At 42.3% G+C, this 144,179-nt stretch overlaps 3 long non-coding RNA genes across 3 annotated transcripts; all 3 read right to left on the bottom strand.

The window, feature by feature from the left end:
• Positions 1-38,145: 38,145 nt before the first annotated feature.
• Positions 38,146-118,394, bottom strand: LOC144370379 (uncharacterized). Its single transcript, XR_013430362.1, has 4 exons — positions 118,271-118,394; positions 84,867-85,116; positions 83,281-83,323; positions 38,146-38,594 (listed from the first exon to the last, which is right to left on the bottom strand). It is a non-coding gene; the product is annotated as an uncharacterized LOC144370379 (long non-coding RNA).
• LOC144370380 (uncharacterized) lies at positions 42,937-67,065 on the bottom strand. Its single transcript, XR_013430363.1, has 2 exons — positions 46,265-67,065; positions 42,937-46,163 (listed from the first exon to the last, which is right to left on the bottom strand). It is a non-coding gene; the product is annotated as an uncharacterized LOC144370380 (long non-coding RNA).
• Positions 118,395-124,176: 5,782 nt separating the features above from the next.
• Positions 124,177-126,122, bottom strand: LOC144370613 (uncharacterized). The gene is made up of 2 exons (XR_013430520.1): positions 125,823-126,122; positions 124,177-124,613 (listed from the first exon to the last, which is right to left on the bottom strand). It is a non-coding gene; the product is annotated as an uncharacterized LOC144370613 (long non-coding RNA).
• Positions 126,123-144,179: the final 18,057 nt, after the last annotated feature.

The following is a 144,179-nucleotide window of genomic DNA, read 5'->3' as shown; positions in this document are numbered from 1 at the left end:
CGATAATATTTTCCCAGTTACTCTATGGTGAATGATTTATTTAATTAAAGATGTCACCCTCCTTTTACCATACTCCTCCCCCAACTCTTAGATGAAATTGTTATATGATTTCTTTGCAGTCACTGTGTTGAAAATAAAAGATTTAGGATCAGTGTGGTCAGTGGATAGATAATTTTCAGAATGAACTTAGGGGATCTGTTAAGAGGTTATTGTGTACTTCACATAAAAATGATAAATGCCTGAATTGAAATAGTAGTGGTAAGAGCAGAGAGAGCAGGATTGGTATGGAGATGCTTAAAGAGGTTGGATCAGTAGGACTGGGTAAAAGTTTCAATGTGGATTGGAAAAGATAGAAATGTTCAAGTTGACTGCCCAGGTTTTGACTCAGCCTTTTGGGTAGAAGGTGACCATATTACAGTGTGTTGAAGGGTTAGGTTCAGAAATAAGATAGGAAAAATTCTGAGCGTACCTGGGAATCTATTGATTTAGAGATGGATAATGTATAAAGTATATGGACATATTGACTGTAGCTCAAGAGAGAGATCTGATAGGCAAACGTAAATTTGAAGCTCATTGCTGAACAGACAGTAGTTGAAGTTATAGGATTGACTAAAATGTTCCAGGACAAAGTTAACTGGGATTATAAGAAGAAAATCCCATATTTACAGGGAGGAGGAAAAGATAAAACCTGAAGGATACTAAAACAGAATATCAGTGTAGTAGGAATTAAAGAAAATTATGAAAATTATCAGAATTGTGGGAAATGATAGAGAAAATAATTTTAAGATTATTCAAGAAGAAGGAGTCAACGTTAAAAGTGACTAAGAAGTCAAGGGGGTTAACCTCTACAATTGTCCATTTAATTTTGGTGTTAAAAAATCATAATGGCCATCATGAGGTGGCATTTTAATTTTTTTCTTTTAAAAAAGTGATTTCATTTAGAAAGAGAAAACAGAACGAAACCAAAAGTATACAGATATCACAAAAACATTTACTTAATTTTTTAAATGTTACAAGACCAATTGATCATTTTTATGAAAAGGAAGAGAAAAGGGTGTATTTTATTTGCCGCTTCCATATCATTATTTCAGTGAATTGTTGATTTTAGTAAATCCATATTACTAAAAATGACAAAACTGCCTTTTCAAATCTCTTTTTTTTTCAGGACATTAGCTGTATTTTCTTTATTATGTTAAGGAATAATTCAGAATGTTATTTTCTAATATATTATTAACAATTCTAGATTCATGTCACAGGCGTTATAGTTTGAAATTTTTCATCAAACTATTAATTCATTTTAAAGCAACAGCAACCAAACCTTGTAGCATCTCTTATGTGATTCACCAAATTAATCAACAATTAAAAGCATCAAGGAAAATTTATTCCCAGAGTGAGATTCTGCTCTTTGATTCAGGTCTTCAAGTTTAACTTATAAGCATGGGAGACAACATATACAAAGTTCAAATCTGGTGTCAATGAAGACAGGAAAGAGAAAGAAACTATAAAGTTTCTCCTCTATTCCCTAACAATATCTGGTAAACAACAGGTCAACAAAGTATTTCAAATTAATGTGAACACAAAGCTCAAAATAGCTTTGGCAATACAGGAGAGCAGAGAAAGCACTCAACTGTATGCCAAGGACAAAAATCAGATGAGAGGGTACAGGTGAAAAAACTGGCAGCAGGAGTAACATTTTGGGATTAGGAAGGAAAGAGATGCTTCCCAGGATTTGCCCACATTCTGAAACAGGATTGTGTGAGTTACGCTTCCTAGATACGTAGCATTTACAACATGCATGGCTAGTAACTCTGGAGATGTTAAATCAATTATGTATTTAATCCCAGGTCTCAATAAATTATTTCCTCAATAAATAATCTCTTCAATTAACTAAAGAAGATTCCAAGAATACATAGCATTTCCTATGTGAGGGTATCCTTTGTGAATAAATACATCTATTCTTATTTCTTTGGTCTCTGTTCACCCAAAGGGCAGAGACAAGACAGCTAAAATGGGATTTCTATTCTCTCAATAAATTTAGCATTAAGAGTCTTTAGCCTTCAGAACATCTACAGAGCAATAGAATTATCTAATTCATATCAGGAGGGACAGAAGATTGTGTCTCTCTATAGAGTCGGAGAGGCACTCTAGATACTTCAGAAAATTATAAGCAGAGAACTTTCCAAAATCTCCTATGAAGCTATATCTGGTAAATGTAATTTACTTTATAATTGACTTAAAATATTCTCAATTGGGAAATGAATTAGAATGTGTATCTAAATATTTCAATAATCTAGCACAATGCATGACTTTAAGACTTGGAAAATCACAGCACATGTAAATATAAGCACATGGACACACATGATTTGTATATTTCATTTAGGAAATGACATAAGGAAATGTAAGATTAAATTCTGACATGGAAAATTGTCAAGTCTTCATGAAATTACATGCAGTTGAAGAGATTTAGAAAAGGCTTCATGTCTTGCTTGATGTGCATACATAGTTTTTAAAAGAACTGCAAAAAGATACATTGTAAAAGAGGCATATAGCTCTAGAAAGTTTATTAAACCAATGATAGCCAAAGGTTGCCAACAAAGGAAAAGTATTTCGATTTCTGTGATCCTAAGAAACATCCTAGTTATTATTAGAAATAATAAAACATTATTTCATAAGATTGATTTCTAGTTTTCCAAATGTGAAAAAGCTGTTGGGAACAAATTAAAAAGTATTAGAAAGTACATCAAAATCTCTGTTTGGAATGAATAAAATTGACACTAGAGATGTTGAGGCAGTTTCTTAGCTCCTGCTTGTGAAACCCTGGCCACATATGGGTGAGTCCTTTCTGACACCTAGCTCCTATCTCTATTATTCAACCAGATTCATAGGTTGTATGCTAGCTAGAAAATAACCCTTCCCTTGCTCCACTTAACAGAAATCTTACATGTTTTCAGGTTGTTTCTGAAATGTCACCTGCTTCATAAAGCCTTTTCTAAATCTCTTCAACTGAACGTAATCTCTCCTTCCACTGCCCTTGTAAAGAATCTCACTCCTCACCTTGTGACATCCATTTGTATTACTTGTTCATTGCCCGCACACTTTTTCAACTTCCTAGAAGGAACACAGTTTCTTGTTGAGATATGTATTCTTTGTCCCCTTAGACCAACATCAGATAGATGGATAAACAGACAACTGATGCTCAAATATTTTATTTTTAATTCAATTAAATTACAGAGAGGAAAAGCAGGCAGGTATAAAAGGATTTTAAAGGACAGACAGAAGACACTTTGGCCAAAATGTTGTTTATCAGAAGTGTGCAAATGGGCCTAAAATAGAAGGTATCCTGCCAGTCTATGGATGGACGAATTCTCTTTTGTCCACACATGTTTTTTCATTTTCCACTCTTATCACCATGGCTTATTTATTGTATTTGTGTCTTACTCACTTGCTTCCTACAGTTGATTTTCACAATGGTCATGTGTCAGTTGGCTATAGCATGAAATGTTTCTTTGTGGAAGTCAAAAGTGGTACAACTACAAGGTCATCTTATCTCTGCACTTTTAATCAACCATTTAATTCATCCTGATATTTGACTTTTGTGTGCTTCCAACTCATGAACATAATTTTACTTCTGACTTTAGATCCCATTTTAGAAATGTCAGCTCTGAGTTTTGAGTCTATTATTCTTCTTGGCTCTCCTCACTCTGACTCTTACAACCATGGCATCCTCTTTTGTAAGATCATTTTAAGCATTTTTTATTGGATTAAATGTAAAGAAGAGCCAGGGCATGGTATAGAAGACAGTATCTGTGATTACTTTTCAGTATTAAGTTTTGAATTTTTTTTGTCATCTAGCTCTTCCCCTTTAGTTTGTCTGATGGCTATTTGTGTGCTAAGTGGTTCTGAAGTCTTTGTTAGGGACAGTTCTATTTCTATAATGATCCCTTAGATCAAGTGCAATATAGAACATTCAAAGATATGATTTTATCTTCTTCAATTACTCATTTACTCCAAATTCCAATATACATAAATAAAACTTCACAGAATTAGTTAAAAGTCTTTATGTGATTAATTTCAAAGTACATGTAAATTTATTTCCGTGGAATATCAAGATTAAAAAGATGATATTCTAGAAGGTAATATTGTGGTCCTAAAATAAACTTTATATATTCTGAGATAGTCTATACCATAGCCATAGCTTTCAAAAAAATTAAATAATGTATGAATTGAATTAAGATTCAAAATACATTTTAGGAGGAGTAAATTATGCATTTAAAAACCATTATATGTGTGCAGTAGAAAGGATGTGCATAACATTTATTTATTTTAAAATTTGAGTAAGTAAATTAATCTAATTTTGAAATAGTTCTTATAATTAATTTTAGAAATTAATTTCAAAATTATATCTCTGAAATAAATTTCACTGTAATTCCTTTCTCTCCTTGTTTATTTTCCCATTCCCCTCACAACCTCTTATTACAGTAGGTGGGGTAGAGAGAGAAGATGGGAGGGGAGGGGAGGGAGGATAGTAGAGGATAGGAAAGGTAGCAGAATACAACATTTACTAATAGGGCATTATGTAAAAATGTGGATGTGTAACCTATGTGATTCTGCAATCTGTATTTGGGGTAAAATTGGGAGTTCATAACCAACTTGAATCTAATGTATGAAATATGATATGTCAAGAGCTTTGTAATGTTTTGAACAACCAATAAAAAAAGTTTTACTTTATAGAAATACTGAATTTCATTTTCTCTAAATGTGCTCTAAAAATAATCTCACAATTTCCAATTCAAATTGATTGAATTTAATATGCCATCTTAAATTTGTTTGCAATTCCCGGTACAAATAGGAAAAGTCAACTATGCGTTTATCCAGATTATCAGTATTGTTTGAAAATGCATGATGAAATATTTACTTATGATCTCTTTTTACTGCTGATAAATTTCTCTTTGGAGGAGTATGGAAGCTAATAATACGTTCTCACTTTAGGAAAAATAAAAGATAAGAATCTATGCTTATTTAATGCTTATTATGTACACTATATAAGTAGTCTCACAATTACCTTTTGAGGTTTTTGAGGTTCTGAGTCCTTTCTCTTCCTTCCTTCCTTCCTTCCTTCCTCCCTCCCTCCCTCCCTCCCTCCCTCCTTTTTTTTGGCATTTTGTAGGGTTTGAAGAAAAAAAATACCAAGAAGTTAAGTAACTAAGGTGGAAACATTCTAAACAAGTCAAAAGTCATTTATTTAAATAAGTTCACAGGCTATCACAACACAAAATAAGCAAAGAAAATATAGTAAGTTATTATTTGGTGATATAAAATACATACTAGATATTGGCAATTAAAAACAGGTAAAATGCATACTTTTTAAATGTGTGTTCACCTTTTAAAATGTAAGTTAAAAACATAAGAGACTCATAGAATCACTTTTAAAAACAGTAAATCACATAAAAATAGAAAAACCTGTTAAAATTTGATTTAGCATTAATTTCAGGGTAATAGAATACAGGTTATTTTCATTCTTTTATTTACTCTAAATTTCTGACTATGACTATTTCTCAGGGTGTTTTCTTTCAACCCCTCCCTCCAATCCCTGCCAGTACTAGGGATTGAATCCAGGTACATCTCCAGCCCTTTTCCTGTTTTGTTTTGTTAAAGATAAGGTACAGGATCTTGCTAAATTGCTGAGACTAGCCTCAAACTTGTAATCCTCCTGCTTTGGCTTCCCAAGTCTCTGATCTCAGTTTTATTTAACAACAACAATATATTTTGCTGGGAATGTTGCTCAGGAGTAGAACACTTGCCTAGCATTTGTGAAGCCCTGGTTCCAACTTCAGTACTACAAAAGGGAAGAAGGAAGGAAGAAAAGAAAAAACAATATATTGTTTTAGAATCATAGATACATATACACATAATTGTAAACATAATTGTAAACATATGAACGTAAGGTTATATTCTTTTTACTACTATCAAAGACTGACTACCTAAATCTAAGAAATCTTTCAAATACTTTTGTTAGTGTTTGGGTGTCTGTGAGTGAGAGGGAGGGAGGGAGGGAGAGAAAGAGGGAAGGGTGGGAAGCACACAATCTCACCTGTCAGAGAGCCTCTGTTTACTTTTAGCTGTTCTCTATGTAGACAACCTTCATGGTAATTACTTTTTGTGCAGATGGGAAAATGCTTCCTAAATTGCATGTAACAATTTTTTTCTTTTTGAGTTCTATTGGTTGTTATTGAAGATTCATTAGAACACTTGGAATTACCTTCAGAGCAATTAAAAATTTAGAGTTCCAGGGAAATCTGACTATAAATTCTCTTGAAACAGCTGGGCTAGTTGAACTTATGGTGAGGTTCATATTCAGCATTAGGAGATTTGACTGTTTCTGTTTAAATGGCAAATTTAGCTCAAGTCCATTTTAGAGAGTTCCAAGTTAAATCAATGATGTACACAAAAGAACCTGTAAAAAAGAAAGTAATCCACTTGAACGGCAGACTAAGGATAGTAATCATAGACCACAGGCCCAAACACCAACTAGTGGGATTGTATTACAAAGTCAAAATCAGTAGTAAAAGAAAATAAAGCCAGGAGCCCAGGTCAAAGTCAGGTTTGACAAAGGTTATAAATCAAAACAAATAGCATCAGAGTTTAAGGACAGGTGGACCAGCAGCAAATGAGTGGTAAACCTAATTGAGATGTTGCATGTGGGTGTTGACTCTGATTCTCTTCCTTCCCTGTTTCTCTCCTTCCCTTCCTCCTTTCTCTTCGTTTTTTCCACTTCCTTCCTCCATTTTCTTCCTTTTCCAACAAGCATCTCTCCTACATGCACTGTTTAAAGTGTCTATTATAATGATAAATACGTGTGTTCCCTGTCCTCACAGTGTTCTCAGACTATGTGTGTTGAGACCATAGGTTAATATTTGTCTTTGTTTAATTTATCTTGAATATTCATCTGCAGTGTTTTGGTTTTGTTCACGATCTAAAATATGAATCTAATGCTGAACACATGGCCTGTGTTGTGGAAAGTTATGGGATTTGGGGCAGAAACCCCACCCTTGACCTTCAAACTGAAATGAACGTTCTATGCAATGTAGTGTCTACAGCTACTGATCTTGTAGAGTTCACTTGTAACAGTGGTGCAAAAAGCCTTCGATAACAGCCCCATGTTGACTTGGTGATAAAACCAGAGAAATTCATGATGAAACTTCAAGGAAGAGGGATCATTTTTCTTACAAGATAATTGAGTTCTTGTTATAATAAGAAACACTGGAGTGAAATTTTACAATTTTACAAAACACACTTGCCCACTGCTGTAATAGTATGGAGTTTGATATCAAATCCAGACTTGGAAAAAATAGGAACACAGGCTTAAAATATGTTATATTTCAAGTGGAAGTTCATAACAGCTGCATAAGGGATATGATATTGCCTTTTAGGGAGCTAATTTCTTCCCAATTTTAATAGTGACCAGTCCTTTTGGATTGTGTGCAGAACACATTTGTAAGTTAGCTGTTATAAATCATCCTTACCTTCAAGTGGAAGGCAACTGCAACACAAGTCTTTGTATTAAATCAAAAGTGTCTTTTACCATGTGGGATGGAGAAGCAAATGTTTATAGTAACAGTGTCTTAAGTGCTTGATGAAATAGAAAGGTAACTTTGCTACTTTTGTGTTGGACAGGATTTATGTAAAAGAAAGTTTTTTTGTAGAGGATACCAAACCATGCAGAACAATCCTCATTTTGATGTGGACATATGTGCTGTCTGTCTGTTTCTGTGTCAATCTTTCTATCTTAAAACCACATTTTAGAAAGTATTAACTGTGTCCTGAATGTCCCTAATGGATTAGATTTAGAGAGGGCTTGTTGGAACATTGGATCATTTTGATTGATCAGTTAGACGGACTGAAATACAGCTAGTGCCACAGCTGACAGCAGCACAGAAACTAGAAGTAGGTGATTGGTGTTGATGGATGGATAGAACTTGGGATTCATTACAAACTTCAAATGGGATCCAGAGAAGTATTTCTGATAAAATGATAGTTAAAGGATATGGCAATGGCAATATAAATTGGTATAATCTTTTTGACTTGCAAATTATTAATAAAAATTACATATGCTTTAATATTTTATGTATGACAAACTATGCTGTTTATAACAATTATTTATGATGTGTCAGGAGTCTTAGAAGTGTTAATTTTCCTTTTCTACTATTTCTATATCTAGGACTATATACTATGTAATAATCAATATCCATAAAAGAATTAAGTAATAAGGTATTTGATTCAGCATGATTTATATGGCATGAATTTTGAAACAAATGTCTAACAATGAAAACTGCTTAGTTTGTAAAATTACATAATAGGATATATATACTTATTGAAATCATGTTTGCAAATAATACCTAATAAAGTGGAAAAGTATTCTGCTTGCAATGTTAAGTAAAAAAAATGAAATGCAAAAGAGTATATGTAAAACAACTTCAAATTACTGACCAATAAACATACTTTTACAGAAGGAGAGGAAATAGAGCAGAATGTTAATTATGATTGTATCTGGGTGATAGAAATTATGAATCATTTTAGTCTTTTAGAATGCATTTCCAAGTAATGTACAATAAGTATACATTCAATTTATAATTACAATGATAAGCTCAGTTTTTTTCTGGCTCAATGTGATTCCTGACTTCTCTTCAGGAAGATTTCCTTCACATGGCTCCCTGCCCAACTACCTTGTCAGTCAGACACCCTGCCTGTCTGAAAATAAAATCTTTGTGCTACTTTTTGAATCTTCAGAGTAGAGTGGTTTTTTCGTAGACTTAGAAGATTTTAGTTAATTCTTCTTAGGAATTCAGCCCCCACCATAGTCAACTATTGATTATGGAACCTCCTTATCTGAATATAATCTGGGATGGAGATGTAAATCATTCCATTCTACCTTCATTTGCTCACTGACACCCTGGCTGACTTTATACTTTCCTGAAGGAATTCTGTTAGGGCTTTCCAGTAATATATTTAATGTCCCAAAACTTCGGGATGTCAAGGGGGTACATCAAGTGGGCCTCATCGCTCAGAGACTTGGCTCCATCTCACTACATATATGTCTGTCTACACTGAGGACTTTGCTGGTAAAACAGGCTACCAGAATGTTATCCTAAGAATCCCTAGGACACCTTGGTAAATTCAAAGTAAGGGTTTTGGGCATTAAAGGTAGTTTCTCTAAGAGATGTTGGTACAGTGTAGGGAACTCAAGAAACAGTTGATGCAGAAAAGAATGCTACCTCTAGTATTCCCAGTCAGATACCCTGCCTGTCTGAACATAAACGTAGTTTTCAATATAGCAAATAGTTGTATTAATCAAAATATTAAAGAGTGTTTCAGATAATAAGTAGAATGTGGGTATGACATAAAATACAGAGATCACTTTGATGTAGAGAATTTCACAGGATAAATGTCCCATCTTGGGACAAATATTCATAGTTATTTAGGAATATTAAGAGTACAGTTTATAGTGTGATATATGTGAACATGGAGGTCAATTGTTTTTTCCTAAGGATCCTAAGAGCTAAAATTTTCATGGCCCTGAACTTCTGACAGTAGTAAGGTTGAATAATGGCTGCACCAAATATAAAGCCCTAAGCTCTGGAATTTTTATATTTGAACCGTATTTGGAAAAAAAGGGTCATTTGCAGATGGACTAAATTTTGAGATGAAAAGATTACCTTGGATTACCTGGGTGGACTGTCAATAGTGTTGTGAGGGTCCTTATAAAATAGAGGTAGAGAGAGATTCCATGCAGACCTACCAACAAGAAGCCAAACAGAAGAGGAGGCAGTGGTCTGATGATAGAGGCAAAGATTGGAATGATGATCTCCCAAGCCAAGATGTGCTGGGAGTCACCAGAGGTGGAAGAAGTGAAGTAGGACACCAGGGACTTGGGGACTATAGTCTGTTACATGTTGATTTATGACGTCTTAATTTCTGAACTGTAAGGAAATAAATTTCGATTATTTTAAGTAGTTTGTTTCATGGCAGCCCTGACAAATGAATACAGTGATTAAAATAACCCTTATACTGGAGAACATCCTCAGTGTGATTGGCTATGATGAAGTCCTTCTAAACAGTGTGCTTGTAATTGCATGAGAGGTAAAATCAGTATTAAAGAGCAGGTCTGCAGAGGTGGTAGGTCAGCAGAACAGAGGAGATAAGAGCACTTGCTATCATAAGGCCACAGGGGAGGAGAGTGATGGGGGAGCACGTGAGGGAGAGGCTCTTCCCTAGGTACCTGTCTGTCTTTTAGTCATATTCCACTGAACCACCCAGATGAGATGGTTTTCTGGTTACTGTCCTAGGTGGTAACTGAGGCCATAGTCTGTGGCGTTATTTATCCAAATTCTGCATTACTCTTCAAAATAATATGGATTATGGTAAACAGGATTTATGGTATAGTTTATCAACATGGAGACCATTACAAAGGAAGTTTCTAAACTAAGTGTTCTAGACCTGAAAAACAGTTCTTTTTAAAGGAATGGATTAAATTACTGGCTTGAAAATAACAACACTAACAAAAAACCTCTGCTGCTTCAAAACTCAAAAGAGACCACCTCCAAAAGCATTCTTTTCTCAAAATTCTCTGGTAGATGCCAGACTTGGTAAATTTACATTTGACAGACAAATATGAAACTTTTTCATGTTACACAAAGAAAGGCAACATTATAATCTAGCTGTCAGGCCTTAGCTCAAGTGAGGTACTGAGATGTGGGCCAGATGAAGATAATTCAGGGAATCCAGCTGCAGTGAGAGTCTCGGGGAGCCCTCCCTCAGTTAGATGAAATCTCAACACTTACTGCAAAAGCGAGCAATATGATAATCACCTGGCAGTGGTAACCAGACTTATTCTTGGTAAAATAAGAAAGAGATTGAAATACTCTTCAAATGATCAAAAGGGAAATGCAAGAGCTTTCTTTTCAGACATGCAAGCCACACTGAGTTTGGTCACATAGTGTGTAAGAGGCTCAGCAAAGTCACTTGTTAGAGTATATAAAATAAAATTGGGAAATAAAAGGAGAGATTGGAAAGATCGAGGTATTTACCTCATTGAAAAGGACCAATGAAACTGATCTCCTCCGTTAAAGGAGGAAAAGAGGATATTGCCAGGTATTTAAAATGTATGGACAGGGCATTATTTCTAGAACACACCTAGAGGGTAGTTTCCATGAGAGGTTTCAAAGTAACAGAATTCCATCATGTCAGTTATCACAATAACTGTTTAAACAAATAAATATTGATGTTTCTGTTACAAAAGTGAAGCAGTTCATACCAAAACAAAATAACCAAGAACTGAAATTAAGGTACATGACATGGATGGTGACATTCCCATGGAAAGCTACTTCCTGGAGTCATCCTTGTTTAACAGCTCAATGCCCCAAATCATAAAAGAAAGGCCTGGAAAATTTGTACACGTCCCCTAATCCAATTCCCTTAGTTTAGAGAACAATGGGATACAAAGAAGGCTATGGAGTTGCTGAAGCTTGGCAGGTACTGAGAAGATCCTGGTTTGCTGTCATGTCACCTACAGACACAGAAACCCTTTATCGACATGATTTTTCTCTTTACGTTAACAGGGAAAGTTATCCTAGATTTCATGAACTAAAGTTGAGCATGGAAGAGATTTTTAAAAGGAGAGCTACTAAGGTGGGCAAATAAAGTGGTAGTTTATGATTTCATTATCATCTTGAATACATTGTAGATGCCTCCATTTATAGTTTCAAATTGCAGGTAAACACAATAACAGTATTTACCAACCTCTGGAAGTTTCTTTATTGGAAACATGTACATATATTATAGCTCTTTATCTGGGAACTCAAACTTCAGTTCATGAATAATTTGGATAGTTACTATGTGCTTTCCCATCTCTCCTCTGCAATACTCCCAAAGGCTACCTATTATGTGGCAATAATATCAAAGAATTTAAAAATTTCCTTTGAGATACTACAATTTTACTGAATACTGATACTTTTTCCTATAAAAGAATTTTACAAATTCCTTTCTTGATTTCTACACTTTATAATTTTATGTAGTATTTGCCTTCTCTAGGGAGAAGGCTGCAATATTATGAAAGTCCCTGAAAAGGTTTACAAATGTTTTGCATATTCTAACCTAACCTATTGCAACTTATCTCTTAAATATGTGCCCCTTTCTTCATGATTTTTAATGCCTTCTCAGATTTTCAAAGTAGTAAGTGAGCGAGTACAGAGATGGTCTAGTTTTTATCCTCACAGTGCTGAGCACAGTGGTCACAATGCCGTAAGATATGTGTATGAATGATACTGTGAGAATATGTACATATGACCGGTCTATGTTTAAGTGTATTTACATATGTACATATACACTGTTAAGTATAGGGTTCACACAGTTTTCAATGAGAAGAGAGGTTGGACGGCAAGCCAGGTGGATTTGGAATCAAATGTTGACTCTTGCTGGTTGTGACTTGGACAAGTCACTTAGCTTCCAAACCATAGTGTCTTCATGTACAAAATGGTAATAACGGGTGTCTTCAGGTGTTGTCTCTTCCAAGGATGGAAAAAGATTTGAAATAATAGGCCCAATACAATGCCTGGCATATCGTTAAATGTCAACAAATGGCAGTTATCATTATTTTCTCATGAAATCACATTATATTTTTAAAGGACTTAAGGGTATTGCCTAAAAATATTCAGCATTTCTCTTCCCCACTCTGCTTTCTGTCCTTTAGGAAATCCTACTTCTTGGAGATATTTGCTGATTACAGTTTTATTCGTTCTTTCTCAAACTCACATTTTCTTCTCTGCACTATCTCTGACAGTGATGGCTGCTCTGCTGTTATTCTGGCTCTTCTCCTTGTCCCTGCATGTTTCAGGCTGAACTGTGCCGAGTTATGGAATCATTTCAGGCACTCTGCCATCTGTGAAACTGCCTCAGAATCAACTTCTCCCATGATTGGTTGCCACTGGCTACATTTTTATCAGTTGACCCAAATGCTTCCTTGGGTATAGATTAGGTTGTCCTGCCTCTGGAGTGCTTGCAGTTCAGGATTTTTACTGGACACTTTCTCTTGTCACTTGATGCTAAGAAGAACATGTCAACAGTAAAACTTATCTGGAATCTAAAGATGATGTAACTGATAGATGTAGGTGTCACATTGTATAGCAGACAGTCGTGAAGCCTGATAGAATTTTTTGATAGATTTTTTGACTCTGTGCCGAATGACACAGTGAGTTCACTCTGGCTGTCTAGCTCTTCCCATATCACATGTCATTTGCCATCTTGCTGAAAACATAGCAAGAGACCAGGATTATTTTTAGTTTGAAAAGCTTCATTTACTTCTTCTTTTAGCAAAAATATTTATTTTTTGTAGTTGTAGTTGGACACAATAACTTTGATTAATTTATTTATTCATTTTTATTATGTAGTGCTAAGGATCAAACCCAAGGCCTTGTATGTATGTGGCGAGCAATCTACTGCTGAGCCATAACCCCAGCCCTTCATCTACTGCTTATAGACTAAATAGATCTTTAATGAATAACTTCTTTAACTTAGTCTTGTTTTTAAGACATGTAATGGGAATAAATACTCAGTGATTTGAATGATGGGTTCTCTGTAACAATTAAATATCTAAATGCTTTAACTAGGAGCATTTAACCACATAACATTTCTTTTTGGCACTCACAAGTATTTTCTTTTAAGCAGGGGTAATCTCTTTAAAACTAAATGTAAAATCACAAACATAAAGGACTTTTGTATTGAATTTTTAATACTTAGATATCAGCCCGTGTTCAGATTGCCCATGGAGGTATTATCCTTAATCATGGAGGCATAAGAATCTGTTATAAATCAGCATTAATTTTAGGACTAATTTTAAAATAAAAACCTTAATTAGGGTCACTGGCATGAAATGTTTTGGGGCCCAGGAGACTGGAATTTTTTTCTCCTTTCCCACAGTCTCAGTCATTATTTAATATCACCTCATACTAAATGCCATATTTTAAATAAATTCAGATGATGGGTAATTCATAAAATATTTCAGTTGTTAGATTAAATATGTTGTTAGACTAAATGTAATACTATCTAATAATGAATTTTCTGAGATTAACACTGGAGTCTGTGGAGATATCTGTAGAGGATTATCTTGCCTTATGAATAGGAACTGTGAAGGGGTTCAGACATTGGACTAAAGATTTTGAGTTCATTCTTGTGTGAACTGTTTTCCCTTCATTTTCTATTAAAAAGTGTAACAAGAGAAAAGTAGTTATTTTGAATAAATTCAACAGCCTTTCTATATCATACGCACAGGCTTGAGGAAGACAATTTGCATAGCATGAAGTCCTGATCTAGGACTTCACCAGGCCCAACATTGATGTAGTGTTTGATTTTGTTTGTTTTCCATTTAAAATTGTCTAAAAGAAGACTTGGGCCATTTTAATTTTATTGCATTTTACCTCCATTGGTAGATGTATGGTTTAAATATGAGGTGTCCACCAAAAGTTCATGTGTGGGACAGTGTAGGGTTTAGAGGTGAAATGATTGGGTTATGAAAGCCTTAACCAATCACTAAATTAATCTGGTGATACAGAATTAACTGAGTAGTGGAAGTAGTCAGGTAGGGTGTGTTGGGAGAGGAAGGGTCATTGGGGATATATTTTGGGGGTATATGTTTTGTATCTGAAGAGTGGAGCTCTCTCTCTTCCTCCCTCCCTCCCTCCCTCACTCTCTAATTCCTGGTGCAATGCAGTGGAAACTTTCATCCTCTTCTGCCATGATGTTCTGCCTCATCTAAGGCCCTGAGGAATGAAGCCAACCATCTATGCACTGAGAGCTCTGAAACCTTGAGCACCAATTAAACTTTTCCTTTTCTAATTGTTCTTGTCAGATCTTTTGGCCACAACAACAAAAAAGCTGACGAAAAAAGTAGATTTCAGTCCAGATGCCAGAAGCCACTCTGAATATTCAAATAGAAGGGGTTAGGATCAAGAAATTACAGGCGTAGCCATAGTAAGGGTGGGGGTAAAGGCCAGGAAAACCTATCTGCTGATATCAGAGGCCAGTGGTCCCAAAGAGGATCCTCATGTTCACCAGGATGCTACTTTGAATCTCAGAAATCTCTAATGTTCATGCTGCCTGAAGCTCCTGAAGTGAATGATTTGGAAGCCCTCTCACATTGAAGCTTTTGTCTTCCTTTGCATTTTTAAAAATTTTGCCACAAAGCAATGTTTTTTTTTTTTTTTTTTTTACTTCCTTCTGCATCATAATGCCTGTGGGTCATTTGAAGACTAATTCTGTAACCATCCATTTAAAAGAGCTCTGGGAAATGGATTTTCAAGTTTCTCTCCTTTGAAGCACACAAAAATATGTGAGAGGGAAAGTAATGATTGTCAACTCAGAATCCATAGACTCTCTTCTGTGCATATTTGAGCTTCAAAAACAACCACCCAAATTCATCTTCCACAGGATATGATAACTCTGCTTTATATAGCCATCCAGTTTACCCTCTCCACAGAGGGCTAGATACAAAGTTCTGTGAGCCACTGATCTATCTCTGAGCGATATTCATTCTTTTTCTGAACTTGGTTCCAATTCTCCATTATAAGGCCAATTTTACTATTATGCATCATTAGAAGAGAATGGTTTGCAAAAAATGGATTGATGGGTTCATATATAAAGAAAGAAATATGCTTAACTACTACATGCCTTATTCATACAAATAAATAAAGAGCCATCTTAGTAATTTTTAAAATATTTGGTTTTTAGTTGTAGCTGGACACAATTTCTTTATTTTATTTATTTCTTTTCACATGGGACTGAGGATCAAACCCCGGGCCTTGCACATGCTAGGCAAGCACTCTACTGCTGAGCCACAATGCCAGCCCCACATTTAGTATTTTGAATTCACTTTCTCACTACACATTCCTTTTGTCTTCAGTAAATACCTTGTCTCATCATCATTTTTTATCTAAAGATGTAATGCAAATCTTTTTTTTTAAGGGCTGGAGTTATTAGAGCTTTCCCTTCATTGGACTGCTTTCTTTCTCCTTTGTTAACATTTTCATTAGCTATATGAGTACTAGGAAGCAACTCAGTGAATTCCTTGAATCCTTCTTGCCTTTATCAAGTGGCCACAACTCTTTTTTCTCTTTGATAATCAGTATAATTCTCTCCAGTTAGTATGCAAATCCTTTGTCTATTTCCTTGATGGTATAAAGAATTCAAAGTGACTAGGCAAGTTCCATGGACTCATTGTTAGGTCTTCTAGTGGAAGCATTTAATTTTCAGAAATTCAGTCCTCTAAACCTGCAGAGCCAAAAGGGGAAAACAGTATGCAAAGCTTTGTGACTGGCCCTTAAGGATTGCAGGAGAGAAGAACCATGTGCATCCCCACCTCTTGGTTCCCTGATGCATGTATTCTGGCTATGGGAAAAGGTAGTATCATATTTGTTGCTGGTTCAGAAAATACATCAAATTTTGTAGGACAGTACATCCCTAATGAGGTATTATTAATACTTAGCCAGCACTATAACTCTTTAATAGGATATTTCACTGCCATCTCAAGCAAGCCAACCTGAGGCGATGTGGTATGGGATAAGATGTTCCATGGGTGTGAACCTCTCCCTCATTCCTTGCTGGTAATGTGTTCTTTGGCCAGAAACTAAGTTGAGTAGGTATCATTATAGAGAACCATAATAACTATTAGCCTATGGTTAGTAGTTTTTGAAAAAGCAGAGCACTCAAGGAAGGCAATTTATATATAATGTGTTTGTTCTAGTGAAGGATGTTCCTTCTTCCATCATGGAAATAGGCAACATGGGAGCAGATCCCAGTGGGAATGGAGCCACAAGGAGCCAGTATCAATCACCACTGATGGCATGTGATGTGTTTAACAACAGTGGAAGCTGGAATAGTCTTGTTGAAGGGAAGACTATCCTTTATGCCCACATGTCTAGCTTCTTTATCTGATGCCTTGACTGTCTTGTGTATGAGCCCATTGTTCAAACTGAAGTGACTGGAAAAAGGTTGACTGAAGTTCACAGAAAAGGTTGTCAGCTTTAATTTGCTACTGAGAAAAGGCTTTGCAGTTGGGCACTAACTTAGAACACAAATACTTTCAGACTTTTGCCATTTCCAGAAGTTCATTGCTTCTTATTCAGAACTTGTTACCAATGTCTCAGTTTTTGTTTGTTTCAAAATTCTGAGAAATGGGAAAATCATTATCTACTGTCCATTTTGTAGGTCTTTTAAGGAAAAGAAAAGAAAATGAATGTAGTTCTATTAGGAAGATTTACTTTCTTGCCCTTTGTAAGGGCCATTACATTGTGGAACTGAAATGTCAGAAGGTAGTACAAGTTTATTGGTGGACATATTTGTAAACAAGCATTGACTTCTTTAACCTCCATCACTTAATCATGGACATCTCCTGAGGTCCAAAGTCAGCTCAACTATCTATGTTGCTTATAAGACCTTTGAATTTTGGAGTCAGTTCAAATTCTCCCTGAAGTCCCATATTCTACCTTTCTGATAAAATAGGGACCTGTTACCAGACCTATATGAGCTTTCTCCCCTTTAAACTATTTATTCACCATCTTACCGAGTGCTTAATAGATCCAAGTAGAGTATAAAGACAACTTGGGTGTTTCTTGTGGCCATTGTGACATTTTCCTCAAAGTTCCTTAAATAGTGTAAAATTAAACACACAAAAAGGAGAAAAATACCACTTTGAGTGTTTTCACCTACTATTTTGGGGGAGTGAGAGAGAGTTGGATAATCATTCCATTGGGCAGCTTTGGATTGTTTTTATGGATTATGTCCCAGATGGATATTAGCATATTGGTAGGGCATAGTATGATAAATGTTAAAAAAATTTTAAAAAGCAACAGCTAGTAGATTGGATCCAACTATTTTCTTAAAATGGATGGCAGGTTATGTTTATGATTGGTGTTTTTTCATAGCAGAGCAGGTTTATGTAATTTGGCCACCTGCTATAAACATCAATTTTAATCCATCACATATATCTTTGCCAATATAGCTTATCATTGGTTAATGTTTGAGGATTTAAAGTAATTTCTTGAGAAAATTAAGGAGCCATCTGGGATTGGATGTGTTTTGTAAATGGTTTACAAGCCATCAATTTGAAATGCTGCAGACATGGAGAGGACACACGTGAGTGCACATTCATTTTGGCCCTGTTTGCAATACTGTTTGTAAGGACATTTTATCATAAATGATTCAGAAAATTTGCCTATTTAACACAGCCTCTAAATCACCAAAGCCAGAAATATACTTGAGATTCGCTGGTCTAGACCTGTGTGTTTAGATAAATGAGTACAGCTGCTCTAACCAGGACTACTCAGTGATTATGAACCAAACTCTGTAGCTTTTCAGTTAGAATAAAATTATTGCAGAAACCAAAATCTAATTTCTGATATTTATTTTGAGTAAAATTGGCTTATATAATGTGACTCTAATAAATAGATAATTTGTGCAGAAAATATATTTATGCTGCCCATGCGAGTTAGCAATCCCCATAAGAGTAGCAGATTGCTATTTCCTAAGCTGTTTAGGAAAGACACATTCAAATAACTTGCACAAAGAGTATACAACAATCTGGATCTGAGAAAGAAATCATCTTGAATATATAAATTAGCAGTAATTTCTGCATGTAACCTTTCAATCTGCTTAGTTTGAGGACAGGGCTTATTTTAGTTTTTCTTTTCCCCTGATTACTTTGAATTTGTTGACTTATTCATTACTAGTGGTAGGGAATGTAGGGGTTGGGTTTTATCTTCTCTGTTTTATTCCTATTTTTGCACTTCTTTTATGGTTCATTTTAACATGTCACCTGTGGAGGTGTAATCTTGGAAATTACCAGAACTCCTCCAGCTAGAAACATATTTCATTAGATTTACAGCTTATCCCTTCCTGTTATTGAAAATCATAGGTTTTGAAAAAGTCTGGGTACAAAATAAAAAAGGTAAAATGTAAAAATGAACAGAAATATTTTTAACAAAGATTTAGAATTGTCAACAAAGGCTCATTCTTACCAATTATAAAAGAAGCCATTTAAAAGTCATTAAGAATGATATATTTTTAATTTCTGCAGCAATATTGAAAATATATGGAGTATTTTAAAATATACATTTCTAAAAATGAACATTGACATAACTCCTTTATTCCATTTATTTATTTTTATGTGATGCTGAGGATCAAACCCAGTGTTGCACATGTGCTAGGCAAGCACTCTACCACTGAGCTACAACCCCAGCCCATGGAATATGGAATGTTTATAGAGATTGACTTTAAGCATATAATATCAAGTCATAGGTATAACCCATCTTGTACATTCTTTATTTCATTTATAATTAATATTCTTTTTATATTTTAAGTGTATCTTTAGGTTATCATTTTATATTGAGACATAGAAGGCTTATAACACATTCATATACACATATAATTGGCTGGGGACTTACATATCCATCATCTGATTTAAAAACCTGTGAGGTCACAGGGTCCAAATCTAGATGGTAATTTATCATCAATATACCACATTATTTTTTGTGTAATTTTTATAAACTAATTTGATGCCTGATATAGTATTTATGAATAAATATCTGTTTAGAAAATAGGGAGGAAATAATCTACTCCTCCTTGAAGTAGGTAATGATTTCACAGAGGAAATTGTATTTATATTGAGCTGTAGTATTAGAAAATGGGATTTATTAGATGCCTCATATGATTGTGGATAGTCCCCAGTGGCCATCTGTGGACTGCAAAGCCAGAGGACCCAGTAGCTTCCAGGCCAAGAAGCTGGAGTCTCAAAACAAGAGGAATAAGTGATGCAGCCTCAATTTGAGACTGAAGACTTTGAACCTCCTTGGAAAGTCACTAGGGCAAGTCTGCATTCAAAGGCTAAAGAATCTGGAATCTGATGTCCATCCATGGACCACAGCAGCAGCAACACACAACAAATGCTCCCTAGTCTGTTTCCTCCTCTTCTGCTTTTTGTTCCATCCAGGCTCCCAGCCCAGTGAATAGTGCCATACAGTGTGTGTTGGGAGGCTTTGCACAGAGTTCGCTGCTCCCCATGACAATCTTCTCTGGATACACCCTCAGATAAGCACCCAAAACTGTGCTTTACCAATCTTTAGGCATCTCTCAATTGAGTTAAGTTGACAACCAAGATTAACTATCATCCAGGTTTGATGGATGTGTCAAACTGAAAGGCAAGGTGAGGCATGCTGAGTATGAGAATAAAGAGTTTATTCAGGCCTACATAAGGATGATCATCCAAGGAGACAACCATCTAATCATACTAGAATTTGTGCTTCTGAAATGACATCTGAGGGGTCTGAAGCTTTATAACTAACAAAATAAAAACAAAGGAGGTTACAGCAACTCCCTTGCTATAATATGCCTTGGGTGTCAAGAAAACACAAGACATAGAGTGTTAACTGGTCACTTATTCATTCCAGGTAAGAGTTACAATAATAAGAAAAAGGATTTTACTGAAATTATTTATTATTCTTGTGGAATCATGGTCTCAGAAAATTGCTATATTGGAGGTCACAGTGACCAAGAGGACTGCAGTCTCATGCCTCACATTTCCCAGGCTCAAGAATTGTGTGACCTCATTTTAGTTGTGTGTGTGTGTGTGTGTTTTATGTGTGTGTGTCTATATGTGTGAGAGAGAGACAGAGTGAGACAGAGAGACATTTTAAATGTTCTCTCAGATGCTTAAGAATATATCACACATATTAGAAATTAAGAGCATTCCAACAGAAAGAATAATATTGAAGAGTATTGTCAATTAAGAAAAGGTCTAGAAATTGAAGTCCATAGGATTGGGAAAGTAAACAAGGGGCTTAAAGCTTAGTTAAGTTCAGGATAAGAAGGGGATTATTGCTATTATAAAAATGTATTCTGTACATAAAGAGCTGGTGTATTTTAAAGCAAAGGATTGACACAAATTGATGGGTTTTAATAATAGATTATAAAGTGATACTATGGAATTTGTGTCAAATAGGAAAAGACTGATAGCAGAGCCAATTATGCACAAATGGCATAGTCTAAGATTTTATTTTTCAGTAGAAAATGAAACCATAGGTTTTTCTTGAAAAACTTGGAAGACCTCTCTTACATATGTCACTTACTAGCATTAGTTTTACTTTTAGATGATACTTAATGACTTAAAATGCTGCATATATCTAAATTTTTAAAATTTAACAGTTAAAATATTATCAACCTCTGATGATTTTAGTGCATCTTCATACTTTTTTAAGCCTTGTGGGTTTTTTTTTTGAGTCCAAGTTTATTATATATGTTACTGAGATAAATCCGCAACATTGGTGAATGAACTCTTATAATCCCAATATTTAATTTTAAAAATAAATATGTCTCCTCTAACAACATTTTACAGATATCAAAAAGCAAAGGCAATTTTTGTGTGTGTTTTGTTTCCTTTTCCTGAATCTTCCTCAAAACACACAAACTGTAAGTTACTAGAACAAAGGTAAACTAGGTAAATCAAAACAAACAAGCCTCTAGAGCAACTTCGTCTAATTATACTTTCAAAATTTAGAAATTTTGTAATGATAAACATGTCAATTGTTCCCTGCAAAGAGTTTAGGGTCCTCGACTGCCCTCTAGCATTTAAAATGCTGTTCACTTTAGTGATTATGTAAAGAAATAGTTGGATTAAATTTTGATCAAAGCAATTTATTTCCTTACTTAAAGCAAGACTACTAGTAGTAATTCTTGTAATGATTGTCATAAAGATGATTCATATTTTTATGTGGCTTTATAAATGCATCATCTAGCATAGGAGAGATGATTCTAGTTTAATTTCTACAATTTATCTTTTTGGGTCTCATTTCCCCCTGTAGTAACATTTGTAGAAATGACAAAAAAATAAATCATTACTTAAAATATTGAATTTTAAAAATGGAATTTGTGGTTATTATATAAATGTTTTGTAGGGGATAGTGCTAGATGTGTCATAGTTTATATAACAGTATGTCTATTAGACCATAGATATAATTGAAAATTTAATGGTTATATCATCTTTTGGAAGTCAAAGGTTCATTTAAATAATAAGCACTTGTAATTTGCTATGTTTTTAACATAGGATGAGTCACTTTTTTGGTCATTGTTCTCTTGTTCTGTCTCTTCATCCATCCTCCATTCTTAATGTGCTAACATAGTGACAGATACATTGTTGTACAATGACTATATCAAGGCAAAACCAGCTATTTAGGATCGAGTCCAAATATCTAGTTAGGTTGAGAGAGTTTTAAATGCAAGAGGTCATATCCAGCGAGCAGAACAGGAGGTTTTATTAGATGACTCAAATAAGGAAATAATCAACAAATTACAGTTCACTGTGATGCTTTAAGCATGTTCTTACAAGAAAAAGCAATACATGGTGCAGAAAAGAGGCATAGGAGGAGAAAAGAAGAGAGAGGCACAATCTGTGGTTTCAGTTTTCAAAGAGGGTGAACTCATGATACAAAATAACCAAGATATTTCAATTTCAACCTTGGACATTTGTAGAATCATAGTGGCCTGACCAAACAGGGTAGACCTTTGTCAAAAATAGTAACTTAATGGTTCAGTGACCTTTTCTTTTCTTTTCTTTTCTTTTTTTGAGTAGAAGAATATCATAGAATGAAAATGGTATCTAGGGAGAGTAATTTCAGAGAGCCAACTTGTTTAATAATTTATTGAGAGTTGTTCAGCATATGAAATGTTTATTTCTGACATGGGCAAAAGAAGGGCAGTGGATTTGTTTGCTGAACATTAATGCAAAGAGTAAAGAGCAGAATTAAATGAATCTGTGAGATTTTAAATTTCTTTCTAATGAAGATATGTAGACTTTTGTTCTATGCAGCCAATGGTGGGGCACTCACCACCTCAAACATGATTGGCCAAACCAGATATTTGAAAGTGTATTCTTACATTGGACCTAATTCCGATACTCAAAAAAATATATTTAGTGACTCTAATTTTAATATGAAGAGATTCAATATAAACATCTGCATATACTGATTAGGATTAAAAATCACCTGTGTTAGGGATATAGCTCATTGGTAGATTGCTGACCTAACATGCATGAGGCCCTGGGTTCAATTTTCTATGATGAAAAAAAGAAATTGCAAAAGGTATCATTTCACAGGTCATCATAGTCACAATGCCGATATAAGAATATTTTATAAGATCTAGGATATTTTATTTAAAAAGATTCCTACTGTTGTCCTAGTGCAAACAATGAAAACAGGTCTCAATAGACTGTCTTTTATAAGGCTGGTTTTCATTGATTCTCAGCATGCTATGTCAGGACTTTTATCCTTTAGCAATATCATTTTAAATATGGTGTCCCGGCTTGGAAAACAGTGTCATTAGGAGATGATATACTTGGGAGCTAATAGATTTCCTTTATAATAGTTACTAGTCTTCATAACATGCAGTCTTTATTTTCTTTGTTTTTATATTAAAACTGCATAATGAAGCCTTATTATATTTTTACTAGTTCATGTACCAGAAGGGGAACTTCACTCTTGGATGAAAACATAAAGGATTTCTCAGAAAAAGAAACTGACTCATTTGAAGAATTAATTTACCATTCAATTCCTAATTCCTTTGATTCATCAATACTTCCTAAGTTTTAATAGCCCTTTCCCTCCAGAATTCCAAGTTTTATTTTCATATTATTCTCAGTAATGAATATAATAATAGCTAAAGTTACTAAATTAGTAACTAACACTAACACTTGTTAAGTGTGTCTAGTGCTATTCTGGATTCTTTGTAAGTATGAAATTATGTAATCATATTACTAGAACTTTGAATGAACTAGTAATATAACCCATATTTTAAGGAAACCCAAGGGTTTAATAAATCTAGGCAGTTCAGTTCAGGGCCCTGTACTCATGGACAAAATGCAGGGACAGAAAAATTTCCACTGATTTCCATGGTTTCATATCTGCAAGACTTTATTTAACTGTATGTACAGACAAGCTGAAACAAATGTCAAATAGTAAAAACCTTTGTTGAAAGAGGAAGACATAATGAATACAAAAATGAATCACAATAATCTTGGAGTCCAGAGAAATATAGCTAATTAAAATTAATCAGCTAATGAAAATTATCAAAGTATCACTATGTCTTCATTGTTTTAAAGTTTGATTTATAAAATATTCACTAAGAGTGTATCTGACAGCTTAATGTCTTAGAACAGTAGTTCTTAAAACTTGTGACCTTCCTTCTGCTTTTAAAAGTTATTCAGCACTCAAATCTTTGCTTATGTGAAGATTATCTATAGATATTTATTTTATTAGAAATTAAAATTCAGAAGTTGTTAAATATGAAAGTAATTTGTTAATTATTCATTTAAAAATGACAATGACATATTCATTATATGTCTATCAACTAATGTTTTTTTTAAAATACAAGTACATTTTCTGGGGCTAAAGGTAAAACCCAGTTTTGGAGCACATACTGAGCATGGGTGAGGTTCTGGGTTCAATTACTAGAGTGCAAGCCACACAAACTCCCCCAAAATTGCATTTCCAAGACAAAACTATTCAGTGAGAAGAGGTTCTGGGTTCAATTACTAGAGTGCAAGTCACACAAACTCCCCCAAAATTGCATTTCCAAGACAAAACTATTAAGTGAGAAGAGTGATATTGTTTTTCATATTTGCAAATATCTCTAACGTTTGGCTGAATAGAAGATACCTACATTTTCATATCTGCTTCTACATTTCACAAACCAAGTAGCCTCTTGTGAATGCCAGTGTAAGCTTATGTCAAAAAAAAATGATCGAAGTAAACAAAACTTTGGTGATATCATGAAATTACCATGGCAATCTTATGGACTCTGAAAAGTTTCAGGATGCTCAGTGGTCATAGATCACCTTTTTGAGAAATAATATGTTAGAATGATGGGCTAGGAGAAGCACAGACCTTAGAGTTTCCTTTAGAACATTACATCAACCCTGGGTTGTCCTATTTTCAGTTGTCCAACCCTGTCCCCTTGCCAAACACAGCTTTGTAGGACACTTCAAAATTTATAAGGGATTTAAGTGCATTAAGTCCATTTCCATTCCAGAGATAATCAATAACTTTCACATATTCACAAATTAATTTTCTATTTAAAAGCTTTTTATGAAGGTAAAAAGCATAGAAATAAGTAATGACAAATTGAAAGTATTATCAAAGCATTTTGAGGTTCGTAGTGAAACCCCTGGATTTTTCATTGTGAAAGAGCAAGGGTCTCCTTCAGGAACTGGCTTTTCCCCATTTATGTATTTCTCACATTAAGCAATCTGTAACAACCCATATTTACTTATTTCCTCTAAGAGGATTCTATAAAACCTGGACCTAGGGGCTAGAGCTATGTGCTGTCTCAGTTTCCCAGAAACACCTTGCACTGTTGGCTGTCTTTGCACAGAGGCTGAATTCTTCCTGCAGGAGTAAATCCTTCATTTGGGGACAGAGAAACAGTCTTTCCTCTTATGAATCAGCTGCTTGTGCTGAAGAAGACTGAAAATGAACAAAGATATAATTTAATGTTAGATACTAATAAGTCCTATAAAAATAGTTAAGCAAGGTATGGACAAAGGAAGAGACAGGGCATTTGATAAGTTGGTCAGTGACATTGCTGAGAACTCAGGTGGATATTTGACACAAGACCTAAAAAGATTGAGGGAAAAGTCTATTTCTGAAGTAAGAGCAGTCTGAATGGAAGCCACAGAAAATGTAAATTCTCTGAGGACAGAATTAACTTGACTTATTTGCATTTGAGGAAACAGCAGGACAAAGTTTGGCTGGAGCCACATGAATGGTCAAGATTAAGAAACAAGGGGGGGGGGCGTGCTAATTGTTCCAGGACAGCTCATTGAGAAGACCCTGATAGGTTATCACCCTGCATTACAAGAGTGCAAAAAGCTATTGGGAGGTGGTCAGTAGGAGAGTCTTATTCAAAGGGGCTCATTCCTAGTACAATGGGGATGTTGCCTGGAAGCAGGTAGCCCAGTGGGGAAAGATGTGCTGGTGGCTTTCCCTAGGATACTTACCATGAGGGAAGAGTGTTGTTTCCTAAGCTCAGCATGTTTAATTTAATTAATTTAAGTTAATTTAATTGAGTCCCACAAGCACAGCATATTTAATTTCTTTAAAAAATTCCTGAAAAACACTGTTTTCCCATGTAAGAAGTTTGAAATGTTTAAAATTCTTCATTCATATCGAAAAGTGAGAAATAAAGCTTGTGGGACTCAATATGCCATCCCAATATAATCTGGGATTTTAACTGAAGAGTTGAAATGAAATAATCACAAGAATTTAGGTTGTCACTAATTCTATGTGGCAATTTAGGTAGCAGAGGCTTGATTCTTAGATTCTATCATGAATTCTAGAGTTTGAAAATAAAACCTTTCCTCTCAAAGACAATTTCACTTATATGCAATTTGGCCTCTAACAGGGTCTTTCCAGAAGCTTCCATAGCAACTTTCAGGGTTTAGACATGGAATGAAGCCTCTTTTCCATCCCCAGATTCAGTGACATGTTCGTTTAACATGGTTTATTGACTACCTCTTATATGAAAGGATTTTGAAGTATTTTTCAAACTAATGTATATAAACCCTCAAAATTTCCGAAGCATGCTTGGAGGCTGGCCAATAATGTATTGTCCTGACAGTATTAAGAGTGGAGTATCTTCTTATGGAGAATGTACATTTCTTTTCTCTCTAGGGAACCAAATTTGGATAGAAGTTATGGAGTGTTCTTGGGATTTCTGGGGATCTAGGAAGGGTGATCTTTCATTTCAGATTTTCTAATACAATAATCATGTTTCAATCGTCCATCTTTTGTTTACTGCTTTATTTGATGCCATCAAATCTAATTCCCAGTTTGATTTTTTTATGTTTTCATACATGTACTTTGGATAATGAGGCCTATCACATTCCACCATCCTTGCTAATCCCCTGTCCCCTCCCCTTCCCTCCTACCCCTCTGCCCAATCTAGAATTCATCTAATCTTCCCAAGTTCCCCCACCCTACCACACTACATGTCAGCCTCCTTATATCAGAGAAAATATTTGGCATTTGGTTTTGGGGGATTGGCTAACTTCACTTAGCATTGTCTTCTCCAATGCTATCCATTGAACTGCAAAACCATGAATTTATTCTCATTTATTGCTGAGTAAAACTCCATTGTGTATGTTTGCCACATTTGTTTTTCATCCATTATCCACTGAAGGGTATCTAAGTTGGCTCCACAGTTTAGCTATTGTGAATTGTGCTGCCATAAACATTGATGTGGCTGTGTCTCTGGAGTATGCTGTTTTCAAGTCTTTGGGTATAGACTGAGAGGGATAGCTGGATCAAATGGTGGTTCCATTCCCCGATTTCCTAGGAATCTCCATACTGCTTTCCATATTGGATGCACCAATTTGAAGTCCCACAAGCAGTGTATGAGTGTGCCTTTTCCCCCACATCCTCACAAAACTTATTGTTTGTCTTCATAATAGCTGCCATTCTGACTGAACTGAGATGGTATCTCAGAGTAGTTTTGATTTGCTAGAGATGGTGAAAATTATTTCATATATTTGGTGACTGATGGATTATCCTCTTCTTGAGAAGTGTCTGTTCATGTCCTTGGCCCATTGCTGATTGGAATATTTGTAAGGTTTTTTTGGTGCTTAGTTTTTTGAGTTCTTTATACACCCCAGAGATTAATGCTCTATCTATCTATATGTGTGAGGGGTAAAAATTAGCTCCCAGGATGTAGGCTCTCAATTCACCTCACAGATTGTCTCTTTTGCTGAGAAGAAACTTTTTAGTTTGAGTCCATTCCATGTATTGATACTTGATTTTAATTCTTGCGCTATAGGACTCTTATTAAGGATGTTGGGGAGTAATCCCACATGTTGGAGACGAGAGCCTAATTTTCTTCTATTAGAAGCAGCGTCTCTGGTTGTATTCCTAATCCTTGATCCATTTTGAGTTGAGTTTTGTGCATGGTGAAAGATAGGGGTTTAATTTCGTTTTGTTGCATATGGATTTCCAGTTTTCCCAACACCATTGGTTGAAGAGCCTATCTTTTCTCCAATGCATATTTTTGGTGCCTTTGTCTATATAATTATAATTTGTGCATTGGTCTCTGTGTCCTATATTCTGTACCACAGGTCTACCAGTCTGTTTTGGTGCCAGTACCATGCTGTTTTTGTGACTATTGCTCTGTAGAATAGTTTAAGGTCTGATATAGTGATGCCACCTGCTTCACTCTTCCGGCTAAGAATTCCTTTATCTATTCTGAGTCTCTTATTTTTCCAGATCGATTTCATGATTGCTTTTACTATTTCTATGAGAAATGCCATTGGGATTTTGATCAGAATTGCATTAAATCTGTATAGTGCATTTGGAAGTATGCTCATTTTGATAATATTAATGTAGATCTTTCCATCTTCTAAGGTATTCTTTGATTTCTTTCTTTAGGGTTCTGTAGTTTTCATTGTACAGATGTTTCACCTCTTTCATTAAGTTGATTACCAAGTATCTTCTTTTTTTTTGAGGTTACTGTAAATGGGGTAGTTTTTCTCATTTCCTTCTCAGAGGATTCATCACTGATACACAGAAATGCCTTTGATTTCTGGGTGTTGATTTTATAACCTGCCTCTTTTTTTAATTTGTTTATTAGTTCTAGAAGTACTCTGGATCGTTTTGGGTCTTCTAGGTGTAGAATTATACTGTCAGAAAATAGTGCTAATTTAAGTTCGTCTTTTCCTACATGTATCTCTTTAATTTATTTTGTCTAATTGCTCTGGCCAGTGTTTTAAGGACTACGTTGAATAGAAGTGGTAAAAGAGGGCATCCCCGAATTGTTTCAGTTTTAAAAGGGAATGCCTTCAAATTTTCTCCATTTAGAATGGTGTTGGCCTGGGGCTTAGTATATATAGCCTTTAGGATGTTGACATAGATTCCTCTTATCCCTAGTTTTTCTAGTGTTTTGAACATCAAGGAGTGCTGTATTTTGACAAATGCTTTTTCATAGGATTCTTATCTTTGAGTCTATTGATGAGGTCAAGGAAGCCTCCACCAAGATTTAAAATAAAGGCCTGGCAGTTCAACTTATAACAAGTTCAGAATCCCTGTAAGAGGCCCTGATGTGGGTAATGTGGGGAAACTGTGAGATGGAAGCTGAAGCTGCCATAGAGACCCTGGGATTAAGAGATGTCAGTACTGAGGATCATGAGCCAAGGAATGTTGCTGGCTGAGGATAGAGCAAATCTGAGAGGCCATGGGACAGGGCTGCCCAAATATTTTAGAGCACACAAGATACAACCCTGTGGCCCACACAGGACATGAAGATATAAGACTTGTTGGCCCACTTGGGTTTTAGTCTTAATTTGGTCCCATCTCTTCTTTCTATGTGCCAATTTCTCCCTTTTGGAATGGGGATATTTATTCTGTGCCATGTATACTGGAGATCATACTTACATACGTGTGTGTGTGTGTGTGTCTGTGTGTGTAGAGAGAGAGAGAGACAAGAACTCACAACCAAGAGGAGTCTTTTGACATGAAGTCTTGGGCAATGATGGAACTGTTAAGGATAAGAGGACTCTTTAAGATGCAATGAGTGTATTATGCACAGTGAGATGGACATAACCTTTGCTAGATCAGGCGTGGCATGTGATGGTTTGAGATTAGGTGTGCCTGAAAAGATCATTTGAGTTAATGGAGGAATGTTCAGAGGTGAATGATTTCATTATAAGCATGGTAACCTAATCAATAGATAAGTCCTTTGGGTGGATTGATAATTGGCAAGGACCACTGTACTGGGTTGTAACTGTGGAAAGGTGGGGTGTGGCTGGAAGATGGAGGCCACTAGTAGCATGCTCTTGGAGACAATATTTTGACAATTGCTTTTTCATAAGATTCATATCTTTGAGTCTGTTGATGTGATGAATTACGTTTATTGATTTCCATATGTTGAACCAACCTTGCATACCTGGGACGAATCCCACTTGATCATGGTACAGGATCTTTTTGATGTTTTTGTATTTGATTTGCCAGAATTTTATAGAGAATTTTGCATCTGTATTCATTAGAGATATTGATCTAAAGTTTTCTTTCTTTGTTGTGTCTTTGCCTGGTTTTGGAAACAGAGTAATATTGGCCTAATAGGATGAGTTTGGAAGTGCTGCCTCTCCAATTCCAAAATGGAGAAATTGGTACATAGAAGAGATGGGACCAAATCAAGACTAAAACCCAGGTGTTCCTTCTTAACACTCTGCTTTGTGGCCGCCATGAGGTGAGCAGCTGCCTTTCAAACTGTCCTTGTATCCTACTGTTCTGCTTCACCTCTGGCCCAGGGCCATGGAGCTGGCTGCCTATGAACTGACACCTCTGAGACATGAAATGTTCTGCATCAACTTAGCCCCAGAGCAATGCAGTCAGCCAAACATGGACTGAGATCTCTGGAAAATGCAACGCTAAGCAACAGGAAGAACACTGAACACTTTCAATGTGGTGTAGAGAGAAGGATATGTATGTGCTTTGGTCAGGATGAGAGGGAACTCCTCCCAAACAAAATATACATATTTTACCTGAAATAATACCAGAGTCAGGCACCATTACTGGCTCAAGGATCCTGTGGGACAGTTCCAGGGACCACTGTAATGGTTTTCTAAATTGATAGTATGGTGGAAAGTATAGAGGAAAAATTGACTAGAGCTATTTGGGGGCAACTGATGGTGGTTTGACTCTGGATGGCTACAGTCATGTCCAGTAGAACCATGGAGATATTTTTGGAGCCAAGTGGAATGACTGCCTAAGTAACCCAAAGGAAAGCAGCCTCAGAATGACCCTCTGGAGGGTGAGGATAAATGTGTGATGGGTGTGGGAGAAGAAGCAGCACAGAGTCCGGAGAAGCCTGAGCTCAGACCAATTGGCGGTGGGGGTCTCTTCACCCTGGAGCCTTCCTTTGACCAACTGTCTTGGCTCAAGTCCTTCCTGCGTCATGTGTTCCAGCCACATGTCACAAAGGCTAAACTCCAGTTCAGCCTTTGGTCGAAGGAGTAGCTGGCTTCTCAGCCAAGCTGCTCTGTGCTGACTAGCGTTGGACTAGTGTGGACTTCTGCCTAGTGACGAGCCAAAGGTGCCCTCAATTGGCAGTCTTTTGACCAAGTGCGGTTGCAGGCCACGCTACAGGGCTCTCTTGGGCCGTCAGACTCCCCTCCGCCTTGCCTGTGAGGCTCCCTCTCCTCACAGGGACCACCCCGCTGCACCTGCCTCTCCCCTCAGCCCTGCCAGCAGGAGTTTCTTCCAGGATCCCCGACCTCAGGGGCCTCCTGCTGCTGGCAGGGACAGAGGCCCGCTCCTCTCTTGGGGGATCCTGCTGCCCGTGTTCTGGGGGTCCTTCCGCAAAACAACAGTGCTATCCTGGAAGAACTCTCAGATGTTCTGACCCTAAATAGCAGTAAGGATGCCCCCTCCTGGGCGCAGACCACCACTCCTGCCTTCAGTTCCTCAGCTCATCCACCAAGCTGAAGGGCCCATGACAGCTGCTCGATGCCCTGTTGGTGTGTCTAAGGATGCTGAGCTCAGGGCCCAGGAACAGCTCGAAGAAGGCAAGATCCACCAGGAGGAGGAGGAGGGGGAGGAGGAGGGGGGGGAGGAGGAGGGGGAGGAGGAGGGGGAGGAGGAGAAGCTGGAGGAGGGGGAGGAGGAGAAGCTGGAGGAGGGGGAGGAGGAGAAGCTGGAGGAGGGGGAGGAGGAGAAGCTGGAGGAGGAGGGGAGGGGGAGGAGGAGGAGGGGAGGGGGAGGAGGAGGAGGAGGAGGAGGAGTACCACACTCAGGGAGACCTCAGTGCCCTGGAGCCCAGTTCTTGGCCCACAGAGAGAAACAGTATTCCAGAGAGGGCCCAAGTGTCTCCCAAGAACTTGACATATGGGAGCCCTGTCACCTGCAGCTCCCACCGCCCTGCTCAAGGAGTGCTTGTCCTGCTTAAAGCTGAGGGCTTCTTAACACTGTACAAGTGGGCCCAGGAGCTTGTAGGTGAACTGGATCCGCACACCTCTCCAGCCTCCCAAGCATCCATCCAGGGAGAGCAGGGCCTAAAGCCGACCTGTGTTCTATCCCAGAGTTGGCCCTCACTAACTGCTGCTTCCAGGAGGCAGCATAAAAGAAAGCTGCTCATGCCAGTGGCCCTGCCATCACTGATTGCCTGGCATCAGGATGGGCTGCCCCCACCTGCAAAGCGGCCACTTTTATGTTCAAAAGGCACCCTGAGAAGGGTTCAGAGTGCCAGAAGTAACCACGTGAAGCCTGAGACACAGGTCGCCCAGGGCGGAAGAGAGGCTCTGGAGGACTGCACCACCACTGTCCATTCATCCTCCCCACCTGCAGGCCCTTCCTGGAATGCAGCCCCCCTCCCCCCACCCACTGACCCCTTTCCCATAGCAACCATCCTTGCCAGCAGGCAGTTGGAATTCCAGCCTGCTGGGCCCCTGAACCTACCCATCCCTCCACCTTCCCCCTCATGTAATAAAGATGAGGGGGAAATCCCAACTTCCATTCCTCTGCCTCCTCCCACTAAACCTCCTTCTCCCTTCAGCCCCAGTCCCCAAGTCGAAGTTACCCCTAATGTGTTTCACCTAATGTGTCAAGACCTGTGATACCTCCCAGTTTCCACCTCCCCATACCTCATACCCAGGTCCCTTTCCCCTCCAATCCTACCTCTTCCAGAACTGAATCCCCAAACCCCATGTGTATTGATTCTCCTCCTTTCTTCTTTTTATCCTCCTCCTCCTCCTCTCCCTCCTTACCCTCTCCCTATTTCCTCTCCTCCTCCTCCTCCTCTCCCTCCTCCTCTCCTCTTTCTCCTCCTCCTCCCCTTTCTCCTCCTCCTACCCCTCCTCCTCCTTTTTTCCTCCTCCTCCTCCCACTCCTCCTCTTTCTCCTCCTCCTCCTCCTCCTTTTTCTCCTGCTCCCCCTCCTCCTCCTTTTTATCCTCCTCTTCCCCCTTCCCCTTCTCCCCTTCGTTCTCCGCCCCCTCCCCTTCTTCTCCTTTTCCTGCTACTCTTACTTCTTCTCCTCCTCCCCCTCCTCCTCCTATTCCGTCTCCTCCCCCTCCCAATCGCCCTTTTCAACCTTTTTTTTCTTCTCATCCTCTCCCTCCTTCCCCTCCTCCTCCACCTCCTCCTTTTCCTCCTACTCTTCTTCTCATCCTCGCCCTCTTCCTCCTTCTCCTCCTCCATCTCCTTTTCCTCCTCCTCTTCCTCTTCCTCCTCCTAATGTTCCCTTTCCTTTGGCTGGTCCTCCTCCTGCCCCTCTTCCTTCTTCTCCTCATTCCTTCCTAAGACCCACTCCTGTCCCTTCCACCCACAACCCCAATACCCAGGGCCAACACTCCGCCCCTCCAACCCTCATTGCCATGACATCGGCTAACCTTTCCCAGAATCCCGCTGTGCTGCCTGAAGATACGGCCATGGACACTACCCCCTCCTTCCATGGTGGTCATTTTCAAATCTTCTGTGTCCAGTGACAGCTCTGGCCCACACCGCAGTGTCCATCGCCGTAGGCAGCACACGCAGCCAGCAAAGGGACCAGTCCTCCCAGGCCCCCCAACCCTTCAGTTCTCCCAACCCAACCCCAATCTGTCCCATTCCTTTGTCCCACCATCCACCCCTCAGCCTGCATCTGGAAACCCTCCTGGACAGCAAAGAGCCTCTCTTCCCAATGCCCCCATGGTTACCATGCTGCCAGTGAAGGTCCACTCACCGGCCTCCACCCTGACACAGAGGGCCTCTGCACCACCAACCCCCCAGGCTGCCAGTGAAGAGCCCATGGATACGACTCGTTTTTCGAAGGCTGTCATGTTCTAGTCACCTTCTGCCTGCCAAGTTCTTAGACTGATTCAATTTGGTAAGCATGGCAGACACGTCGACAGCTGTTTCTATATTGTAGGCCTGGTGCCACATATTTGAGATTTGATTTCTGCTTGCTATTTCTTCCCAATGTTAGTTTTGAGGTAAAATGTGCTTTGCAAATGTTGGCTTTTGACATAATAGCTGAAGGCATAATTACCAACGAAGCAGCGCATGTGTGTACATGCGTGCACGCGCACACACACACACACACACACACACACACACACACAGAAATGCCACAGTCTTTGCCTCTAAGTTTCAGAAGTAGGCAAACTTGAAAATTTTCTAAAACCATAAAGGAGACTAAAGAGATGTGATAAGTGTATGAACTGTGGGAGCCTGGACTTAAACCAAGCATGGAGGATGACAACAGGACAACTAAGATATTGGGCTGTAGACTAGAGGAAAGTATTGTGTCAATGTTAGTTTCCTGAATGTAGGAATTTTCCAGGGTTATGGGAGAGAATGTGCTGTCCTGGAGAATTCACAGCAGAGTAAAGCATTAAGTGTACAGGGGTATGAGACACACATACTCTTCTCAAACTGTTGGGAAAAGTGTAATTAGGGAAAGAAGCAAGATAAAGTACATGTGGAAAAATGTGAAAAGTCTGTGACTCCTCCTAGAAATTCCAAATAACTCTCATAGAGAGACAGGAAATAAAGTTCGTCCAGGAAGTTTCAGGGGTCTTCCCTCCCCCACTAGGAAGAAAAGTTTGGCATTCATTTTCAAATACAGTGACTTCAATAATTCACATGTATAGATGAATCTTCCAACTATTATAATATAGACCTGTCTCCCTCATTAATGATAATCTTTAAAAGCTGTTGCTCAACAAGATTGGTTCAATAAGATTGGTTATATCAATTCCACAGTCTGATGGAATTCTAAAGTTTGAAAATCCTGCAGAATGAAAAGAAAACATCTAAAATGACTATAAAGCATAAATCACAGTGGATTGGAACTGATGAAGAATGAGTGCATGTTGTGTTTACATAGAAAGCAGAATTGGGCTTTGCAGGAGGAAACGTGACCAGGCCAGAAACAGGGCAGCAATGAAGTTATGTAAGTTGTCAACAGTTTGATAGCACCATGATTTTGACCATGAAACTGTTCCATGATGTGTGTCCTCATGAGAACCCTGAGGTGCCGGTTTCCATGACTCTGTACACTATGCTTTGCTTTGCTTCACATTCTTTATATTGAAGAACCTGGAGTAGAGCAGCTTTCTATTTCTCAAAAACATTACATTTATCTCTCATCTCATCCCCCTAATATTTCAGATTGCTTAAAAGATAACAAAATACTATTTGATAACATATGTTAGAGGAGGAGAAAATGCAAAACTAGAGGTAGAAACATAAACAAGGAGTAGAAAGAGGCCACTCTGTAAATGCTTGCCATAATGCCATTGACCTTGTTCTGAATAAACTTGGGGTCAATTGAAGGTATTTTTTGTTTGATTATTTTTCAGGTTTTATTTTATTTTTATTCTAATTTTTATACATGACAGCAGAATGCATTACAGCTCATATCACACATATATAGAGAGCACATTTTTTCATATCTCTGGTTGTATACAAAGTATATCCACACCATTCGTGTCTTCATACATGTACTTAGGGTAATGATATCCATCTCGTTATGCCATCTTTTTTACTCTTAGGCTCCCTCTCTTCCCCTCCCACCCCTCTGCCCAATCTTGAGTTCATCTAATCCTCCCATGCTCCCCCTCCAAATCCCACTATGAATCAGCCTCCTTATATCAGAATATATTTTGCATTTGGTTTTGGGGGGATTTTCTAACTTCACTTACCATTATATTCTCCAACTCCACCCATTCACCTGAAAATGCCATGATTTTGTTCTCTTTTGTTGTTGAGTAGTATTCCATTGTGTACAAATACCATATTTTCTTTACCCATTCATCTCCTGACAGGCATGTGAGTTTGTTCCATAGTTTAGCTATTGTGAATTCTGCTGCTAGAAACAGCAGAATTCACAATATCTGATGTGGCTCTGTCCCTATAGTATGATGCTTTTAAGTCCTTTGGGCATAGACCAAGGAGTGGGAGAGCTGGATCAAATGGTGATTTCATTCCCATTTTCCCAAGGATTCTCCATATTGCTTTCCATATTGGCTACACCAATTGGGAGTCCCATGAACAATGTATGAATGTGCCTTTTTCCCACATCCTTGCCAACACCTATTGTTGTTTGTATTCTTAATAGCTGCCATTCTGACTAGAGTGAGTATAAATCTTACATTTCTCTAATTGGTCAAGATGTAGAACTTTTTAAAATACATGTGTTGATTGATTGTATATCATCTTCTTAGAGGTGTCTCCTCAGTTCCTTAGCCCATTTGTTGATTGGGCTATTTGGTTTTTTGGTGTTTCATTTTTTGGGTTCTCTATATACTGTAGAGTTTAGGGGTATATCTGATGTGTGACTGGTAAAAATTTGATCCCAAGATGTAGGCTCTCTATTCACCTTGCTGATTTTTTTTTCTTTTGCTGAGAAGATTTTTAGCTCAATAGATCCCTTTTATATGATTTTAATTGTTTCACTATAAGTTTCTTGTGAGGAAAGCTGGTGCTTAATCCAACATGATGGAGATCTCTGCCTACTTTTTCTTCTAGTAGATGCAGTCTCTGTTTAATTTTGATCCACTTTGCATTGAGTTTTCTGCATGGTGAGAGATAAGGGTTCAATGTCATTTTGTGGCATATGGATTTCCAATTTTCACAGCACCATTTGTCAAAGAGGCTATCTTGTCTGCAATGTATGTTTTTGGTGCCTTTGTCTCATATAAAATAACTGTAATTATGTGGGTTACTCCCTGTCTCCTCTATTCTGTACCATTGGTCTATGAGGTGATTTTGATGCCAATACCATGCTGTTTGGGTCACTATTGCTCTGTAGTATAGTTCAAGGTCCTCAGCCTGCCTTCTCTCATTCATGCTCCCTGAGGGCAGAATATGTAGGTCACTGTAGTGCAGTCCCAGTAGAGATCAGAGCTGTGAGGGGGTGTCAGTGATGTAGCATGCAGCAGGGACAACAGACACCATGCAATAGGGCCCATGGAGCATGTCCCTGTACTGCTCCATAGTAGAAATAACCCATATTGAGTGTCAGGTCAGAACTTTGTCTTTTCCATTTATCTTAGTTGGCAAACACAGGGGTGCTGAACTCTCTTTGCTTTTGGATATAGAGTGACACAAGATTCCAGCAAAAAGCAAAAACTTGTGAAAGGACACATTTTATTCAAAATCTTTCCATTAGTCTGGCCTCCTATAGTTTCACTCAAGGGACCATTCTTATTGCTCTCAGCATGGTTTCAATGGACTTTTTGCATCACAGGACAAATCGTATTTGAACAGGACACTATAAAGTGTTACAGTTTTCAATATGAGGTGTCCCACACAAGCTCCTGTGTGAGACAATGCAAGAAATATTTGAGGTGAAAGGATAGAGTTACAGGAGCTTTAATGCATGCATAGGATTAAATGAGAGACCAGTATAAGCTGGTAGGTATTGGCTAGAAGAAGTAGTTCCATGTGAACATGCCTGGTGGTTTTCATTTTGTGCCTGGTGAATTGCCGCCTCTGTGCTTCCAAGTGGCCATGCCTGAGCTGCTTTCTTAAACAACACTCTTCTGACAGGATGTTTGGCCTCATATTGTGCCCAGAGTAAGGAACACAGCTGACTATGAATTACCTTTGAATCCAAGAAAGATAAATTTTTCCTCCTCTAATTATTCTAGTCATCTCTTTCATACAGACAAAAAAAAGCCACCTAGAATAGAAATAGGTGTCAACAGGTGAGTTGTTTGCAGTGACTTGCCTAAATATTTGGTTCAGAAACTTGTGGGGACTTTGGTAATTGGGATAGATACTTTGAATAGTTTAGAGATGGAAGCTGGAAAAGCTCTGAACATTGTTAGTGAACTTATCATGTGATTCTGGTGGAAGCTCTAAACAACAATGCTGATAGGATTGTTGGTAGGAAACACTGTGCTCATGAGTTTGCACAGGAGGAGGATTCTGCTGGAAAAGGGAGTAGAAGACATTTATGTTACATTCTGGCAAAGATGTTGTCTACTTTATGCTTATGCCCTATCACATTCCTGTGGTTAAATTTAGAGGTGATATACTCATTACTCTGATGGAAGAAATGTCAAGGAAGCACAGCATTCAAGCAATGATATGGATGTCTCTAGCAGCTTTTATTCATGGAGAAAGTGGAGCACAAGGAAGAGTGTAAGCTTGCATTTTGGTCAGAAAAGGGGGAGTAATTCTGGGCCTCAGGAATTGTGGTTGTTAATGCATTACAGTCACCAAAGAGATTCTAAAAAATTACACAGACACAGTAGAGAAGTAGCTTAAGGTCATTTCAGGAATTGGCCAGATTCACAAATCATGTTCACAAGGTATGAATATACAAATTCTACTGAGAAGAGAAACTACTAGGAAGTTTGTTCTCCATGCTCACTCAGCCACACAAAACTCGCCCCTTCCATGTTCCTCAGAGGCTTGGCTACTGCTTGACATGGGGACAGACACTGGCTTCAAGCATGTGGTGCTGGTTCTGCAGGAATACAGAATCCTGGAGTTAGATGGTCATAAAGGCTTCCGTAGGATTGCAAAGGTCGGCCTGGAAGGTCAAAGTGTAACAAAGTGAGAATTCATGTAAGTAGGCGCTAGGAGGGTCATGTGTGTAGTTGTTAGAAGGAAGTTGAAGCTTCAGTAGTGACCCCTGGGACTAAGAGATGCTGGCAATGTGGACTATATGTCAGGAGATTTCTGGCTAAGGATGCAGTTAGCCTATGTGAGAGGACATGGGTCAGGGCTGCCCAAGTCCTTTGGAGCCCACTGTCCACAACATGTGCCCAGATGCTGAGCATGGGGAAAGAGGACTTGTGAGCCCAACTACATTTAGGTTTTGATCATAGCCAGCTTTACTTTCTGTGTGCCTATTTCTCCCTTTGGAATGCAAATACCTACTCTGTGCCACTGTACCTTAGTTATACATGAGTTGATTTTGATTCCTACAAGGTCTGAAAACCAAAAGTCTAATTTGAGTCCCAGAAGAGACTCTGAACTTGCAGTTTGGGGCAATGCTGAAACTATTTAGATTTGGGCATCTACTGTAAATATACTGCACACATTTTCCAGGGTGAGATGTTAATAGCTTTGGGGGATGATGGGTGGCATGTAAAATTTTGGAGTTCAGTGTACCTCAAAAGCTGAAGTGAGTCAATGTGGGAATAATCAGAGGTGAAATTATCACATTATGAGTTTGGTGCCATAATCCATGAATGAATCTATTGGGTGGATTCATAATTTGGAAGAAGTGCTGCATTGGTTGGTAAATGGAGAATGTGCGTGTCTGGAAGAAGGAGGTCACTGCGGGCATGTCCTTGGAGATTATATTTTGTCACTTTGTCCTCCTTTCTTTCTGCTTCATAGAAGCTATGAGTTTAGAGGCTTCTTGCAAACTACCCTTCTTCCATGATAGTTTTTCTCACCTCATGACCAGAGCAATGGAGCTGGCTTCCCATAAGCTGAGACCTCTGAAACTCAAACTTTGTGCATCAACATGGGTCAGAGCAGAGCAGACAGCCTAACATAGACAAGGAGATCTCTGAGAAATGTTGTCCTTGGCAACAGCAAGAATACACCTATCTACAACCATGCAGCAAACTCAATGCAACCTCAATGCAAAGTGGATCACAGCCAGTGCAATATGGCAAGGAAAACAAGTGACAAGGCCCAAAGGAGCTTAAAAAGAGAATACAAAATTTTTGTTTCAGATGATATAATTTATGGGTTTAGAAATCCAAAGGAGTCCAAATAGTCAGAATTAGTAAATAAATATTGCAAGAATAATATAAAACAAATAATAAAATTCAATATGTCTTGGCGTATCAGAAACAAAATATGCAGAACAAAAATACTAAATTGATGTATTTTCTGATAGCATCAAATAAACAAATACCTAGAAATTAATGTAATGAAAGATGTATATGACCTTTATGATAGTGCAACACAAAGCACAGGTGGTAAAATGTTAACTGTTATGATGAGGCACATAGAAACTTTTATGGAAATTTCAACATTCCCACATGTTTTATTTTCTTTCACGAACACATTAGATTAGAAATACAAAAACCCAAACCATAGTGGGTCCTTCACAGACAGTTTGAAAATAATTGATTTTTTTTTAGAAAAGTCCTACTTACAAAAGGAAACATCCATATTTGTTAATATAAAAATGACAGTCCTTCTTTAATTAATAAATAGATTTAATGTAAGTTAAATTTAATAAGATTTAATTTAAGTTAAAATTCCAAGAGCATATTTGAGTGTGTAGAAATTCAGACCTGTGTCTGAAGGTCATGTGGAAATGCAGACCCCAGGGAAGAGCCTAGGCAGGGGGAAGCCGCAGCGGCCTCCCTGCACCACGGAGGCGCAGCTCTTTATCAAAGGCTGTACAGGACATGGCTGCCAGCTTGGACAGATGCAGTAGGACCACAACCGAGCTTCCCCAGACAAGCCCACACCTGTGCAACCACCTGACTACAGCAAAAGACACACCGCACACGCAGAGTGGGAGCAAACGGCATGGTCTAGTAGCAGCCCTAAGTGGCTCCTGTGGTGCATCCCTCCACATGCAAATGGCAGCCAAAGAGGGACGTTACCATTAATATCCCAGGTTAACAATGCACTGGTACCCAGAACCTAGAAGGTACATCTTCATGGGCTCTGAGTAACTAAAACCTTATACTTGGTGCTAAAATCGTGAAGCATGAAGGACAGAGAAGAGCCGGGTCGGACCACTTCCCGGCTAAGAGCATCCATTCCCAAGAAGACGCAGTCATGCAGTGGAAGACACACACACAGTGAGGCAGGAAAGGGTGGAATCAATGTGGCACATGTGCCCAGGTCTTAGGTGGAGTGTGTGCAAGTCAGTCAGAGGTGCAGGTGGCTCAGAACGCCCTCGACCTGGGACCCTTCATGAAAGCCAACATCCAAATGGTCGAAAACTCACACGGGGGTCTGCTACACTCCGTTGGTCATCAGAGGGATGAAATGACGCCATCATTCAAAGCCAGTGCACCTCCACCAGGAGGTCCAAATGTGGATGATGGGCAGGAGCAAGCCTTGACCCAGCCGCGGAGTGGATGAGGCTCATGCGCTGCTGGTGAGCATGCGCTGGGAACAGCCTGTTTAGGAGAATCTTTGCTGAAGTTCTCCACAGGTCAACAAGTCCACATCTTACACAAGCAATTTCATCCCTCCGTTGGCACCTCAAAGACGTGCACACGTAGATTCTTCAAAAGACACATCAAAAGCTTGTACCAGCATTATTCACTATGTTCGAGCTAGAAATATCCCAGATGTCCATGAATAATGGAAAGGAAACATCACGCTCCGTGTATTGCACAATGAAGTGCTTGGAGCAGGAGAGCCCTCACCTACGATGCCCGAAGCACCTCAGCTGCTCGTGCTGGATGAAACCTCAGGGCACAAAGGACAGAGAGGCAGAACTCCCACGGAGTGGGCAGCAGTGGGCTTCCCCAGGAGGCAGGGACCCGCATCATCCTGACCTCAGTGCTGACTCCTGCAGGAGGGCGTCCACCTGGTGGAGGGTCACGCAGCAGTGCATCTAGGTCCCACTCCCCCTTCTGTGTGGGTGCCGGACTTCAAAAGTTCATGGACAAGTTAACCCCTCTTTATGTCGGAAAGCATTTCCTAAATTCAGAAGATAACTGGGCATCTTTACCAAACAAGAATGTTTATTAAACAACAACAAAAAAAACTAGAAATACCCAGAAAAAAATGAATCTAAGGTGGAGCAGCTTAGAAACAGTCCCTTGAAGTAGGAATAAAATGAGATATAAAAGTCAGCTGCCAACACTTCTGTTCAGTGTTATATTGAAAATACCAACCAGCACAAAAACAATGAAAAACAATAAAAAAATAGAGATGCAGGATTTCAATGGATATGCTAAAATTACCATTATTTGTAGAGTCAATAATTGTCTATAAAAAATCAATTTAATACATGGAAGAACTTTTAGAAATGATAGAAGGGTTTAGCAGCAAAATTCAAGAAATCTGAGTTGAAAGATTTAATAATCAAGCATTGATATTTGTTTATTAATGGTCATCAACGTGCCTCACTCATATAAGATGTTAGCAATAAGGAAAGCTATGTTAAAATCACAATTTTTCTATAAATTTTAAAACTGCTGGGGCTGGGGATATGGCTCAAGTGGTAGCACGCTCTCCTGGAATGCATGCAGCCCGGGTTCGATCCTCAGCACCACATACAAAGATGTTGTGCCCACCGATCTCTCTATCTCTCTACCTCTCTCTTTAAAAAACACTGCTTTCAAATAAAGGCTTATTTTTAAAAATGCCATCTGGTGGATAAGAAGATCTACCAGCATAAAGCTGTCAATCATTCCTAGTGTGATATGATCTTTAGATCCAAATAACTTTTCACAAATACCTAAAAAGGATATTAACAGAACTTTAAGATGATTCTAAGATTCATACAGAAAAGTCAAGGTATAGGAAATCCAGGATGATTCTGAATGAGATGGACGAGGAAAGGAAACAGACTTGTTTTCCTCCACTTTTACAGAAAGTCCTAATATTCTGGTAAGGGGTCACGGGGGTGAGGGGGAGGGAACATAAGATATGGATCCCAGAAGCAAACTCATGATATAAATGAAGCTTCAGATTATGATAGGAGGAGCACCTTAATAAATAGGAGAAAATGGGGCTGTTGTTAAGCAGAATGGAAAATAAAATGAACCCCTACCTCACTCCATAGACACAACCAGCTCCAAATGTATTTATTTAATGATGGCAAAAACAAAACTGCCAATCTTCTCATGGAAAAAAATAACTGAGTTTCTTTTGGAATTCAGAATAGGGAAAGATTTATTCAATGCACTAATAAAAACTAGAAATAAATAGATGAGTGTATTTAATTTGTTTTTATTTAAATGTTGTATACAGGCAAACGCATACAGGGCCAGAAGATGTAGAAGAGACCTCAGGCTTGTTAGTAAATGGGTCCCTTTCTACACACATTTGATTGACAAGTTTGCTAAATAACAACTGGAGGATGGGAGTGCCCAAGGTGCTCTTTTTGTTTCGGGTGGGAGAGAAAATTGTGGATCCCCCGTGAGAGCAGCTAGCATTAGCTTTTGGAGGTGACTATTCAGACGCTCTCTGGCCCTCAGGTCTGTGTGCCCATTCCAGGAGGGGCTCACAGGCCTACAGCAGCCATGGTGTCCAGGGGTGTTGTGTGAGTCCCCAGCTTGCCCTGTGAAGCCCAGGACTCTCTGCCTCTACCTCAGTTCTTCAGATTGCCCTGCAGGGTCTCAGCCTTGGAGACCTCTGGGGGTCCAGGCGTGCTCCTGTTCGCGATCCAAATACAGCACTTCTGTTCTGCTGGGCTGACATTCCAGGGTCCTGGTCCAAATGACAAAATGCAGGTTGAGCTACTTGTACCTGCAGCGCAGGACATAGGGCCGTGAGCAGGCTCTAAGGTCACACACAGGCAGGGTCTTCCTGACTGGGTGGGCTCCTCCTGGCCACCGTGTGGCTAAAGGTTTTCACACAACTCGGGACACAAAGGACACGGGTAAAATGAGAGCAGGCAATGGCAGGGTCCCCATTGACAAGGGACCAAAACAAGGACACAAAAGAACTGGAGGTGCCAGGCCCTGATGGGAGGCCCAGTCCTTGAAAATCACCTCGGAACGTGGAAGGGGGTGCAGGATGGTCTGAGAGGGAGGAGCAGTGGAGTAGAATCCAGAAGCACCATGTATCTCCCCACGTTGATCGTCCTCCATCAGGGAGGCTTTTGATCAATGGAAACATTTGCACAGCAATGAACGCGGGAGTTAATCCTGGAACCAATGAAGACTGCTGCTCCTGAGGACTGCGTTTTATAGAAGTGGGTGCCTCGTGATGTTGGTCTCACCGTGGGCAGCGTTCTTTGTAAAGTAGGACCCTCACGTCCATTTTCCTCCCAACAATTCATAAGACGCAGCGTGTACTTGATTTCTATACCTTTAAGCATTTGTGTTTCAGTTGAGGGGCATCTATATTTGTCAGTTTCATTAGAAATATATGATTGAGTTGCATGTTTTATCAGATTGTTGACCCTTCAAACTGAACGTCTGCCGTTGGGCCCTTCTTAAAGTAAGCAGGTTGACCCTCCATGTCGGCAGGCTCTGTCCAGGATGCCCACCACCTAAGCCGGGACCCTTACCACCTCAAGTGTGCCGCTCACAGCCTGCGCACACCCTCCCAGGGAGTGTCAGTCACCTCTGGACGACTTACGTACTCAGCAAGCGTCCGTGCGGAATAGGAAGTTGTCACAGAACACTGTCACATGGCACTGCCACAGGGACTAGGCAGTTTGCACATGTTCAGGACAGACTTTTTTTTTTCTCAAATGATTTGGACCCTCAGTTGGTTGTCTCAACAGGAAGGACCCACAGCACTCTGTATCCTCAGGGTTGTCACTGCCATCTTCCCGGTGTCCCCCTGTAGCCACCTGGCCTGTGGCTGAGCCTTCCCCAGGCCAGTACACTTGCCTTGGCCTCCTCCATGCCTGGCATATGTCCTCCTCCAGATCTCCAGCTTCGCTCCCAGAGCCATGGCACTGTGTCTCGGGAAGCCCTGGTGACACCCCTAAGATTCCATCCCTCCCTCGGTGCCTGCCCCCTGTTGCGTTTGCCTTAACAGAACCGTCCACTGACCTAAGAGCTCATCTCTATTACTCCTTTCCTGCCTTCCTCATAGACCAAGCTCCATAAGGTCAGGGAACCATCAGGTCAGGGTTGCTCCCTCCTGCCCTCGGTGACAGAACAGGATCCACACCAAAAGAAACAAGCAAGAATCCTTCACTAAAGGAACCCGAACTACCACAGAATAGTCCAGGGCCGTGGGGAGGAGAGGCACCATGAGTGGAAGAGCCAGGAGCTCAAGCCCCGCAGGAGGGCGAGCAGCAGGGTGCACCAGCCCAGGAGCAGCAGGATGCCTGGAAGGGGTCAGAGGAGGTTGCAGCCTTGCTCCAGGCACCACAGAGCCTGGGCCCTGCAGAGTCCAGGAGAAACTGAAAATCTACCACCTGACACTGCAGACTAGGGAAGTCCTCTATAAAGACTTGGCAAGGAAAGAGCAAGACCAGGAAACCTGTGTCCTCATTAGTGAAAAAGCAAGAGGTGCCCACCCCTGACCTTGAGCAGACATGCGGTGTGGTGGGTGAAGGATACCCTTGAGATGACCTGTCCTGCGGGCTGCAGGAGAAGGTGCGGCATCAGACCTCTACCTGGCCCGGGGTGCGGGCGGCGTAGGCACAGAAAGGAGATGAAGATCTTGAGACATTGTCAAAGATAGCAGTGACTGCCGCGAAGGCTGATTTACACAGCCACAGAGCAAACCGTAAAAGAAAAGGACTCTTCATGGAGTCGTCATAAAAGTGCCGAGTGCAAGCCGCAATCGAACTTACTAGTCACGGGGCTGATGTCCATAATGCGGAATGAAAACATCTTCTCAATAATCATGGTTAACAGCAGCCCACAGGCAAATAGGTGGGTGAGCATTTCACAGAATGCAGCACAGGAAACTCCCGCTTGTGTTAATGACCTGCCCTAAGAATGAAGAGCAGAATTCATGCTTCCAGCCAAGGAGAGTGAGGGATTTTTTTTTTAAATTCTGACATTTATAGACAAATATGTGAAGCAATTGGACTGCTTAAATATTATTTCTTACAAACATTCTGATAGTGAAAAATTATTTGACTTCATCTGTAAAAACTGAATATATTCATAACCTATGACCCAGCAAATCCATTTCTAACTATGTGCCTTTAAACAATGACAAAAATCAAACACCTGAGATCTGTGTAAACAGCAGGGACACATGTGCAGGATGCTCCCAGCCTGGCATCTACAACAGGGCAGGGCAGGGCCAGGAGGACAGCCCTTGGTGAGCAGGGACGAGGCGTGGGGCACAGCCCCTCCACCTGACCACCACCTTCCACCTTCACACTGAGCGACAAAGCCAATGGCAGAGGTGACAGGGGCTGGTGCCTTTGAATAAAGCACAGACAGCCAGTCTGCTGCATGAAGATACAGGCCGACTCAGTAAAGTGGGAAGGGCCAGAGGGGATCCACCAGGTCAGGCCGCCCTGCAGAGGGCAGAAAGAAGCCTCTTAGAAGGTCCCTATGAAGGAGGGAGACCAAGCCCTGAGTCACCACCAGCACTTGACGTTTATCATATGTCACATACCGTATGTCATTTGGGGAGGTCAATAAATCCTATTTAAACAGTATAGAAAGGTATTGTTATGGTTTAGATGTGAGTGTCCCCCAAACTCACATGAGACCCTGCAAGAAAGTTCAGAAGTGAAATGATCAGATTATGAGTCTTAATCTAATCAGTCTCCTTCTCCGTAAAACAGATAACACAAAAAAATGTATATGCTGCTTGTATGAGGAACATACTACCATACAGGTGTGTGAGAACACACCAGAATTGAAATGCCCAACGACACCTGAAGAACATTAAACTGATTGCTTTCTCTCCCTCTCCTTCCCTCTCTCTCCCTCCCCCATCTCTCCTCCTCCTCCCTCTTTCTGCTCCTCCTCCCTCTTTCTCCTCCTGGTGCCCTGTTCCCAGCTGCTCTCCTCCTTCTCCAAACTCTCCTGCAGTAATGCTCTGCTTCCCACCAGGTCCCAAGGAATGGAGTCCTCCATCTAAGAACTAAGACCTCTTAAACTGTGACCCCCAACTTCCTCCTCTAAAGTTGTTCTTTCCAGGTCTTTTGGTCACAGCAGCAAAAAGGCTAAAACAGATAACATGAAAACCACATGCTACTTACACGAGTAACATAATACCATACAGGTGTGTGAGAACCAACTGGAATTGAAATGCCCAACGTTACCTGAAGATGAACAATAAACTGTGCTAAGAAACCCCTCTCCCAGAGCTTGGGACAAGGGGGAGATCCTGAGCAGCCTTCCGGGGGCAGCTTGTGTGCACCAGATGTCACACTTCCCTGAGGGATGAGGGTGCAGAGATCTTAACGTGTGCTACCCTCCTCTCCGGGCCCCCTGAGTGTGTGAGAGGCTCCTGAACTAGCAAATCCACCCACAGGACACGGGTTATGGAAGGCCATGGAGAGGTTCACATCACTTCCTGAGTGCCCAGAAGGCAGTCCAAGGCCAGCCACTCCCTGGAGCAGGGTGGGATTACAAATGGATCAGTCCATCCAGGGCACAAGCAATGCAGGAGGGAAATGGACAGTGGTGCACATGGGAGATGAGCAGGTGAAACAGCATCCTTTCCAACATGGGGAGGGGATGGAAGGTGGATGAACCTCAGTGCTGCTCTCTGTGAAATGCCAGGGCCCCCGCTCTTTACATCAGCACAGCTCTCCAGACCAGTGAGGACCCAGGCCAAAAGGCGAGGAGGAGACGTGGCCAGAGCCCCATGGCAGCTCTGTCCTTTCCTGCCTCCCCCTCCCCCAGCCCTCCCCCGGCTGCTGACATGGGGCCCAGGCTCACAGGTACCTCCTTGGAGGGTCCCCTCCTTGTGGAGCCCAGCAGCACCTGGGAGGGACCCACAGTTGGACATGCTAAGAGGAAAGTGCATCTACTTGCTGTTGGTGGGGCCAAAGCTGTGGTTGTGGTTTAGATGAGGTGTCCTCCAGAAGCTCAGGTGTGAGACACACAGGAAGGGCTGCAGGAGTGGTGACTGGGCCACACCTTGACCTAGTCAGTGACTTGGTCCCTGATGGGATTACCTGGGTGGTCACTGGAGGCAGGTGGGTGTGGCTGGAGGATGTGGCTCATCTGCACAGTGGAGAGTCTCTCAGCTTCCTGATCACCATGTGAGCTGCTTCCCTCCGCCACACTCTTCCGCCATGATGTTCTGCCTCACCTGCAGCCCAGAGGAGCGGAGCTAGTCTCTGTGGACAAAGACCTCTGAAACTGTGAGCCCTCCTCTAAAATTGTTCTGGTCGGGTCCTTCAGTCATAGCCGCAAAACGCTGACTAACACAATGTGCCCTTGGAGCCCCTGCGGGGCCAGCAGGACCTGGGAGTCCCAAGCCAGGTCCCTGCTGCCTGGCATCCCCTGTTCTGTCCTGGTCCCTCATGCTCTGACTCCAGTCTCAGCCCCCCAGGGAGGGCACACCCATATCCAGCTCTGCTCGGGTTGATGTGGCTCCCTACAGGTCACAGGGGAAAGCAGGGGAGCTGTGTTCAGTGACCTCAGAGCAGGAAGACTTTCCAAGATGGATATCACAACCAAGGAGAAAAGGCAGACAGTGACTCCTAAACAGCAGGACCTAAGTCAGCAGCAAACATGAGGCACCACATGTCTACATGGGTCGTGTGAATTGAAAGATAGTACAAAATCATTAAGAAAAGCGGGACCGCCCAAGAGAAAGGCAGTGGAAGGGCTTGAAGGAAGAGCACCCATAAAACAGGAACGAACCAAGGAAAGGCTCCCAGTCCCCTGGGAAGACCATGGGAAAGAAGAGTGTCATCAGGCCCAGGCCGTGACTAGAGTAGGACCTGCTGAGCGAATGAGAACGGCATGTGGTGTACGGGTGAAATGCCAGGCAGTCAGGATTTTTGTTTGTTTGTTTGTTTTTGCATCAGAGCGTGAACCCAGGGCACTTAATCCCTGAGCACATCCCCCCTGCTCCTTTCTATATACATGTATTTTATTTTGAGACACTCTTGCTAAGTTGCTTAACCCCCCACTGAGTTGCTCAGGCTGGCCTCAAACTTGCAATCCTCCTGCCTCAGCCTCCCAAGCCACTGGGATTACAGGTGTATGCCAATGTACCTGGCTGCAGTTTAACTTTTTAAAGAGCACCATATTTATTGGAAGGGAAGTAATCTCCAGGAAGTTTCAATTGTATGTATACAAATAATAGAATGTATTTATGGGGTACAATGTGATATTTTGATATTTGTAAATTATGTGATGATGAAATCAGAATAATCAGCATATCCATTGCTTTAAATATCAATTATCAATTTTGTGGTTCACGATTCTCTCTTCCAGCTCTTTTTTTTTAACTTTTTATTTGTTTTACTTAGTTACACATGACAGTACAATGACCTTGACATATACCCCATCTCATTCAAATGTGTGATAATTTCTCATTTTTCTGAGTATATAGGTTGCAGGATCACATTGGTCCTGCAGTCATGAATATACACACAGTCACGATGATGTCGGTTTCATTCTATGTCCTTCCTATCCCCCCATCCGCTCCTCCAGCTCTGTGGACACATGCATCACATACAGTCCCTGGCTGTGGGGTGGACTTGGCAACCTCCTCCTCCTGCCCCAGGGCCTTTGCGCCCATTCCCTGGGTTCTCTTCGCCCTCCTCCTGGACCTCCTGTATGACCCACCGGCCCCACTTCTGGGCACATGTATCCAAACAAACAGATTCAGGTCCCAGGGACCCCTGCACGCCCCCCGTTCACTGCAGCACTGGTCACACAGCCAGGTAGGGAATCCACCCAAGGGCCCGTGGACAGACAGCAGATCAAGGAAAGGGGCATGTGGACACGGTGGAACCCTGCCCTGCTGGGAACATGAAGCTGCTGTCACCTGCAGTCCCATGTGAAGACCACGGGATTGAGTGAAGTGGGACGGCAGGCACAGGAAGAGCTCGGCTTCCACAGGGTCCTCTGCCTGGGGGGGCTTATGGGACCATGTCCTCTCTCCCCACAGAGGCAGGCGGCCTCGGCTGCACCACGCTGGGGGGTTCTTTATCCACTACCCACTCAGTCTCCCCAGGTCCCCTCTCTCCCTTCTTCTCTACAGATCCTGTGAACTGCTGTCCCCTGCCCAACCTCCTCTGATGAGACAATGACACATTCTGAGAGCAATGACTGTCACCAGGCTCTCAAATGTGGTTTACTGCCACCATCCTCATGTCTCCAGCCCACTGCACGCATAAGACAACGAAGCCCAAAGCCACTGGCCTGAACACAGGCTAACTGGTCCCAGCCAGGTCTTCCTGGGGCTCAGCATGGAGCCAAGCCACAGAGATGGCCCCTCAGACTGGGGTCAGCAGCGCCCTGGGCCATGAGGGCCTTTCCACCTCCAGCCTGTGGGGCAGGTGGCCACTGCCTCATTTTTATAGTCAGTCCCCACCATGGTTCCAGGCCAGGAGGTGTCTCAGAGCTGACCCAAAAACAAACACCCACAGCTGAAGGGGCTGAGCAGGGGGTGGCAAGTTCAAGGCCAGACAGGACGGGAGGGAGAGGCAACTCAGTGAGGTCCTGAGCAATCAGTGGGACTCTGTCTCAATAAAAAATAAAAAGGGCTGTGGTAAGTGGTTAAACCCCCCAAAAAAGACCACATTGTACTGTGAGGAGAACCCACAGCCCAGAGAAAAGCAAGGACCCGGCCAGGTGGCCAGGGTCTCTCATTTACCCAGCAAAGAGTGGACCTGGGCAGGGATGGACAGAACCTGCCTCTCAGAGGGAAGAGGTTGGCGGGGAAGGCAAGGGTCAGGTGCTGACAGAGCAGGCCTGCATGGCTTACTGTCCCTTCTGCCCCACCTTTGGCCTTGCTGGCCATGGACTGGAGAGAGCGAGTGGGCATTGGGGACAGCAGTCAAGGCTGCATGGCCACCCCAGGAGCTGCCCTTGGCTCTGGGTGTTTCCATGAAGGTTCAGACCAGGGAAGCCATAGTGTCCAGTGACCAGGGCACACAACCCCAGAACAATCCACCTGGTTGTCCAAGGTCCCCACATGCGTCACACACACTCTTGTCCAGGTGTCCGCATTCCCTCCTGGCTATAGGGATGGGGAGGTCCATGGTGGGACATTGGCCAGTTGACCCTTCAATGGGTTTATGGCCCAAGATGGGGCTGAAGTGTCAAAGATGACGGGTTTCCCATGCTCAGGCAGCCATGCATCTTGGGAGACCTGACGTTCACCCTTAGTGGACAGAGATAGGGGCTGGGAACATGGGACAGGACAGGGGAGGGAGACCAGACCTTTGGGCAGGGAGGGTCTCCTGGAGGCTGAGGCTGCGGCTGCAGCTGGGAAGAGCTCAGCTTAGGTGACTTGGGGAGGTGGGAGGAGCAGGCTCTTCCTGCTCCTCAGCCCCTTGGACTTCACCTAGTGGCAGGCCAGCTGCCCCACGGAGCCAAGCACCTATGACCCAAGGCTCCCCCGGAGCCTGCACACCAAGCTTCATGAGTGAGGCCCTCTCCACAGCTGTCTTGAGCCAGCTCCTGCCAACAGAGCCACAGCGGGGGCTCTGGGGGCCTTGGTCCCCCGTCAGCAGTGGACCTGGCCATCGGCAGAGGCCTGGCTTACAAGGGAGTTGTTTTCCCGACAGCCTCGCCAACCTGAACCAGCAGCCGGGAGAGCTCCTGAAGAAGGGCAGTCGGGGCCTTGCACCAGCCTGAGGCAGGGGCGAGGTCTGGGCCTCCTCAGAGGCTGCATCTGAGCTTCAGCAGGGCTGATGGGCAGCTGAGGGGACCTGGGAATCCATTTCCCTGTTGTGCTCATAAGGCTTGATAAGGCTGTACCCAGAGCAGGGAGCCCACCTGCCCCTTGCCCCCAGCTCTGCTGGCACCAAGGCAGGCATCAGCTGCGGGTGGGCGCTCAGGGCTCCCTGGTTGCCTTCTGGGAGAGGGCTCTGACTGGAGACCAGACTTCCTCCCCTGGACAGCAGTGGCCACCTGTAAAGTCAATGGCCTGAATTTTCAACCAAGCATCTTCCATCTGTCCTAGCACGCTGGCACGTCCAAGTTGGTCAGCTTTCAGAGTAAATGTGTGTCTGCCAGGACGGCTCCTTGTCATGCTGGCAGGACTAAACTGAGGATGCTTGTCCAACATGCTTTGAAGTCGGGTCTCCACAAAACATTCCCTCAAGTCATCCTCCCCCACGCCACTGGTGGAAGGTGGCTCCTGGCCAGTGTCTGGCTGTGTCCTTGGCGGTCTCCTTTCCAGGCAGGTGTACTCTGGAATTGTCATGGCGGCTGACAGAGCTGCCTGGGAGGACAGCCTGCTCCTGCTCTCGCCTCGCTGCATTCACCTGAAACCCGTCCACGCTGCGCTCAGGAACGGCAAAGGAAGGCCAAGGTTGGACCTTGCTCAAGCCCACTGCAGAGACAGGACTTACCCTGGCCCATGCGGGCCCAGGCTTGCCAGAGCCAGCAGCTGCTCCACATCACGATGGACGGCCTGCTCCCGTGCACCCTGCGCCTACTGGTTGCACCCAGGAAAGCCCAGGAGTCGCCGGCCAGCTACGTGTATTCTGCCTCCACCCTCCTAGAGGAGACCCTTGGTGGCAAAGCTGTGGCCAGGTCTGGCATCAGGGGAGGGGCCTCACAGCTGCTCCCAGGTCCCCTCACCTCTGCTGAGCTGGCAGTTCTGGGAGCCACCAAGGACGGGGTGGGGACACAGGCGGGGGCTCATGCCTTCCCCAGGAGCCAGCTGCTCTCACACTGGTGTGAGGACCCTCTCTCAGGGTGGCTTCACACCACTGGAGGTGAGCATAGCATCATCAGGGAGGTCCTGCCTGCAGAGAGGGTGACAGTCTCGGTCACAACAGGGTGTTTCAGGGTCAGGCTCCAGGCCCTCCTGGCCCCTGGGACCCCTCTTGGTCATCTCATCCTCAGGAGCCACTCCTACAGGTGACACCTGAGGATGGGGACCACCCATCTGTTCAGGCACAAAGCACAGGAGGAGGGAGGCCCTCAGTGTGCAGCAGATGGACAGACAAGCAGCCCCAGTGTTTCCGCCAGTTTGTCACCACTGTGACCACCCAGCCTGGAGCTGGTGGCAGGATGGCCTCAGGCAGCCAGGATGCGGGCACGCCCCTGGCCTCTGTGGAGCTGCCCGACATGCCTGTTCACCTAGCTGCTTCTCCTGGAAGAAGGTTCATCCCATACTCTCCCGTGTCTGCGGAGGCTCATCTGTCACAGCATCAGGTTGTGGGACAAGGCCCTTTCAGGAAACTCGGCCTCCTTTCCCAGGCGCTGGCCCTGGGCACAACTTGGGCTCTATCCATGGGGAGCTTAACACTGTCCTCCCCTGGGCAGCTTGGCATAGCTGGCATCGTGCCTCTGTTTGTCCCCACTCAGAGCCTGTCAGGTGACCAAGGGCGGACAGACATTGCTCACTTGGTCTCCGGCCAGCACAGCGGGCCTGGTTTCCTCTGTGACTTTCCTAATGGTGCAGAATGGTCCTCCTGGGGCTCCCATGGCTGGAGAAGGACAGGCAGCGTGGAGGCCATGCTTGGCTATGTGCACAGTGGAAGGGCCTGCAAAGCTCTGCCCCTGGAACCCGCAGGTCTTTGTGACCCAACCACATGGCCCCTGGCTCAGCTCCAGATGCTGGGGATGGGCTTAGGGGTGGTAAGGGGGGAACCACAGCTGGTGGCGGCAAACCTCACCTAATGGCCCCGCATCTCCTGGGCGTCGTTTAACCTCCAACCTGCTAGGCAGGGCTTTCAGGCTGGCACCAGGGACCTTACCCTGCTCTCAACAAGGCTCTCTTGGGGCAGAGACAGGTGCAGAGAGACCCCTCACCCCAAATCACACTGAGGGTTGTGCTCAGCAAGCTTTCCCAGCCGCCCCCCTGCAGGAGAGGAGTGGGCTGTCCTTAGAAAGTGCTCCGTCCAGGCGTGGTGGTGCCTGCCTGCAGTCCCAGTGTTTCAGCCAGTTTGTCACCACTGTGAACAAAAGGCCTGACAAGAATGATTTCAAGAAGAAAAGGTTTATTTGGATCTCTGGGATTCAGACGTCCCAGCCCACCACTGCCTACCCCATTGTCTGGACCCTAGGTGAGGCCCAGCATCATGTGGAAGGGCATGGCTAAGGAAGGCCGCTCAGGACCCAGCAATGGGAAAGCAGAGAGAGACTAAGGTCAGCTCAGAAAATAAGACCCTAAGCCACTGCCCATGACCAGCTCCTCCAGGCCACCCTGCCACACCACCACCCAGTTAATCCCCAGCAGTGAGCAAAGCACTGATTGGTGAAGGCTCTCGTAGTAGCCAGTCCCTTCACCTCTGAGCCTTCGTGCCCTGCCCCACACAGGAGCTCTGGGTCACCTCACATCTCCACCTTAACACCCACTTACTCAGGAAGCTGAGGCGGGAGGATCCTTCCAGCTAGGAATTCAAGGCCAGCCTGGGCAACACAGCAAGACCCCGTTTAGAAGGTGCTCCAGCCAAGGGTCAGCTTGGGCAGCAAGGCCTTGCCCTGCACACGGAGCCTCCTGGGTGAACACTGCAAGTTCAGAGGAGCAGACGCAGGACCAAAGACCCTGCTCCCTCGGATTTGCCCAGCATCTTCCTAGTTACTTGGTTATGAAAGGCCTCCACTCCTAGGCACACCCAGACCATCATGCACTTAATCCTCTGAGCCCCTGTTACCCATTTTCCTTTGTTTATAGGCAAAAGAATCTTGTTTTTTTCTTCAGGGGAAATAATGTATCTAACAAAGAATGCACCCTTACAGGTAGGGGTGGCGAGCAACATAATTCTGTCCAACAAGATGTCCATATATTTCTTCTGAGCTCTTGAAAGATTTGATTTCCTGATATTAATGCCAATGTTTCCTCTGTCATGCTGTTGGGCAAATGGGTGTGAACCCTGGAGCAACAGCAGCCATTTGTGGGCAAGGAAGAAAAGACCCAGAAAGCTAAAGACCTTGACTTTGGTCCACTGCACCAGTTAGCAAGTTGGATTTCTCCTTAAATAGTATTAAATAAACCTCTATATTGTTTAAGACATCATTTTATGAGAGCCTGTTATTGACAACTGAAAGCAATTCCTAACTAGTTCCCACAGAACACATCCCTGAGACCATCTAATGTGAGCCTCTCCTGTCTGCGTCTGACTTGAGAAGTGAGCATATTCTCCATTTCACAAATGAAGCAGTCATGGTCAGGAGGGTTGTCAGCGCGTCCCAGGGTCACACTGTTCATAAGCGGCAAAGCCGGGACTAAGCCAATCTCATCTGGCTGTGCATGCTGCGACTGGGACCTGAAAGGAGGAATTTGGAAATGCAGAAGAAAAACAGATTAGTGTTAATAGGTGGAAAACAAGCTGCCCAGAGCTCTGCTTGTTCTGGCCTGTGTTTAGCTGGCTGGTGGCGGGCACTGTCCATCCTGGAGTCAGGAGGGAGCCCTGTGGCTGCTAACGACACCATCCTGATTCCCTGGGTAGCCGCTCTAGCAGGTGCTCTCGTGGCCTGGCACTGTCTGGAGGAAGCTGACACTGATGTGCAGGGCAGGGCAGGGCAGCTGGCTAGGGGAGCAGCCATGGCAGAGGAGGAAGAGCCCAGGCCTGTCGGGGGCGGTGCAGCGAGGGTCCTGGCCCCCAGGGCTCTGAGTGACCTGCTATTACTTGACACTCTGCATCTGCTCAGCTGCCCCGTCTCTGCCAGGGCTGGTGGACACGGCTTCTGGGAGTGCCCCGTCCCTGACCAGAGGATGAGAATGGGATGGTTCTGCCTGCATGTGGTGCCAGGCACCTGGCCCACTGCCCCGTGCTTCAGGGGTCCTGGTGTGTGGCAGATGGATGGGTTGGTGACCAAGGCAGGATGAGGATGATGGCTTGGTCCCTGCTCTGTGACCATCCTGAGGCCTTGCCGTGAGGTCCACAGGTGATGCCCGTGCTCACTGGCCAGCTCTGGGTGTGGAAGGGAGTGATGGTCCTGTTTCCAACAGAGACAAAAGGGGGGATGCAGCTGACACTGGGCCCAGGGCTCCAGGCCCCCTGCAGTGGTCACATCCCAAGTGGACAGGAGAGAAGGTGAGGGAGGGCCAGAAAGGGAGGATACAGGGGCTGAGGGCTGGGTGAGGGGCAGGGGAGGGACAGAGAGGTGAGGGCAAGGGAGGAGATGGGACAAGAGGAGGCTGGACCAGGAGCTGGGTCAGTGGGGGAGAAGGGAGGGGAGAGGAAAAGGTGGGGAAGAGTGGCCCGGTGTGGAGGAACCACAGGCCCCGGAGCCACACACGGCCTCTCTGCTTGCTGGCGTCACAGGCCCCATGGGTAATGAAGAGGCTGTGGACACCATTGAGAGGGACAGGCCTGCTCAGAGCTTGGCACATAGATCATGTGCTGCAGCCCCGGTCACCAGGTCGGCCATCAGGAAGGCTGAAGCTCTGTGGGGGTGCCTCCTTCAGGCACCTCCACCCCAAACAGCAACTGCCCCACCTGGCCCTGGGGTCTGCAGGGTGGTGGGCTTTCCTCAGAGAGGAGGGGCCCCCTCCAGGCCAAATTCAGCCCCAGCTGACACCCAGCCATGTGGCTTCCCAACTCCTCCCACCCCAGGTCTGACATCAGGGCTGAGCATTTGGTCCAACTTCCTCCCTTCCTCTTCGGACAACAGTGGGGCTTACCTGTACCAGGGCTTACCTGTGCTGGGGCTTTCCTGTGCTGAAACTTACCTGTGCCAGGGCTTACCTATGCCAGGGCTTACCTGTGCCATGGCTTAACCTTTGCCACAGCTTACCTGTACCACAGCTTATCTGTATCAGGGTTTACCTGTGCCATGGCTTACCTCTGCCATGGCTTACCTCTGCCATGGCTTACCTGTGTCAGGACTGACCTGTACCAGGGCTTACCTGTTTGGCTTGAGCACAATCTGAGTCTGACGGCCTCCCGATGTGGCCTGAGGTACGTTCCGAGGGACGCATGGGTTTGACCCCACCCTTCCCTGTTTCCCTGTGATTTTCCACAGCTGGGTCAGGAGGAGATGCAGCTCCTCCATCTCCCACAGGGGGAAAGTGAAGCCTCTGGTCTCAGCAGAACTGACTTGGGATGTGGTCTGGGGAGGGTGTGGGGACCAAGCACTTGTCAGGCGGTGGGGACACAGCCCCGCAGTGCCCGAGGCCCTGTCAGACATGGCCTCTCTTGGGGCCAGGTGTCCATCACAGTCACAGACGGTGCTGTGGAATTCATCCTGAGGGTCCTCAAATCTCTGCCTTCCAGATCAATCTCATGTGGGCCCTCAATGCTGGCCTGCACGCTCTGCTCCCTGGGTCTCCAGAGCTGACCCCTCCCAGTCCCTGATCGGATCTGGGGACCCTACAACTCCACCCAGCACTCTGCAGTCCCCAGTGCTCATCACAGGGCCCAGACCATTGCCTGGCCATGCTGGATCCCTTCACGTGTGCAGATGCCCCAGCTGGCCCTGGGGTGGGCTGGGCTGAGTGGACCACCTGCTCGGGGCTCCTCAGTGGACATCTGCCCGCTGTCACTTGACAGTAGCGCAGGCTGCACGAGCGGCTGATCTGTAGGCAGTTCTAAGGTGAGGCGCGCTTTACCTTATTTGGTTCTTTCTATTTGGGGCTTACTCGGCTCAGGTGCTGCCAGGTGTGGGCTGCCCTGACGGGGGCTGTGGGGCCTGAACCTCTAAGAACCTGCCTCACCCCCCCCCCGCCTCAACCCTCCCACGCCCCTAGTCAGCCTGCGTGCCCTCCCTCCGCAGCCTCCTCCTCGCCCCGAGTTCCCCTGGAATCCTGAAGCCCTGGAGGCCCGGGGTCCCCACCTTTAGACACATACAAGTCCCCAGAGGTTTGGGAATTGCTAAGTGGATAAACAAGATGAGATCTCCCTCTTTGTCATTAGAAAACTGGGCCCAAGCCAGGCAACAGAATGAGATGGTGTCACCCAGTCACAGACCCAGGACCCAGCTCAAATGACTCCACAAAATCCACCTCCTGTCCAGGGCAGCCTCAGCCCATCCAGAGCTACCAGAGAGGGACTAAGTCAGTAGTAACAACTCCCCTGCCAAACTTGGAGCTGTAATTAAAGTGCCCAAAGACAGGCTGGCACCTGTTCAGAAAGTCTCCCATGGACTTGTCTGTGACCACGTCAGCCTAACACCCTGTGCCAGCAGGGTTTCCTGTCCATTACTGTGATCACCCCACTGTGGGCCAACCTCAGGCTCTTTAGAATCTCAATCAATACCCAGGGGAGGACAAACACCCCAGCAAGCAGCCCGAGAGAGGCACACACCCCCTCCCAGCCAGCCAGGGGCACACACCCCCTCCCAGCCAGCCAGGGGCAGCAGAAGGGTGGCAGCCCTGTAGGGGAGGTGCAGCCAAGTGCTGGGCATCTGTTAGGCCTGGCCTCTGCCCTGTGGGCAAGGCTGACCTAAGCAGGTCACCCAAGGAGGCAGGACCCAGGGAGGTGGGACTGGGCCATGTGTTCTCTGCAGGAAGAGGGTGAGGAGCTATCAGGACTGAACCCTATCCCAGGGCACCATCCGCCCTGGGCAGAGGCCCAAGTAGCCCCAGGTCTGACCTGCATTGCAGCACTTTTATGCTGGGAGGATTAGGGTTAGGGTTAGGGTTGGTCCAAGGCACCCAGACCTGTGACGACCTCAGAAATGTGACATGAGTGTGGAAAACCCCCTTCCTGCCACACGCCTGAGGATGGCACTGGGCAGGGGTGCAGCCTGGATAGTTGCCGGCCACCGTCAGCAATTGATCCACTAATCTGGACCCTAGAAGTGCCCTCTCCTGATCACTGCTCAGCCTTAAATCAGAGTCCTGCCTGTGGAAGTCTGGAAGGTTGTGAGCTTGTCCTAATTTTGAATACAGATGCCTTGGACTTGGATGTGGGAAGGACAACATGTGCTTCTGGGGCTCCTGGGGGACTAGAGTTACTGTGACCTCCCTCTGTCCCTTTCAGGTGGCCTCCAGAGCCGCCTCCTGGGCTGTCTCCTGACAATCAGGCTGCTCATGCTCAAGCAATCTTTCCAGGACACCTGCAGAGGGTGTGACCCAGTGCTCCCAGGGTGACTGCTGCCGCTGACTGCACCTTCGCTCCTGAGGAAGGTTTGTGAGCACCTCCTCGGCTGTCCCAGTGACACACAGCAGAGATGTCACTTTTCTCTATCAAAGAGGCAAGCTAACCTCGAAAGCACGGGAGACCTGGATCAGAGGGCATGAAGCTTCTGTTAAGCGCATGAGTAAGTTCTGGGCTCCAACGCATGCGTGGGGACTGCAGTTCACCTGCATCCTGCACCCCAAAGTTGCCAAGGGAGTAGGTCGTTGGGTGTTCTCATAAACAAGGAAAAAGACCCAGAGTGAGGTGATGGATATGCTAATTAGCTTGATGGTGCAGTTAACTCCTCAACGTATACATGCACCCCAACACCCCGTGTGCAGCCTAAGTGTATATAATTTTTGTCAATCATAACTCCATAAAGCCGGGGAGGAGGATGGGATCAGGTAATGCGTGCAAAGTGCTGACACATCCATAGTGACAATCAAGAAGTTGTCATCATCAAGATCACTGGCTTCGCCATGTCATCTCCATGACTGGGGCTCGGGGGCCCTGGGTGCCTGAACTTCCAAAGGAAGACGCTCACACACAAGCTGAGCACCTGAGGCCTTCAGGTGGGATGGCACAGGGCAGCAGGTCCCTGGTGGGTGGCAGGCACTGGGGTATCCCTGAGGGTCCGGGACAGCCCCTCCAGCTCTGTGGGGCTGTGCTGAGGCTGTGGGTCGCATCTGTGCCTGACGTCTCCATCCTCCTCACCTCACCTTTGCTGAGAAGTAGGTTTATTTTTATCTGTTATTTATTCTCCTGAGTCATGAAATTGCACCCTTCGGGATGCCAGAACAAAATGTTTTGTTTTTTAAAAAAATTAGCAAAAATGCTGAAAGTGGATGAAAGATGTTAAGCTTCTTTTATCTCCTAAAATATGAATTTAAATACTTTCACTTTATGATCCAGAGAAAGAATTAAATAAAAAATAATCACAGAAAAACATCAAACTCTCACTCCTTCAAACTTCAATTTAAAAAGCAAAACACAAGAATCACCAAGTCACTGAGCACCATCTCGACCTTCAGGGTGCTCCTGCCTCTGGCTAGCAGCGGCTAGGCCAACAGTCCCCCAGCTGTGGCTGCTTCTAAGGACTGACAGGCCCTGGGCTTGCGGCAGCAGGAGTGGCTGTGTCCCTAGTCCAGACGCTGACACTGGGCTATGTCCAGTGAGGACCTGTTGGCTGATGGTTGCTCCAGCTGCAGCAGGAAGAGCCACAGGGGGATCGTGCCCCTCACCAGCATCTGTGGGGAGACAAGAGCCAGCACACCCAGGGACACAGGGAAGCCAACGTATGGGAGTCAACTCAGGTAGGGGCTCCACCTCGACACAGGCCCTGAGGGCCCAAAGCCACCGCTGGGGCCCAGCACCTGGGTTCCTTTCCAGCCTCATGGCCAGTACTTCAGAGGGGCCAGGCCACTGCACTGGGTTCTATTCCTAGGGTCACAGGAGTCACAGGGGTACAATAGTACAGAGGGGGAGAGCCCGGGCCCCTTCAGGACAGAGGTGACAGTGAAGGGGTTGGTCAGGGCAGCTGCATCCAGGCTCCCCTCCTTCCCAGGAACACTGCTCCAGTGATCAGGAGGAGGGGAGACAGCTGTTGTGGGAGGGGTGGCCTGTCACAGAGAACACAGAGCCACCTGCACATGGTGGCAACAGACCACAGTCCATTTTGCTGAGGAGGAGGCTGAGGTAGGCCCAGCCTCCTGTAGTTCATGTTGGGGAGGTCCAGCGCTCCTGTGAGCACTGACGGCAGAAAGGCCAGTGGGAGGGTCCTGGGATGTCAGGACTGGAGGAAGCCCTGGGACCTCCTGTCCACACCACCCTCCGCTGGACAGAGAGCCTCAGAGCCAGAGACCGAGCTAGCTTGTCCAGGGACAGAGGGGGACAGGTAGCGAGCTGTGTGGCCATCAAGCCCTGGAGAAGGCAGGTCTTTCGTCTTCCTAGTTGGCCAGGACATGAGTCCCCCTGCACAAGGACTGAGGAAAAGAAAAGTGACATGGCAGCTCAGAGTCACAGAAAATGAGTGACTATGTAGGTGCCTCTCTGGCCCTCCCACGTCCCCTCTTCTGCAACTGCCAGGAGCGTGCAGGGTGGCTCCCCCCATGGGTCGTCCCCTCTCTTCACAAGGTTTCAAAATGGCCCTCCCCTAAGTCCATCTGCCTGGAGAACCTGCCATCTGCAGTCCTGGGAAGGGAGCCGGGGACCCTTCTTGGGTAAGAGGGAAACCTCCTGTCTCCCATAACTGTCCCTCGCCACCCCGGAGTGACCCCTCCTCCTTGCTACTGTCCTGGGAGCCACTTCTGACTTCACTGCCAAATAGACCAGCCTTGGTCCCTGAATTCTTCAGACACCACCATCTCCAGCCCCACGCTCCCTGGGAGACCAGCTGTCCTGAGAGTCCCCTGATTCCCACCACAGTGGCAGGAATCCTGGCCCCTCCCAGGCCTGAGAGGCTGGACTCCTCCCCCATTTTATAGGTGCTGCCCCTGGGCAGAGAGGAGGGTGTTTAGAAGGCACAGGGGGAGGGTGAGTGGTCGGCAGCCACCCAGGGCCAGGGGGTGGGGGCATTGTAAGCTGAGGGGCTCAGGGGGGATTCAGTAGGTGCCTGACCTGGGCTGCCCTGGCCTGGTGGCAGACACCAGCTGGACTGGCTTCTGAGCTCTGAGTATGAGGGAGGACACTGCACGTTGGGGAAGAGGGCTTGAAGGCCCCGGGCACGCCACCCGAGTCTCCCAGACAGACTGGTTCAGCAAGGAGAGGGAAGAGTGGGGCCAGTGGACACATGGCTCAGACCCAGACAGTGATGGAGCAGAACAGGCCATGGGAATCTTGTCCCCTCTCCACCCCACCTGCTTATTGGGATGAGGTGCTGGAAGGGGACACTGGGGACCCAGCTCCATTCTCAATGCCCGTGGTCTCTCCTAACTGGGAACAGACACATGCAGGAGGGTCCAGGCTGAGGCCACCACACACCCTTGCTCTATGGGCTCCGAGCCACCCAGGCAGGAGCTGTAAGATGGCAGGCCACACCAGGGCTCCCTGGACACCTGGGAGGAGCCAGAGTTTCCCGGTGACCTTTACCTCATCAGTACCAGGAAGTGCCAGCCAGGGATGCTGGAGTCTGACAGTTCAAGTGGCTACTGGTCACGCAACCGGGGCACAGCAGAGCCAGAATGCAGACTCGGGCCATCTGAGCCCCAGGTGGGACACTGAGCAGTCTCCTTGGGAAGGTGCCACATGAATTTCCGAGATTAACAGCATTAATTAGAAGCCCTGCATTATTCAGAGTGGATGTTGCTGCTGGGCTCCGAGTTTCAAAGACACTGAGTCAGATGAACCCTCTGCATTCTTCTTCTCTCGCAGGACAACCGAAGCCCCTATCTCAGACTGAAGGTGGCATATCCTCCCAGGAAGCATGTCATTCAGAAGCCCCTCCCCACCAAGGTCACAGAAGGACAGGGGTAGAAAGCCAGCCTAAAATGCCTCCCACCCCCAGAAAGGCAGGAGGGGAGGGCGCATGAGCTGGCACCAGAGCAGAGCTTCAGGCAGCATCCATGGGCTCTACCTGAGGCCTTGGTGGCCCTCCTGCCATTGCTCCTGGTCACTGGGTTGCAGTGAAAGGCTCTCAGGCCATTGCAGGCTTGAAAACCCAACCCTGCCTCCCTACACCACTTCCTAGATTTTAAATGAATGGAAGCCAATGTAGGAAAGCCCACGTGTCCAGGAGAGAGGGAGCCGCAGGTGCATTAGGGGTTCCAGTGGGGGGATCAAGCGGGGCTGGAGTGAAGACCTCTTCCATTGCAGACACACAGACGTGTGCTTCAGCCACAGCGAGTCCCCACACAGCACGCAGTGCAGTGGCCCTGCTGGAAGTGGACAGACCAGGCCCCAGCAGCCACCCCTAGCCCTGGTCTTTGCATCTGTGAACTTGAGTTTCTGTGTCCTGACAGGAGTTGCCATGAGGGACAGTGTGTCCTCCAAGAGGGCATGGGCAGGCAGCTGGACTGTGCCCCCTGCCCAGGCCAGGATGCCCTTCAGTGACAGGAACTTCCCTACTGGATGTTTAGGTTTCTCCCCAAGGATGCTGGTGTCACTGGGGCTGATGGTGGTGCAGGGCTGGCCTGAGCACCCTGTGCTGTGGCCACCATGGGGCGTGCTCAGGCACCCTGATGACAGGGGCAAAGGGCTCCTCCCCAGGAGAAGGGCACAGGGCTGGGGCTGGAGTCACACAGGCTGCCTACAACTGCCAGCCTGGGTTGTCCTCACTTGGATGTGAGAGTCACCAGGTCCAAGTGGGGACATGAATGGACTATGTGCCCCCTTCCCTGTCACAGCTCAAGATGTTGCTGCTCACTACAGACCTCAGAATGAGTGGTGGGCCTTCGGATGCCACCATCTGTGGCTAAGGTTACAGTAGACAACAGAGGAAGAGGGGAGGGCTGTGAGCTATGTCAGCAGGACGGGGCTGCAGAGTCAGAACAGGAAAGTCCTGGGAGGGTGGCATCTGTCCCCAGGGGCCACCGGGTGCGCAGGGTGCTGTAGACTTTCATCTGTGTCCTTTCATGTCCTTTGCAGGAGCCCTGGCCCCCCATGTTGAGCTCCTAGGAGATAGGCTTCTGGAGGAGATGAGGGTTAGCCGAGGCCATGGGGGTAAGGCCCATGTGACGAGATCAGCATTCCTAGGAAGACTCCAGCAGCTCGCTCCCTCCCCTTCCTGTGGGACACAGCAGAAAGGTACCCTCTGAAAGCCAGGACAGGGACTTGCCGGGGCCACCCTGCTGGCCTGACCCTAGACTTTAGCCTCCAGAGCATGAGACAGGAGGCCCCAAGGCGGTGGCCAGTCTCATGGATGTGAGTATTGACAGCTTTCTGAAAAGAGACCTGCAAGCCGATCAGGAAGGGTGAAGGAAGAGGACCCTGGAGGCAGAGCTGTGGACCACAGCCCCTCAGGGGCAGTGTGGGCATCCCAGAGGCCACCCATTCTAAGAGGCCAGCTCTCCTGGGGGCTCCGGGGGCACCAGCTGGGTCTGGATGTTCACTAGCAGGTGCCCAGGTGCAGGGCTGGGGGCTTGGGGGAGGAGTGGTGGGGTCTGCAAGCCATGGCCACGGGGAGGGAGGGGCATGCTACAGGAGGCAGCAGGGAGAGGCCACGGAGGTAACAGGGAGAGGCCATGGAGCCAGCCTGGCTGGCTGCAGTGGAGTTTGTGGCCAGAGAGGATTTCAGTTCCACCATCACCCCTGGACTCCCTGAGGAGACCAGAGGGACCAGGCACATCCCTGAGCACAGAGAGGCCTCTCCAGAGCCCCAGCCTGGAATGTGCACTCGGTGCCTGGTGCCTGCCCCGGGAGCTGGTGTCTCCAGACAGGAGGAGGGCTCCGGAGTCTTCACTGTGCAGAAGGAATCTTCCATGAAGCACCTGGACGCAGGACACAGCCATGACAATTTCTGGGCCACCATCCATGTACTCTGATGAGGATCCCTACCCCTGTGTGCAGGAGAAACGATTTGGACCTTCCTTTTTCACTCCAGATGGGGGCTTACTTGGAAAAGGGTAGATTGTGATATAGAATGTGACTTGAGGTTCTGGAGGGACTGGCTACCTAGTCCCATGAGTTACAGGGACAGTCGAATGTCACTCCCTCCCCGCCTCCTTCCCCAGCTTGCTTCGCTCTGGGAGCAGGGGACAGTGACTGGAGCCACTGTGGTCTTAATCATCACTGCCACATTAATCGACTCGCCTGAGTGAAGGGGGCTGGCAGACCATGCCTTAGTCAGGAGCAGGTGCATCTGTCCTAATGGGGCACAGCAGCCACCGCAGAGCCCGGGGCTGGGGAACTTCATTAATGAGAGCAGAACAACCCAACTCTGAACTTGAAAATCACCACAGAACCTGGACTTCAAATACGTCCCCCACCCGCCATTCTACTGTAAGGGAATGGAACATGCTTCCAAAGTTGTTTCTATATATTTAAAAATCCTCCTGGAATGCGAGTTCCTTTCCTCTGCAAGTTACAAAAAAAGTCAATTTCTCAATTATGTGTGGTCACTGAGAGGACCACCCAGGATGTCTTCATGAGAACTCCTAATGCGTATGACGGGCCAAATCAGCCAAGGGTACATTTCTTGAAGCCAGAAAAAGGGTTTGACACAGGGACTTGGGAACATAGTTCTTCGGTCCATAGCAACCCAGACAGGCAGAGGGAAAAGGTGGGCAGGGAGGCTTCCCAGAGGACCCAGCTTCATGGGGCAACAAACTCCCGTAAGGTCTGGGTGGCAGGGAGAGGTCGTGACGGAGGACACTGGACAGCAGCAGCACGTGTGTGCATGTGGATGTGGAGTGTGCAGGTGTGGGCATGCGTGTGCTTGTGTGTGCTCAGGCACAGGTAGGGAGGGGCGCTCAGCTGGGGACCAACCCTACAAGCTGAAGTTGGGGTTGGAAAGAGGAGGCGGGAATAGAAGAGCCACCGACAGGCCAGGCAGAGGAGCTGGGGGTTGGCCTTGAAGGTGGCGGTCCTTGCTGCAGGTGATCTTAGGAGACTGTGGTTGGATGTGGAGTTGTGCAGGCGGGAAGCCAGGAGGGCGGTCCCTGGGTGCGCTGGAGAGCAGACTGGGGCTGGGTGAGGGCTGGGATCATGCACACAGAGGCTGCGAGGGCTGCACCCCTGCAGCCATCTGAGGCCTGGTCCTCCAGGGAAGGGGCTGGTATCCCTCACCTTCCAAAGCCCTGTGCCTGGCCCAAGGCTGTCCCCACCACCTGCTCTTGACCTGACGCAGCTGCCTGGAATTGTCCCTTCATTCTTAACACCTGTGTGGTGATTAATTAAGAGCACTGTAGATGTCTGAGCTCTGGAACTAAATGTTCCTTACTATTTTGTGTGGACAGCACTTTGCTGAGGGTCACTGGCCAGCCCAGGATGTCTCTGTCCTGTGGTTCCCCTCGCTCCTGGAACAGGTACCTATATCTGGGGCGGGGGGTGCAGCTTTCTCAGGAGGTAAGTCCTGCCAGGTGTGACCCTCTGATCTGGAGGATGTGCCACAGTTGGAGTCACCATGTGTGTCTCTTTGAAGACAGAACCACTTTCCTCTGGTTTCCGTTCTCACCATGTTCACACGCTGCTGCTCTGAGACATTTTCTCCTAAGTAATCTGGATGTGTTTACAATCTTCTCTTCCCTTGAATTTTAGGGCTGTTCCCTGAGGCACCTTGATACTTGTTTTTATTTATCTTGATTGGGATTCATGGCCTAGGTGTCTGGTAACCCCTTGCGGTCCTGAGCTCCAAGACGCCCTCCTCGGCCATCCTGCCTGTGTTCTGTCTCCACTCTCCCTCCTCCCCTCCTCCACGCTCTTCTAGAAGTCACCACAGCGACTCTTCATGTCACTCCCCTGCTCCTCTGAATCTTCTCTTCCTATTTCCCATGTCTGAGTCACACTGCGTACTGTGGACCATTAACTGGGACTTCTCGTCCACTCTTGCTGGCCCCAATCCTCATTGACGACCTCCACTCAAGGCACCCATTGACAGCGAGGTCTGGTCGGCGAGCGGCTCCACCCTGGGTGCTGAGTGAGGGCCGCCTGTCTTCTGCTGGAGTTACCTCCTTCCTGCTCTACACAGGCAGCGGCTTCCGTAGAAGGGAACACAAGCCGTGTCCCTTCACAGGCAGGGTCTGGGCCTGGGCTGCTTCTATCTGCTGGTTGTTTTGCTGGCTCCTCTCCCCCTTGCTGTATTTTATTTGACTTCACTACTTCCAGGATTCCTTGGGTTTCTTAGAACCTGTGGAGGTCACAGGGGGGGGCTGGGGAGGACTGAGTCCCCGGGGGATGTGTGTTTGCCCCACAGTGTGCCTGGCGGTGACCCCGACTTGGCGAGGGGCTTCCCATTCTCCATGACTCCTGTCATTTTATTCCCAGGAACTGGGAGGACAACTTCCTGGTTCTCTGAGGTTGGAGGTGGGTGGGATTTTCTCTCCTAGCTCACTGTTCCCTGAGGGGTGCCAATTTCACAAGGGTTCAAGTGACAGGTCACCTGCAGCCCTTATGGTCCAGTCTCCAGAGCTCCTGGGACATAGCACACCTTGGAGACCAGAGGGTCCTCCACTTCTGCTCACTGGCCTTGTGCTGTGAGACTCTCCTGTCCTCTTCTTAAGGCTTCATGGGACTCTGGGAAGGCGGACGTGAAGTCCAGCCCCGCCTGTTGGCATGCAGGAGGCTTCCAGTGGGGTTACCCACCACTGTCCAAGCCAGAAGTCCCTCTTTGCATCACTCACTCCTTTGCTGGGATCCTCTCACATGCTTCTGAAGTGCAGAGACCACAGCTTTCCCAGCCCAGAGCCTCCTGCTTGGGGGCCTGATTTCAGAGTATGAGCCTGTCCTCTTCCTTTGCCCGTAGCTGCTCTGCAGGCAGAATAGCTGAAGAGGTTCTCTATCGTGCTGAGAGCCTGAGACTCTGGCATTCTAAGTGACTGCTGTGATCACACAGCTCCTAGGCAGATTGTGGACACCTTGACTTTCTTCCTGAGACCCGGGCTTCCGCACGCTACACTTTGGTGCACAGAGCTTCGTCTGTGTGCAGGCAACAGGGCGTATTTATGTCCCTACCTGAGCTGGTGCATAATAAATTGCAGGGTTTACAGCCCGATCTGCTCATTCCTTACTGCTTTTAACACAGAGAGGCTATTGCGTTCTCTTTTGAAGGAAAAGTTCTTGGAAATTTCCTGAAAAGTTTCTGCAAGGATAAAATTTGATGAGCAGTGCAGGGGTTTAAAATGGACCATCATATCCAACGACTTTGACCAGAGGGCTGGCAACTGCGCTCCTCATCTCCTCAGGTCTCTTCTCAATTTCACCTCCTCAGTCAGACCTTCCCTGATGGTCCTGTTTAAAGCCGCAATCCAGCCTCACCGTGCCTCAGCTTTATTTTTATCTGCAATTTTACCAGCTTCTAACATGCTGTATATTTTGCATGTCAATGTCAATGTCATACCATTGGAGGATGTGGCTGGGTGCTGGGGACTGGTGCATGAAGCTGAGGCCAATGCCTGGAACAGAGGGACCCTGATTTAATAAATGAGTGGGGAGGACAAGTGTGGCCTGTTCTTCTCAATATTCCAACTGGGACTCACAGCCACCTTTTGAGGCAAGGAGATGTCAGTGGTGGGCACACTTGGCCGGCCAGCAGCTGACCCAGGGGCTCCACACTGCTGTAGTTCACCTCTCTGACCCTCAGCCTCGGGGGGATGACACTCATGGCCTCTGTGGTTCTCGCAGGCTGCTTGTCCAGTCCTCACTCAGTCAGAGGCCATTGAGGACCTGGAATGTCCCCCCAGACCCCCGTGGGCAGGTATGGTCCCCAGCTGCTGGTGCTTCAGGGGCAATGGAGGCTTAGGACCTCATTAGGGAAGCAGAGCCTGGGGTGTGCCCTGGAAGGGGACATTTTTCCCAGCCCCTTTCCCTTCTCTTTGGCTTGCTGGCCACCATGAGGGGAGCAGCTCTGCTCCAACACACCCTCCCTGCCATGGCTGTCTGCCGCACCACAGCCCAGAAGCAATGGGCACAGCCACCATGACCAGAACCTCTGAAATCTGAATTCCGAGCCCAGGTAAACCTTTCCCCCTAAGTATTTTCTCTCTGGTCTTTTTTTTACAGTGATGCACAGCTGACCAACACAGATGCCCAGGGGACTCTGGGAGTTACAGCATCAGACTTCGTGGGCAAAATGGTGGCCAGCTGAAAAGGCAGCAGGCACTGCCCCTGGGTGTGCCTGCCGAGGCAGTGTGGGGTCAGGTGGGGTCAAGGGACACTGTCCCATCCAGGAGGGATCCGTGTTTGGTTCTTCCCCTTCGTTGCTGTGGCTGTGGGTGATGAATGGAGCCCTGCCTGACCTAAATTTTCCAACCAGTAATCCGTCAGGCAGTTCTGAGACCTGAGACACTGAGTGATTTGGGGACTTCTTGCCTCATGACACATTTTTATCAACTGGTGGACAGATTTCCTCCATTTTCCTCCTGTGTGTGCACATGATGATTCTCTGTCCCTATCACTCTCTCCCAGCCATGATTTACAGCCACAATGTCATCCTTTGTCCTTCCTTCTCACTGACACGTGTACAGAAGCAAATGGACACGGCAGTTCGTGAAGCCCCTCGTAAAGATCCCAGACTTTCTCTACCACCCCTTGATAAGGGTGAAAATGACCACAGCACCCGTCAAGGGCTGCCTAGTGCCAGGGTAGCACAACAACCAGGGTCCATTCGTCACCTGGGCTTTCACAAAACATTAATTGTTCAATATTATTCTCATATCTGCTCAAATGATGAGAAAATCCAGCTCATCACAACGTTATGGGAGAACAAACCCCTCTTCAGTGTTCAGAGGCTCTGTCCAGTACACCCCAAATAACCTCCAGGTACTAAGGACAGCCAGGCACAGAATGGCTCAGGACAGCTCTTGGTGGCCCAAGAGTCTGAGCAGAGGAATACAGAATGTACAAGGCAAAAGCGCTTCTCAGGCTTGTGTTCATTCCGGCCAGTACAATAGAAGAAACACTTTTGCAAGATTTGGCTTTAAGGGTGCTATGGGAATTTGAAACTGTCAAAATAATAAACCAAAATATAACAGTATTCATTATTTGTTCTCACCCTACAAAATCCACATGTTCCACTGTATAGGTTTTCTCAAGCACAAGTCATTTGAAATTACCAGCCAGAGAAAGAGCCAAAAAAGAAAAGGTCTAAAAGTGAGCTGCAAACCACGGACACACATCTCCATACACAAACGTGCATGCAGGCACACACACGCAGGTGCACACACGCAAGCACACACACGCAGGCACACGTAGGGTTGGGGTTGGGTCTGGGGCCATTGGTTTGTGAGCAAGTGACCCGTGAAGGGGGAGGACCACTGCCCGGTGAATCTGGCATCTGTTGCAAGGGCTTCATGATGGAGATTTTGCAGTATATCCAGCTGGGCCTCCCGTCCTCAATATTCAGATCTCGTTCTCAAGTTTGAGGCACTGTCTGGAAGTGTTCGTCTCCCTGTTGGTTTCAAGGATTCATTCCTGCTGGGAGTTTCTGTCATGTAGCTAAGTCCCGGAACCCCCATTCTCTCTGGAATATTGAGAATGTCTGCATTGTATTTCTGGGTGGCAGGACCTGCTAAATCAAGTGGGAGGTGTCTGTGGAGCTCTCCAGGGTGCTGACGTGCCTGCCACAGTGGGAGACCAGAGAGTTCCAAAAAAACGTCACACCAAGTCTAGCCCTTGTCATCTCTTCCTATTAACCTGGTGTTCTAAGACAGAGCAGTTCTGACAGAGGCAGGATTTATCAAGCCCTGTATATTAAGTCCTCGATATTTTCTTGGTCAAAGTTATAAGCCTCTGGCCCAGCCTTATCTCTCCAACATTCAGTAAGTTCATCCTTCTCTGGTTTGATTTTGGGAAGATGCTGACTTCCCTAACTCTCTGTGAGGCATATTTCATTCTGGCATCTTAGATCTCGACTAGCACAGTGCCTGGCTTCTCTGTGTACTCAAAACACCCTGGAATTGGAGTCCCACTCATGAGAATTCCAGGGTGGTGGTCCAGGTGCAGGGACTATCACAGAGCTGTGCAGAGAAGATGCTGTTATTTCCCAGGGAAGATGCCCACTATCAGCCACCTAAAGTCCTTCAACACCACTGCTTGCCTCTGTGCTCCCTAGGGGCACCTTGGTGGGCCAGTGGGGACCAGTGTGATGTCCACACCTCAGTGCTGGGGCTTCAGATGGCTCCCTGGCTCCCTGGAAACCTCCTCTGTCAGTCTTCCTGCCCCAGCAGCCCTTAGAGAGTGACTTACATGCACTGGTTTAAGTGGGTTGAGGGAAAGCCCTGCTCCCACTATTTTCTGAATATTTGAAAAGAAAATCAAGAGGCTTTTTGAGTCAGCTTTTGCATTGCTGTAACCAAAAGCCCTGAGGAGCAATTTTAGAGGAGAAAAGTTGTCTCACAGTTTCAGAGGTCTCAGTTCGTGGTTGGCCAACTTCATTGCTGCAGGTCCAAGGTGAGGTAGAACATCAGGCAGAAGATTGTGGAGGAGAAAAGCAGCTCAGGACTTGGCACCCAGAAAGCAGAGAGAGAGCTCTGTCACCAATGACAAACTGTAATCCCCAAAGGCACGCCCTCAGGAACCCGCTTCCTCCAGCCACACCCCACTGACACCCACAGAATCACATTAGGGGACTGATGCACTAATTAGGTTAAGACACTCATCACCAGGGAAGGCTTGTCTCTTCCTCCAGTTTGCACATGTGAGCTTCTGGGGACACCACATATTTAACCATGGCAGAGCATATGTTAGTGTTTTCTCCAGCTGAGTCTGAGGAACCAGTGAGGATTTCCAGCCCAGGAGAGCCACCCGAGCCAAGGAGCTGGGCTGTGAATCCAGACCAGCCATCCCCTCCCTGAGCACACGATCGTTGGAGCGCCAGGAGGATGCTGTCATTTGTTAGTTTGTCTCAGGGAAAATGTTTCCTGTTCCCCAAAATCTCTCATTCCTCATGGCATGGCCTCAGGTATTAAAGTGAGATGCTCTGCCCCTTCCCTAGCCTTCCTGAGGAGCCATTTTATAGCAAATCCCAGTCATTATGCATCTGGGGGACACAGGACAGCTGGGGGACACAGTCTCTGCTGGGGGCAGAGACAGAGGGTACCTGGAGGTCTCTGAGGCAGTCCTGAGGCTGACCCTTGACCCTAGTTTGATGGCTCCACAGTGGCAGCTCTGCAGGCCAAGTTTGTGAATGGGAAGGTGGCCTGAGGGACACACCAGGGAGAAAGGCACCAAGTGGCAGAAGAGAGTGGCTCTGTGCTCACCATGCACACATTGCACCCGTTCCCCGGGCTGCGGCCACCTGCAGAAACAGCACCGATGCTGCGCTTCATGGTCTGCATCAGGGTGGATTGTAAGGCTGTATGGCCCGTGTGAACCCTCATGTGCTGGTACACTTGCACACCATGTTGCCCTCAGGCACACACATGCACACACTCGCTGAGCAGAGACTGTGGGTCAGACGATCTGTGCTGTTTACGATCCTTTTTACAATGCCCCGGAATTCTGCCCGAGGTCTGTTTGCTGTGCTGCTGAGGGGGCCCTGGGGCTGCTGGAGAATGAGCTCACTCGAGGAAACAGAGACAGAGCAAGAGGCAGGAGGGGATGGCAGTGGGGGGAGGGTGGGCGTGGTTCCATCGCCTCTGCACTCAGGCCCTATGCCAGAGACCTGAAGCTGTGCCCCTCCTTGTCTCCTGGGGACTGTCCTTCTTCAAATGACTAAAAAGTAAATGCCATCAGGTTGGCTCACGTAGGGCTGAGCAGGGAATGAGCTGGGGTCAGTGGGAAAGAAGTTCCTGAGGGATCGAGTGTCCCCACCCCCTGTTTATACAATGCCATGATTTTCTGTCCTCTCCATGATCCTGGAGTATTTGAAAAATGGGGTGGACTCAGCAATGCAGCCCATGTGGTTACACAAGGGGCGTGTTGTGAGGGACAGGTCAGCTTGGCAGGGGCATCGGTCACGGTCACGGTTGCATAGCTGCAGGCATTGCATCAGTGGACATAGTGCTTGTTAGGATCACTCAGACAGGTAAAGAAAGCCCCCAGGCAAACATCCCTGAAACTGGGTCTTCTGGGAGATGGGTGGGTCTCCAGCCATGGGGTCATGCTGGCCCTGCTGTGGTGGACAGCCAGTTGCTCTGCTCTGCTCTGAAATCCACTCTGGCATAGAATTCACATGCAGTTTGATCTAAGTGAGAGGGAACATTTATTACTAACTTATAAAATGGAAAGTGAGAACCAACACGCCCTTGAAGCCTCTTCCACGTCTACGATCCAGTGACGCCTCCACAACCCCTCTGCTCTGTGCTCTGCTCTTGGGTTTATTCCTTCTCACTGCCACTACTGGAGAGTAACAAGTGTGGCCTTTGGCTACTCTAGTCCACCCATCTCCAGCCTATCTATCCATCTGTTCATCCATCCATTGGGCCATCGATCCATACAGCCAGTGTACCTTCCCTGCCTCCAGCCACCACCTACTCTTACCTTCGTCCTTACTCCCACCCACCCATCCATCCATCCATCCATCCATACCTCCACCCACACACTCATCCATCCATCCATCCATTCATCCACCCATCTACTCATTCACTCACCCACACACTCATCCATCCATCCACCCATCAATCCATACCTCCACCCACCCACCCTATACCCATCTATCCATCCATCCATTCCTCCACCCACCCACTCATCCATCCATCCATCCATTCATCCACCCATCTACTCATCCATCCATCCACTCAACCACCCATACCTCCACCCACCCACCCTACACCCATCCATCCAGCCATACTTCCACCCACCCACACACTCATCCATCTACTCATCCATTTGTCCACCCATCTACTCATTCACCTACCCATTCATCTATCCAACCATCCATCCATCCAGTCATCTACTCATCCATCAATTGATTCATCCATCCATCCATCTCTTCAGGCAGCTGCTGACCCCTCCCTGCCTCCACCCACTCACCTATTCTTCCCTCCCTCCATACTCTCACCCACACACTCATTCATCCATTAATCAATCTGTCCATCTACCCACCCATTCATCCACCCACAGATCAATCCATCTGTCCTCATCCACTCATCCATCAGGACCCATTCCCCCATCCATCCATTCTCCATCTACCCATTCATCCATCTTCTACCCACCCTCCGTCCACCCTCTGTCCACCCCTCTGTCCACCCCTCAAGTCACCCATGAATACTTCTCCCACCTGTCCCTCCTCTCCCTTCTTTTATTTATCAGAATACAGGCACACTTTCACCCTGCCTGGGAATGTGCAGGGGTGAAATGGGAAGCATGTGTCCCTGGGCTCTCTCCTCTACAAATAGTTTATTCCGTGGCCAGCACTTGAAGTTGGGCCTGATGCATGGCTGCTCCTGAGCCAAGTCTCATGAGGTTTGGGCACAGGCCTGGGGACCTGGTCAAGCCATATAGCAGAGTCAACACAGGTGATCAGATCAGCCATGTGGCCTGAGGCCGCCCCAAACAGCCTCCATATCCTAGAGGAGGTCAGTGTGTGTCCCAGAAGCCCACGGCAGGCCTTTGTGAGGCTGTGGGCAGTGGCAGCGCTGGGCTCTCTGGGGGCACTCACACGTGCTCAGCTGCCTGAAGAGGCCGAGGGCCTGCACTGCCCGCCCCGTGTGCCTGTAGGAACCCCAGCACCCTACTCTGTCCTCTTCATTAGGAGTCCTCCCGTTCAGCGAGGCCTCTTTCCTCACCACAGCAACCTTCAGTTAATCTCACTCACCTTAATTACTGCAGCACTAAATCAATACTCAGTGATTGAGTCAATCATCTAATCTTCCTGGGCTTTAAGGATCGTTTAGAGTTGATCCCCGGCCTCTACAGTGAAAAGATGGCACTCGGCTTCCCGCTAAGCGGCTGTAATAAAAGTCTGACGGTCCCCTAGAGATGGCTCACCCAAGATCAGTCTCCATTCAGCTTGAGTGATGTCTTTTATTTCTCCATTCTCTATCCCCCAAACCCTAGCACAGCTTCTGGCCAAGAGTGGGGGCTCAGGGGGTTGGTTCCATTAGTTTGTGCTCTTGGCCTTGATCCCAGTGTCTGCCACAGCCAGCCACGCCCCTGCCTGGACACGTGTCTCCTGCACCCTTGGGCTTTGCCCTGTGACTTGAGCAAGCCTTACCTGTCTCCACACTGAGTCTCTTAAAGCACAAGCAGGTCTTAGCGCTCTTCAAAACAGAGCTGAGGCCAATCTCTGCCTTCACATCTTCTCTCCCCAAGCCCTCAAAAGCCACTGATCCCAACCCACCAGAAATCGCCCCTTGTACATAGATAACATTTCTTCTCCAAATGTTCTCAAAGTTTAATCTCTGTCTGCAGATAGAGTTCCTGTATTAAATGACAAAATCAAAAATACGACCTTTCAGAATGTGGCAGCAGGTCGTAAATCAGTGCACGGGGAAAATGTGGGTGGGGTCAGGGCCAGGATGCCTGTGTGGCCTGGCCAGAGGGTCAGGGAAGGGAGCTACACAGGAAGTGGGGCAGTAGGGTCAGGTCCCTGGGCTGTGAGGGGCAGGCCACTCAGTTGCCCACCTCCAGATCTCAGGTCAAGGACTGGAAATGCCTACAATGGCCCTGTTGTACATCCTTCCCCTCGATGCACATGTGGGTCCTAAACCCCACACATGATTAAACCACCGGGCATAGTTGGCAACGCCCCTGGGTGCAACACACAGACATCTACTGTGAGCCAGGGGTTGGCCAGGGGCTTGGCCACCTCTTACCCTCTGTCCAGTGAAATCCCACAAGATGGGCAAAGCCAACCTCTGGACACAGCAGAGGGCCTGGGGGACGTTGTGTGGGGCCCAGACAGGCCTGGACTTGCAGAGCCCCGGGTGCTGGCCTCAGCGGTGGACAGTGGACCCTGGAGCCTCGCGTGACGCAGCACAAGCCCTCTACTCCCCTGTGTTACACAGGAGTTGTGTGCTGAGGCTGCCTTGTCTGGAGGTTCCCGGCTTCTCTCAGTGAGTGTGTTTGTTGTTTCCTTCAGAAGCAACGCTGTCATTTTAAATTAAATTGCTGCCGCTGTGGTTTCCTCACCGTGTGCCTTAATTCACGGGAATCCAATTGCGCTCTCCCCGGGAGGCTGTTTAATGTAGTGTCAGAGCTGAATAAATAATCACAGACACATCGGGTTCCCACGTCCACTGCTTCAGGGAGGCCACTGTCCAGCCTGCCTGCTCCCTGACTCCCCGGCCTGCTGTGCCCGGGGAAGCCAGGCCCTGAGGCTGGTGTTCTCCCTTGTGCTTCGATGGCTGTGGAAGCCCCTTGCTGCTGTTGGCCTGTGCTGTCCCTGATTTAGACTTGGAGAGTCTCCACAGTTACAGCAGGTGGGGGTTGGTGGTCCATCCCTCCGTCCAAGGATGCTGAACCTAAAGCCAGAAGAGCCAGGCTGCCTGCCTGCCCCGAGAACACTGGGGCGAGGGTCCCCAGAGCCTGGGCTGAGGTGGCCAAAACAGGGAGAGCTCCTGACTCTTTTGAGGGGGTGGGGTGCAACCATGGGCCATAGAAGGCTATGGGGGACAGGGACTCCGCCTCCTAACTCTAGGTATGCAGCAAAACAAGGATAAGGGGAAGCCAGGAAACACCTCCATGGGGATGTCCCTGTAGCAAATGTGGGCTGGGGTGACAGGAAGGTCCTGACTCAGGAAACAGGAGCAAAGGTTCCAAGTCTGCTCCACTGAGGCCAAGGTTAGCAAACTATTTCTGATTTTTAATAATGGTGATTAAAAATAACCCAGAGATAGAATCACTCTGCAGCTGTGCACAGTTGCCCAGCAGGTCGGCCTCAGGTTCCCGCTGCATACTCCACGATATCCCCAGATGTTAATTCTTTGCTGAGTGGGGTGTGATTGCTGCCCCAAGCAGGAGCAATGACCCTGAGAAAACACCCAGATGTGTGTACTGCTTTAGCTCCCAGGGACAAGTTCCTAACCCAGGACCCTGCATGAGCATCAGCAGCAGAGGGCACTTCAAGAGCTCAGAATGGCAAGCAAAACATTGGGAAAAGAAGAAGCTAGTAGTGACCACTGAGGCCTCCTCTGGATGTGCCTGCAGGACACACGCTTAAAGTCTACACAGCTTCTGGGTTTCATGCCTCTCTTTTTCCATCCCAAGATAAGCAATTACACAACATCAAAAAATAGTTTTTTCAATTACTTTAAAAAAGAAAAACAACTTTAGGCAGCATCAGGGTTGGGCCTTGAATGACCTGAAGACCCTCGTTTTGAAGGTTTGGTCCCCACCTGAGGTGCTATCAGGATGTGATGGAGCCTTTGGGATGTGGGGTCTTGTGGGAGGAAGTGGGTTCTGCAGGAGTGTCCCTGAGGGGTTTCGGGAACTCCAGCCCCTTCTCTTCTTTGCTTCCTGGTGGCACACCCCTCCCACCGTGAAGTCCTGCCCCACCACAGGCTGAAAGCAATGGGTGGTGACACAGAACTGAGACAACTGAGACCAAGAGCCAAAATAAAGCCTTTCTCCTGTAAGTGGATTATCTGGGGACTTTGTCACGGCAAAGCTACTAGCACGGCCACCTGCACATGCACGTCCTCCTCAGGAGACAGCCCATCAATGTCTCCGACGCTGAGAGGCCCTGAATCGCCCCCGTGGAGCCCAGCCTGCCCTGCTCCTTTGATGGTTCACATGAGGCACGCTGGGCAGGGCGCCCCTGCAGACGAGATCCCAAGTAGCGTCATATCCCACTGGTGTTCCTAGAAGGCACCGAGGGATGGATTACGCTGTAACAACAAGAGTCGGAGACGATCACCATCGGCTTCTCTAGGTGTGGCCTGATGACTCCAAAGATGGGACGTGACAGTGATAAAGACACACTACGGGGTGTTAAACCGCATGGCACGGGACGTCCTCAGCATTAGGCTGCCCCCACAGGGCAGCTGCTCCTCCTGCATCACCCTGAGGTCTGTAGGCAGAACCGTTGCCAAACGTGTGGCCACATGTGGGCTGCATCCAGGGTGCTTTGTGCTCTTTGTCCTCCCTGTTTAGCTCTAAGCTCTGCAGACCAGGGGCCCCTCTGGGCTAACTGAGGCACATCAGCACCAAACCTGATGGCCCAGGGTCACAGGGGCTCTGAGTCCTGCTGGGTCCTGTGAAACTGCGGACAGAACAAGAGGACAGAAAGGAGGAGGGGAGACCAGGAAGGACAGGAAGCCAGAGGCTACCCTTTAAGAATGAAAGGCGCAGGTCAGCCCAGAGGATGGGCAGGCTGAGGAGGGAGCCTGCAGTGGCTGGAGAGGCTGCCAGGAGCGGCCAAGCAGCAGGACCAGGAGCATTCAAGCAGGGAGTGCTAGGAGGATGACCGTCGCCCAGGAAACAGGACCTTAGCAAAACTGACCAAAGGGTGATGAGGCAAAACGCAAGAGGCGGCTGGCCACCAAGAAGGTCACATGGGGCCTGGATCCTCCCTGAGGTTCCCCCTGGACCTCAGACCCACATGTCCACCTGAACGTTTTCCCTGGGGCTTCTCAAAGAAATGTGAGCTGACCCTGGAACTCTGTCCTCACCCAGCCTGACCCTAGGGCCATTCAGTGAGCACCACCACCTGGCCACTTCCCAGGCTGAGGAAGCCACCTCTGAGAGCTCCCTCCCTGTCCTTGGCTGTCACATGCAGCCTCCTTCTACTTCTTCGTGGGTGTGGGATTGTCACCGTCTCTCTCCCACCATCTCCCACACGGGCGGAAGAATGCATGGGCTCCCCTGTGTGGTGGGATGGGCTGCCCAGCCTCCCTTGCAGTTAGCCGAGGTCACACACCACTCTGGCCAATGCTCTGAGAGCATGGTGGTGTGTTTGCTCCGAGCAGAGGTGACCAGTGCGTCCCAGCAGCTCCTTCCTGCAGGGCGTGGGGTGCTGAGCTGGGCTGTAGGTGGAGCAAGAGCACGGGGCACCAGGCAGGCCTAGGGCTCAGCGAGGACCAGACTGGCCCTGGGTCTGCAGAGACTCCAAGGTCAAGCTTCCGACCTGGCTCTGCTGCCTGGGTTAGAGGACTGCCTGCCTCCTGGTCTCCCTGCAGCCCCCTCACTGCAGTCCAGCCCAGCTCCAGACGCAGATCTGGTCTGTGTTCATGCACACAGTGCCCACGTGCAGGGACTCCCTCTCTCTGTCTCCTTGCTTTTCTTCGAAAAATGCCAGCGTTTATCTATATTATGCCAGGATATCACCCTCCTCCCTTGTCACCTTTGACACCCTCCATCCCCTCTCCTCAATGCCCAGGTGCCAGTCTCCTCTCCCAGAACCCTCACACACCCACCCAGGCCTGCAACAGCTTCAGACCTCCAGTCCCCACGCCCCTCTGCCATCGTCTGGGTGTCATCCCTAGGGTCCTCGCCATGGAAGGCCCTCCCTGGGGCTCTCCGCAGTGATTCCGACATCCCTCACTGAACCACACTTCTGCTTTATGAGCTTGTATTTCTGTGCATAAGTCATGATTAATTGACATAATTATTTCTTCGATATTGATTCCACCTGATGCTGTGAGCTGTCCAGGTGCAGGAGCATGGCTACGCCCTGGCCTTCCCACCCCAGTGGAGATCTCTGCCCATGCAGGGACGCAGACGCTGTCTGTAGAGTGGACGAATACGCGGGAAACAAAGAGTGCCGTGGGGCGGGGCTCCGGGAGCACGGTGAGACTGGGCTCTCAGCTCTGCTCCACACCACTACCAGGCCCCATGTGGTCCAGATCAAGATTCAGGTGTGTCCTCTCATCCTGTATTAAGGCAGCCACACCTGGCAGCTACCGGCCAGCCCCCTCCTAACACAACACACTGGTTCCCAAATCAGGCTTCCTCTATTCTAATCAATCTGTTCACTGGTATCTGCATCACTGATTCTTCCCCTAGTGTGTACCATGTCAGGGTGGAGCATAAAATCTGAAAGTCATTCGGACCAATGCACCATGTCAGGCAGGGGTGAAATACTTCACCTGTCTGTCCCCAGATCTTTGCCTAAGATGTCCCTCGGAGGCGCACAGGTCAGCAGCAGTTACCAGGAAGGTGCATTGGCCAAACCAGGCCTGATCTGGATTCTGAACTCTCCACTTGTGGGACCTTAGATGAGTTGCAGAAGTTTTCTAAGCCCCTGTGCCTGCAACAACAGCAACATCTGCCTCCGGAGGCTTCCTAAAGACAGGGACTTGGGCTGCACATTATGTAGACCAGTGCCTGGCACCGCGGTCTGGCTCAAAAAATGTTAGGTATGCTCTGATAATTTGTCCTATTTCTGGATGTCCATCTGTTCCCTGCAACCTCCACCCATCTGCCCTGTAGTCCCTGTGGCTGTGCGGAATCAACCTGCTCTGCACCGCACATGGCAGCCCATCAGGCTCGGACAGGAGCTGGCATCCTCTGAATCCTTCCCCTTCCCATGGACACCCACTTCCATGGCAGCCTCACCCTGTGGAGCACAACCAGCCTTGACCCATGCTCTGGATGCCCCTGCATCCACCTGCCCTGAGACGCTTTCACTGGGACTGTCTATGCCCCCAAGGGCCGTATATGCATTTTCTGATTTGCTGGATGCCAGAGTCTCTCCTGAGCTGCAGCATGTCTAGCGCTTTCTTCCTGGAATAACTTTTTACTCAGAAATCAGAATGGGAGGATCTCAGTGGTGCTGTGTGGGGTGCAGGGGAAGAGCTGCTGTGCTGAGGCTGGTGAGTCACTCCGTGGCCAGCACTGAGGAAAAGGCGCCTGGTCAGGGACCCCACCAAGTCTCCCAGGGAGCGCGGCAGCAGGCCAGACTCCTGGTCCCGAAAGGACACCCACCCTTGGGGACCCTGGCCCACGCTCACCATTCCTCTGCCTGCACCCCCAGGACTTTCCACTCGGTGGTGGTCTCCTGGCCAGGCCTGGTCTCCTGCCCCACCACAGGGAGAACAATGCCCTGGGCCCCTCTGCCACACCAGACCCCCGTGCTTCCTCCTTCCCTGGCTTCCAGGTGAGAGCTGTTGGCCCTGTCCCCCACACCTGGGCCAGCTCCTCACACAGGGCCAGCCTCCCCAAGGCCAGGCGCACTCTTCTAGGTAGGACCCAGGTCGCTGTGTGAGAATACGCGTGTCTCTCTGTTGACATTTAAATAACGCCATCTTTCCTCCAGACCTGATGGCTCATATCCTCTTCCGCCAGGGTTCTGCGTGGCTGCGGGGACTCCCTCCACCAGTGGCCTCCGCACATCCCTGTGACTTACAGAGAGGGGTGTTCCTCCTCCTCGGTTCGGACTCTGAGGCTCTGTGAGTTGGTGGCCTTGTCTAGGCCCACAATGAATCTGTGGCCAACTTTAACACAAATCCAGTGGCCTGAACTCGAGGAGGAGATGCCACCCTAACACCTGAGGGCACATGGTATTCAGAAGCAGTGTCATTGTCCCTTTCCCTGGTAGGTATGATGCAACATGTCCATCAGTGTGGAGACCCAGTTTCCACTTGTACTGCTCTGAGCGGAGAGTTCTAACCTAGAGTTGGGTTTCCAGAGAACCAGCCTCCACAATCCACTGGTTCCAACACACTGAATACAACTGCTGCCCGGCGGCCTGTCCACAGAAGCCCTGGTCCCATTGACTCCCAGGACTCCATGCAAGCAGAGATGGCACAGGGCCTCCTTCTGCCAGGCAGGGGTAGCAGTTTGATGGGGTGGTGTGGTGTGACCCCTGGGAGGCAGCAGAACAGGCAGCACAGCCACATGGGGAGGACATGGAGAGGGGCAGCACTGCAAAGTTCCTGAGTGGATCACCATCGACTCGCTGCTGGGTTGACTGCAACGCTGGGTGACCACGGGCTTTGTGCCCACCTGGTGCCCACCTGGCACCCACTCCACTGCTGAGCCCCCCCAGCCCCCATATTTCCTTTTAGCACACACACCACATTCTCTCTTCCAAATAGTGTCAGAGATTCTACTCATGGTTCTCACACCAGCCGCCCGAGGGTCAGAGAGTGGTGCCCTTCTTAATCCCACTTTGCACCTGAAGAAACCCAGGTCCCCAGGGCTCAGTCCATTGTTCACCATGAGACCATAAACAGGTGACATCTGGACCCGACTCCCGGTGCCTGTCCACAGACTCCAGGGCAGTGACGGTGGCCTGACGAGCAGGTGTATGGCTGCCATCGGCTATGGTGGGGAGAGACGACTCCTGCCTCCTCCTGCTTTCCCTGAGCCTCCAGAGCTGAGGCCCAGAGAAAGCCTCCTCAGTGTCAGCACCTGCTCACCAAAGCCACCTCATGCACACATAGGAGAGGCTCACAACTGAACTGCATAGCCCCCCAGCCCAGGAGAGAGGGGACAGACACAGCTCACAGGGCCAGGATGCAAGTGGGACATTGAGGAGGACTGGCCTGGAATCCAAGGCTTCCCAGGCCAAGGAGGGAGCCCCTGCCTTGACACACCATTTAGAAGGCTAAAAGAAATACTGATTTACTTCTTCTCTAAAGCAATACTGTTCAACAAAATTATAATGCAAGTTCCACATGTAATTTTGAATTTGCTAATAACTATGCTAAAATGATAAAAATACAATTTTAAAACACTTACTAAACATGCCAAATATTATTTCAACATGTAATAAATATCTTTAAAATATTTATTCTTTTACAAATTGTACTAAGTTTTCAAAATCCAGTATGCATTTCACACTTACAGCATATCACATTTTCAACTAACCACAACATCCTGGTCCATAGTCAGAATGTGGCTAGTGGCTACACTATTGAGCAGTATACTTTTTAAGTAATATTTTGAGATCTAAAATACCACTCTGTTTATAATTAGTTCACATTCATGTCTCCTTTTTAAACTGAAATGGCTGCGACTACAAATATAAGCAAAACTGTTAATTCACTGGATAAATCAGGATCAGATCCCCTTTATCTGGGGATCTGGTTAACACAATAAATAGAAAATGGATTATTCCTTATTATGTCTCAAGTAGACTTCAGAGATGGTGCTGATCAACATGAGCAAACAGAATTTGTAGCAAAAACACAGGTTAAACACCAAAATATTTTTATATCAAATCATAACACTTTCTTAATTATAGCATCCCTTCCCCTCTCATTCTTGAGCACATACTTCTATGCAATTTATTTATAATATTGCTCTCTAAATTTGATAAATTTTGTCAACCACACAGTCACCATTCAAAAATAAACAAAACACTATATAAAACAGAAATAAAAAAAATCAATCAGCTACTTTTAATACAATTTGTCAACCAACCTTAAATTCTGAGTTCCACTGAATTTGATTCTTCCCACAATTCCAATTAATTTACTGCTAAGAATTTTCCCAAGTCATTAGGATATTTGCTTAAAATGTAAATAATTCCAACAATGTGTTTTCTAGAAAATAACAACTACAACCATAGCTTAGCACATAAAATTTTTCCTTTAGGCAAGTTACTGAACAAATCAAACAGATACAACTATACTCCTGTTTAATTATTTTACATTTTGTAACACCATATTTAACAATTTCTAAATTTGGAAAATCAATTCAGATTGCACACAAGCACTAACTTTAAAACTTAAAACCTTACAGGTTTCTACAAAATACTTGTGAATAAATATATTCCACAGAAAAACAACAGAAAAATCAACACCACTCAAACAAATCTCAGCAAGAAGCACAAGATCACTATATTCATAAGTACAGAATATATGATACATGCTAATAGTATTTTTCTCCTAATTTAATTCACCTAGGCAATTTTTGTTTAAAGCACTTGCAAAGCTTTAGGAAAGCAAACATAGCTAGCCTCTTCTGCTGCACATACATACAAGGATAATACATTCATCTCCTGATATTGTTCCAAAATTTAGAAATCAAAACAACAAAATTTGTTTCTTACCTGCAGTTAGGAGAGGATTAAGGGTTACTTCAGCTAAATCCTTCTGAATTCCATTAGTGAAATGGGAACAGACAAAAAAGATTTGAGACAGTCTACAGAATAACCAGAAAATCAGAATGCCCTCTACCATCATGCAGGTAAATGCAAGGCTGGTTTTGCCTTCAGTAATGCTAACATGGCTGCTTCCTCTTTGTTCTCAGAGGCATAACCCAAACTCCTTAACAGAAAATTACAGATTTTTTCTCACTTGCTACTGTAAATAGATAAGTCATTTACACCTGATTTGAGAAAGTCCTTCACTACTGCTCAACAAAATGATATAAAATCTATTTTAAAACTCTTCTTACCAAAGAAATTCTCTTTTCAAGCTTATATGCAAATGAGACAAAACGGAAGGAGGAAAAGCACTAGAATATTTTTGACAATGACTTCAATACACTTTTACTGTGGTAAAAATTAGAAAGCTATTGCAAGAGTACATTAATAGTTTTGTCAATATTTTATCTGTTTAAAAAAAAAGTTTAAAATTTACAAATACCTTTACCAATGAAAAACTTCCAAGGACTATTTTAGCAATCTTAACCATTTCTTTTCTCTGATCTTAGGTACAGCACGTAAATTTAAATTTCATACTCTTGGAGGAAAGAGGGCCTTGAGGTAAGGGGAAAAAGAGCATTCTCTGATTTTCTTGAAATTTAAAATGTTTTCAAAAGTTGTTTAATTTTCTCTCCATAAGATTACAACACACTGAGAAGAATTTTAAATTATTTCAAAGACTGCTGCTATTCAATATAATATTCTCAAGTTCATTAGTGTTTGGTTAATGGTGCAATGACGGTAAAAATGTATAGAAAAATAAGAACATGAATCGCTATAAAATACAATAATTGATAAGTTTTTATATATTTTTTTCCTTTTAGTTGTGATCAATGAAAAACAACAAAACATCAACATTAGGTAATGCTATAGGTACATTTTATGTTTGATACAAGAGTTCTACTCAATACAACCACTATCACTGATGGAGTCCCATTGATGGATTTTTTTTGCCATCATAGAAAATAAAAGTCAGCAGGAAACAAATAATCTTTCACTTACAACCAACAAAATGTTTTTTCCTGCTGTTGATTTTCACTACTATGTCAAGAACATCCACGAGTTTTAAAGATGTGCAAAGTTTTAACAGCAAAGTGACACCTGAGATTGTTAATGGCTACTTTCCAGTTTTATTTGTTCTCACAAGAACAAGGAGGGATAACTATAACTACAAAAAATTATACCTATTATGCAGGATTTAAAGACTTGTTTGTAAAACTAAGCAAATTTAAAATCTGTTTTCAAAAAAAGCCAAGGCCTGACATTCAACATTTTTTAGCAAATATAAACTTTTTTGATCATTTTCTTTCATGAAAAGTGACACATTTCCTTTTATGAAGCTGCCACCACAGATGCCTGGACTGACACCCACATGGACACATGCTAATTTTACTCAAGAGTATAACTCACAAAAGGAAACAAAAGGAAGCATCTAATTGCTTGGAAGACAACCTGACAATGTTACCTTTTAGCACTAGTGGATAACTTACCAGCACCAGCAGTTTTGCTACAGAGTTTGGTGGTCTTCTTCCACTGGGTGGCAGAAGGTTCTTTCTTCATGATCTTCAGGCTCTAGAGCAGCAGGGTCTTGCTAGTCTGAATCTGAACTGCCAGTGCTGGTGCTGGGGCTGTCATCATCATCGGACATTTGCTTATCACTGGCCATCTTCATGAAGTTTTCTAGGTGATAAGTTTTCCAAGTTTTCCGGCAGGAACGAGGCCACGGCAGGAAGGAGGCCACTGAACAGAAAAGAGAAAAGGGAAGACATGTTAATCTAAGAAATCAATTAACAGCTTTTCCTTATCTTAATATCATTCCCAAATTGTATCTTTATAAAAAGGCTTCAAAAGTGTTCACATTTATTGTATGAAAATGTTACTGGGGATAGGATGAGTCTTACAATGCCAGCTCTCAGGGACTGTGGAAATAACCCACTCACGTTTTTTTCCATTCCTTGGATAATCTATCAATTGTCTACTTTCTCAGAAGGCATGAAAAAGATTTGCTGGGGAACTTAAGGCAAGGAGTATTAACAACATATGACACACTGTAAATAACAGATTTTTATGAAAAATGTTAAAAAGTCACTACAGGTCTAAATATTCACAGACTGACATGGGTCAGAGCTACCAAATTCCCTTTCCCAGAGGAAAACATTCCCTGTTATCCGCTCATATGCTTACTTAAGGTGAACATTCCTCTTCTATGCACTTAAAACCTTTAAACACAACACTGGAAAATTTAAAACTCAACTAACAAGCTGCCCTAGCCTTTTCCAGGGCCAGCAGTGAAGATTCATCCAGCCATCACCAATGGAAAAGCAGAATCCAAACTGCACTTTCTGCAAAGCTCCCCACTTCACCAATGTTCCTTGCTCTATCTTTACATCACCGGGGTCATTTTATCTAAAATTAACGAAAAGAAGGGTAAAAACCCAAGGAAAAACAACAAAGCCCCAAGAACTGCAACAAATGTCTGCGCCCTCATAGGCGAGCCTGCGGCTGTTGCTGCTGCTGCAGGCGTCCACGCAGCTCTGCAGCCCTTTGTGGGGAAGGCAGCCCACAGACATCTCACTACCCAGCTGCCAAGTTTTAGGGGCAGCCAAAAGGCCCCGCAGCTTGCGGACACCAGTAGCGCGGACACCCTGCAACAACGTAGCTGCCGCCCCAGTGCCCTAACTGCCCACCCCCCAGGACCCCAGCCCCGTTGCCCAACCTTGCCGCCTGAAGGAAGCTGCCGCCGCCCCTACTGCCCCCCAAGCGGACCCCAGCCCCGCTGACTTACCTCGAGGCTGGAATGAAGCTGCCGCCGCGTGGCTACCACAGCCCTAGCTGCCCCCAAAGCCGACCTCAGCCCCGCCACGAAAGAGGCCTTAGCAGGAAAGAGGCCGCTGAAGTCCCCACCACCGGCCGGCCCCCCTACCCCCGCCGGCCGGCCGGCAGGAACGAGGCCACGCCGGGTGGCGTGGCCGCTGAGGTCGCCAAGAAGGAGGCCGCTGAGGTTGCCAAGAAGGAGGCCGCTGAGGTCGCCAACGCCGGCCCCCAAGCCCCGGCTGCCTTACCTCTTGGCAAGAACAAAGCAGCAGCTGACACTCAGGGTGACGCCCACGGGAGCCCAGACCCGCTGCCTTACCTCCAGGAGGGAGGGAAGCTGCTGCTGTGTCGCCCATGCAGACCCCAGCCTCGTGCCACAGTTTTAACTTATAATTCCCTGATATCTAACAATATGACACTTTTCTATACTAATTTATTTACATCTTACATAAGGACTAATTCCAAATGGATTACTGTACAACATAAAAATATGTAAAACCATAAAACTTTTAGAAAAATACATAGGAGGAAAATCTTTGTGACTTTGAGTGAGGCAAAAGATTCTAAATTGGATATCATCAATATTTTTGTTACATTTGCCCTGTGAAAAGCTTTTAAGAGAATAAAACAACTAATCACAAACTGGGAAGGAATATCCACGAGTCACTTTTTCTGTTAAATACTTTATATACAGAATACATAAAAATTTATCAATCCAATTGTATGAAATCAAGCAATCCAATTTTTAAAATTGGCAAATGATTTCAACATTCATTTTGTAAAAAAGAGAGATGTGTGATGTTCAAATAAATTGAGTATAGAAAAGCGTCAACTAGTAACCTCACACATTTCTGGTGGGGATGCAGAGTGGTATAACTTGGTAAAACAATTTTTTAATACAAACTAAAATACATAATGGTCATATGACCCAGGACCCTACCGTACTGTTTTTATTCAAGAGAAATAGAAATTAATGTTTGATAGAAAACCTGTGTGTGGATACTTCAACAGCTTTATTGACAATTCCAAAAGGTACAAACAATCTAAATGCCTTTAAATCAATGAAAGTATTAAAAAATTTTATATTCACAGAATAGTACTTAGCAATAAAAGAATCAAACATGTAACGATGTGTATGAATTTGAATGTATTAGCCTAATGTAAGAACCAAGACTCAAAAGACTGCAAATATGTTCTTCCATTTGCATGGCATTCTGGAAAAGGCAAAACTATCAGGAGAGAGAACAGATCAATGGGTTTTATGAGTTAATGAATGGTTTCAAAGAGATTGACTATAAAGAGGAGGAGGAAATGTTTGGGGCTGTTAAAATCATTCTGTCTCTTGATTTTAATGGTGCTCACATGACTGAACATATCTGTTGATTTTCATTGAACTGCACAACAAACAGTAAATTTTCTCATATCTAAATTTTAAAAGTAAAGAAACCCATTTATCTTATGCTATTAATAGGAATGTGGTGAAAAGAAATAGGGAGATAATGATGTAACTATACCATGTTTTGATCATCTCACTGAAGATGATCAGATAACACAATCAGAAAACCAGTCTGTGAGAATTCCAGAGACCATCCTTAAAATTTCTTCAAACCCTGATCTAAACTTCTGTCAAAGTGTGATCAATAGTTTGTAAAAAAAAAAAAAATGTGACAAGCTGGTTCATATGGAGGTAATAATTAGAAAACTAGAGTGGTGGAATTGCCCAAAACATTGAGTTTATTCAAACTAATGAAATACATCAAACCATGACATGTAGAAATATGTTGCAATGAAATATGAATATATGTAAACACGTGTGTATGTATATATAATGCACTAACTAAAATAATGATAACAATGGTAGAAGAGAGATGAGTAGTAGAGCAAGTGAATTGGAGAAGGAGGAGGGGAAGGAAAAGAAGGCACCGGAGAATAAGATTCATCAAATTATTCTATATGTATGTTCAAGTATGGCATAATAGAACCTAAGACTATGCATAATCATAACATACCAATAAAACATAAAAAATTAGAAATCTTCAATATGCAATAATTTATGTAAAGTCTATTTAAATTTAAAATTAAATAACTAAAATCTTTTGATATTTTACCACTTACTTATGTCTGTTTTACACACTGTTATATCAACAATCTTGTTTAGTGTTACTATTTTCATTGTAATTTAATTTAAAAATTATGAAATATAATTCATTATAAATACATCAATATAGTTTTATTTTCCTGTATACAAAAAGAAATATCTTGTTTTAAATAAGAATGTTAAGCCTAAGGCGTTAACCCTAAAGCTTAACATAGTGGTTAACCTCTGTTGTACCACTGAATCTTTACATATATAGAAATTAGCAGACTTAAAAATTATATTTTTATTACTCTTTATTACTTAATTTTAATTTGTTGAGGTAAAATTAATGTACAAAAATTTCACACAATGAAATATACATAGTGTTAAGTGTGAACATATGCATCCTAATGAAACTACCTCCACAACTAAAATACTAAAAAACAGCCATTGCAATTTTATTGTGTTCTTTTGTTTTACATAGTTTGGTTTTCTTGGGTTTTGTTTGATAAAAACACTTAACATGAATTATATATTTATAGCATATTTTAAAACACACAATCTCATGTGTAATTATTGGTAATGTGTTATATTGCAAATCTCTAGAATTTATTCATCTCACATAAGAAATTTTATACTTACTGAGGAACATTGCCCATTTTCTATCTCCCCAGACTCTAGCAACCACCATACTATTCTCTGTTTCTATGAGTTTGACAATTTTAGATACCTCATATAAAAGGAAATTATGCAAAATATTTCCTTCTGTGACTAACTTATTTCACTCAGTATAATGTGACCAAGGTTCATCTATGCTGTTGCAAATGGCAGAATTTTCTCCTTTTTTGTTTTGAGGCTGAATAATAATATTCAACTGAATGTGTATATCAGTTTCTTTATCTACTCATTTGCCAATGGTTACTTGGGTTGTTCCCAAATAATGGCTACTGGGGAGAAATTAATATCTTTTCCTCACCATTGCAAGAGGCATCACTGACACCTCTATAATAAAAGACAGATTAAAAATAAAAAAAATACAACTTTATTTTACCAATATTTTGTGTATCATAGGACCTTTTAGAATTAAAGGTCCCCAAATTGAGGGGAAACAAGGTCTTATATTTGATGAAGAATGTGAAGTTATATAGAACTGTGATGGGACAAAAAGAGTATGACACCATACTGGGAGGAAGACCCAGAAAAGTCTGCCGGTTCATGCTCTTTTATGGCTTCTCAGTGTAGGAGAGGATCCCTTTATAATGAGAGTCTTATGTCCTGCTTCATGTGAATTAGGTCAAAGAATTCTTTTATGACAAGCTCACACCAAAATGTGGAAAAGTCACAATCACCTTTTTGCTTTTGTAATTTTCTCAATTGCCAAGGAGCCATATTTTGTGGTGTTACACTCTGAGTCTCAACATTATTGTGAATAATATTGAAATGAATATGAGAAGGCAGGTTTCATTGAGATCTTTATTATAGTTTTTTGGAAAGCATACTTGGAAGTGGAAATGCTGGATTATATGAGAGTTCTATTTTTAATTTCTTGAAGAACCTTCATATTGTTTTTCATAATGACTTCCCCATTCTACATTTGGAGCAACAATGTAGAAGTGTTCCAGTTCTTCCACATAATTCCCAATACTTGTTACCTATTTTTCACAAAATATTCATCCTAACAGGTGTAAAATAATATCTTACTGTGATCTGAATCTTTATTTCCCTGGTTATTAGTGATGTTCAGCACATTTTTATATACCTGATAGTTGTTAATTTGTCCTCTTAGGGAAAAATATACTAGAGTCATTTTACCATGTTGTAACTGGTTGGATTTTTGTTGTTGTCTGTTCACTTATTTGTTTGTTATTAGGTTGTAGGACATTCTTATATATTAACCCCTTATAAGAGAGAAAATATTTACAAAAATATATGCTCAAATTTTATAAGTAAAAAAAATCATCAATGTTTTGAGGACATTAAAATAAAGTGACTTGTAGACAAAATGTACTGTTAACAGAAATAAGCAGAAATACTCATAATTACCATTACTATTATCATCTATCTAGGCACTATGCTAGTTGGGCTTAGGTTTGGAAAAGCTATATTGGAAATAATTATTCAGAACATTCTTTAAGTAAATGGCAAGACTTACAGTAAACTCAGAACTTTCTATTACTCCTAAATAAGCTTTTCTGTTGGAGAATAAGTGTTAACACACTCTTAGAGGTTCTCATGGCCTCTTTACATTTGTCTATCAACATGTGGATATCATGTGAGTAATTATGATGCTTCATACACTTTCCTCCTGATAATCACAACTTTCAAAATGCATCTAACATTAATCTTAAACACATGAAAAGGATTTCTTAATAATAGGATAACTGCTTTCTACAATATAGATTTATAATTGTTTTATTTTTACATGTTATACCAGATTAAAATTTCTACTAATAAAAGAGCCTCCCAAAGAAAGGGAGAGAGAAGAGAAATTGCATGGATGGTGGAAGGAGACCCTCATCATTATACAAAACACATGTATGAAGATGTGAGAAAAAAAAGAGAGAATAGCAATATCTTAGATTATGTAGAGAGAAGTGATGGGAAGGGAGGGGAGAAAATTGGGGGATAGGAAGGATAGTATAATGAAACAGACATTATTATTACTGTGTGTATATATGTGACTGCATGACCAATATGATTCTGCAAACTGTACACTCAGAAAAATGAGATATTATATCTCATCTGATTCAAATGTATGATATGTCAAGGTTGTTGTTCTGTCATGTGTAACTAATTAGAACAAATAAAAAATAATGCAAGAAAAAAATTAAAAATAGGCTAATGTTATAATATCATATCTAATATTTTACATTTTCTAATACTTTACTTTTATAGTGAATTTAATAGTTATTCCCCCAATCATTGTAATTGCTCATAAATTTACCTTCAATTTTTGAAGTGCTTTGCCTTTAGTGAAAATAAACAAAAACATCATAGATAGTAAGGCAATCCAGTTAGGGACTTGCACAGATGATAGCCAGATTTGCAGAAATTCTTTTTCATGCAAGACTATAGTGTGCAATAACATACACTTAATGTGAGCTTTTAACAGCAGTGACAGAAATTTCAAACCAGTCCAGGTTATGGATATAATAACCAGATGGAATTATGAAAGCTTAAATAACATCATTCAAATAAAGATTCTCCCCACCTTTCTAATTTTCCTATTCATTAGCTGAGAGAGAGATTTATAATTCTGAAAAATTTAAATAGCATTGTGATAGGTTCAACAGTGTCCTCCAAAAACTCAAAGATCTTCGATGACCTCAGAGCATCAACTTGCTTGAAAGTAGGACCCTTGTGAATATGATTAAGGCATGGATCATGATAATATCATATTGAATTATGGTGGGTTAAATCCAGAGAGAATGTCCTAAAGGGATGGCTCTAAAAATCTACCTACCACTATAACTTAGTTGCCCTATGAGTTGAGTCATTTGAAGCAAATAAACCTTGAAGCCTGTTTCTCTCTAAATTCCTATAAAGTAACCAGAATTTAAACCTTACCTCCTTCCATGCTCCCTAATTAAACCACAAGTATAGAAGTACTGCAAACTCTAGAAAAATATTGCCAGTATTTTTCCATTATAGTCTAGGTGAAACACAAATGTCCCTTCTCAATACTGATAAGTCATCATTGAATTGCTGTTTATGTGCCTGGGGTTTTAAAATATCAGAAACGAGCACCATGATAAAGAGACTACTTCTCTTCCAAAGTATTAAAATGTGCACTAAATTGATAGATATTTAATGTTTCTACATGGAACAATATCAATACCTCAAGTCTATATAACTTAAAAATATCAAGACTCAGTCTATATAAATAGTCTTGAGACTTGGTATTTTAGTGTTCAATTGAACACATTTTCTCATGTAAAGAAAAAAATTACCTTGAAAATTCAATTTTTCTGATATTAGGTTCCATTTTCATTTCTCAGAGGTGAAGTGCTCCATTCAGGTTAAAAGAGAAATAAGATGCAAACTATACTTAATGTTTTGCTTTTAAATTAGAATCTGTGATTTAAAAAAAAAAGCAAAACTAGAGAAGAAATCATGTTCATTATTCCAAAAGCCTCTCTATTATTTTGTAACCCACTTTTCTAATATAATGATTTTCTAAGTTGTCAGTAGTAATATAAATATCTGCTAAAAGGTCTATTCAGGTTATACTTCAACTAAATTTACCATACTAAAATTTGCTTCATGCTCTCTCACATTTAAGGGTCGGTTGGAGAGAGACACAGCTCTCTGTATGCCAGGTTGATCCCAAGCATTTATGTTCAGGGCTTGATGCTGGACATAGGAAGACAGAAAGTCACAGGATTCAATGCAGACTAATCATTAGCCAAACACTGGAGGTAATGCTATGACAATGGTATCAAGAACTAAGGATACCTAGGTAATTTTCTTAAAGAATTAAAATCATCAAACTATAGGAATTTATGCGTACCCATGCTTATAACGGTACAATTCAAAATGGACAAACTATGGAAACAGCCTAGGTGTTCATCAATGGAGATATATATATATATAGATAGATAGATAGATAGATAGATAGATAGATAGATAGATATAGATATATATAGATATATATAGATATATATAGATATATATAGATATATATAGATATATATAGATATATAGATATATAGATATAGATAGATATAGATACACATATACATAAACATATATAGATAGATATACATAGATATATAGATATATAGATAACTATATCTATCTATATATATATGTATATACATATATATATATCTATATATATATCTTTTAAAATTATTATTCCAGTTAGAATCAAATTATTTGAAAATTCTTATGATTCCAAAATGTTTATGTCCTACAAAAACTTTTTTTTTGTAGCCATGTCATTTGGCATCACAAAGAGTGCAGGAAAAATATTTTAGACATTGGTAAGTTAATCACATTCAATTTTCTAAATAGTTTCATAATCCACATCTATAGTTCATGTTGAAGATGTAAAGGTGAGTTCAGTATGGGATACATGTCCTTAGTTTATTCACTCTCTGCTCAGGGAGAAAGCAAGTATTGAGGATTACAGCACAGTATGAAGAGTGGCTTTTAGAAAATTATGTACAGTGCTTCATGAGGAATTCAGAGAAGGCTTCCTGAAAGAGTAAATAATTGCATCAATCCTTGAAAAAGAATGGAAGTAGTTCACCAGGTACAAGATGAGAAAGGGCTGGCTTTACAAAGAGACAGAGACAAGTGAAAGCATGGCCTATGGAGGGACATACCAGTGGTTCACTAAGGCTAGGGCACAGTCATAGACCAGAGACAGAAGCTGTGGCCAGGAAAGTAGATGTGAGCCATAATTCATAGGGACATCTATGCCATTCCATGAAGTTTGCACTTTATGCAGTAGATGCTAAAGACTCACTAAGTACAAGTGATTACAGGATCAATTTTCCTTTCCTAAGGATCCATTCACTAGAAGTAGCAAAGGCCGAGGAACTGCCTGGGGTTGGGTAAATTATGTGGCTTCTCATTTTAATACCTAAGAATGAAAAATGAAGGTACCAGCTGTCTTTACCAGTACAAGAACATTAGAGAGGAAGCCAGAGAAATGAAATGCTAATGCAAGATGCAATTGACTGGACTGACTGTATATGGGAAGCATGGGAGATGACTCCCAGCTTTCTGGCCTGAGGTGAAGTGCAACTTGTACAGAAAGCACAGGAGGACAAATAAGTTTGGGAGGGTCCAGAATCAATGCAGCCATGTTTTTTTATCATAGTGTGGCATATGAGATACAAAGGCGAACTGTTAAGAATGTTGAGCAACTAACAGGAAATACAGATGATATATACTGGAGCTCCAGAGAGATGTCTGAGACACAGCTTCACTTTTTAAGTCATTGTTACTTGGATAAGAGATGAAGTCCTAGTTAGGAATGAGCTTACCTAAAGGGAGTTGAAGGTGTGAAAAGAGAAGAGAAAAGGATACATTGCTGGAAAATTCCAAACATTAATGAAGAACACATTAAGAGAAATAGGATCCTATGAAAGACCAATGATATCCTATGAAAATGGATGGCATTCTCTTTCTCTGAATCCAAGAGAGGAAGAGAATGAGAAGGAGGAAGAAATGTTCAAGGTATGCCACAATGAGCGGTAAACACCAAAAAATGTTCTTTGGAGTTAGAAAAGGGGGACAAGTAGTACAGAGAAATTAATTTTTCAGAGGTTCTATAAATGGAAATCAGATGATGATTGTTGAATAAGGGAGTATAGAACAAATGGAGACTTTTCAGAGTTTTTGATGTTTTTGATGTGTTGGTTTATTTGTTGCTATTGTTGTTAGTTGTTTTTACTCCCTTGTGTCTTCTCCTATGTTAGCAATACCAAACTTAAAAAATTACACAAGCCATTTAGACATCAATCTGGTTGATTAGCTGTATTTTTGAAAGAAAAATTAATAACATTATTTAAACTAATATGCTAAAAATATTATCATTGTAGCATGTAATCAATATAAGATACTAACAATGATACATGTTCTGAACTTATGTATTATAGTACAAAACAAGCAGTTGGTAATATGATGTAGCAGTTAAAGATAAATGTAGTCTACTTAGACAACAAAGGTATATTTTATGGAAAACTATTTTTCACTGCTTCAGTGTTTTAGTTAAAAATTAAATTAATTAGAATTGAAAAGTCTCTAACTTGTGCTAGTCAAATGTCAACTACTCAGTAACCACCCATGGCTTGGGGTTACCATGGTGAACTGCACAGAGCTGAATTTTATTGTTGGCATTTCTATGGTACAGTGCTGCTCTATCTAGGTTATGATCTTTCTGAGGGCAGGGAATTGGATCTTGGTCACTATCACAGCCTCATCACCTGGAATATAATAAGTGTCTAAAATGTACTTGCCAGAAGATAAGCTAAATTCACTCACCAGACACTCAACTGAAGGCTCACCACTTGCCAGGTATTGTCATGGCCCTGGCACCTTGTGGAGTGAGCTTACATAAGCATCATTCCTGTCCTGTTGTCTCTTTGCAAAGACTGAAGTTCTTTCAGGTTTTATTTGTTTGAATTTGAACTATATTTTGGATGAAATGGAAAAATATACTGGAAAAAAAGAAGCTAATTCTATACATCTTTGTTTAATCTCAGTGAAAACTAATTATTAAAAAATGAAGGAAAAAAGTGGCTTTGTCAAACCAACAAAGAGGAAAATGGCCCTGCAAGATTCCTAAGGAAAAAGGACCCTAAGAATGGTGGGCAAGGATTACAAAGGTTGAACAAGAGAAAAGCAGGGACATGGGAACATGTGTGAGGATGATCTAAATACTCCAGACAGTGCATTTGAAGAGGTACAAAGGATTATCTCTTACCAACCCCAAGGTCATAAGTCTATAAGTTAAAATGCAAACTTTATTAGCATTCTAATTAATTTTGGAAGAGAAGTTTTTCATTCATTCATTTATTGAATGATTTTTAGAATTGTTATTGTTTACTACTACAAGTCAAGGGAAAAATACCAAAGTTATGTATGAAGTAAAGAAACACACACACACACACACACACACACACACACACACACACACACACTCACACACACACACACCCTTTTGATTTTATTGTTTGGAGAAAATGAAGAGTAAAATGGTATTTTATGAATTTTGCCTTTGGATTCATAATTAATCAATTTTTTGTCCTTAAATGAGTATTTGCTTGAAGAGAAGATGAATATTCCTCTTCAGCATATTGTAACACAAAAAAGAAAGAATAAAAACCTCTGCTTTTCATCACTCTTTGTCTTTATTGCATTTGTTGGTTTGCAGTATTCTGCTACTACTAAAAAACATGTACCTAAATACAAGGAAAGAATATTAATTGCATGCAAAATTCCTCTCCTACCTATATGCTATTGAAAACAGAAGATTAGGTTCTGAAGTCATTTGGAGACTGGACTGAAGAGAGATTGCAGGATGTCACCAGCATCTGTCTTCTACACAATTCTTTGTTGCACCACTTTTAATTGCAAGCAAACACATTTATCAGTAACTGGCAATTAATATAGGGAACTCTAAATTTAAAATAATAATAATAGGATATATTTGTTGAAAACATTTTCATTCTTATTTTAACTGCAAAATTAGCCTAGCTAGTGTTTGTATGCCTGCTCACTGATTGCTGTCAGCCAAGTATCCTCCACAGTATTGAACAGTACTAGTCATTATGTGCTAGAGGGAACAGCTGTGTACTGACTTCCTGGAAATGATAAGGGCATTTGTTAATAGCAAATGATAGCATTCAAAGTATCCTTCATGTGTTTGCAGAATCACTGCTCTGAAGTTTCTAAAAATGTCCTCATATTCAAAACTACATTTAATTCATGTGTTACTTTTTATTATGGTTGTGTAAAAAATTGAATTGCAACATTTAGCCACAATGATTTTTTTAAAAAACCCAACCCATAAAAGGTCATGACTATATGATCTGTAATAATATTTGGGGCTTTTTAATATATTAGAAAGTTGTTATCTTCTTTATTTGACCCAATATGAATATATTGAATATTTTAAAAATGTAAATTATGAATTTGTTGTAAAAATTCATTTTTCTGGTTTTGATCTAGAAAATACACATATTCTTTTTCATGAGGAAGAGAATGAAAGAAATAAACAATTTTTTAAAAAAAAATTTTACTCATAGCAGAAGTCTTTGAATTACAGCTTCCCAGCATATATGGCTAAAATCTTGGTTTGCCATTTAGAGACTAGTAACATCCAGTTTTTTATATTTTATTTCTAGTTGCAATGTTTTAATTCCACTGAATTTCTCAGGAAATATTTGCTATTTCAGTTTTGCAATGACATTTTATAATCTCAATGGTTTGAAAACTGGCAGCAGTCAAAGTCTTTGAGAGATCACAAAAATTAAACAAATAAAAACTAAATGACCTGAAAAACAGATCTCATTAACTTCTGTTTTAAAGGAAAGCATAATGATTGGTGGCAGAAATAGATAAAGCAAACAGAGGCCTCAAATCAACTTGAATTTTTTTTATCTTTTTTTCTTTGAAGACACTGCCTATGTCTAGTATAAACACCAGAGAATCTACAGCAGAACAAGTTAGTCATCATACTCTTTCCACTTGGTGATGGTCAATTTTAACATTGTCAGTCATGTGAAAATGTTGAAGGAATATCTTTGTACTGAGTGAAAAGTAAAAGATTTGCATATAAGATGATACATCATGAGGGAATATTCAGTTCATATTTGATGACAGAAATGTAAACATCAAGGCAAAGATGTGACTGATTTAGTTTTTTAAACATTTGGCTTCAAAGTTTATATAAATAAAATAATACAGTATAGATTACTATTCTGATGGAGACCTAGGTAGAAAAATAGAGAACAAATATGACCCTAAAGCCACAAGTGCTCTTCAGGGCAGCGGGGTAGGGCAGATTAACAAACCCCAGATCTGAGCATTTGAAATCAACAAAAAAAAACTCACAATTTTTAGCAACTCCACATGTCTTCCTACCCATGCACCCCTGCCTCCACCAGCTCCTGGTGTGTTTTAGAGATCTGCTGTACATTATACAATGGTTAATCATTTTCGATTGTGCACTTAAAAGTCTGTTAAAAGGATAAATTTTATGTTCAGTGTACTTACCATAATAAAATATAATTTTAAATATGATAGTCAAGTTCTATCTAGAAAAAGAGATTGGCTGCAGTTATAATTATACTAAAAATGTGAACAAAGTGTCAAAATTGGTCATGCAGTGGTCCAGCCTTCAGTCTCAGGTGATGAGGGATTCAAACCATAATGATCCCACCTAGTAGATGGGCAGTTTTGATGCCACTGTTTCTTCATTTGAAGTGGGGAGAAGTGTGATTTTCAGAAAGAAGCTTTTCAATGTTTCTCTTTCTGTGTATTTGAAAATGTTCACAATCAAATATTTGAAAGCTAAAAAGAAAAAGAAAAAAAAACCATAGTGTCTTTGTTTTTGCCTTCCATACAAACCATATATTTTAACCCTAGATCACATTATTTAACTCTAGGTTACATTGAATTTCCAAAAATGCTTGTTGGAGTGGGCAATCACACTGCGTCTTCCAGAAAGCTCAGGTGAGCAAAGAGGCAAGAGGGATGTCCTTTTAGTGTCAATATTTCTTTATGCCCTAAAAATAGAGAAAAAAGATGAAAGCCTGATCATCCTCAGATTGGGGACATATCAACAAGGCAGGTCCCCTACTCTTATGTTTTAGCAGACTAGCTCATGCACCTTGTTCCCCTCCTTTCACCAGTTTAGAACATCCAGTGTGTGTATTAATCTGTGTGCAAAATATCATATACACTGTTAGACTGCCAAGAGGTATATGAACTTTTGAATTCTATGCATGAATATAAAGATATAATGTGTAGCACTTGTATTTTATACTTTTAAAACAACACTATTAAAGTATAACCGAGCAATTAAAATATATATAATAGATTATATATTTAAGTTGTATAATTTGGTACATACACATATACGTACACACACACACACACACACACACATGCATACAATCACTGTGGACCAATAACCACATAAAGCTAATAAATACATCTGTGAATTCACAGTTACTCTGTGTGACAGTGTGTGTGTGTATATGTGTGTTTGTGGTGTTGAACACTTTGAGATCTGTTTTCTTAGCAAATTTCCTGTATACTAAAGAGTGTAGTTGACTACTGTCACCATGCTCTACAGGGGAGCACAAGAATGCATCCATTTGCATAACTGAAACTTGGTATATTTTGACTAGTATCTTCAAACTCCTCTATATCCCAACCTCTGGCAACCACCATTCTATTTTCTGCTTCTATAATATCTACTATTTTAGATTTCTCATATAGTTAAGGTTATGTGGTGTTTCTAACTTATTTTACTTAGTATAATGTGATGAATCTTTTATTTGCTCTCCAAAAATGGCAGGATTTTCTTTTTCTTAGTACTGAATAACACTACCTTCTCTCTCTCTCTCTCTCTCTCTCTCTCTCTCTCTCTCTCTCTCTCTCTCTGTGTGTGTGTGTGTGTGTGTGTGTGTGTGTGTGTTTTACATCTTTCTAATATATCCGTTGTCAACAGACATGTAGATCATTCTGATACCTTGGCTATTATGAACAATGCTATCATTACATTAGGAACTCATGCAACTCAAGAGCAAAAAACCCCACAAGTAATCCAATTTTAAAATGAAGAGAAATGAATAGAAATTTTTCAAAAGGATGTATACAAATGGCCAACAGGCACAGGAACAGTTGCACAGTATCACTAACAATCAGAGAAATGCAAGTCAAAACTACAATGAGATATCATCTCACACTTGCTTGAAAGACAAAAGATAAAAAGTGCAGAAGAGAAGATGTAATGAGAAGGGAATCCTCATCCACTGTTGTTGGAAATGTAAATTGGTAGAGCTGTAATAGAAGACTGAAGATTCCTCAAAAAATTAAAAAATAGAGCTGACTCACTACTATACAATCAATGAAAACCAAACAAATGTTTTTCCCTGCACATTCTCAGGGAATATGAGACAAAATACAAATAAACACACACACACACACACACACACACACACACACACACACACACACACCTGGAGAGGTTCTGTGTCTATCCAAAGTGTCATCTGACTGGTGGGTTAAACTATGTTCACCTGCAAGAACCTGTCCTTTCTCAGCTCTAGTCTCCTTGAGCAAACTCACCACAGATGTCATGACCCTGTGAGGATCCTGTACCTTCATTCTCAGGAAAGGGCCGTTCTCAGTGTTTTAATGGCATTTGCTCATCCACCTTTCAGTAGATGCCAAGAAAGTATGACTCTGTCTTTGATAATTCAAAACAAGTGAGCAGAGTGGAACTTTGTCTGGCTCTGGGTGCCTAGCTACCTGGATTCCAAATTTAGTCAGCTCCAAGGCCTAGGAATTGAGGTGAGGTCACTCCCTTAGTCAAGAAAGTGAGATGTGGTCACTGCCTTGGCAACCACTTTCTCCTAACAGGTGGTTCCAAGGGCCCCATGAGATGGAGGCTGCACCCATCTTCCTGTTACATTTCCACAAGTTGACAAAGTTCTACCAACTCATACAGGATCAGGTATCCAGACAGGCCTGGTTATGTGCATCTTCCCTGGATTGAGGAGACAGAGCTTGATTTAGAAACATATCCTCATTCTGAGCATGTTGATTTTCCTGGAAGTTGACAGCATGCCTCACAGGGCCTACATAGCTGCCTTAATATTGCCCAGGGATCATTCTGGCATCTAGTTTTGAGATTCTCAGAAGATGTTTATCCCCTATATATCTGTACTGCTATATCAACTCTATACATAAAATTAGTTTTAGATAATGGAGTAAAGTTAGAGGTAACATAACATTTCAATTTTGGTCAGGGGTAATTTTAGTGGAAGAATATTGGTATTGAGAAACATAAATATTCATAAGAATGTATAGGTAAAAAAATATGTAAGATCTGAAACATAGAAGTTTATTAGGTGTGTATTTGGATACATATTTTTTAATTAGGGGTCTTACAGATGTATGATAAAATCAATACATGATGACATATGCAAGTGTACCATTCATAACTGAATGCAGAAGTCAATATCTACTGAAATATGCAGAGTATGTAGGTTTTCAATGTAGATTTAGGAAGAATGAGTTTAGTTTAGATTAGTATTGAATATTTTTAATAGGACAAATTTCTTCAGTGTTTGATTCATATGTGTATCACTTAGATTAACAGCTACATTAATTCATTTGAAAATTGGTAAAACAAATTTGCTTTGGGCTCTGAATTTTGATGAGGCACAGAGGACCTATGTGTGAAGGCCACCTGGAGCTCAGCTGCTAGATTAAGACTGCACTCATTACCTAATGCTCAGTCAAGCAAGTGGAAGTAGTGGATGACTTGGTTCTATTTTATGTGCTAGTAGGAAATAGGAAATGTTTTGCTAGAGGAGTTGAAAGAAGAAACTGTGGAGGGAAGAAAGGAGGTTTTTCTGTCAATTTGGGGCTGGGGTGGGGTTGTACCTGAGAAAGCAGTCTGTTGTGGAGTTTTAGCTCCTGGATTGAGGGTGGGAAATGCCAAGGTGCCAAACAATGGGATGTGCATGTAACGGGTAGTAAATAAAATGAGAGGTGGCCAGGAAAGAGCCAGGATCACCCTACACAGCTTACTTATGTTTGGATTTCTTCTTCCTTTTATGCTGGATCCTAAGCATTAAGCATCCAGGCTGGCAGAGTTGCAAGGTTCTGTGTGTGAGTGTGTGTGTACTTGTGCCCAAGCTTGTGAGCACAGTGTGGGTGATATCTTCATTTGTTTTCAGAAGAGGCTTAGGAGAGCATGTGCACCAATCTCCTAGAGGAGCCACTTACTTGATTGACACTTAAGGGATCCAATAGGTAAATGTTGATCTTAGAATAGTGCAGGTAAATGTCCTTAGCCAGACTGTGCTTTTCTACTCACCAAGCCAGTCTATACTCATTTTTAGCAGTGGCTGCTGAATTGCACTGGAATTCCTCTCTGGAACCCTCTCCAGGCACAGTCTCCTTACAGCAGGGCAAAATTCTGTTTGTTTTCAAAGGGCAGATTCTTGGAGGAGGAAAATTCACTGGAACAGATTTTGCTTGTCTGCTTGGCTGAGTGCATATTGCAATTGTGATCTTGATCTTAATCTGCATGCTCATGCATGTGTGTGATTCTTCCTGGATGCGAGTTGGAAGCGAAGAAAAATCAGGGGATTGGGTATTGCATGGACATATGGACAGATACCATGCATGCAAACCTTCATTTGTCTACAAGTTTTTTTATGAACCTGTTGGAAATTTGTGAGGATATATGCCCTCTACACCACAGTGTAAATTTTGTTTGAAGTGTGAATGAACGGTTCTCCTTGGGAGGAAAATATATTTATCACAGCAATTGTGTTGATAAGGACCCTGATTATTTCACTGTGTGCTTTGCATAGACCTTTCCTTTCTCCCTTGGCTTCTGAGTTCCAACAAGACTTATAACCTATGCCCTGCTTTTGCATTTTTCAGGCTTATTATTTGAATAAAGTAAGCATGGTTCATAATTTTGCATTCCAAATAATTATCTATTGTTAGATCATTTTATTTCACATACTATTTATTACTATTTTTTAAATTAAATTATTCTACTTTGTTATACATAATGGCGGAATGCAATTCATTTCATGTTACACATATAGAGCACAATTTTTCAAGTCACTGATTGTACACAAAGTACGTTCACACCACTTGTGTCTTCATACATGTACTTAGGGTAATCATGTCTAAATCATTCCACCATCATTCCTCCTCCCTTGCCTCCTCCCTTCCCCTCCCCCCATTTGCCCTAAATTTTCTCCAATTTTCCCATGCTCTCCCCAACTCCAATGCCATTATGAGTCAGCATTCTCATAGCAAAGAACACATTCAGCCTTTGTTCTTTTGGGATTGGCTTGTTTCACTTAGCATTATATTCTCCCAGCTCTATCCATTTACCAGTAATTCTATTACCAGTAAATTCTATTGTGGCCACCTATGATTATATTCTCTTTCAAAGCTGAGTAATGTTCTGTTGTGTATATATACTAACTTTCCCTATCCACTCTTCTATTGAAGGGCATCTGGATTGGTTCCATAATTTAGCTATTGTGAATTGTGCTGCTATAAGCATTGATATGGCTGTGTCCGTGTAATATACTGTTTTTAAGTTCTTTGGGAATAAACCAAGGAGTGAGATAGCTGGTTCAAATGGTGGTTTCATTCTAAGTTTTCCCAGAATCTCCATACTGCTTTCCAGAGTGGTTACACCAATTTGCAGTCCCACCAGCAATGTATGCATGTGCCTTTTCATCCATATCCTTGCCAACACTTATTGTTCGTATTCTTGATAGCTGCCATTCCAACTGGAGTGAGATTAAATCTTAGAGCAATTTTTATTTGCATTTATTTAAATGTTAGACATTTTTCATATGTTAGTTGAATGATTTTATATCCTCTTCTAAGAAGTGTCTGTTTAGCTCCTTGGCCAATTTATCAATTGGGTTATTTGGTTCTTTTGATGTTAAGGTTTTTGAGTGCTTTATATATCCTAGTGCTCTATCTGATGTGCTTGTACTAAAGATTTTCTCCCATTCTGTAGACTCTCTATTGACCTCACAGATTGTTTCTTTTGCTAAAATGCAGCATTTTAATTTCTCCCATTTATTGATTCTTGGTTTTAATTCTTGAGTTACAGGAGTCTTATGAAGAAAGTTGGGGTGTGATCCTACATGATGGAGATTTGAGTCTCCTTTTTCTTCTATTAGAGACATAGTATCTGGTTTAATTCCTAGGTCCTTGATCCACTTTGAGTTGAGTTTTGTGCATGGAGAGAGATAGGGGTTTAATTTTATTTTGTTCCCTGTGGATTTCTGGTTGTCCCAGCACCATTTTTGAAGATGCTATCTTTCCTCCAGTTTGTGTTTTTGGCACTTTTGTCTAATATAAGATAATTGTAGTTTTGTGGGTTAGACTCTGTGTCCCCCATTCTTTGCCATTGGTCTACTTGTCTATTTTGGTGTCAATACAATGCTGTTTTTGTTAGTATTGCTCTGTAGTATAGTCTGGAATAGTAATTCCACCAGCCTCACTCTTTTTTTCTAAGAATTGCTTTGGCTATTTTGGATCTCTTATTTTTCCAGATTTCATTATTTTCTGTGTTTGAAACATTGACCATGTATTTGCTTTAGAGAGAGATCATGTATGAGTAGGAGAAATGAAGAACCTAGAACAGATACAGAAATGTAGACAGAATTGTTGTGGCCACCTCTAAAAGAAATGATTACTTTCTATTTCAAATCCCTTGAAATCGATAGATACATTGGGGGTGCACACTCTTGTAATGAAAGCTGGCATTGCAGTTTTATTTGGACATGGAACATGCTTTCTCCTTAAGAGTGTGTTTCAACTAATGTGGTTCCCAGCCCATAATTCCAACACTAAATAGCCTGCACTTGGGTTTGCTTTACATAGTTTGTCTCAATAGCTGAATATATAATTAGTTATTATGCTTTTTGTAATTAGTGATTGTGGAGCTTCAAGGTATAATATTTTTGAAGGGGTTTTTATATGGAGATATAACTTTAGCTTACATCTTAATTAAAAATAATTATGTTGTAGGTCTGATTTATATGGTTTCTGTAGGTTGAATCCTATGAGATTGAACATAACATGAAAATAGTGAAGATTAATTTCTGTGTTTTTTTTTTAGTAATGGTGGATATGGGACTCTGGGATAAAAAAATAGACTTAAAAAGTCTTTTGCAAAGAAAATTATTGTGACACGAATGTGCAATTTGAGAAATTAAGATTTAGAGTAAAATAGAACTGTTGTAGTGATTAGGGTTTTGTATTAAGTCCACATTAAAACTTATTTTGAGGGGGCTGGGGATGTGGCTCAAGCGGTAGCGCGCTCGCCTAGCATGCGTGCGGCCCGGGTTCGATCCTCAGCAGCACCACATACCAACAAAGATGTTGTGTCCGCCGAGAACTAAGAAAAAATAAATAAACGTTAAAATTCTCTCTCTCTCTCTCTCTCTCTCTCTCTCTCTCTCTTTCTCTGTCCCCCCCTCTCTCTCACTCTCTCTTTAAAAAAAAAAAGAGATGTTGTGTCTGCCGATAACTAAAAAATAAAATATTAAAAAAATTCTCTCTCTCTCTCTCTCCCTCTCTCACTCTCTCTAAAAAAAAAAAAAAAAAGAATCAGAATGGAATTTTCTTTTACAGCTCAGGGGTGTGTGTGTGTGTGTGTGTGTGTGTGTGTGTGTGTGTGTGTGTGTGTGTGTTTAGTTGTCAATGGATCTTTTATTTTATTTATTTATATGCAGTGGATCCATCCAACCCAGGGACTCACACATGCCAGTCAATCTGTATCACTGAGCCACAACTCCAGCCTTGTGTTGGTGTTTTTAAATCTGAATCGTATTTATTGGAATAGGTAATAAACATATAGAGTATGAAAGTTCAAAAGAATCACTTTGTATGCACCATGAATTATCTCCCTTCCACCCCATCCCTTAGCTATTCAACCACCTAAACGATTGTTGACTTTTAGGATTCATTCAGAGGTGATCTATGCAAATATAAACAACTGGAAATTTTGGAGAGTAAAATGATATTTACTGAATGTGGAGTTGGATTTTTACCAAGGGCCTAACCTGGAGCAAGGGTTGGGGAAACCTGCTCTACAGGCTTGCTTTAGAATTGAAGGGCAGGGATTGCCAAACTTTAAGGGCAAGGGGGTGCAGAGGCACAGCATGCAGGCACCTTTGGAGCCTTCAGGGAACCACCTTGGTTTCAGAAGGGTCACAGGAAAGGGTACAAAAGCGGTGCGGGCAGTGAGCAATTAATCTAGAGAGACAGGAAGGGCCAGCAAATACTCTTTCCTTTGGTAGGAAAGCAGTTTTATTTTAAATGAATGGGAGCCAAAGAAAAGCAAACCAAGTCTCTAGCAGGGGAGGAAAAGCAACAAAAGTCTTGTGAGACAGTTCTCTTATCATTTTGGACCAGCTAACCCACTCCTCAGTTTTTGGCAGATTCAAGAGCTTCACTAGGTGGTTTTTAACTCAGGATTTCTCATGGGGTTAGTTAGCCAAAGGACTTAAAATCAGAGTGCTACAGGGACACAGCCACATCAATATCTATATTAGCACAATTCACAATAGCTAATCTGTGGAACCAACCTAGATGCACTTCAGTAGATGAATGGATAAAAAAATGTGGCCTATATACACAATGGAATATTACTCAGCAATAAAAGAGAACAAAATCATGGCATTTGTAGGTAAATGGATGGAATAAGCTAATCCCAAGAAACCAAAAGCCAGATGTTTTCTCTAATATGTGGATGCTGATCTATAATGGCGGACAGGAAAATGGGAGGAATGGAGGAACCTTGGATAGGAAAAAGGGGAGAGAGAAGAAGGGAGGGGCACAGGGGTAGGAAAGAGGGTGGAATGAGATGGACAATCATTACCCTAAGTACATATATAAAAAACACGAATGGTGTGACTCTACTTTGTGTACAACCAGAGAAATGAAAAATTGTGCTCTATATGCGTACTATGAACTGAATTGCATTTTGCTGTCATATATGACAATTTAGAATAACTAAATAATTTTAAATTTACAAAGAAATAAAGGCATCTACATTCAAGACCAGGCTGAGTTGCCTCCAAAATTGGTGTCCATCTCCATGAAATGAACCACAAGGAAAACTCTGACAAAGGTAGGTGACAAAGTTGTTTCAGTAAGGGCCTCCAATTCTCCCAGGACCTCTGCGACAAGCAGATGGGTGGTAAAGACTGCTTTAAGTGGGTCTCATCAGTGCTGCCTCCTTCAATCAGGGTTCAGCCAAAATCAAGGCTGCAATCATGCTAGGGTATTCTCTATAGAAGAAACAACTGGAAAAGCTTAAGAAACACAGTCCTTCCATGCACATTCCTCTGCCTATCAATAAGCTTCTGGCAACTGTGGGTATGTTCCTGTTGCTAAGCCAATAAACAGGGACTTCTATTCTAGAGAGAATGACCTGCAATACTGCGAAGTAATTTCCAAGTCAAGAGAATTCTCAAGCAGAGCAAGGCTGTAATTCCTAGATCTAGCTCTGTATTGAGGCATCTTGAGAACTTGAAAAAATAAAAGTTTCAGGAACCCAGCCTAGATGTACTAGGTCAGAAGAGGGGAGGGATGATAAAGGAGTTTGTCTTAAAAAAATCCTGTGATTATCATGATAGATTAGATTTGGGACACTCCATCTGCCAATGCAGAATAGGACAAAATCCTCAACTTGTCAAACATTTGTAAAAATAGAACTTGCTTTGAATGGGCATGGAGGCTGTAGGAAGGTTTCTGATGAGAGTTTGTGGTACTCTTTAACCCCCTGGCAATTTGCCAGGTTCCACAACAGAGAAGATACTAATAGTGGAGAAGAAGATACTAACAGAAACCCATTGGTGGTGGGTCATTTAACCACACTGGTGTACCTTAATGCAGATGTGATCCAGAAAAAGGAGTGACTAATAAAATATTTCAATTGGATGTTTTTTAATTTTACGGGAGAACTAGAGATTTAAAGGGATTTTATATGGCATTTTCCAATTTTGTTTTGGCAGGGATTGAACTCAGGGACACTCGACCACTGAATCACATCCCCAGACCTATTTTATATTTTATTTAGAGACAGGGTCTCACTGAGTTGCTTAGGGCCTCACTTTTGCTGAGGCTGGCTTTGAACTTATAATCCTGGGGCCTCCCAAATTGCTGGGATTACAGTCCTGCACCACCATGCCCTGCCAGTATTTTATTTTATTTTATTTTATTTTTAAAGAGAGAGTGAGAGAGGAAAGAGAGAGAGAGAGAGAGAGAGAGAGAGAGAGAGAGAGAATTTTTTTAATATTTATTTTTTAGTTCACGGCGGACACAACATCTTTGTTGGTATGTGGTGCTGAGGATCGAACCCGGGCCGCACAAATGCCAGGTGAGCACGCTACCGCTTGAGCCACATCCCCAGCCCCAAAAAATAAATATTAAAATTCTCTTCTCTCTCTCTCTCTCTCTCTCTCTCTCTCTCTCTCTCTCTCTTTAAAAAAAGAATGTATTAACCAGCAATATGTATATAACAATAATATAATAAATATGGTACAAACAAATAAACATAAATTTATAAATATTATATGATTTATTTTATAATAATATTGATAAAATATACCCAGAAGTGAAAATAAACATTTAAATAATGATACATGTACATGTCCATTTTTATTAAGGTATAGTGAAATACATCTATTTTTGTAATATACTTTTGTTCATGAAAGCATCATAAATATTATTATCAAATATTATTGTAGCTGCACAAAATTAAAAATCCAAATTTTACATATATCACTAAATAAATGGCTTTTAGTGACTGGAATTTCTGATTCTGTTATTGTGAAACACAAATATTCAGTAAATTATGCTCTGAAGAAAACCTCAATTTGAAAATCTAAAAACATAGAAAGGAGTATTTAGAGTTGTTTTACCATGAGATTAATTTAAAATACTTTTAATACCCAAACTAATACTCTGAAGTTTTTACTCTTAAGAAATACATATGAAAGAGTATAGCAATTCTGTCTCTGAGTAATGCAAGCATAAGAGAAAGATGATAAGAATATTAAGTAAGCCTCAAAAATCTGAGGATCATGAAATAAATAAATTCTTGGCAAGATAATATCTAGAATCAATTTTGATGCAAAGTCAAAACTAACAAGCATTCTCTTTTACCAAATCTTAATGATTTAATATGTTAGAGAAAAAAAAATCAAAATTCAAAGCAAATACTTGAGAAGTGGGTGTGTACAACAAGGTTTAACCTCAGAACATTTTATAAATCCCCTGTGTCTGTCCATGTGTCTCTCTCACGTCTTTCCACTGTGACATAAAAAAAAAAAATGAAGAACAAATTTTTGAGTAATTATATTTAGGTCTTAAAACAGTTAAAGAAAATAGTTAGCTCTCTTTATCTATTTTTTAGAAGTAATTTGCCTTAGTATTTCTTCAATAATTAATGATTACCCTGTGCTTGTCTCATAATATAGAATGTGTAGAACCACCCAGAATGAGAGCACTATTTAAATAATGTCAGAAAAAAAGTGCTACAGAACAGTAGGAACTGAAAAACAAGGCCAAAGCCAGTGCAGGACCACACAGCATTTAGTGCTATATCAAGGAGGAATTCAGGTGGTCTTAAGAGATCTGACTTCCCTTAGCCAAGACAAAGGACTAGTACATACTGTTTTAAAAAATACATTTCTTCAAATCTTATATTTTAATGGATACATGGTAAGAATCCAGAAGTTAAATGTAAACTAGCAAATTTACATTCATTTCTGGGACACTTTTACTTCTAGTTCTCTAGATTAATTACTTTTAATGCCTTTCACCATGTCCTAATTGATATTCTAGCTATGGTAGATAACGTTTTCTTATTCAACATTTATCAGGTAATTTATAAAGGACTCCATTACAGAATACAGTCATTTTAAAAAACTCATAAAGCAACAGATGAAATTGTTTAAAACACAGACCTAGTAATATCACAGGATATAAAGTCTGTGTAGACACCATGGTCTTTATGTTTAGCTCCTAGTTTAAAGAAAGGTTAACTGACTTGGATGTTTAGTTTTAAACCTTATCTCAAAAAACTTGAAACAACTTCTCCTGTGTCTTTAGACAGGGAGACTGGTGGTAACTCAGGGACATCTGTGGGTTTGGCACCTTTATTCATGATCACTTTTTACTTTGGGAAAGACATTAAACTCTTTGAAGATTTATATTCCCACTCAGCAGTAGGAAATTTTATTTTTTCATGTTCTATCTCCCCTTTTCCATATCTCATTTCTCTCATTTTAGAATCATGTTAGGAAAATTTATTCTCCTTGTCCAATCTTCTGTTTTCATTCTGAAGAATTCTTTCAACATTATCTTCCAGGTTTTATAATAGCCATCTATTTTTTTATTTTTTAATCTTGTTCTTTTTTTTTTTTTTAAGAGAGAGTGAGAGAGAAGAGGGGACAGAGAGAGAGAGAATTTTAACATTTATTTATTTTTTCTTAGTTCTCGGCGGACACAACATCTTTGTTGGTATGTGGTGCTGCTGAGGATCGAACCCGGGCCGCACGCATGCTAGGCGAGCGCGCTACCGCTTGAGCCACATCCCCAGCCCCTAATCTTGTTCTTAAAATACAAATTCTCTGCCTTCATTTTTGAGTTTTGCACCTGGTGAGGTGTGATTCATTGAGTTCAGGTTTGAAAAAATAATCTTTTAAGTTATAAAGTTTCAATCATACATATTAAGATAAAGAAACAGTTTTAAAGTTACCGTGTTTGCTATAAAATTTTAAGTACAATAATTTTAAATTACAAATATTTAAAATACATTTATTTTCTTTCTCATTTGGCAATCTTAATGAAGGCATAATGGCTCATTGTATTTTTACTTATAATTTTCTCCTATTAAATATGCCTTTTCATTTATTATTCATGTAAAATTATTAATAGAAATTCATCACTGGTTAAGAGACATGAGTCAGCCAAGAGGCAAGTTAAATAAAAATTCAAGTTTTTATCCATACACAAAATAACTGTCTAAGTATACTTTATGCTGGAAAAATCCTTCAAGATGGCAAGTAGCATAAACAAGTGTGCTGAAGGCTGAAACTGATTCTGAAAGCTAATACCTCTCCCACAGCACACCATCACAAAGTGAAGATTTCTAAAGTCTGGGAGACTAAGGTGGATATTTTTGATGGAAACAAGTACTCTTATGATACTAACAAATTGTAGAGGAAAAATGATTCATAAAACCCATGAAATGCAGGAACCCCAGAGTTCTGAGAACTATCTCAGATGTAAGCCACCCAGTAGACCTGCCTGACCATTAGATTTTGTTCACTTTAGACCTGTTAGAGTGGGAAATAAACATTGATAAAATGGATCACTGAGATGTGGGGTTCTAAACAACATTTATTTTCTCAACTATACAGTCTAAAACATTACTCCTAATGGATTAAAGCACAAGTATCTGGGACATATTTTTCAAGGCTTTTTAATTTTATTAGAATATACATTTAATGTCCCACATTCTTTTCCAAATTTCTTATGGAACAATATCAAAGATTTGACATTATGCTTGACCATACTTAGGGAGTCACTTCAAGAACTGTAGAATCATTCCACTCACACCAAGATGATATCATATTTATATAAAGAGTGAGTTTTTAGGTTATTTGTGGTATAAGGTACAGATGCTATTCAAAACATTAGCAAAAGAAAATACAATCATTGTCAGATAAAGTCCTGATATATAAAAATAAAATAACTTTAAAAAAATTCCAAGCTGGGCATGGTGGTGAATGCCTGTAATCTTGGTTGGCTCTAGAGACTAAGGCATGAGAATTGCAAGCTCAAAGCCAGTCTCAGAAATTCTGCAAGATTCAGTCTCAAAAAAAAAAAAAAGAAAAAAGAAAAGAAAAGAAAAGAAAGAGCTGGGGTTTGGCTCAGTAGTTAAGCACCTGTGGGTTTAATTCCTGATTTAAATAATAATACTAATAATAATTCTAAATGACATCATGATAAACACAATAAAAATTTGTAACTGAACTTTTTTTGGTGGTACTGGGTATTAAACCCAGGGCCTTGTTTATGTGAGGCCAGCACTATACCAACTGAGTTATATCCCCAACCCTATAACTGAACATCTTACTAGACTCTAGCTTACTTCTCTGACTTTTGTGCTTTTGCTATTCCTTCTCTAATTCTATACTTTCTGCCAAAATTTTGTTCAGAAATGAAAAACTCATTCTTTCCACAAATTATTTTCATAAAGGAAAATTTCTGGACATCTTCAACCCTTTGGTAAGGATTGTCAAGTCTTCTATTATGAGTTAAAAACTCTATCCTGTTCTTTAATCCAGTACTTCTGCCTGTTTTTCTGTCCTTTTGATTAAAATTGTGATTTATAACTCCATAGTTACAATTATGGTTTACATTGCTTCCTTGCCTTAGAACACTTAAGCCTTTTGCAAATTTATCTCTAAACCCCAATACTTATGCTTTGATTTTTCTTTGGGTTCAGCTACATCACCCGGTTGGTTATAGGTCTTAATGCAAGCAGTTTCTGTTTGATCTGGTCCTGGCTTCTTTCCTCCCATGTATGGTGTTCAAATTTTTGTGCTTGGTGAGACTTTTAGTGAGGTTACATCTCATATACCAGTTTTAATGTAATGAGATGTCTTTTTGCAAATGTGGTGGATGTGATATTGGACTTCATGGAGATAAGTGACTGCAGTGTCTACCTGTCCTGCTATGATGTCTTCTTCATGGTATAAAAACATTGTCTTATCCCTTGTTTACAATACTTGAATTGAAGGAGTATACAAACCAAGCTTCATGTAGTTCTGATCTCAAAAGTTATGACCACTACATGTCTACATTGTATAGAGCACTTGATATTTTTTTAAAGAGAGAGAGAGGGGGGGGGGAATGTTTTAATATTTTCGGCGGACACAACATCTTTGTTTGTATGTGGTGCTGAGGATTGAACCCGGGCCGCATGCATGCCAGGCAAGCGCGCTACCACTTGAGCCACATCCCCAGCCCTAGCACTTGATTTTTTCAGGGCTGCATTACTTTAGAGAGCTCTCTTTACAAAATAAATAAATAAATATTTTTTAAAAAAGAAAAAGAAAACAATATTGGGCATGTTCAAATTTTCCAGAAAAATCTGAGAGTAATTATTAATGACTGACAGATAATCAAACTGAGATTCCCAGAGTTAAGTGATATATCATAGTTTATAAAGTTACTAAGTGAGATAACCTAAGATTCAAATGAAATCTAGCTAAGGTTTTCCACCTAAAAAATACTATAATATTCACAAAGTCTTATACATAATACATTATGAAACAAGGCTATTACTTTATTGGCTTCTCCATTTAATATTTTCATTTTAGAAATATTTTATTAGTAGAAATAATAGTATTTCTGATGATAAATATATAAGAAAATATTCAACACCTTCAAGATCCACAATGTTCAATAGAAACCATGTAGAGTTTTTATACCTTTATATCAGATTTTTAGAAAAAGCATTTATAATCTGATAGTTAAAATCATTTTTTAAATTGTGCTACTATAAATATCTTTGCAGCTGCATTCTTGTAGTATGCTGTGATGCCCTTCAGTATATGAATTGATAAAGAAAATGCTCTTTTTATACAAAATGGGATATTGTGCATCATTAAAGAGAATGAAATCATGGCATATGCAGGTAAATGGATGGAGTTGAAGAATATTATGCTAAGTGAAGTAAACCAATCCCCCCAAACCAAATGCTGAATGTTTTCTCTGACATAAAATTTCTGATATGTAATGGAAAGGAGAGAGAAGCATGGGAGGAATAGACAAACTATAGATAAGGCAGTGGAGAGGAAGGGGAAGAAAGGGAGCATGGGGATAGGAAAGTAATGGAATGAGATAGATGTAATTATCCTAAGTAAATGTATGAAGACATGAATGGTGTGACTCTGTTGTGTACAAGAGATATGAAAAATTGTACTTCATTTGTGTAGTATGAATTGCAATGCATTCTACTGTCTTTTATAACATATTAGAATAAAATCTAAAAATTATGTTATAAAAGATTGTGAGCAAATTCAGAGAAAATAAAATATTTAAATACAAAAATAAAAAAGCATGTTTATATATGTTGAAAATGTTTTATATATTCCATCGTGGAGTTTGTAATACTCAAGAATAACTGTAACATATTATAAAAAAAAGCAAATACTCTTGAAGCAACTAAAATATATTCATTTATTAAAAAATAATATATTGTCTCATTTAAATCTATTCTTTGAGTGAGAGAGAGAAAAACAGAATACAAAGAGTGATTAAGAAAGAAAAACAAAATAGGTAGAAGTGGAAAACTAAATATACAAATGAAGAAAGAAGTCTTAAGTACTAGAGAATCTATGCTAAAAATAAGAAAAGTAGTGAATGCATGATAAGACTGTGAGGGATGACAGATTATTTATCCTCTGATAAATCTCTGAAAACTTATTTTCTTGGGATAAAGATAACATATGAAACTATTTCTCACAAGTTTAGACAAGATTTTGTAATTACTTATTCATGATAGTTTATTAAATAATATCAATACTAGATACATCCTGGAATTTTTCTCCAAGTCGATGAAATCTTTTATGTATTTTAGAATATGTATGTGCATGTACACTCTAGAACACTATGCATAAATGTATATATGTTTTATCTAAGGTTAACTTTTGTATGAACGTGAAATAATTCGATTCTTTTATATTTTTCTAAATATTATGGTAAATAAAAGATTTTTGTAGAAAATATAATGTGAGTGATCTGTTTATTTTAAAGTGTCTGGATTTTTTTACATAACTGGCTTTGTAAAGCCAGTCATTTCTATATTTTAAATAAAAGGTGTGTTTGAGGGGGCTGGGGATGTGGCTCAAGCAGTAGCATGCTCGCCTGGCATGCACAAGGCCCTGGGTTCGATCATCAGCACCATGTACAAATAAAGATGTTGTGTCCGCCAAAAACTAAAAAAATAAATATTGGCCAGTTTTTTTTTTCAGTAGAAAATGTTTCCCATAAAAAGAAGCAATGGATGTTAGCCCACCACAGTACGCTAAATCACCTTTCATATAAACCTATGGCAGGGATGCTAAGAAGATTATATTTCAAAGCACAATGGATCTCAAACATTAAATAAAACTCTAGGCTTCATGAAACCAAAAGAAAAGATTTTACCAGCATTTTTTTATTTATCACCCAGCCTTCTCTCAAATAAGTAGGCAGTCCTATGCTAAGTATTTGATAGCATACCCTTGGTGTCAACATTTCCTATTCTTCTATAACAATCACTAGAGGTCCAGATTTCCTCTCACAGTCAGAATTCTGTTTTCTTCTATAGGGTATGATAACAAAGCAAAACAAAGAGGAGTTCATGAAAAATGACTTTTTCACTCATATTTTCCCTTACTGTCTTTTTTCTGGAAACAAACAGAAGGCATCTGTCTTCAAAATTGCTTTCACCATAGTTTACTACAATTTTCTAATCCCAGTATTGGACTGCAGGAATATCTTTTGTGGGAGCCAGTGTTGAGGGTCTTCTTCTGCCAGAGGCCTCACAAGCCACGTGGAATGTGAATGATCCAAGTCATGTCTTGTGAGCTGCATGGCTTACACATTTGTTTTCCGAAGGAGTCAATCTGATGTGATCTAAAAGGTCCTGTATTACATAAATTCTGATTTTTTTTGAAATTGGCCATCTTTATTCAGCTCAGCTAGTGTGCTGCTCCTAATGGTATCTTCATTAATATTAGTGAAACACAAAAGAGCAGTGGGCCTCAACCATTATTTTTCACCTGTTTCAATCCAAATATTCTTCAGGACTACCTCAGGATTTTTTGTATAAAAAGCCCACCCATCTTATATAGGTTAATATACCAGTGGATTAAAAGACCCTATTCTAATAGCTTTCTGACTCTAATTAGCTTGAATGCTTAAAATGAATTTAAGTTATACACCATGCTGTTTGTTGCAGTAAATGGTATTGTGTATGTGCATCAAATAACTGTATCAGTGTGAAGTAAATGTATAGATACTTAGATCAAGACAGCAGAAGCATGGGTGAGAAATTCTACACATCAAGAAAGAGCTGAAAGTCCTGTGTTTGTGCCTGAAGCTGGGATTGTTACTCAATGGTAGAACACTTGCTTAGCATGTTTGAGGCACAGGGTTTCTTTTTTTTTAAGAGAGAGAGAGAGAGAGAGAGAGAGAGAGAATTTTAATATTTTTTTTTTTTTTAGTTTTCAGCGGACACAACATCTTTGTATGTGGCTGAGGATCGAACCCGGGCCTCACGCATGCCACGCGAGCGTGCTACCACTTGAGCCACATCCCCAGCCCGAGGCACAGGGTTTCATCTAAGCACTGCATATAAACAAAATAAAGACCCATTAATATCCAAAAATGTATATAAATAAAGAAAGTGCTTAAGTAATTTCTCAGAATTAGTCTATGCAGTTTTAAGAAAATAAGAACAAAATGAAATATTTCACCCCTTGTAGAAAAGCTATTACTTTCAATAAAGTGCTGCTTGTAAATTTATTTCTTCTTTGTTATCCTGTGAGAAAATTACAACATGTTTAAAATTCAATTGTATGTTATCAGCCAAAAGAATGATTGAATATCAGATTTTTTCTTCCTATGCAAAAATAACCACCTTTACTGTTATTGTAGGAGAAATTAATAAACACAGAAATCTTGGCTATTCTCACAAAGTTTATGTAAACATGTTACTCTAAATTAAATTTATATAATCAATTATGATTTGCTAACAATGTAGATGTCTTGTTACCATTTGGAACACATGAAGTGGTGATGAATTGATCGCTATTTCAGTTTCAAGAGAAACATTTCCTATAAGGGTGTCTGTATTTTGTCAAGAAGATAAAACAAGAACAATAAGGACTTATTGATTCCTGATCCATGCAAAAATAACTGAAAAAGAATGGTGATATCACTTAGAAAATGTACACAAGTTTATAAACCACTTTTTAAAATCATATTAAAAATACACACAAAGAACTACAGATCCAGTTAAGACAAAATCAGCTACTCCAGGCAATAAAACTACAAGAGCTATCACAATATCAATACTTGAGAAATAGTGCCACTTGTTATCTGATCATATCACTCACAGAAACATTACCCAGGAGAGTCAGAACCAGTATAAACATTCCCAGAACCATTTAGAGCACACTATTCTTTAAGACCTCAGAAGTAAATGTTAGCTAGAACCTACTGACATACTAAAATTGTTTCTTATCACAAAGGTGAACCAATATATTCTGCTTTACAACTCCCAAGGCAGGCCAGAGAACAGGGTAAATTTATTATCTACAGTGCCATAATGCTCACAAAGAGCTCTGTATTATTCATAAGACTGCATATAAATTATAAAAAAACATATTTTTTCCAGTTTATAACATTGTTTTATACCTATCAATACATTATGTTGTGGCCAGCAAAGTACATATTATTAGTGACAGCTGTTGACATGATTCAATAAAGCCCCAAGGGGTTTCACTGATAATCCTAAATCACAACTACTTTTTATAATAAAAAGCCACTTGTATCTCTCACAATATTTGGAGGAGGTTTGCAGAAATGTCAGTAGTTCATAAGGAAGAAACTTGGGCAGAAGCCCCAAGAAACCAGTGTAATTTTCTAAGTTTAGTGGGGAGGAGAGGGGGGTCTTGTATATTAAAAAATGAGCCCTCTGTAGAAAATGGAGTCTCTCATTTGAAGATTAATATTGGAAAGAGAGTTTCTGTCAGATTTTGCTAGTATTTTATTTGGTTTCTTATCTTTCTCTTCCTGTGTCAGATGGTGAAGTGCCTAATTTTAAAACCACATTTTGAGATGAATGTCCTTAAAAAAGTTTAGAGATTTTTCTATTGACTTAGAATTCCTCTGCAGTTTTCAATTTTGCAAGTCATATTTAAAAAGGCAGACTGCATAACCAAATGTTATTCGGATGTCTTCAAATAAATTTAATAATTTCTTTTTTTATTCCATGTTCAAAGGAATAATTTAATTACAACGTAAGTTGAGAGTGGTTGCTTCTTTTCATAAAACAAAATTTTTTAGACATCAAGAACTTCATGAATACAATTTTGAAATGAAATATAGGTGGACTCCTCCTGCCCGGGCTGGCCCCAGCGCACCTCTGGCACACATGCCCACCCAGAAAGTTAAGTCATGTGGGAGCGAGCTTGGGGCCTCAGAGGCCCCGCTGCCATCCTCGCCCCTGGCTCCAGCTCCCGGCCCCTGGCTCCAGCTCCCGGCCCCTGGCTCCACCTCTGCCCTGGCTCCCCGCCCCAGGCTCCTGCACCCACCGCTGCCGACCAGGCTCCCATCCGCGGACTGGCTTGCTCTGCTGGAGCCTCCACCGCCCTGCCCGCTGCAGCTCCTTCCTGTCAGGCCGTGTTGTGAGGCGCCCCGGCCCCTGGCGCTGAGGAGGGCGGCCACCTGCGCGGCTGGTCTCCACTCCTCCTCCTCCTAGAGGCTCAGCTGGTGTTTGCCTCTGATACTCCGCTTCACCTTCACACACCCCCAGCACTTCCCGAGTCCTGCCTCCCCTCGCTGCCCTCCAGAGAGCTGGAGCCTAGGCTGTCTCCAACACCGCACCAGTCTGGACGGCAGGCACTTGCTTCTCCAGTGGGAGCCGCGCCTACCCCCCCCCACCCCCGCCTCGGCGCTCACCTCTGGCCTGCACCGGGGGCTGCAGCCTCCCGCGCCTCGGGCTCCTGGACTCCTCTCCCAGAGTTCTCCCGAGGCGCTAGAGCGCCTCCTTTCTCTCCAGGAACTCCGCTTCTCCCCCCCGCCGCCCTCCCCACCCCAAACCCCTACTCCCCAGCTCCATGGCGCCTCCAGGATGCAACTCCCCTTTTCCGCACACTGGGTAGTGGTGCTTGCACCCAGAAACAGCCCTCTTGGGGGCGCTCGGCTCCTCCGGGCTCCGCGTGGACACTCACAGCCCGGGGTGGGAACTCGGAGCACCCGCCCACCTCCCACCCGCCCTCGCAGCCCCTAGGGAAGGCGCAGTGACTGGCTCCGGTCATTGGTCCCTCAGGTGCCGGCTGCCCAGGGCGCTAACCGTCGCCACCAAGGCTGTAGCTGAGGCTGCAGCTGCCAAGTTCCCATGTTATAACTCCTCTTGTTAGCAGCTCCTCCTGCTCCACTCCTCCCCCTCCTCCTCCTCCTCCACTCCTCTTCCTCCTTCTCCTCCTCCTCCCCTCCTCCTCTTCCTCCTCTTCCTGCTCCACCCCTCCCCCTCCTCCTCCTCATCTTAGCTTTTGCCTAGAGAGATGGACGGAACCAACTCTGGAGCAGAGGAGGGGGCTCAGGAGAAAGGCCTTCCCTCACTCCTCCTCCCCAACAGTGACCTCTGCCAAGTCCTGTCACTGGGGAAAGGACAGGGCAGAGGAGGGGACAAAGGTGGACTGAGAAAAAGAAAAAAAAATGAAATATGGGTGGAGGGCATAGGAGGTGGAGAGGTGGGGCAATTCTCCCTGGGCCATGGAAGTTTTTCAGTATCTCCCCACCAAATTAAAAGTAATAAAAATTTAAAAAAAAAAAAAAACTCATAAGGAGAAAAAGAACTTCTGAAGCCATCAACATTTTTCTTTTTCTTTAGTCTCTACCTTAGAACCTAAAATATTTTATGCTGCTATCATCATCCAATGATGGTTCTGCAGGCTTATGGGGGGAAGGCATTTTCAAATTTTTAAAAATCTTTCTGGACGCTTTGCACTTATTCTTTTATTAATTATGATTTCTTTCTATTATATCCTAAATATGATTTTAATATTGTCAATTTTCCTTATGTGTCTCAACAAATCATTTTTTCCTCCATTAAAATCATTAGTATTCATTCAACAAATTCTTTTTTGTTATTTAAAAAAATTATATTTCCCATGAACTGAAAGCATCTCCTGTTAATACTCTAACCTGAGAACATAGTGACCTAAGAAAAGAAAAAACAAAAAAGACTTTTGTAAAGAAACTCAAATAAAAACTATTTAATTCAATAATAGTTTGCATCTACCTATATTTGGAAACTAATCTTTAACTAAGTAATCAAAATGAGAAACTTTGTATTAAGGACTATCTAATTTAAGATCTTGGATCTGCTGCCAATGGTGTCAAAATGTGAAAAGAAGCACATCTAAAACTGCGGAGTCCAGCAATTAAAAACATGAGAGGATAGCAGGATCTCAAAATCAAAGAAAAAAGGGGTCAGAATCTTCTGGTAGAGTGCTTTTCTAGTATGTGTGAGGTACTGGGTTGAACACTCAGCACCACATTAAAAAAGAAAACAACAAAGAAACAAACTAATAATGATATTATATCCATCTACATCAACAAATAAAAAATTTAAGAAAAAAGGACTGTGTGTTAGACTTGTGTACCCTCACTACTTGTGTGTGTGTGTGTGTGTGTGTGTGTGTGTGTGTGTAATATATATATATATATATATATATATATATATATATAGAGAGAGAGAGAGAGAGAGAGAGAGAGAGAGAGAGAGTATAAATTTTTCTGTGATGCTTTTTCAAGTAACTTATATTACAGGTGTGCATCACAATTCTAGAATCCCCCTACCATTATTATTATTATTATTATTATTATTATTATTTTGAGTGGCTGTGAATTGCATTAAATTCCTTGGGTTGATTTACATTGAGGGAGAATTTCTTTCCAATAGTAGGACCTAACCCAGACAGAAGTGCATTGACACTTATCACTGTATATAAGGTTAAAGCAATTTGTGAATAAATATGTATATATTTTTATTTATGGAAATGATATCACAGTTAGTTTAATTTTTTTTTAAAGAGAGAGTGAGAGAGAGAGGGGGACAGAGAGAGAGAGAATTTTAACATTTATTTATTTTTTCTTAGTTCTCGGCGGACACAACATCTTTGTTGGTATGTGGTGCTGCTGAGGATCGAACCCGGGCCGCACGCATGCTAGGAGAGCGCGCTACCGCTTGAGCCACATCCCCAGCCCTAGTTTAAATTTTTATTTAACTTTCTGTTCACTGATCTTATGAAAAACAGCTTGAGGTTTAAACTCATTAGCAATTTCCTTAGGCATCAATGTCCCCATACCTCTCACCACTAAAAAGAGACTCACAAGTATAATTTTAAATTTTTTTCTATTCAAATTAAAAATGAAAAACAAAAGTTAGGCACAGTGACATACACCTGTAATCCAAGTGTCTCAGGAGGTGGTTGCAAGAGAACTGTGAGTTCAATGTTACCTTCAGCAAAATGTAAGGCACTAAGAAACTCAGTAAGACCCTGTCCTTAAATGAAAAAGAAGGAGGAGGAGGAGGAGGAGGAGGAGGAGGAGGAGGAGGAGGAGGAGGAGAAGGAGAAGGAAGAGGAGGAGGAGGAGGAGAAGGAGAAGGAGAAGAAGAAAATAAGAGCTTAAACAAATTGTAACTAAAAACTCTATATTCAATATATTATCATGGCTTGACAGTATGAATTTATTAATACATACATACATGTTTGGAAAACCATCTTAATATTCACTATTTACCTGAAGTCTCAGGCATATCTCAGTTTATTGTATCCAAATTACACATTGAGAGCTATGGATTCATTGACATCAGCAAGATGAAAGGCCTGAACCACTCATTTTTATGTCTTACATATTCTCAACAGGGCCAAAGAACAGGAGAGACAGTGCACATTGAGACAGCTGGCAGCTCCAACCCAGAACTGTACAAATGTGGGCATTATTTCTCACTAGATTCTAAGAACAGATTCATTCCCATTTCAGATCCCACATAGTAAACATAAAGAATTGGTGTCAAGGAGGTGGATGGTGCCAGGTCTTCAGATTTTTCAGTACCCCATACTCTACAATATAAATACATTAAAGGGAAACTTATTTGCAATTTTACCTTGACCCTAGAGACAGGACTGATATATTTGGCTTTTATAATTGTGCTAATATTCATACCAAATTTATAAGGTAGTGGGAGAATATTTTCACAATTAAAGGCATATATGTGTATAAATATTTTTCTATACTTCAATACAGTTTACTAAGAGAGTCACCAAAATTTTAATGAAGAAAAAATAAATCACTGTCTATAAGATGACTGCTATTTTTCATACAACCTCTGCACATCATGGGATTAAAACCTGGCATCCAGCCTATAGTGAATAATTTAACTAATTATCTTTTACTAATTAACTCATTCTAAAACTTATTAGCTCATATTTGGGATGGTCGTCAATTTAGGCTCAGTTCACCTGGAATCTTTGCTGCATATGATTAGCTGATGTTGGTAAATACACTGAACTTTAGACTGTAATCTGGCTGCCAATAAAACACCCGGATGTTTTTTCCAAAATAACTCATGATTTAAAAAGTATTGTGGGCTTGTTCTCATGGAGGTACCAGTGTTCTGAAAGCAAAAATGAAAACATTCAAATGTTTCTTGACCAGACACCTAACTAATACTCTTTGATAGCAAACAGCATTACATAATTCATAAAAAATAATAAGAGACCATATTCAAAGTTTTGGAAACACATTCTACATTTTTCTAGCATAGGAGTAAAAACATATCATCTACTTTCTGTATATAAATGAAGCTGAAGAATTGTTATATGTTGTCATTTATGATTATTGTACCTTTTATAATAGATGAGGTTCACATAGGTGTTCAGTGTGAAAGAATATTTGCTAAGTCTCACAAGAATATTTGCTAAGTAACTTTACTGAAATTCAAGTTAAACTTTACCTTATCTCAAAGCCAAAACTCACCTCCTCTAGGTTTCATGAGTTATAGATATTTTCATATTCTCTTGGATGTTAGATAGTGACACTTATTCAAAAAAGCAGAATTTATGTTTTTTTTGTACCAGAGATCTTACCCAGGGGCATTTAAGCACAAAGTCACACCTCCAGCCCCATTTTATTTTATTTTATTTTATTTTATTTTATTTTTTGTACCAGGGATTGAAGCCAGGGGCACTTAACCCTGGGCCACATCCCCAGCCCTATTTTGTATTATACTTAGAGACAGAGTCTCACTGAGTTGTCTAGGGTCTCACTTTGGCTGAGGGTGACTTTGAATTTACCATCTTCTTGTCTCATTTTCCCATCCTTCTGGGATTATGTTTGTGTGCACCTTGCCCAACACAGTCTTGGTTTTGTTTGTTTGTTTGTTTGCTTGCTTGCTTTAGTATTTACTCAGTTGCTGAAGCTGTCCTTGAATGTGATATCTCCCTGCCTAAATCTCCTGAGTCACTGAAATTACAAAAACACATCACCATACCGGTTCTTTTCAGTTCATACAAAAGCAGAATTGGGATGTCAAACAGAAAGAGAGCTGTTAAAATCACCCCATCTTAATTGGTGTCTTATTTCCTAATATTTAAACATTGGACTTGTTTTGACACATAATCAGGAAATATTATTTTTATCGGGAGTCTGTTGATTCTCATTTTATCTAAACAATTTACAGTTCAAAACTTGACTTAATTTGAAAATATAATTTATCCTGTAAACTTTTTGTGCTTTCTCTGCTTTCTGTTAGAACACTGGTTTTAATGCCTGTGCAAAATTATGATGAATTTACAGCTAGAGAGAATCTATATAATAAAATATTAATAGTATTAATTTTAATCATATTTTTGTTTCATATTTCTAACTTAGTTAGCAGTATGAAGAATTGAACTATTAACTCCTCTATCACTAAGTTATACTCCCAGATCTTATTATTCTTTGTTTTATGACAGGGTTTTTCTCAGTTGTCAAGGCTAATCTAAAACTTTTGATCCTCAAGCATCAGAAACCTGTATCACTGGTATTGAAGTTCATGACCGTGTACATGGCTTTTTTGTAACATTCTTAAAGTTGAGTATACAAACTCACCTATTGGTGCATTCCTGTAACTCTAGTTACTCCCAAGAATGAGGTACTATTTTTTTCTTTTTTAAAATTCATCTATGGTAAGAGAGCCACTAAGAATAGAACAGGAAGGAAGAGCATGAGGAAAAGACTAACAGTAAACTAAGACAAATGGGGGGAGAGAAAGGAAGAGAGAAGGGAAAAAATATGGAAATGGTAGGAGACCTTCAGTGATACACAAAATTATAAGAGGTTATGAGGGGCAAGGGGGTGGGGGGAAAAAAAGGGGAGAGAATTGAACAACAGCAGAGGAGGTAGAGAGGGAAGATGGGAGGGGAGGGGAGGGGAGGGGGGATAGTAGGGGATAGGAAAGGTAGCAGAATACAACAGTCACTAATATGCCATTATGTAAAAATGTGAGTATGTAACAGAAGTGAGTCTGTATTATGTATTTGGGGAGTTCAAAACCCAATTGAGTCGAATGTATGAAAGATGATATGTCTTGAGCTCTGTAATGTTTTGAACAATCAATAAAAAAAAAAACAAGATTATTATACAGAAAATTATTCACAATGACTCAAAACCAAAAGCAACATGAATGTCTATCAATATTAAAATGGATCAATAGATTGTGATATTGTCATGTAATAGAATATTATACAACATAGAAAAGGGAAATCTACCGTATGATGTAGTTGGATCTCATAAACATTGTTGAGTCAAAGAAGCTAGACACCAAAATAGTATTTAATAAATAATTTCTTTAACATAAAGAAAAAAAATTCATCTATGGTGACTAAGATGCAGATAATTGCCGTGAGAGAGCATACAACACAAACTGTCCGGACTAGAAGGAAATTCTCCTTCAAAGATTAGCCTGACAGCCCCCTGGGAGACATCCTGCCTGGGAGGTATCCTGCAGCTACCTATCTCCCTGGAACATCCTGCAGTTATCAGGATCATCAGACATCTTGCAGCTGGCAGTTTTACCACCCACATCCAGCAATTGCTGATTAGAGAGCTTCTTCATCCCCAGCATATAAGTACCCCTGTGTGAACAGTAAAAGTTTGCAGCTTGATCAGAACTTTTATCTTGCTGTCACCTTTCGTGTCTCTTGTCTCTTCATTCTTCCCCATCTAGGTTCGCTGCCCATGTTGATGTGTCCTGGCGGACGGAACAACAAACCTTAAGTCATAGATTGAAGGATCTATTTCTAGTGAATGAAAAAAAATATCAGATATAAAATATTGTGTTGCATAATCACATTACATTTTGTTTGTTAACAACAGCACAATGATGAGTATGTAACATATTTAGTTGCATATGTATTCTAGACGATTAAAATAATATTAGTATGGCTTCAGTAAATATGCTTTCTGAAGTTGCAGCTACAAAGCAACTGACCAATGATCATTTGCATGAAGGATAAGCTTGTCTGGGTACCATCTGGAGGTGGCTTTTAGTAGGTATTGGGTGTTAAAATTTATTTCTACAGTAGTCTTATAATACTCTAGATGCTGAAAAACTTCTTATCCTTTAACATTGCTTGGCTTAAATTTATGCACTGCTCTTAGGAAGAAAACCCAAAAACCTTTTTAATGACAGATGTACTATGGAAAATTGTCCCCACAAAGTTCAGATGCTGTGTAATATCAACTCCCTGAAATCAAAGAAAGGAAATGACTTACATTCTTGGAAAGTGAAGCCACTAGCAGCTTTCTCTGAAAAACTACACCCTGTGGCAACTGGAAGTATTTCATACAAAAACTACATTTAAATAGATGCTTATGAAACCAATAAACAAATATCACCGGGTCCTTTAGGATAAGGGAAGGAATCACACATGGAAAATACAGCAAGAAATGATTTTCCTCTACATTTAGTAATGCTAGATCCCAGACTTGAAGTCAAAATCAACCTGAGAATCATTAGTTTGTCTTCCCTGCTGTGGATAATGCTCAGCTCCTGAGGAAAATGCTGGCAAAACCGATTCTTTGCTAAAATAAAATAAAAAGTAAAACTAAAAAAGTAGAAGGGAGTCAATGACCTAATATTTCTTTAGGCACAAGTTACACAAAAATACAGTCCCAAAATTTTGCAAGCTTTCATTTCAACTTTAAAATATACTAGTTTTGACCATTTTCCATCTCTTCATCTTTTAGAAAATGCCCCTTTGTTAGGCTCTGCCATCCCAGGACTGGAGGTGTTGTTTTCATCCTTTTGATCTCTCATGGGTGGCCCCAGGTGGCCCTACCTGACAGTGCCTGGCAGCCAGCCTAGAGAGTAAACTGAGGGGCTTCTTTGCTGTCGCCTGGCCTAAGGTCTGCCAATTCCTTCCAAGACCCACATTCTGCAGGCCATGCCCCAACTCACATGTCTCCTGAGATCCCTTCAGGACCAGGAGCTCCATACTGGAGTCGGTTTTCCCAATGAGGCACTTTCAGGGTCATGGAGCAGATGATGCACTCTTGTCCTTTCCAAAATCTGGGCAGCCTGGCCTCCAGGGCAAACAGCAGGTGGCACCCACAGCCTCAGGAAAGCGGGCTCCAACGGTGGTCCCTTCACAATGATGGAGAGCGACAAGTAAGAGCCCTAGAACAGAGTGCCAGAGACACCACCAAGCCCTTGGAACCTGCGGAGCCCAGCGATCCGGGGACGAGGCTCATCCGGGGACGAGGCTCATCCGGGGACGAGGCTCATCCGGGGACGAGGCTCATCCGGGGACGAGGCTCATCCGGGGACGAGGCTCATCCGGGGACGAGGCTCATCCGGGGACGAGGCTCATCCGGGGACGAGGCTCATCCGGGGACGAGGCTCATCCGGGGACGAGGCTCATCCGGGGACGAGGCTCATCCGGGGACGAGGCTCGGTGCACTGAGCCCGGAGCACAGCCCGCAGTCAATACAGGCATCCTGCCATCTCCACAGAGGGGACTGGGAGCTCCAGCTTCCCCTGCTGCCAGGCTCTGCTGCCCTCGGGCCTGTCCTCCCGCCCCAGTGTGGGCTAGCTCCGACTCCCAAGGCAACTTGCTTGCCTGGTGCCTACCCTAGACCCAAGCAAACTAAAAAAAGAAGAAAGACCGAGAGGGAGAAACTGCCTTCCCAGGACTGGGGACCTTGAAAAACCCTCTGTAAACTCGTCCAGTTCGGCTGACAGGGGACCCAGCTGCCGCCGCTGCTGGGGCACAGTTCCCAGGGAGGCTCTGGGTTCCTTTTCTTCCCTCCAGAAAGTTCTGAGCACCAGGAGTCAGACCCTCCTCAGCTATTGACTTCTTCCTTCCGGCGCCCCCTGCCTGTGCTTTTATTGAGTCTCTCTTAATAAGATTATGTGACTTTTTGTACCACTTGGGGAGCAAAAGAGAACACTTAGCCTCTTTTTTAAAAATAATTTTTAGTTGTGGATGAACACAGCATATTTACTTATTTATCTAATATGATGCTGAGGATCTAAACCAGGACCTCACACATTCAAGGTAAGTGCTCTACCACTGAGCCAGGATCCCAGCCCCACTTAGCTCCTTTTTGAAACAGATCAACTCTGTTTGCATAAAAACAAGCAGGCTGGGGTGAGCACTCATGATGCTGTTATTTATTTATTTATTTGCCTTGAAAAGCACAGAATGTTCAGCAACTATTAAGAATGAACAACTGGATAGTGACTTTGCAGGTTTTTTAGGAAGGCAGGTGAATGCCCAGTGCCTGGGATCCTTGTGACTTACCTGAAAACTGGGAAAGCACTAAGGTTGATATTTCTTTGTGCAAGGCTGCCAATCATGAGGCCACTGCAAATATTTGTGACCAGTCAACTATTGAGCCAAGTGCCCAGCTGGGTTTGACACATTTCTTAGCTGACTCAATTCTTCTGAAATGATTCCTGTTTTCTGGCTCCAGCCAGAAAGTCATCTCAAAATATTGATTAATTTCAGAAGGAGGAAAATAAGGTTCTAATGCTGCCATTCAGGTCCAAGTCTTCTCCAGGGCACCTGCTAGGCCTGCTGTGAGCCTCCATCAAAGTGGTCAGGAATTCAATGAAAAATTTAAAAGGGGCTGAAATGTCATTACTGTTTGTATAATTTTGGATTGATTAACAATAGCATAAATGACACAAACATGACAAAGGTGGAAGGTATGAAGCAAACCTCTAATTGGCAATCTTCTTTATTCAGTATTCAGCAGTAGAGTCAAGCAGTGGTTTACCTAGCATGGCTTATTTGGGGGACAGAAAGTGGCTTAATTAAGGATCTGGGTTACATAAGCTTCTTTCACCATATCAATTTTCTTTCAGAAGCTTACAACATTCTTATCATGGACACTCATGCCATCCACATCTCCAAATACAATATGTCAAATCTTTTCTGAAATCTAGATTCTATTTTTTAATGTTTCATAGTCCTGCCAGTAATTATATTTCCCACCTTGGTCTCCTTTTTCCTCTATTTGCTTTCTATTTTAAAAATGAAATAAAAAAACAAAGAAAAAAGAAAAATATTCTTCTGCATGCCTATATATCTCACATTTCTTTTTGTTTTGAAAACATAGGACTTGGTGGTACTTTACATTCTCTCTAGATCAGCCTGTTCTCTAATTAATAAACCTTGATGAAACTTCCAACATCTTCAATGATAACCTATATTTTGTGTGTAAAGGGGTGTTGAGATAAATTCTAGCTGTTGTTCTTTGTTGAGAGCCATGGCCAGTCAAAATGACGCCTGGCATTTGCCAGAGGGAATGTTTGAAAGGTGACAGGGAATTTTTGAAAGGTTAAGCCAGGGAACCATTGAGATGATGATTTGAGTTAAGCTATATCTAATTGCTGTGATGCTGGATTGATTCCATTGTATATTTGACCTTTACTGTCAGGCAATGGGGTGGCTCTTCCTGCCTTAGATGCCCGCTAATTTGAAGTTCTTGCTCTACTTTGTAGTTCTCCTGGGGATTCCTGGAGAGTTCCCATTGGTTGGGGAAGTGCCAGAGGAGGGATTTCCAGTGTGGGGGGTTGCTGGAAGGGCCATGTGAGTGGCATTGGCGAAAAAGCACCCCTGCAGTGCCCATGAGAGTTGAAATAAAGTAGTTGCTGTTTGAACCTACAAGGCTTTGTGGCGGCTCAGTTATTTGTGCCCAGCCATACTGCGGCATTTCTTCTTGATGTAAACTGTGAAGTCTATGAAAAATAAGTCCAGGCACATTACTCTAAATCTTTTGTCATTTAAAATGATAGACCTCAGCCAGAGCAAAGGAACATATACAAAAATACTTGCACCAGGCTGGTTTCAGACCCCCTCCCCATCCTAATGGAGCAGCTGACCCCAAAACAATAAGCCCAGGAAATACCCTATTCACATTTTGGTTCCATGTTAATTACTCAGCTGGGATCAGTGCAGAGAAGTAGGCAAATATTAAAGGTGCCAGTTTAGCTCAAGACATTATCAGCATATTTTCTCAACTACTATTGCTGGCAGTATTGTATTGTGGGTGTAATAGTGTAGAATAAAGTAAATCATCAATACCCTGAGTGAGACCTTCCATAGCCCTGGGCCAATTCTGCTGACCACAGTAATAACTCCACAACTACCAATTGCTTCGAAAAGAAATTTGTTTGTGCACTGTTTCAAGTTTAACAAATTTTGTTCGAGTTACTATGTTCTGAAGTTTAAAGTGTTAGATGCAAAGGCGACTGGGCATGTGCAAATATCTGTAAACTGCAAACAAATAAATTTGCATTCTTTTTTCTAGGATTTTTATGGACTATGGTTCCCAACAGTCATTCACAAAAGAGGTTAGAAAAAAAATCGCTGTTTATTCCCAAGGAATCTTTTTTTTTTTTAATGGATCCCCTGATTTTATTGATTTATTTATTTTTTAAAGAGAGAGTGAGAGAGGAGGGAGAGAGAGAGAGAGAGAGAGAGAGAGAGAGAGAGAGAGAATTTTTCATATATATTTTTTAGTTCTCGGTGGACACAACATCTTTGTTGGTATGTGGTGCTGAGGATCGAACCCGGGCCACATGCATGCCAGGCGAGTGCACTGCCGCTTGAGCCACATCCCCAGCCCATCCCAAGGAATCTTTACACAACACTTTTACACTGGCTACTTCAAATAAACTTGCCTCAGGGATTTAATTCATAAATCAAATGAATTTCCTGCAGCCTGTACAGTGCTGTTGTAAGGGCTATTATAATAATGTAAAATTGTCATGAGTGGTGAAATATGCCTGGAATCCTAGAAGTTCAGAAAAATGAGGCAGGAGAATTGGTAGTTTGAAGAGAGCCTCATTTATTTAACAAGGCTCCAAGAAACTTAGTGAGAGCCTGTCTCAAAATATAACATAAAAAAGACAGTGGATGTGACTCAGTGGAAAGCACCCCTGGGTTCAATACTCAGCACCAAACCCAAAATTTAAAAAAAAAAAATAAACATAAGGATTCAGGGTACAAAAACATGGAAAAAATATTGGCAACAGCATAAATTTAATAATTATATTTTTGATAAAAGTGTTAAGGATCTTTAAAAGCCCAAAATAAAAATGCTACATAATCCACTAGTAATAATTTGGGGTACTACCACAAGGTTGTACATGCCTGTACTCTCTGTGGCTTAGAAGGGTGAGACAGGAGGATCTCAAGGTAGAGACCAGACTCAAAAACTTGGCAAAGTCCTAAGCATATCAGTAAACCCTGTCTCAATAATAAATAAATAAATAAAAGTGGTGGAGACTGGGTATGTAGCACATTGGTAAAATGCCCATGGGTTAATCCCTCAGTTCAATCCTCAGTACCACAAATAAGTAAATAAATAAAATAAAAGAGAGAAAGAGATAGATTGAACCTGCATGTAATTTAAATTCAAAATAAATTAAAAAATGGGTATATATGTAAAGCAATTGAAATCCTTTTGCTGAATATATTGCTGCACTTCTATTTTTATTGTATCTTCATTCACAGTATCTAATGATAGGAAACAAATTAAGTGCCTTTTAGATAAAAGGTATTATCAGAAAATGTCTTCCAGCTGCAGATTTTTCAACAAATGTCTTTAGAAACTACACACTTAAAATTAAAACTGGTCCCTAGAAGGCAAGACTCAGATACTGGTGTTTTTTAAGTACTCCATGATATTTGGTATCTGTAGGCACCTTGTTTCAGACTGTTCTAAAACTCAGAACGAGGTACATATGGGTGGTCAGGATGAAACCACGATATACAGTAAATTCTTCAATGGGTAATCTTAACTCAGACACTCTAATAGATGAAAGAGTTATGGAGATAAAACTAGATTCTCTGTTTCACTTATTTCTGGGTTATGGATTCAATCCAAACATATATTAGAAAAGACTTAAGGCTACTGGTTAAAAAAGGCTACTGGTTAAAATCTATTTATAATAGGTAATGAAAATATACCAAAGGCTGGGTGTGTTTGTGTAGGCCTGTAATCCCAGTTGCTGGAGAGGCTGAGGCAAAAGGATCAGATTTCAAAACAGCATTAGCAAAAGTGAGGTGCTAAATGACTCAGTGAAACCTCATCTCTAAATGAAGTAAAAAATAACCCTGAGACTTAGTCTCAGTAGTCCAGTGTTCCTAAGTTCAATCTCTAGTATCCACCATAAAAAATATGTACTAGGGGGCTGGAGCTGGAGCTCAGTGGTAGCTAACTTGTCTGGTACTTGGCTTAATTCTCAGCACTACATATAAGTAAATAAAATAAAGGTCTATCAACAACTAAAAATTAGTTTTTTACATAGTGTACCTATTTGTTGACAGCCTGTTACCTAATTTGCTGTGTACTTTAGTTTTTGAGATGGAAGTTGGCCATGCATGGTGGTTCATGCCTGTAATCTCAGTTGCTTCAGAGGCTGAGATAGGAGGATCCTGAATTTGAAGTCAGTCTCAGCAATGGTGAGAAGCTAAGCAACTCAGTGAAAACCTTTCTCTAAGTAAAAATTGTCGGGAACTAGAAGGAAATTCTCCTTCAAAGATTAGCCTGACAGCCCCCTGGGAGACATTCTGCCCTGAAGGCATCCTGCAGCTACCTATCTCCCTGGAACATCCTGCGGTTATCAGGATCATCAGACATCTTCCAGCTGGCAGTTTTACCCACCCACATCCAGCAATTGCATAGAGCTTCCCCATCCCCAGCATATAAATACCCCTGTGTGAACAATAAAAGTTTGCAGCTTGATCAGAACTTTTGTCTTGCTGTCACCTTTTGTGTCTCTTGTCCCTTCATTCCTCCCCATCTAGGTACGCTGCCCACATTGATGTGTCCTGCCGGACGGGAAAAAAATAAAAAATAAGGGTAGGGATGTGGCTCAGTGTTAGAGTGCCCATGACTTCAATCCCTGGTTTTGCCTCCCAAAATATGGCACTGGGGATATAGTGTTAGACCAGGATGCAAGAAAAGACAACTGGCTCCAATTAAAATCAAATTAAAGCAAGTTTATTATTTCGACTGGCTGGGCTGTCTCTCCCTCCCAAAACGGTGGGAACAAAACAGCAGCCCCACCTTTCCTACAGCCCAGCAAGTTACACAAAAGGGGTGTTACAGATAACAGAACTCTGACAAGCATCACACTAATGGTAGTTTACATTTTTTGCTGGCCCCAACATCAGAATTTATGAGGACCATTAGAGCCTCAGAGAGGGTCGTTGTCTGGCCAGGGAAGGCCAATATTTATGAGGTGTCACTAAAGTTTCAGAGAGGGCTGCTATCTGGTCAGAGAGCCAGGCATGGGTGAGTTCAAGGCACGGGCAGGCATTCCAAGCAGGTTCAGAATTTGCAGTAATTTATAGTAAAGCCGAAATTAGCTTTTCATGGCTTTGTGGCAAGATGGCTTCCAATTTTAATAAAAGATCAGGTTGGGTTTATCAATAGCTCAGCTGGTAGAGTGCTTGCCTTCTAAGCATGAGGCCCTGGGTTTAATTCCCAGTACCACAAAAAACAACAAAAAAAAAAAAAAAAAAAAAACAAAGGAAAGAAAGAGAGAAATTGATCTTTCATGTAGTTTGAATTTAAGTTAGTCCCACTTTTATTTTCCTGCCACACCAGAGAAAGGTGTTTACTGAAATGTTTGGAATGTTTCTATGGTTCAGGGCCATTTTAATAAAAAGGTCTTACATATGAAAACAAAATGAATTGAGGACCTTTATCGGGACACATAAACTACACTACCTCATTTAGAAGAGATTAATTATTTTTAGTGTCACCTAATTTTATTCTGCTATATTCATATGTAAAAAGCTCCGATTGTTGGTAAAGATCATGCCTGGAGGGGCTGGGAATGTGGCTCAAGTGGTAGAGCACTCACTTGGCATGGGTGCGGCCCAGGTTCCATCCTCAGCACCACCTACAAACAAAGATGTTATGTCCCCTGAAAACTAAAAAAATAAAAATAAAAATAAAAAAATTCTCTCTCTCTCTCTCTCTCTCTCTCTCTCTCTCTCTCTCTCTCAAAAAAAAAAAAAAAAAAAAAAAAGTTGGTGCCTGGAGCATTTCTATTCCAGGAGCTCAGGTACACGACACTGAATGGTGTGAACTTTTAATGGCACAATGGCACACCTCTAAATCCCCAAAGTGGCGTGAAATCTCAGCCAATAAAGAAGTAAGAGCCCACTCCACCCAGCTACTCCTCATGCCCTGTTGAGCTCATAAATACCAACACCCTCTCGCTCTCCCCATCCCCCCCTCTTCCCCCTCCCCTCTCTCTTCTTTCCCCTTCCCCCTTCTCTTCTGTGACAGGTCTCTACAGTCCTGCTTGTTGAGTTTATGGAGCTTTTCCACCATTCCTACACAGATGATAAATCAAATCTTTTGAAAATGCTCTCTAGTTCTTTAAGAAAAATGAAACAAAATATGGGAAAATAGTCATTGATAATGTTGAAAGTGGAGTTTTGGGATGAAACAAAATTTCTCACTTTGCCAATTGTGAAGCCAGATTTAAAGTTAGGTAGTCAGTATAGTTAGGTAAATCGGGTCTAATACCGAGTGAAATCTAAAATGGAGGCCATACTGAGAATGACTCAGGGAAAACAGGACAACTCATAGAATGTTAATGAAGTCTTGAAAAGGCCCTATGCCAAAGTCCACCTCAAAGAAATGTTAATGGATCTCAGGAAACAGCCCCCAACAGATTTGAAGATAGCCCATCACAAAGAAGTGTTAATGAAGTCCTTACTGCCCAGAATACTTCTTTGGCCCACCTGTGTCCCACCTCTCCGGTCTTTCAACCCAAATTCCATCACCAAAACTATAAAAAGGGGAAACAACTGCACTTCCACGGATTCCACCTCTTGGGTCCCCTTCTTCTTTTCTGCTGTCCTTTAATAAACTTCTAATTTCTACTCTGACCTTGCCTCTGCATGCTTCTTTGGTGTTATTCTTCAACATTGGGGAAACAAGGACTCGTCACCCATCAACAGCGGTAACAATGGGACAAAGGACTTTGATAAAGGTGTTTCCAAAGGTGGGCATTAAGGTTTTTTTACATTTGAAATAGGCCTTAATGGTGCTCATTAACATATCTTCCACTTAGCCTCCAGCTGTGTTAGAATGAGGTTCATTATCCTGATTACACTGTAATTTTACTATCCCTTCTATTTTATACTAATTCACTATGAAAAAAAGAACCCTAGATTTGAATATGTGAACAGAGAGCTAGAAGACTAGAGGTTTATTCTCAGACCTAGGAAGAGCTAAGCTGAAGTTCTGGAATTTATATTGTTGTTCTAAATTTGTGATACTGCTTCCCCTACATTAAAAAAGCTCAGGAGTCATGAGGAGCATTGAGTTAAAATCCAGCATCAGCAACTTAATGAGGCCCTAAGAAACTCAAAGGGACCCTGTCTCCATATAAAAATATTTAAAAAGGGCTGGGGATGTGATTCAGTGGCTGAACACCCCTGGGTTGAATTCCTGATACCAAAAAGAAAACAAAACACACATACACACACACACACACAAAAAAAAAAAACCCTCCATAACAAGCTCTAAAACTACAATCTCTCTTGTGCATGGAAACAACAAACGAAGTTACGGTTCTCTTCAAATAATTATTCTAGTCTTCACCACACAATTTGGGAACATGCTGGACTCATGGCACATGGATGCCCACAAAGGGCTTTAGAGACAAGCTATGGAACAAAATACCCAGGTTTTTAACTGCTGATCTAAGCTTCACTAGACTAGTAAGGGTCGGGGATGGAGGTTTATCTGCCACAGAGATCCTCTGAGGAGTCCTGTGAAGATGGCCTTAGGCCTGAGCCTACACAACTCTATTTTAAAAATTCTAGTTTCAAACCTGCAGTCTCACAAGGCACACACACACAGAGCACTCCAGTATGGCCTCAAACAAGTTATTTCCCCTCAACCTGATAAATAGAGTGAAGCCCCTGGCAAGATCTCCTAGCCTGATAAGAGAGAAAGGCAAAAATATCAGGGTGGAGACCACCACACAAGATGTTTCTGACTCCAGGGTAAATGATAATGAGAAACCTGGTAGTAGCTGAAGAAGATTGCAAGGGGGGGTCAAAAAGCCCAAATTTTTATGTAAATAATAGAGCTAATGAACAAGGATTCAGCCAGCCAAAACAAAGATGCACTTGAGATGGATAGCCTGATGAGGACCTGACATCCCATTAGTTGTCTTCATTTTCTGATCCTCTGCATAATACTCATCACTCTCCAAGTCTATGCCATTTTATGGACCCTGGTGAGAGCTGCAACTTCTCCCTATCATCCTCTCCTCAAGCAGTCATCTGCTCCACACCAGGAAAGCCCTGCCTTGGTTTTTATCCTGATCACCCTGGTCTGAGTGACTTTGCATATGCTGGACATAAAGCCTAAGGCTTGGGGCTGGGGATGTGGCTCAAGCGGTAGCACGCTCGCCTGGTGTGCATGCGGCCCGGATTGGATCCTCAGCACCACATACCAACAAAGATGTTGTGTCCGCCGAGAACTAAAAAATAAATATTTAAACAAAAAATTTTCTCTCTCTCTCTCTCTCTCTCTCTCTCTCTCTCTCTCTCTCTCTCCCCCCTCTGTCACTCTCTCTTTAAAAAAAAAAAAAACCTAAGGCTTGAGACTTTTGAACTTAGCATGTAGAGGGAATGTCTGTAATTAGCCTGTCATTATTACGTGTGCTTTGCAGTGCTTAAAATTAATTTATAATTGTTAGCTCTGAATGGATTATGTCTATTTCAGTACCTAGCATTAAGAATTGTTGTTTTCTTGATTAAGAACCTATAGAGTGAAATTATGTTGAGTAATTGAATGAATAAAGCATTGAAAGGGGCAGAAGTGCAAGGAAATTCTTTATTTCTCTCCTGTACTGCATATATCACAATTGTTGCCCCCTCACAACAAGTACCTAGCCACAATTTTCATTTTCCGCCATTGCCACTCTTGCCAGCTTCAAACAACCTTCTTATCTAGTCTCAAGATAACAAGGCACACTTATCATTTTATTGCTTTCAGGGTTTTCAGAGTTCTCCCTGTGGTTTGTTTTCAGCTTTTTCTTTTTTTTTTTTTTTTTAAACTCTGAAACCTCCCTGAACTCGGGGTTCAGGGGATTGATTTTTTTTTTTTAAAGAGAGAGTGAGAGAGAGAGAGGGACAGAGAGAGAGAATTTTAACATTTATTTATTTTTTTCTTAGTTCTCGGCGGACACAACATCTCTGTTGGTATGTGGTGCTGCTGAGGATCGAACCCGGGCCGCACGCATGCTAGGCGAGTGCGCTACCGATTGAGCCACATCCCCAGCCCCTTCTTTTTTTTAATATTTATTTTTTTAGTTATCGGCGGACACAACATCTTTGTTTGTATGTGTTGCTGGGGATCGAACCGGAGCCACACGCATGCCAGGCGAGCACACTACCGCTTGAGCCATATCCCCAGCCTCATGTTTTCAACTTCTTCTTGGCACAGAAATTTAGGCTCCTGATCCATGACAGAAAGCCTACAAAATGATTAAAAGAATGGCACCTAAGAGACTGATTGGACAAGTCTTCAGGCACTGACTCAAACCTAAGCCTAGGGGGCCCAGAATCAAGTCCAAAAGGCAAGCTGGTCTATTTTCATTGTTAAAAGACTAAGGATAAGGGCTGGGAATATAAACTTAAATAAAAGAAATTAAAGTACTGCTTGTAAGATATCTGCTGTTTTCCAGATATTCACTGTACCACATATGATTAAAACCTGACATTTTCTCTCCAGTGGGTATATTGTTGTCTGTAACTGTATAAGAAGTCACTCTAAAACTTACTAGTTCACATTTGGATTGAACTGCATTCATCTGCAATATTTTTGCTGCATATTTTTAGCTGTTAAAATTACTGAACTTCAGAGGGAGATCTGGCTGCCAAAAAAAGCACCCTGAATCTTCTTCACATGATATATCAGAATCTAATAATGAAAGGGTAAAGTTTCTAAACTGGAAGGCTTGAATTAAAATATAAAAGATTAGGTATTATTGAGTTCCTCTGTTACACCCAGATTCCTGAGATAGTTAAGACAACACCTTACTAGCCATTTAGCCTAGGGCCCCGTGCAGTTTGTCACAGGGCCTGAACTAATCAGTTTGAATGTGTACCCCTGCTTAGGAATGACCAATCACCCCTGCCCAAGCTGTTCCCGCCAATGAATTTGCCAATCACGTCTCAGAGTTGTTGTTCAATTTCCCCATGCCTCATGATGATTTGTTCCGAGGTATGCAAAGCCCACCGCCCTCTCCAAAAAGTGTACTTAAGCTCTGCTTGACCTTTGCTCTGGGCACTGGGCTGCTCTCCCTCCTTGAGTGAGCACAGAGTCCCAGCGCGCTGGAATGGATCCCCAATAAATATCCCCTTTTGCCAATTTCATGGAGTCAGTCTCTTGAGTGGTCTCTCCCTCCGATATTTCACCAGACCCTTACAATAAATTAAGGTGAGCTTGTTCTCATTGAGGAGACAGTGTTTTAAAAGCCAAAGCAAAATCATTAAATATTTCCTGACTAGGTACCTGACTAGTACTCTTTCATAGCCACAGTTTTATAAAAGCCATAAAAAAAGAAGAGCCCTGACCCAAAGTTTGTAGAATGCATTCTGCATTTGGCTAGGGTATGAGTAAAATCGCATTACCAAATTTCTGTACACAGATAAGGCTAAAAGACCAATGATATTATGTCACTAATTCTGCCTTTTGTAATAGATGAGGTTAATACAGCTGTTCAGTGTCAAAAAATACTGAGGGCCATTTCCAAGTAGGAATTACACATTGAAATTTCCTTGCCAGTGTACCCCATGTTGCTTAGAAGAAGGACTCCTGGAAATGGACTTGGCCTTGGACATTCGCTGTGACATTTAATGTATGTTTGAGAAAGGTGACCCTGCTCAAGGACCAGGGTGGATCCAGGTTTAGGGTGTATCCTGCAGGTTTTAGGAAGTATCCCGCTCCTTGGGTTTAGGGTGTTCCCGGTTTAGGACAATCTGGGTTTAGGGCGGTTCCGGGTTTAAAATTATTCCTGCTGGGAATAGGACGTATCCTGCTGTCTGAGTTCCCATTGAGTTCTCCTGGAATTCAGAAGGTATTTGGGATTAAAAACCTGGGGGAGTAGGTGAATTTTGCGGGCAGAACTTGGATTTCCCCAGAACGTGTGTAGAGGCCTGTGTGAGTTCGGGAATAAAGAATTGCTGTTTGAATCTACAAAGCTGTGAGTGGCTCGTGATCTTGTGCCCAGCCAGACTGTGGCAAAAAAATATTTTCTAAATCCTACAAGTACTGTGTGTGTGTGTGTGTGTGTGTGTGTGTGTGTGTGTTATATGAGTATAGTGCTGGTGGTTGAACTGAGAGAATTAATATTCCTGAGCTGTATCCTCAATTTTTTTTCTTTTCTTTTTTTTTGTTTTGAAACAGGATCTTACAAAGATGCTTTGTTGTGTGCCCACAATTTTTAAGTACTTATCAAGATCAAATATGCCTGACGTAAAGGCAAAACTTACCTCCTTCAGAAGCCATGATTCATCATTATTTTTAAGTAGTGACATTTATTAAAAAAGGGTGAAATGGTAAAGTTTCTAAGCTGGAAGGCTTGAAATAAAATGTAAAAGATTAGGTATTATTGAGTTCCACTGTTACACCCAGATTCCTGAGATAGTTAAGACAACACCCTACTAGCCATTTAGCCTAGGGCCCTGTGCAGTTTGTCACAGGGCCTGAACCAATCAGTTTGAATGTGTACCCCACTTAGGAATGACCAATCACCCCCGCCTGAGCTGTTCCCGCCAATGAATTTGTCAATCACGTCTCAGAGTTGTTGTTCAATTTCCCCGCGCCTCATGATGATTTGTTCTGATGTATGCAAAGCCCACCGCCCTCTCCAAAAAGTGTACTTAAGCTCTGCTTGACCTTGGCTCTGGGCTCTGGGCTGCTCTCCCTTCTTGAGTGAGCACAGAGTCCCAGCGCGCTGGAATGGATCCCCAATAAATATCCCCTTTTGCCAATTGCATGGAGTTAGTCTCTTGGGTGGTCTCTCCCTCCGACGTTTTGCCAGACCTTTACAAGGGGAGGGGGGTTACACACATATATGCCTCATGACATCAATCTTAATAATTTGGGAGACTTAAGCAGAAGAATCACAATTTCAAATTCACTCTAATTAATATGAGAGGGCCCTAATAAACTAAGCAAGTCTTTGTGTGAAAACTAAAAATAAAATACAATACAATTTAAAAAGCTTGAAGATATAGGGGTTTAGGAGAACTATCCTGGGTTAAGTATTCATTCCTCTCCCCTTAAAAAAAGAAAAGAAAGTATAAAAAAAAGAAAACCAAAATTTTTACATCTGATGAACTTTTTATTCAATGGGGATAATATGTTTGAGAAAAACGTCTAAAGCTTATAGCAGGATTTAAAATAAACTTGGGAAATTGCTGAAAATTGGATGAAAAATCAAGAACAAGCAATATTTTTAAAATTTCTTATCAGGAGAAATTTGAAAAGAACCATATTTTATTTCAGTCATGATGAAAATGCAGGATGCTATGGGAACTGCAACAAAAGGACTGTATCTGTATCACAAAAGTTTTGTAAATGGAGAATATGAAACACTACATTAAAAAAGTGAGGGTGAGACAACATTAAGGCCATATTTGTAATCTAAAATAAATAATATACTAAATCACCATTATATGAATTTTATCTGGGAGTATGTCTACAAAACAACATGATACTCCTTGCATAAAGAAGAGGATTTGTGATAGTCTCAAATTAAAAATGATTTCACATCTGTGGCTATTGTGCAGGGGCTTATATCAAAAAAGCAGGGTTTGGGGCTCAAGCAGTTGAAAGAAGATGTGAGAAACTTTTGGGATAGTAGGCATGCTACTTTTGAAGGCAGCAATAGCCCATAACCAAACTCTAGCTTCTATCCCTCAGCCCCCCAAATTATTAAATAGAACGTTTTTCTTTTTTTATGCAGGTAAGACAAAGAAGGCTTATCAACAACATTTTACTGATGTAAGAGCATGCTCACAAACAAATGTTTCTGACCTTGAGTACATAGATTGAATATAAATGTTTATGACCTTGGTTACTTGCTAAAAATACAGCCTTCTGGAAGCCTCGCCAGCTACTAACATACTTGGTTTTCTTTTTTGTCCTTAAATGCCTCATGGCATTGAGCATTTCACAACTTCTACTGTAAGGAGCAATGCTAACCTCTCCATTCTTAAGGTGCAACACAGAGTGCTGTTTATCTCTATTCTTACAGACAAAAATAATAATCTTTCTTCTGCCACCTGGGTAAATTATTTTTAAAAGTCCACCAGTACTGCTTAACAGGTAAAATGGGGTAAATTTGAATACCTGGGCTGGCCATGCCAGTTGTTCACTGGAACCATTGGCTGCTGTTGTTTCATTTTATGCATCATCCATTGACTGAACTTGAAGGCCTTTATCCTTCTTCTTCTCCCCAAACTCAATCATCACAATGGAGAAGGTTGATGGGTATTTTCAAAATACAGAGATCTTACTCTACTGAATATATTTTGGATTCCTATACTTCTTTATTATTTTGCAATTTCTCATTCTGGTAGTCTCTCATACACTTGCATCAGTTTTTGCTGTCAAATCTATAGAAACCATTCATCCCATGACCAGAGCAGATGCACATGACTCATTTGACTACTTCTCCAAATCATCTACGCCACTGCTGCCACTTTTTTTTTAACCAGGGGCTGAGGCCTGGGCTTCAGCAGTTCAACTTTCAAGGTTTATTTTTGCACACAGTGCAGTCAAAATCCTTATTTTTGTTTATAAAGAACGAATCCCACTATGTAACAGCTCTCCACAGGAGTTCACTGTAATTGGACTGAGGCAACAAAATGTTGTATGCTTCTTCGTGTCCATAGTTGCCACTACTCCCCTAAAAATCTCCATTAATCTATCAGGACTGAGTTATCTCTCACCTGCAAACATCCTAAAGACTAAACGAGTTGCTGTGTGGGTGTTGAGACCGAGGATGTAAAATTTTGGTTTCTAGCAATTGAGAGATTTGAGGAAGAGTTGGCATTGTAGTCATGCTTATGCAGAGGTAACAATAGCTCCCAGGTATCCCAGAGCATTCAGCCCTCAGAATCTTGCATTATTCCATAGGCCCTTATATATATACGCCAGAAAACAAAGGTGCATGATCAATATTTTACATAGTGAATACATTCTCAGAAGAAAATGTTTATGACAATGAATGTATACACTTAATCAAGGTATTCATTACTTAAATAAATGATAATAATACTTATAATAATAATCATCAAAATAATAGCAATAACCTTTTGGAAGCATCAACAACAGAGTAGCTATAGCCATGTTTGGCCTTTCCAATGATCCACTCTTATAGGTTTCATCATCAAAAAATCTACACACCTGAAGTCTTCTGCAATGATATATTAGCAAGGAGGTAAGAGCTCTGCATCCACAGACCTCAAAAAATATGCTGTATTGTGATATGACTAGAACACAATCCCCCTGTCTAGGATTACTAAAAGCCATCTCCAGATGGTATCTAAACAAGCTCATCATTCTTCCAACTTATCATTGATCAACTGCTGTGTGGCTGCATCTAAAGATATCATATGTATTGAAGTCATACTGATATTATTATATGGCAGAAACCCATTCCTGTGCTGCTGATAACAAACCAACTGATATGTGATTTTGCAACACAACTTTTTGTATTTGATATTTTTCTTTATTAACTAGAGTTATAGCCTGCTTTGAAAGATTTAAGGTTTGGTTGTGTACTCTGTATCTTATTCACCAAGGTTACATAAAAATAAAGAAAATACCTCATCCTCATGGGTTAAAAATTTTATTTATCATATAGTCTTCTCTTTAGCTATAACCACACCATAATTTCACATAGGGTGTATGGTTTTAACCTAGTATCCTAATAATGCCAGAAAAAAAAACCAGAAGTTCAAACATATTGAGTAACATTTTCAAATTAAATCAAAGTTTAGGCAGTAAAAAATTGTATGGATAAGATGGAGATCAACTGACTGTTGACTATAATAGATAATGTTACCTTCAGTATACATTGAAACATGGGTTTCAATATTTAAACCTTAGAAATTAAGCCAGAATTAATAAAGGGGTGATTATAACAGCTGCTTCTCTGCTTATCATTTCAATTTTACCTATTCATAAACCAGGAAACAAGAACCAATATTGTAATGAATGTCTATAATTTCAGTGACTTAAGAGGCTGAGGTAGAAGGATTTTAAGTTCAAGGCTAGACTCAGCAACTCAGTGGGGCCTTAAGCATCTTAGTGAGAACTTGGCTTGTCTTTAAAAACAAATGGGCTGGAGATGTGATTTGTGATAAAGTGTTCTGAGTCCAGTCCTTGGTACAAAAAAAATTCTGCTTTTTTGTGCCACTATCTAACTTCTAAGACAATAATGAAAGATTGATAATTCATGTAGTCTAGAGGATATGAGTTGTGGCTTTTGGGGTCACAGAGAATTGATCCTGAATTCCAGTAAAGTTGCTTAATATTCAGGAGACCTTTAAAATATTCTTTCACACTGAACAGCTATGTAAACCTCATCCATTACAAAAAGCAGAATGATACTGAGTGTCAACATATTAGCAATTCTTTATGTAAAGTTCTGGTGATACGTCGGAGAGGGAGACCACCCAAGAGACTGACTCCATGCAATTGGCAAAAGGGGATATTTATTGAGGATCCATTCCAGCGCGCTGGGGCTCCGTGCTCACTCAAGAAGGGAGAGCAGCACAGAGCCCAGAGCAGAGTTCAAGCGGAGCTTAAGTACACTTTTCGGAGAGGGTGGGGGGCTTTGCATACATCAGAACAAATCATCATGAGGCGCGGGAAAATTGAGCAACAACCCTGAGTCAGGATTAGTGCATACATTGGCGGGAACAATCAGGGCAGGAGTGATTGGTGCTCCTAGGTGGGGTACACATTCAAACTGATTGGTTTGGACCCTGAATATCTACGTGACAAACTGCACAGGGTCTTGAATGCTTACGTGAGGAGTTGCACAGGACCCCAGTCCATAAATCACTAAATGGCCAGTAGGGCCTTGTCCTAACTGCCTCGGGAATTTAACCCATGCTTTGCAGTTTTAGAAGCAGGTTTACAAGCCTGGTCCTTTACACTTTAACTCAGGCTCTGCGGCTTAGAATCAGCTTGGAAATTTTACCTTTACATTTAGCCCTATCTGTACACATAAATTTGACAATGTGTTTTTACTCCTCTTGTAGCTAAAGTGCAGAGTATATTTTCCAAATTTTGAATCTTAGCTCTTATTTTTTGTGAGTGACTTATGTAAATCTGTGACTATGAAAGTGTATTAGGAAACACTTTGAATACTTTGTTTTTACTTTCATAACACTGTCACCTCCATGAGGATGAGCCCTGCCAAAGGTCTGGGCTTGGCACAAGATTCAGGAGGCACCCACACTTTGTAGGTTCAAACAGCAATTCTTTATTCCAGCTCTCACACCGCCTCCACACAGGTCCAGGGGCAAACGTGTTCTGCCGTCTACTGCACAATTCACCTACTCCACGAGGCTATCTCCAAATCCCATTTTAATCTCACGAGAACTCAACGGGAACAAGCAGCAGGAACACCCTAATCCCAGCAATAATCTTCAACTTCCAACTTCCCTAAAACCCATTATCTTAAACTGGCAACGCCTTAAACTCAAGGAGCCGGTTACTTCCTCAAACCTGATCAGCTCTAAACCCGAATCTGCCTTGGTCCTTGAGCAAGGTCACCTTATTAAAGCATGCATGCAATGTTCCATCAAATGTCCTCTAAGCAGCATGGGGTACGCTTGGCAAGGAAATTTCGATGCGTCATTCCTACTTGGTAATGGCCCTCAGCATATATATATATATATATATATATATATATATAATATATATATTTATATTATATATATATATATATATATATAATCAGCTATAAAATGATCATGCAAAGCAATATTCAGTACTAGTGAATATAATATGCATATACAAATATAGACATTTAGGCTTTTTTCATATTGTATTCTATTTTAAACACATTAGTCAAATTCTAGAAGAGGAAAATTCCAAACATAAAAAGGACACTTATTGGAATAGCAAGTGAAATATTTAGCTTACAATATGACACATTCATGAAGCCCATGGGTCAGCACACTTTTTTTTTTGGTAACAGGATAGTAAATCCTTTAGAATTTTCAGACTGGTA

The sequence above is a fragment of the Ictidomys tridecemlineatus genome, chromosome 14 (genome assembly GCF_052094955.1).
Source record: "Ictidomys tridecemlineatus isolate mIctTri1 chromosome 14, mIctTri1.hap1, whole genome shotgun sequence".
Taxonomy (NCBI): Eukaryota; Metazoa; Chordata; class Mammalia; order Rodentia; family Sciuridae; genus Ictidomys; species Ictidomys tridecemlineatus.
This window is presented reverse-complemented; position numbering and strand designations above follow the sequence as displayed.